This window comes from Mya arenaria, chromosome 3, assembly GCF_026914265.1.
Source record: "Mya arenaria isolate MELC-2E11 chromosome 3, ASM2691426v1".
NCBI lineage: Eukaryota > Metazoa > Mollusca > Bivalvia > Myida > Myidae > Mya > Mya arenaria.
In genome coordinates this window covers 65,255,563-65,396,824 of record NC_069124.1, presented here as the reverse complement: position 1 = coordinate 65,396,824, position 141,262 = coordinate 65,255,563, and the positions used below count along the sequence as shown (strand labels likewise).

Sequence of the window (141,262 nt, the reverse complement as noted above, 5' to 3'; positions counted from 1 at the left end):
GTTCCAGAGAGTCCGAGTGGAGGGATGGCAGGACCTAAAAGAAAGGCAGGAGAGGAGGGTTTGTACAATTTATGTATTATTACTTTGCAAATAAGCTGTTTAGCTCAATTGTGGGAAACCTATTATTTTCTAAGGGAAGAAAACTAGTTTCAGCTGTACTTGGCCAACAGAAAGGGCCATGAGATTGTGTAGAATGAGAAACACAGACCTGAAGAGTAAGTCCAGTATCTTGTTAAAACATGCTGGTATTGAGTAGGGTACATGTCTGGTTTGTAATGCATTTACCTGGGAGTTGAATCTTTATGTGGGTTAATGGAGGGATTAATTGTGGGTGCTAATGGTGATATCGTATAATTAAATGCTTGCCATTTATCTGTTTTTTATAAAATTAATTTAATCATGCAAAAACTAGTGTTTTTTTCTGTGTTTAACAGTAAATTTGTCTACTGAAGCTAAATTCATATTCTTATAGTGTTGCATTGAATGCAAAGATATGTTTTTTTTTTTGTTTTTTGTTTGTTTTTAGTGCTTTAAATTTTATCAGTTTCAGTTGTAAACCTGAGCATTAAAACAACCATTTCTGGTACCTTTTTAGATTCGGGATTTGGAGGACCAGGTGGTAGCTTTGATGAGGGAGAGGGACGAGGCCAGAGGAGCGGAGGTGGACGCCCTGGCCCTGCTCCGGGCCAGCGATGGGTTGGTGGGGCAATTACAGGCGAGACTGGATGCTCTTCAGGAACGTCCCCATGGCTTCTCAGTGGGCGTCCAGGTGAATCTCTCTCGGGAGATTCTAATGGATGTACCACTGGGAACCACTCAGGAGGCCAACATGGATTTCTCCCTGGAACTTCCTCCGGGGCTCCGGAGTGATCCTGTTGGCTCTCCTGAGGAGGCTGAGTCTGTGTACATGAGTGCTTACGAGCAGATCCCAGAAGACACTCTGGACAACTCTGGGGAGTCTTGGGCTTCGGCCCTTGACCTTTCCGGAGGAGTCCAGAGAGGTCCTTCTGCGGATCTGCCTGTTAATCACCCATGTCATACAGGCTCAGCTGGGGACGGGCCTGGGGAGCCATTACAGACGCCTGTAAGTGTTCCGCCAGCCCGTCCAGTGTGCCTGGTAAGTTTTTTAGTTAACTTTAAATTCTATTGCTTTTAGCTGATGGTGAATAATAAGGTCCGGATTTTAAAAAAAAAATCATTCAAAGCATAATATAGATGAAGTCTTTATAAACCTCATACTAAGAATTAAATTGACATACAAATATACATGTAAATGTTGATGAAAGACATTTACTATTGGGATTATGTCAATGAATTGAAATGGAAGTCAAATTTCAGAGTCTGCTTTCATAAATATATAAATTACACTTATACTCATATATTAATTGATTTTTGCAGGATGCCGCGGAGGAGAGAGGGAGTGAGAGGATGGTGGAGGAGCAGCCAGGACCAAGCCACGGTGGGGTAGAGGACAGGAACCGCACTAACGGTAAATTTCTTAACATTAATGTTCTGCTCCCAATTATGATAAGCCTAATTTTGATAGGCTGATTGATTTGTTTATGGTTAAACATTTGTTGATCTCTTATTTATTTTTTAAATTAATCTTTTTGAAATGTTATGTGAATGTGTAATCTTGTTTGAAACCACTTGTCAGGCTTGGTGACCAAAAGCCAAACTCGCATGCAACCAGGCCAGGATTAGAAACCAGATTATGCTAGTTAGATGTGACTGTTTTCAATATTTCTTCTGTTAGGTTTTCTCAAACAATCAAATTCTTTCACACTACTTCATTGGTTGTTCAGATGATCTTTCTTTCTCTTTATTAACTTTGGCATTCAATTTAAGGCAAGCGGCGACGGACAGATGTGGACGAGGATAGTGCCGTTGCCTGTGAGGGGCAGGGACAGAGGAAGCGCTTCCGGAGGACCAGATAGTGTCCCTTCCCCGTAATACCCCACCAGTTACCCAGCCAAAACCAGGACCCCCCCAACGCCAGCAATCCAGCCACCCATCGACCATACAGCCAAACCACCACCCAATCAACCCAGCCAAACCATCCATACCCTCAAGCCTTTGAATCAGCCTAGCCCTTCCGCAGTACCAACAACCCAGCCAGTGCACGTCATCCGCCAGCATTATGCAACCTCCCTGCATGAACCAATCTCCCACCCAACAACGTAAGTGCCAGTCAGTAGTGCAGAGAACCCTGTTTTGGCTTCATATAGAGCTTCACACAGCTGTATGGTTCGTTTGTATGATGCCCCCTATAGACTGTATATTTACACAAATCACATGTTTTCCAGTACGGTGCATATACTTTCATGTATATAAATTATGATGTATAGTGTCTATACGATTGATCATATTTTGATATTGGTAAAAAGGCTTGCTTTCTAAACCACATTTCAAAAAGTTATTTATGAAAGATAGTATCATTTTTTCCCCCAATGTATGGCTGATAGTTATAGATACAAGTTCTAAAATCATGCTAAGATTTCAAGATAATGTTATCAAGATGTAAACTTCCATGATGCTTAAAAGAAAGAAAATTATATTTATAGTATAGATAGTAGAGGCATTCAATAGATAGTTGCAGAGAAAATTGATAAGTCTTTTAGGTTAGTTATAATAAGTTGACCATTTAATTCAAGTTCATGTAGAGTTAGATTAATAATGATATTAACCAAATAAGTGAATGTGTATTTGGGGGTGGGGGAGGGGGAGGTGGTTACATTCAAACTAAAAAAAGCAGTATGTTATAAAAGGTTTTCAGAAATGCGTCTGCAAGTAGTAAGAACAGTTTTAAAACTGCACAGATAAAATTGACTGTAATTATTTTAATGTTTGCTTTAATAGCAAAATAGCAACAAAACCTGTTGTCTCCCTGTTGAGTAAAAATATCGGAACCATTTTCAATGTAGAATTTGAAAAAATTGCTAACTTACTTTTAAAGTTGCATTTTGCAGTTTATCATACAGATTAGTTTCTATTTTTACTTTATTTCAACTATTTGTACATCCATGTGTCTGTCATCTTTCCTTCCTGCCTATACAATCCACTTCCCTGACTGTTGTCCATTCCCCTCCTTAAAAAATCAGGGGCCCCTGTACCTCCCCCAGGCCCTACCCCCTCCTACCAAACCCCATCCCCCCAAGCTTCCCTAACCCCACCTCCTGTCCCTTCCATCCCGTCATGTCCCCCTTCCAAATCACACCCGTCCCACCAGTCCCAACCTTCCAAACTAAGGGCCGGCCCGAAACATTACCTCTTGTCAGACACTCCCAGATGTACAAATAGCCTTGTTTATACATTGGGAATAAAAAAGAGTAAAAACTGGTACAATTTTAAACTGGTCTCTTTTTTTTACATAAAAATAATAAACCTGACTAAATACCATGTTTGGTATATTTTTTTAATTTAACACTTAAAATTACAAAAACCTTTCTTGGTTTAATTTAGCTTGACCCAATATTTATGTTCATAAAAAAAAACCTTAGCGATGCTGACGTACTGGTAGTATCTTGATTGGTAGAAGTAGTTTTAAGGAAAACAGTGCTGATGTCAAACCTTAGTTGGTAGTAGTAATATTAAGGAAAACTATGCTGATGTAACATGTTAGTTGGTAGTAGACTCTCTTTGAATATTTATGCAAAATGCTGCAGAAACAAGCTCAGTAGCAAGTTTAAACATTAATCCTGGTTTAATGGCACTGGATGAAGTTGCAAAATGTGATTGTACTATAACTGATTAGGTGTAACTCAAAAATAGTTGTTATAAAGCTTGCTATGTCCAAAGAAAATATTTCAGCTACTTGACAATCCAAAATCATAACAGAGTATGTTAAATTGAAACTGTAATCATTAAAGCAAAGTCACAAGTTCCATAAGAAACAATATGGAATCAAAATAGTTGAAAGTTGTTGGGCAGTATTCTCAGAAGGTTTTATCAATGTAAATTTAATTTTGAATACAATTTAAAATTTATGTAAGCAGTAATATTTGTTAAATGGAATTATAAAAATATTTACAAAAAATCAAAAGTTTCATGATAGCGTTAAAATGCCTGATGTAAAACATGCAACAACATATTGATAACTACTTACTTTACAATTCTGATAATCTTTGGATAGGTACATAAATGGGTAAAATGAGATAAAAAAAGTAAAACAAATGTTATATGCATATTAAATTTCTACAATTCTTTATAAATATTGAAAACTATCACACTTAGTCAGGCTGATATATATCTAGCTGGAAAGACTGCAAACAATGATAATTATAGGAAAACCATTACTGATATCTAGCTGGAAAGACTGCAAACAATGATAATTATAGGAAGACCATTACTGATATCTAGCCTGAAAGACTGCAAGCAATGATAATTATAGGAAGACCATTACTGATATCTAGCCTGAAAGACTGCAAACAATGATAATTATAGGAAGACCATTACTGATATCTAGCCTGAATGGGACTGCAAACAATGATAATTATAAGAAGACCATTACTGATATCTAGCCTGAAAGACTACAAACAATGATAATTATAGGAAGACCATTGCTGATAGCTACCCAGCAGATGGACACATACTAACCGACCTACTCCTAAGCGGAATGATGGACACAGACTATCAGACATATCGCTTAGCAGACAGAAACATACTTACAGACTGTGAGACTACTCGGCAGACAGGACACATTTTAACAAACTGACTGCTAAACATCAGAAAAACATACTAACAGACCGCTAAGCAGGCGGACACATACTTTCCAATAATCGCTAAGCAGACTAACACATATGTACAGCCTGACTGCTATGCAGATTGACACACAGACAGCTAAGTGGACAATTATATGGACAATTGATTGACAGCTAGGCAGATGGACACACAGACTGATAGCATGGCAGGAGACCAATGGATAGATTAATTGAAGGGAAATAGATGGACCACAGAATACATAAATAAGAACTTTATTTAAGCCTTTCTGGTGCAGTTATATAATGTTATTCATAACATATACAAGATGCAACAAAATTGTTTGGTAACTAAATTGTCTGTTTTGAGTTTGTTTTCTGCCGAATCTGAAGCCGTAGTTGATCTTTAAATCGCTTCATGTTAGTAGTTTCTGTAAGTTATCAATGTTGTGTCAATCAGTCACCACTGTGTGAATGTTTGACTTTTTGGTCAACATCGAAGTCGTAATTCTATCAAACTTTCAAGTTTGTGTGAGTTTTTTTTACTGTCTGCAATAGCTATTGATACATAAATTAACTAAAACCTGGTGATTTATCTAAAGTTGTGTAATAATGACAAATTAGCGTTCAAAATAATGGTTTCTTTGAAAAGGAGTTTCAACAAACTTACTGGAAACCATGTTTAGGAAAATTGTCTGCTGATGCAGGCCTTTAACCTTGAAAGCAGCTTTGCTTATGGACCATTTCTGATAAATCAAATAGAATTTACAACTAAGCATATATTTCAATGTAACCATGTTGTTGTTGCTGTTTTGTTGAAAACATATTTTCCAGCATTTTTCTCCTCAACTGAGGATAGTTTATAATCTCAATATCACTGTCTTCTCCAAATGCACAGTCACTCGGAGATTCTCAATTCATGCTTATGACCAGTTCCAGCCATTTGTGGAATTATTTCGAGGACTTTGAAAATATTTAACAGAACATAGATGTGCCTTTTCTAAGAATAAAATGGAACAGTCTGAGGATAGTTTGAGTTAGAAGGTTTTGATCTAGCTCAATGTTGATGCTTGATAAGTATTCATTTAGTTGAAGATGTAATTTCTTCATGCTTTCTGTCCTGACACAGCTGCCGTTGAAAGGCTGTTACAAGATGCTCGTTTTTATGTACTCTGAACAACTTGCTGTTCAAGATACTGTGTTGATGTTGAATTTTGAGGAATTGAACTGTAGTATGAAGGAACTGTCAAAAGCTGTGCTTTGATTTCCACTCTTGGAGTGCAGATAAGATTCTTCAGATTTTTTTTTTAAATATCATCTTCCCAGGTGGCTGCCCAGTTTAGGTTTACTGCTGCTTTGAACGTTGTCTTCTACTCTGTTTTGTGGTTTGATCGTTAAACTTCACGTGGCTGAATTCTGCCCAGGTCTTGGGTTGACCACAACAGCCCCACTGAATGCTATTGTCTAGATTTACAAAGAGAAAACCTAACACATTTTCTGATGAATATGTATATTAGTTTTATCCTACAAGCATCCATTTATTCTCTGCTTTTTCAGTTTACAATGGATATTTAGTAGCAGAATTTCTTCATCAATTCACAAAAATGAATTTAAAATAATTAAATTTAACCTTATACAATTGTACAGTTTTTATATTCTTTAAGTAGTTTTCCTTCATTTCTTTTTTCCATTTTGTCATGGTCTTGCCAACTACCCCTTGCCATTTTCCAAGGGCTTTGTAAGGAGTAATAGGGATTAAAGGGTCATTATCAGGTCTTGCCAACTGGGACTTGCCAGTATTTAAGGGATTTGTAAGAAGTATTCAGGACTAAAAGGGTTAGGGTCATAGTCTTGCCAACTGAGACTTGCCAGTATTCAAGGGCTAGGTAAGGAGTATTAGGGACTTGAAGGGTTAGGGTCACAGTATAGCCAACTGAGGCTTGCCAGTATTGAAGGCCTTTGTAAGGAGTATTCAGGACTAAAAGGGTTAAGGTGATGGTCTTGCCAACTGAGGCTTGACAGTATCCAAGGGCTTTGTAAGAAGTTTTGTGGACTTAAGGGTTAGGGTCATGGTCTTGCCAACTAAGCCTTGCCAGTATTCAAGGCCTTTGTAAGGAGTATTGGGGACTCATGGGTTAGGGTCATGATCTTGCCAACTAAGCCTTGCCAGTATTCAAGGCCTTTGTAAGGAGTATTGGGGACTCATGGGTTAGGGTCATGATCTTGCCAACTAAGCCTTGCCAGTATTCAAGGCCTTTGTAAGGAGTATTGGGGACTCATGGGTTAGGGTCATGATCTTGCCAACTAAGCCTTGCAAGTATTCAAGGCCTTTGTAAGGAGTATTGGGGACTCATGGGTTAGGGTCATGATCTTGCCAACTAAGCCTTGCCAGTATTCAAGGGCTATGTAAGGAGTATTGGGGACTTAAAGCTTGTATACGGTTCAAAGAAACTAAAAGTTTGGCAAAATTTGATGCATGTGGCTCTAAAAATAATTTGATATTATTTGTTTCACAAAAGTACTTCATACACAGAGTGGGGGTGGGGTCAGGAGGCTGGGTAAGAGCTGCTTATTGGAATCAAGATGATTAACACACCAGTAAACTTAATTCACATAACACACATTTATTTATAAAAGCTTAGCTCCGCTTAATCACTTCTTGGAGGTTGTTTGTAAGAGGTGCTCAAAATAATTTGTTGTATTCTAAATCCATGTGCTATTATTGATGAAATGTAATTCCTTTATTGGTCAATTGAACGATGATATTGTTCATTCAACCAGCTTATTGTTAATTATCAATTAATAACTGTTTGACCATTTGTGGATATGTATCATACAAAAACAAGCAATGTCAGAATCAGCTCAATAGCCAAGTACTCATTTGATAAGTCAAATCATTTTATGTTTACAATTTATTTCCTACAATATGTACTATGGCAACATAAAGTGTTTTGAAAAAAATGTGTACCAACAATATAAATTGGTTATTATAATTGACAACTTTGTTTATGCATTTATAAGATTTCGCCAAATATGGCAGTATACATCATCTGTACATTTCTTTTTGTTTTTGTCAACAAAGAACTTGCAACATGTTATCACACTTTTATCTCACCTTCAATCATGTCATCACTCTATCTCACCTTCAGTCATGTTATTACTCTATCTCACCTTCAGTCATGTTATCACTCTATCTCACCTTCAGTCATGTTATCACTCTATCTCACCTTCAGTCATGTTATCACTCTATCTCATCTTCAGTCATGTTATTACTCTATCTCACCTTCAGTCATGTTATCACTCTATCTCACCTTCAGTCATGTTATCACTCACCTTCAGTCTTTGTATTTTGAGAAAGTTCCAAGCTTTACTTAGTGTCTTCGCTAACACCATCATAAGTAGAAGCATTATGCAGATTTCAACATAGAATGTAATATATATATATATTTATATATACCAGTGATATGGCTAAAGGGCGGATATAACGGTGCAAAAGTGTGTATGTAAATGGTGTAAACTAGAGTTACTGCTTAAAGCAGACCCCAGAAATATGGGTACTCAAATGCATAAAGGCTGCTAAACGAGACCAGAAAGTCTACCTGTTTGCAAGTGGAGTAATTTCAGCCCGAGATTAGGCTGATACTTCCACTTCAATACGACGGTAGACAAAAAACTAAAAGGTTGAATTATGCAAAATATAGAAAAGACGCCAAACACCAAAAATGAGTCCCGATATCCGCCTTTATGTTTGAGCTTGCATTCTAAAAATCTGCTAATGCTATATATTTCATCTTTTAGTGTTAAGTTTCACAGAAGCTATCATACACACTTCACACAATACAAAGGTCTACATTCAACATATTTTCCATCTACATTCTATGATATATATAATTTATGACTAAATTTCAAACATGATTCAATATTTATTTTCATCTGAGCATCCTGTTAAGGATCAAAACTATGATGAAACACAGATATATTATGTTCAGTTTATAATAACATAATGCACTCATGTTTATTTCCAAAAAGTCATCTTTCAACATTGAAAATAGTTCTTGTATATAATGTAAACCCGGAGCAGCACCTAGGGTTTGGTTACAAGAGGGACGAGTAGTTAAGACCTTCTGGAACCCTTGAGCGCATGTCTCCCTTCTGTTCTGAGTAGTTCCAGATGGATTGTCATAATTTATCATAACATATGTCAGACGACTCAACCAGTCCTTCTTTCCCAACCCTAGGGAAAGCGCTGAGTATGAAGCCCGTGGGGAAAAAAAAGAAATACCATGGGCTTCCATTTTATAGTACTTATGATATCGATACTTTCATACTAATTATGTCACTATATAATTAACTAAAATGAATGTAATAATTTAGATTTTTATTTCCTTGGCTCCATTTTCTTGATCATGTATGTATATAGGGCAGAGTCTCAAGCTGGAAATAAGGTTATATTCTCTGCCCCAGTTTGCTTGGGCACTTTGCGACATGCATTTTCTATGTTAATTCTTATCATTTTTGTTTTATGTTAAAAATTGCATTGCAAATTGAATTGTTTTAAGGTAACACAGATAATTGCATTCCTGGAAAAAAAAAAAATGAAAAAAATGAAAAAAAGAAGAAAAAAAGAGAAAAAAAAAGAGAAAAAAAAAGATAAAAATACAAAAAAAAAAAAAGGAAAAAAAAAGAAATAAAAAAAAAAATATACCAGGGATGTATTTTCATTGCTTCTACTTTTATTTACACTTCTTTTGCATGTCGCATAGTATAAATTTTAATGTCTCATTAACTAAGAACAATGGGTGACATTATGTTGCACACAAACATATCATAATTGTGTGAAAATCACAAATCTATGTATATAAAAAAACAAGCATGTAACAATAAAACATATGTTGAAAAAATGTACACTAAAACTGTATAAGCGTGTCCAAGCAAACGCACTTGGGATTGGTTCAGGGGCTGGGAGAGTTCGTGAAGTGTTTCAGCTCTTAACGGCCTCTCTCAGTTCAAGTAATCCTCTACAATTTTTCAAGGAGAAAGCGAGTACAGTCCCTCGTGTTTTTCCCTCCAGCATTGACTTCCCCTACAGTTGGGGAGGTATAGGCTACTTGTTGATTGGTAATCTTTTTTCAATTGCCAGTCAGCCTGTAAATATATTGCTAAGGAAAGTATTCACATTTTATGTAAAAAATATATTCTGTCTTTTAGTGTTTAATTTCACAGAAGCTTTCATAAATTTACAATGCAGAGGTTTCAACATTCAATATAGTTTCAATGAACGTGTGTCAACTATGATCTCTGATACATGAATAACGATAAGGACTTTTTGTGTGCCTTTTTTGTTGTAATTAACCTCAGACATGATTACATATAGGATCAGAACTGTGATGATACACAGATAGAACATGTTCAGCTTTTGATTACAGTATGAACACATGTGTTTTTCCTAAAAGTCATCTTTCAACATTGAAAATAGTTCTTGTATAATAACTCTTGTATTTAATGTAAACCCGGAGCAGCACCTAGGGCTTGGTCACAAGAGGGACGAGCAGTTAGGACATACTGGAACCCTTGAGCGCATGTCGCCCTTGGGTTCTGGGTTGTACCAGATTGATCGTCAGAATTTATCTTAACATATGTCAGACGACCCAACTGAGTCCCTCTTTCCCAACCCCAGGGAAAGCGCCGAGTATGAAGCCCCTGGGGAAAAAAAAGAAATACCAGAGGCTTCCGTTTTATAGTACTTATGATATCGATACTTGTAAATGTCACCATATTATTAACTTCAATGAATGTAATAATTTAAATTTTTATTTCCTTGGCTCCATTTTCTTGATCATGTTTGTATATCATAGGGCAGAGTCTCAAGCTGGAAATAAGGTTATATTCTCTGCCCCAGTTTGCTTGGGCACTTTGCGACATGCATTTTTTGTAAATTATAATATTTTTTGTTTTTATTTCATAATTGCCTATTGAATTGTTAAGGTAACACAGATAATTGCGTCCCTGGGAAAAATAAAAAATAAAAGACAAAAGAAAAAAAAAGAAAAAATGAAAAAGAAAATGAAAAAAAGAAGAAAAAAAACTAAGAAAAAAGATTGAAAAAAATTGAAAAAAAAATATATAAAAAGAAAAAAAAAAAATAGAAAAAAATAAACCAGGGATGTATTTTCATTGCTTTTATTTTTGTTTCCACTTCTTTTGCATGTCGCAAAGTATAAACTATAATGTCTCTATGAATTACATTGGGTAACTTTATGTTGCACACGAACATATCATAATTGTGTGTAAATCACCAAACTATGTATAAGAATAGAAAACTAGGCATTAAACAATAAAACATTCATTGAAAAAATGTACACTAAAACTATATAAGGCGTGTCCAAGCAAACGCATGTGGGATAGGGGCTGGGGGAGTTCGTGAAGAGTTTTCGCTCTCACGGCCTCTCTCAGTTCAATCAATCCTCTACAATTTTTCAAGAGAGGAAAGCGAGTACAGTCCCCCATGTTTTTCCCTCCAGCATTGACTTCCCCTACAGTTGGGGAGGTATAGGCTACTTGTTGATCGGTAATCTTTTTTCAATTGCCAGTCAACTGGTAAATATATTGCCAAGGAAATTATTAACATTTCATGTAACAAAATATAATTGTTAACAAATTATTGTGGTTAAAATGTTGTTTCGTATTTTTTAATATTTTCTGTTTATTACTTATTGTAAAAGCGCCTAGTTTTACAATAAGTAATAAACAGATGAAAACATTAAAAAAAATTACAAAATAACATTTTAACCACAACAATTCATCAACATACAGTTGTGTAATGTTTTCTTCTATTTATTACTTATTGTAAAACGAAGCACTTTTACAAACACGAGCAGTGGGTTTTACTTGAAGGCAGGGTTAAAAAAAACCCCACCCTCCCTCTTAAATCTAGCAATTATTCAATCACATGTATTTGTACAATCTGAAAGTGAGTGGTCCTTTTCATTTCTCTTTTTCATCATGTTGATTTACATGGTGGGGCAACAGCTATGATGATTTACATGGTGTGGCAACAGTTATCATGTTGATTTACATGGAGTGGCAACAGTTATCATGTTGATTTACATGGTGTGGTAACAGTTATCATGTTGATTTCCATGGTGGGGCAACAGTTATCATGTTGATTTACTTGGTGGGGCAACAGTTATCATGTTCATTTACTTGGTGGGGTAACAGTTATCATGTTGATTTCCATAGTTGGGAACTGTTCAGATGTTTATTTCCATGGTGGGGCAACTCTTCAGGTCTTTATTTCCATGGTAGGGCAACATTACTGTTCAGATGTTAATTGAATGGCGGGGCTACTGTTTAGGTGTTAATTTTCAAGGTGGGGCAAGTTTTTATGTGGGCCAGCAGTGGGTTAAAAGGATAAAGGTATTGTCAGTGGCTTACTCTACCTTTCACTGTGCATGATGGGGCATAACATTACCCTCCAACTGCTTCCTTCATCAGTTCACTATGAAGTAAGGTCCCTTTTTGATATTTTAATTGATATTTCAAAGTTAAACATCCATAAATAGTAAGGAAAATAAAGAAAGATTAATTACACACTTACATCAGTTATTAAGTGAGCCACTTGTTTCATTAAGTTGAACAAGTTCTCTGTTCAAACAAATGCTTTTCAACAATGGAATGCATACACATATATAAAAAAAATATCTGTTGAAAATGTGTTTGGTTGCCATTTGGACTAGACAAAAGAAATTGTGACATGAATTTCATTGAGCATAATGATAGATTATGGTTGAAGCTAAGTCATTCGTATAATGATAGAAATCTTCCAGACTTCAGGCATCATCAGTCACAAGTGTCATTCCATATTAATTATTTCATGTCCGGTTGCAAAAGACAAGTTGTCTAGTTTGAAGTTGTTCTTCACTTCCAGATTTTGCCAATGATTTTCCAGGGTCTCCTTATGTGCATCTTATGCCTTGTGATGGTATGTAGCGAGGTGCAAGTATATCAACTTGTTTGAAATGAGGCATTTTTCAGCGATGTTCCTCAGATACCAGGTCTATAGTTTAGAACAACTACCAGCAGCTTATGTCTCTAGATGGTGGTCAGCCAGGTGTCTTAAGTCAATACTGTTGTTAAGCATACATTATTGCTAAACTTTACAATACATAGCAACTCCATGGTTGGTAATTCCCTTTTTCTGTGTTCACATGTTGAAATCAGCTATGAGAAGGATTACTTTTTCTAATGAGCGCATTTTATTCCATGTTTTGTTTTCTTCCCATGTCCATTATAAAGACTGGCTCCAAAGGTTTAATGGATTAACTCGAATCTTCAGTTTGAATTCATAAAGGGCAACATTGCTTTCCTTCACGTTTTACATTCAAATACATGAATATTCGTTTTGTTAGTTTTTCCATTGGTGGTATAATGAGTGGTTTAGGCACATGTTTTAGTTTACTCTGTATGCTATAATGACCCACTATTAAGATCAGTTTAATAATTGGGTATTAAGATTACAAATAAAAGGATGATTTCACGTGGCATAATTATATCACTTCAAAATGGCTCATGCATTATAATGTATGTCGTAGCTATATATTTCGGACATTTATCGCTTGAGAATAGTCTGTATGTGTTGATAGTAAATCTGTCAATGTTTTTTGTCTGAAACAGCTTGGTTGAAATTACAGGTTACTACAGACCCATAGTCTGTGATTTTACTCCATGAATGTTATGAGCCAAATGCGGGAAACTAATGTTGCATTAGTTTATACTAAATCAGAAATAGTCTGCAATGTCATAACATTTTTTACACAGGATAATATAAAACATGTAAAAAAACAATGTAGGATTGAAAAACAAGCATCATAGACAATTATATAAATCCCTTTTCTCAGACAGATTTAAATTAAATACTTTAAATTGCATGGCGTATTGAGGGTGATAGAATTAATGTAAATAGTCACCCGATTATTTGAAAACAACAACATTGTGTGAAGAAAAAGAAAAAAATATATAATCGTCATTAGCTTTACATCTTACACATGTAATGTTTAAGCTCCACTATTGTCGCAATAAGTCATGCTTCAGATTCATGTTGCAGTACTAATTCAATGGAATCTGTGTTTTAGGTCATTGTAAAAAATATTTATTCCAAATTTGTATCAATTCTTTCAATATGGCTGAATATGACTAGGTGATTTGTAGAATAAGATTACCACTCTAGCTGAAGGCACTGTGTGTTTACAGTTTTCTTTATATGTATCATTTCTGTCAGGGAAAAGAAAGTCATCAAATGGTCTCTTGCCAAATCTATTTAAAGAACACAGAAAGATACTCCTCGCAGTCTTTGACAGACAGAATAAACACACATAAACACACACAGACAGACAGACAGACAGACAGACAGTACTGGATAACAGCTGACCTTGACACTCATATGTAATCTTGCAATATTGAATGTACGTAATCTGAACATGTGAATACCAAAGTTGAATCTCAAAGTACGGTAATGTCATTTATAATACAGAATCTCTTAATCATCAATGTTAAACATTGAAGCTTAATTTGGATTGAGTTAAACATGATGATTTTGAACATTTGAAGTTCATTAACAGGAACAGTAACACTTGATGTAATACTTTAAAAAGATATAAGGTAGCTGAATTTCAAGGCACTATTTTATAATACACAATTTGCTGTGGTCTTTCGATGAATTTCTGGTTTTCATCATTTGAAGACAACTCTTCAGTTGATTCAATATTTTTAATAATGCTCACTCTTAAGTATTTCAAAGTTGGATCAAAATGCTTTTGTTAAGGGTCCATGAGGGGGATTATTTCGAGTTACTTTCGGAGAATAATAAAAACCATTTAATTCTACTTCTTGTGCATGTAAATTACTATATTATATATAAATCTGACATTTTAATTTAGTAACTACTAACTTTAGACAGACAAGCAATCATTGGCATTCATTTATAATATACAACAAAACACAGCCGTATTTCATTTGAACATATACATGTTTTACGGCTCAAACCTCCAGGTGCATAATTATTGAACAAATCTTAAACTTAAAATTAAATATGAAGTCATCTTCAAACTCTGTTTTTTTTAGTTTAACTTATCTGGTTCTACAGATTAATTCCCTCCACAAAAAGATAATGTTGTGTTGTGCTTTCTCAAATCTTTATGAACATTGTTCTCTTTATAATATAACTTGACCATTGTTTGTGCCTGACATGTAAATGAAAAAATATTGCAAGGAAATATTAGGTGCAGCTTATAAATTGTAACATCTAGCAGGCTATTGATATGCCAATGAATATGCAATGGTTTTAAAATAACATAAAATCAGGATCGACATTGATTACAAACCAACAATGTCGATAGCAACATTGATTACAAACCAACAATGTTGATAGTGACATTGATTACAAACCAACAATGTCGATAACGACATTGATTACAAACCAACAATGTTGATAGTGACATTGATTTCAAACCAATAATCAGTAGTGACATTGATTACAAACCAATAATCAGTAGTGACATTGATTACAAACCAATCAGTAGTGGTTTGATTACAAACCAATCAGTAGTGACATTGATTACAAACCAATCAGTAGTGGCTTTGATTACAAACCAATCAGTAGTGGCTTTGATTACAAACCAATCAGTAGTGGCTTTGATTACAAACCAATCAGTAGTGGCATTGATTACAAACCAACAATGTCGATAGTCGCTGACTTGACAATGTCAGCTAGGATGACTTGATTCTTCTCAATGATCGTTACATCGCTAAATAGTATCTCTCAATATCTTGCAATTCTGGGGACTTAAGTAGTGTTGTGCTGTAACTAAAAGCGAATTTTACTTAGTAAGAAAAGGAAGAAATTTACAGAAAAGCAAGCCTTTTACCAGTTCGACATAACTATGAAGGTTTTTGTCATGAGCAATGATATTTTGTTAATACACATTCAGCAGATGTGTATTTTACCGGTAGTCAGTTTTGCTGAATTGTGAGCTGATCCGGGATTGTGTATAAAATGTATATATATATACATATGTTTTATTGCTTTTATTTATGTGCAAATTTTAACTTGTATAAAGTGATGTGTTTTATTTGTTCAACATAGTTTTATGTATTATAATACAAAAATTACAAAAAAAAATATAAAAAACACTAAATACCAAAAAAAGTCATTTTGTATATAATTTATTGTATATTTCTAGCGGCAGTGGTGGTCAGTTTTTATTTATATTAAAAAAATCCAAAAAAAAAAATATATTTAAAAATACCAAAAAAAGTATTTTTTTTTTTTTTGTCCAATCTTTTGTGTTGTTTGTCTTTGATGTTCTTTGCATTGTATTTTTTGTAGTTTGTATTCTTTATTTTATATATTCCAAAATACCAAGAAAAATATAAAAACACACAAAATTACCAAAAAAAATAAATTTTTGTTTCATTTATTTGTGCATACTTTTGTTGAATATTTCTAGCGGCAGTGGTGGTCAGTTTTTATTTATATTAAAAAATTCCAAAAAAAAATAATATTTAAAATAACCAAAAAAAGTATTTTCCTTATGTCCAATCATTGTATTGTTTGCTTTGTTGTATCAATTGTTTGTCGTGTGTTTTAATGTGTATGTATTTTAAATGTAAATTAAAGCTTTTTATTTGTTTGACATTATTTTAAATTAATTGTGCCAAAACACTGCTTTGCGAGTAGTGGCCTTATTGTATTAAATGTGTCGTGTGGTTGAGTACGCTGTAAACTTAATGTATACCAGATATGATGTTATCCATGTGTCATGTTGTTGTGTACGCTGTAAACTAGATGTATACCAGATATGATGTTATCCATGTGTCATGTGGTTGAGTACGCTGTTAACTAGATGTATACCAGATATGATGTTATCCATGTGTCATGTGGTTGTGTACACTGTTAACTAGATGTATACCAGATATGATGTTATCCATGTGTCATGTGGTTGTGTACACTGTTAACTAGATGTATACCAGATATGATGTTATCCATGTGTCATGTGGTTGTGTACACTGTTAACTAGATGTATACCAGATATGATGTTATTTATGTGTCATGTGGTTGTGTACGCTGTAAACTAGATGTATACCAGATATGATGTTATCCATGTGTCATGTGGTTGTGTACACTGTTAACTAGATGTATACCAGATATGATGTTATCCATGTGTCATGTGGTTGTGTACGCTGTAAACTAGATGTATACCAGATATGATGTTATCCATGTGTCATGTGGTTGTGTACACTGTAAACTAGATGTATACCAGATATGATGTTATCCATGTGTCATGTGGTTGTGTACACTGTTAACTAGATGTATACCAGATATGATGTTATCCATGTGTCATGTGGTTGTGTACGCTGTTAACTAGATGTATACCAGATATGATGTTATCCATTTGTCATGTGGCTGTGTACATTGTGCATTAATTGCGTAATATGGTGAAGTACACTGTATGAATGTATGTATACCATTATATGTGGCCCTACTGTATTAATGTGTATTGTGGCTGTGAACACTGTATATATGTATATAATATTTGTTGCCATGTTTTTATAATCTTTTAACAGTGTACATACTTTTTTAAATAAAGAATACATTAAAATGGTGTTGTTGTTGTTTATTTTCCATTTTCATAGTCGATCTGTTTAGTGTTCCATTACCAAAAAAAATGACTGTACTGTAAGTGTAGATCAATTATTTGAATAGGAATATGCATGCGCAGATTCAGGATTAAGCTTTGAATATACATAAGTATCTGGGAAAGAAGAATTGGTGAATGTACTAAATCGGATGTGATAGTTGATGACAGACACAGAATTCTGATTCATCTGGCAATTTGATAATATCTGCAAACAGATGCATTTCATGAATAATAAATGTGGTGAACTAAGTTGCAAGTTCAATGCCGGCATGCAATATTATTTGTGTTGCCGTCAACTCCTAGTCAACTCCCCAATGAAACACTGATAGGGTTGCATGTTTGATTAATTTTTTTTTAAGTGGTACATAATCCTTGAATCAATTGGCTTGCACAAATAGGAAATACTGGTATGAATTATCTTCTACTCAAAGCTGGAAGTGTATGGACGTGTACAAAATCATTTCTCAGATCTGTTTATCAACTATAACGTTAAAATAATGACCCCAAGGGGACTAATGTTTTTTATTATAAAGTGGACAATCATCATGAGGTTAGGGGCATAGCTTAGTCGAAAATGATGTGAAGGCAGACTTCTAGAGATGTGCTTTTTGGTCTATGCTTCGATTTTGCAAATATGTTTAGAGCATCAATATCCTTACATTTCTCCTGAGATGTATTATCCTTTATAAGTTGTAAATAAAGTTGACAATGTAACAATGATTAATTTAGGCCTGCATAGCCTATAGGAAGCTATGCTTCAATATCGATGTACCCGTAATTGCTAAACCTAGGTGGGCAACTTTGGACCTAGGTCTAGACCAGAACATTATATAGTTTAAAAAAGTTCGGCTTTTTTAGTATAGAAAGGTGCATTTTGGTGAATTCCATTAATATTTTTAGCAAAAAAACAAACTTGCTACATACCAAGATGACATTTCGCATTCACGACCTCCATGGTGTTTGTTTAATATGGAATGCTGCATAATATAAGAACAAAGAAAACAGTTGGTCACGTCCGGGCTGTAACTTTTTCTTCTATGGACAATTGTTTTAAAATAACTTGCCACCTGCCTTTGAAATACCAAAATGGCGTGTTGCATGAAAGACCCATGTCCCTACTTGGTCAATGTCACACGCAGTGTTTGTTAACTTTTATATGCTGCATATAATGACATAGAATATAGGTGATCATATCGGGATATAATTTTCTCTTGTATGGACAGATTTTAAAATTACCGGTACTTGCCACATGTAATCTACATACCAAGACCACTTGTCATGTGCATGGCCCACTTTGTGGACATTCATCACTTACAGTTACAGTTCTTGTAATAATTTATTGATGTTGAACCCACTTACTGTAAGTGAGACCAGGGATGAATCCACAATTCCACGTTAGAGGGGGCAAAACAAAGGTGTGTAACCCCTTCCGCAGAACCAATTGTTTTTGGTTTAAAGTGTTAGCTAGGGATTTTGGGGGTTCTCCCTCAAAAAAATGTTAACAATTTCAGTCCAAAATTGTGCATTTTGGGCATATTTTATTACTTTTTTCTCCTAAATTGAAATAAAAAGTAAATTTGGACAACTAAAGGGGGGTGCACACTGCCTCCACCCCTTCTCTGGATCTGCTAGTAGAGACATAGTTGTCACAATGATGGTTCTGTGTATTAGCATGCATCCACTACCGAGTGCAGTAGTGCGTCCTTTCTACCTGAATCATGTCTGGGCTGTATCTTGACTGCATTATAAGATTTAATACAACTTGCCATGAATGTTCACCATGCATGATGAATTGGGGTGTCGCATGCAAGGCCAAATTCTCAAAGGTCATAGTCATGCATAGAGGTCAAAGGTTGAAATGATTATTTTGGATAAAACTCCCATCTTATCTTGGCAGTATTACGATGTACTATAGCATATTCAAGAAAGTTTTAATGTCAAACCTGTGTGAGTTGAGCAAGACATAGCTGTCACAATGGCAGTTCTGTGCATGCATGTGTGTTTGTTAGTGCGTCTGTCTGTTTGGACTGAACCTAGTGGGGGCTGTATCTTGATAATGCATTATAGGATTTCAAAAAAAAGGTTTACCATTATGAGGTGGCGTTTTGTGCACAAGACATAAATCTATACTTCAAGGTAAGGCTTAAAAGTTAAAGGTTGAAATATGTTTGTGTCCATTTGTCTTTGGAAAGGCTCAACATATCACCTGTTGGCATCTTTTTTACATCAATATATTGTTTTTGTTTTTTAAGAACATGATTATAATCATATACTTGTAGTGAATGAAATTTGGTAAATCAACCAAAAATGTAGAATTTTAGCATATAATCACATTTATCGAAGCTCAGATATTTGATAATGTTAAGTGATTTTTTTTATTGTTATTATTATTATTATTTTTATTCTTATTATCATAAATGTCATGGTTGTCATAGCATTGTTGTTTGTCAATTGGTGTTGTTTAATTTTGCCTTAGCATTCATGTTGTCATAACCATGGTTCCATTGTTGTCATAGCTTTTTCTAACCAGAACATTGTTGTTGTTGTTTGATGACCTTGATATATTTCATGTCATTTCCTTTATCCTGCAGTTATCATAGCCTTGATGTTAGAGTTGTCATAGCTGTGGTGTTGATGTTGTCCTAGCCTTGTAATCATTGGTATATGCTTGGAGTTCATAGCCTTGATGTTGCTGTTGTCCAAGCCTGTTGCTCTTGTCATAGCCCTGGTATTGTTGTTTTCAAATCCTTTAGTCTTTGTTGTCAAAGCCTTGATTCCTGTTTTGTCATGGCTATGGTGTCTTTTATGTTGATGGCTTGGTGCTGTTGTTGTCATAGCATTTTTGTCTCTGTTACAGCCTTGATGTCGCTGTTACCATAACCTTTGCTGTGTTGTTGTCATGGCCTTGTTGTCCTTGATGTCATAGGCTTTGCATTGTTGCTGTCTTAGCCTTCGTGTTTTGTTATTATGGCCCTTATGTCATGGTTGTCATAGCATTTGTGTCATTGTCATAGTGCCACTTGGTGGTGTTGACATCATAGCAATCGTGTCGTTCTTGTCAGAGTATTATTAACATAACCACGGGTTTGTTTTTGTCATAGCCTTGGAGTCTCTGTTGACATATCCTGGTGATGTTGTTGGCTTAGCCTTCGTGTCCTTGTTCTGTTGACAACTTAGTCAGTATTTCTTTGGATTCATTTTGATGTCAGAGCATGTGATTCAAGGTCTTTAAGAATACCCATGTGGCCATATTGATCCGCTTTTATTCAAACTAGTTTGTAAACATTTGGACGTTTTAAATAGTTGATGTTTCCCTGTATTCTGACAGGAAATAAAATTTTAAAATAGACTTTGGTGGCAAAAAAATATAGATTAAATCTTCAAATGAAATTGATTAGGAGTGAAATAGGCATCTTTAATTGTAAAAACAATAGATCAGAAGGACTCGATGCCCTGAAGTTTCTGTGAGATTGGGTAGAGCAAGTGGAGCATCGAGGATTTTCAAACTATTAACACAGTGATTGACATAAATCAATTGTTGCCCACTCTTAAAGGTAAAGAACTTTATTTAAGATACAAACTCAGCTATGGCCATTGTATTAGTTGTTTCCATTCAAGATTATAGGAGGAAGTAACTGGTTTCTCAATTACTATCTACCATTTTACCTGATATAATTATGTTAAATTTGTCGTGAACACACTAAAGCCACATCAACTGTAGAAATTATACTTATAAATGTGGACAACTGTTGTAGCAAGGTTGACAAAATCCAACTGAAATTATGAAGTGTGCAACACAATGCCTGTGTTTAAACACAGCAGTAACAGACTTGAAAAGCTCAGGGTTCAAATCATGCTGCAGACAGAATCTTTTTAATGTTATTTCTGTTTTCTTTGTTAGTTGTATAATCTACATTCAATTCTTTATACTGATAATTATATAATATATTTCAAACTTTTTAAAGATGGACAGTAACTCAGCAGAGGAATATAATACACCACACACAAGAGCATTACGAACGAATGCAGACGCTCATCCCTATTTTGCAGTCGATCAAGAGGAAAAACTCCACAAATACTTTTAAATAGCAAGACCTATAAGATTTGATTCCAACATATTTAATGTTACAATAAAATAGGTGTTAATGTACTTTGACTTTCAAATTTATTTGCTACTATATTAAATCACAGTATTAGTTTCTGATCTATATTAACCAACTGATGAATCACAATTTTTCTAACTGTACAGCCCAGTTTCCTTGGTCATAGTAACTGTTTGCAACCTTACATCTGCCTACACTCTCACACAATTCTTCCAACTCTCCTTGATGAAAAACATGGTAGAATCTATGAAATGTCTGTGCACTAGTTCCGTCTTGTTTGCTACTATCTGATTTATTCTTTAGTTGCCATGGCACTAAAACGTCCTGATGTTTAAAATGAGTTCTATTGATGTGAACCTCAAGCTTTTGTGGGTTTCCTTTCATAGCAGTTGCACCTCCACTCGGTTTCACCTCGCCCAACACAGATTCATCATGAGCAGAAGGATTATCCAACATATTGTTTGTCAAATGAAAGGGCTCTTTTTCAGGAATAGTTTCCCGTGGGGCATTCTCATCAGTGTCAGCATTCTGTTTTTTATCATCCATTTGACTTTCCGAACTACTTTGGCTCTGTGCGCCTTTGCCCTTGAGGTATTTGGACTTGACTTTATGGCGTTCTTGTTCCACCGCCCAAACATAGATTAACGCCTGACCCCCAGGGCGCAGAACCTTTAACAACTCTGATACAGCTTTCCTCCTTCGTTCCTGCAAAAGTTGGAAAGTGGAACATGAGAGAGAAAACAAAGGTGCTCATCTGTTTGAAAAAAATTCTTTGTCATCATTATTCTCATATACTTATAACGAAATTTAATGTCAGCAGAACAGCTCTTTCAACTGCTGTTTAACTATGAAACATTGGCCTTTGGTCTTAACTCAAACTGATAGTAGACTAATAGTCAAACAATACATCTAGTATTCTTAGTATATAGTAAGAAATTTCACCTTTGTTGACATATGATGTATGACAGCTATACATAGACAGACATCAAATGTTCCTTCCCGGAGTGGAATGTTTAACACATCCCCCACATACACCTGGTGGCCACGACCACCACAGATGCCAGCAAGGTTCGAACTCATGTCAGAGCCTAGCTGGAAATGAGAGCGAATCAAAAAAATTGAGGGATCTTTTAAAAGCAGCAGATACATGATTTGTCATTTGTTAAACAGGTTTAAATCCTGATTCTTTTTTGAGGCCCTTATCATTGATACTAGAAATAGATTTTTCAGGAAGCCAAATTCAAGTTAGGTATTATTTTACCACTATCAAGCTTAAAAAAAGATTTCTCCGGATTATTAATCAGTATGATACAATATTTCATAAAAACAATGTACATTAGTTCATAACAATTAACCTCAAACAAGCCTTTATTGATTCCAAAATATTTGCCATTCCCACAGCCAATGTCTATAAGAAGAGAGCCAGGGGGCTGGTTTCTCAGGAAATCAGCAATGCGGGGCCAGGGGGAGTGACGGGTACCACTGAAGTGATCTGCAATCTGCTCATACACCTGTGTCAAAAATCAAACCATTATTAACAGCAAACCTCAAAGCTGATATATATGTGTAGTCTTCAATCATTTGTTTTAACACTTTATTAGCAATGTCATTTATGTTCAAGATTGTCCACCTGGTGGACATGTAGTACTATTCATGTGTATGTAAGCAATGTATCTTCGTCTACATTGTCCACTTGGTGGACATGTAGTACTATGAATGTGTGTATGGCAGCAATGTATTTATTAAAGATTGCTTACCTGGTGTACATTAAGTAGCATGAATGTGTGTATATCAGAAATGTTTCTCTGCGGAAATTGCCTACCTGGTGAACATGAAGTCTCTCCAATGATGCAGCAGAGATTTCATCCTCAGGCAGACAGGTATCTCCTGTCTCTGGGCCTAAACTGCAGTAGGAAAGAAAAGAATATATGAAACTGCATATCAATTTCAAAATACTGAATATATACTTTTTTAATATGGGATTGTTGATTTCAATTATTTCTTCAATATTAGATTTCTAATCGATATTATGTCAAAAAGACAGAAAACAACATTTCATCTGGTTACAAAAACTTTTTATTAAGGCCCAAAAAATATTCTTTGTATCCACAAACATCTCTCCCCAAAATAGTGTGGGATTTTTTAAAACCTGGATTCAGTACCAAACCGACCTACATGTATAACACGGTAAATCACCATTGCAGAAAGTTTTAAAAATAAAATGGTCATATTTTAACATGTTCTGTCAAACAATGCACATTTATTTAGGAAATTAAAAAAAATATCCACACTAGGGAAATAAAGTGAAACAAACAATTATTTTTTTTAAACCTTATATCTTTAAACTGAAAAAGGTCTGAAAGACCTACTGTGCAGATTAAAATACTGAAAGTAGAAAACTTAAATTGTGAACAGTGAACATTAAATACATAAATTGTACACCTTCAAGTTTATAGAGGGTACTGCTTAATAAGAATATTACTTTCACTGATTACATTACACACCTGTCAACTTGTGAAGGTTTGACCCCTGTTATTTTCCTGAAGGTGAAGGAAGTTCTCACTCCTCGTGGTGACAATGTTAGTCCCGTGTCTGGTGTCGCCACAATGTCAGACTTCCGTGGAGTAATGCCGTGGGACCACACATATCTGGGGTCAGAAAATTATTGTCTGAATACTGGCAACAACAGTACTTTTCTCTTATAATTTTGGTTTTTACTATATGATAACATTGTAACCCAAAACTCAGTAATATAACAGAACATAAATGCAATCAATGCCTTGGTACTATTCTTTATTTATAGAAAAATTTCAGCTGTGTTACCTGGACTCCCCGGTCATGACGAGAACACTTCTGTGGGGCAGCAGCACAGACAGGTGTTGACCATCTGGATGGCGAAACTCCATCAACACCTGCGCACGACAAAAAAAACACATTTGCATATCCAAAATCAACAATATTAATTCTTATGAAATCAAAATCAACATGAGCATCACAAGAGGAGGTCCAAGCTTGTCATTTGTCGCCGTCAATCTAGGGAAATAACTCGACCAATATTTGAGTTAAGATTATTGGGACTTGCAAACAAATACTGTCATAGAGAACATGTATAACAAGTTTCATGTAAGTATTCGAACTTTCACTCATACAGTAGTTAGGCTGGTATTCTATGTACCTTCTGTCCCTGTCATCATCAGTATTTTAAAACAGCAACCATGTGTCCACAAAAAAGAAAATCATATTTATAAGTCGAAATAATATCTGATAATAAAATTTTTACTTTATTTCACAAGCCACATTGCATTTCACACTAACAGATTCAAATGTTTGATATGCATTCATAAAACAGATTTTTTTAAAATATAGAAAAACATTCAAATTGAACAAATATATATAGGCTTAAATCATTCACTACAGAATTTTAGTTGATATGGATCCAATGAAAAAGGTACATAGAATTAACCTGACAGTATTAAACTGATTTGGTTATAATGTTCGTGGACAGGGTGCACATTGAATACCAGCCTTACAGCCTAGGTAAGTTTTTGCACAATGACAAAGCAAACAATTCTACAAAATGTTTTCTTATATAGTGGTACAATGGTAGTTGCACGGGAGATGGTCAATAATGATTCTCTTCTCAGTAATGCTGTTGGCATTATCTTACACAATTCATTCATGAATCAAACTTATCGAAGGGAGAAAAACTTTACCTGAGAGCCAAGGCTCAATGAGACCAAGCCATCTTCGAAAGCTGAAGGGGTATCCACATGAGGAGGGATACCTGTTTTTAAACGAACGAAAAGTATTAAACTTTGCATAATGAACTAAACTAAATAGCATAGCACATATCAAGTAGTACATGTATACGAAAAACATTCAAAATGTTACATTAAATGTTATTCTAAAGCCCTTGCATGCATAAAATATTTTCTACATAAATATCAGTTTAGAAAACACTCAGCCCTTCCATATTGACTCAAGTCTTAAAAGCTTTCCTCACAATAAATGCTAACATCTTAAAATGTTACATTCCAAATAACTATACCTACCCTGGCCAGGCTGATACTGATTAACTGTGAGTTGGTCTGGCATGTGACCTATGACCCCGGAGCCCCTTAGTTTCTCAAGTAGAGGCAGAAACACCTCCGGGATCCCCTCCATCAGGGGATCATCTGGGTCCACATTGTTGATGGAGTACTTGAACTCATAACCATAGTGCTTCACCCGTCTGTGTTTCAAGTCGGCCTGCTGACCTGGAATAAGAAAAATTCACAGTGAAAAGCGTTGAGGTATTTCTTTTCATCAATTTTATTGACATTAACAAAGTTCTCAATTAGAACTGGATGGCGGCCAAATGGGCTATATTTTGAATGATCAATAAAAGAAATATGGTTAACCATTAATATTAACATTATCTTCTCTATTAGTTAAATTTCCTTACTCTTTGCAATTTAATAAAACACAAATGGGAGTATTAGAAAGTCTAAGCACCTGTATTTTGGTTTTGACTGAGGTCTATAGAGGCAAGGATTGTTTCGGCATACTCATGTGAGATGTAGTCCTCTAGTAAGATGAGCCCTGGGGGCAAGCTGGCAGAGGGACTAACACTGTCTGCAACTGGCAAGAAAATTTATTTTTATTTTTATGTATAAAAATTTCAATAACATAAGTTATTTATATTTTTTTAATTTGGTTGTAAAATTTCAACACTTCAGAAAAACTAGTTACTAGTAGTAGTACACCGAGTATATCCAAATATTAAAGAACCATACACTTCATAAAATTTAATGCAAAACTTAAGTGGTACATGTGTATTATTGATATACATTTAATGTGAAACAATTATTTGAAATAGTTTTCATTGTACACACCTTTGCTTACAAAAAGTGTATACAGAACAACCTCGGCTTTACGTTGTTCTGATGTTAATAGTTTATGACCATTCAACTGATTGACAGCTTCCGTTGCCTCTCCAACTGTATTGTAGCTGATGAAACAGTAAGACTTCTGTGGCTGCATGAGAACACTGCAGCTTTGTCCATAGCGAGTGAAGAGGGCGTGTATTTCTTCATAAGACACATTGTTGTCAAGTCCACCATTGCACACACAAATGATCTGAAAAACATTATATGGGCCTGTTAAAAAGCAGCCCCATTCCAGCCCCATTCTCAAAAATGTTAACTTAAATAAGAAAAATAAATTATTGTGTAAATTTTGATACTGAGTGCACCATTCATGGTTGTATTAGTTAATGAATTTAATTAATTTGACCTCTCTAATGTTCAAAATGCTTATGGCCAAGTTGTTTTTAAAATGTATTGAACTTTGAAAAAGACAGCATTCTCATGTTTTCCTCAGGGATTTGAAAAAAAAAGTGGTTATGTCCCTATATATGTTCGGTAATGTCCAAAAATATGTTCCGTTATAACGTCTGGCATGGAATTTCCATGGTCCGTAAATCCGTTATGTCCGTAATTCACATCATCTATGCTGACTTGAACAATTATTATACATAAACTATCAGTATATGACAAATGAACGTACATTAGTTGCATCATCTAAACAGATGATATTCTCTCTATCTTTGAGTGTTTGTCGAAGTCTTGCCAATTTTTTATTGAACTTTTTCATCTCATTCTTGCTTTCTCCGATGGGCGCAGCCATCTTACTTTGTTCGATTTAATCGACTAGGTTACATGCAACTATTGTTTTCCGTTTCTTCGCGTCAGCTCACGAAAGCACGGACATAAATATCAACAGCGGCAATAGGAAATAAAATGTGTAAACACTGAATCTATTCTGTTTCCAAGAATGTAGTGATGTATTAGTTTTTAAAATATACTTGTTTTAAAACATCTTTATAAATATATATATACAAACAAACTGAACATATTTTAAGAGGGCTGTATTCACAAAAGGATGCGGCTCTATTATGTTGGCCTGCAAGGGCAATGTGACCACGAAATTTTTTTGTGTGTAGCTCTAAGGATGGGTTTAGCCGGAATTATATATAATGCACAGCAAATAAATGTGTTAATGTGCATATAATTCACCTTTAAATTACGTTCATGAATGCGTATTAACACCATATGTATGTCTTGGTGGACATTCTAGGTATTGAAACATGGATGCTACACGGTATCTATATGAGAAGTTTCCTTTATAATATACGAAAGCGGTGAAGGCATTTTTCTTCATCTTTCTGCATGACAACTGTATATATGTATTCTAAGGGGATCGCGAATTTTATTTGCTTTGCTAGTTACATTGTTAATATTTCCCTACCGTGTTACATATCTTGTCTTAATTTCTCGAAAACAATTTAACAAGATAATTAAATTAATTATCTGCTTATGAATATAATAATTTTAACCAATTAACAAAACTCTGATCTTAAAATATCAATGTTCATATCGAACACTAAATAAACAATACAAAGTCATATAGTTAATAATTCGAGTGATAAACCTTTAACTACTTCCTACTTCCCTAAGTAATAATGCATTTAAGGAAAATATTAATTACCCATAACAGGATTGTAACCGTGTATTTAATAGCTGAAAACGCAAAACTATAAAATCATTGGTGAGTGCTAAAAGTTTTACTGAGATCTATTATCATCTCATAAGGTAAAAATACTATGTTTTCTGCACCATTCTTTTAAATAAAAGTCGGTATCGTTCGACTTTTATTCATCCTTTTTGGTTTATATTTTAAACAATTGTTTTACATGTGGTCAATATTATTTGGGAGTAAGAGTGCATCTTAAATCCTGCTAAAAGTGGCTAAAGACGTTTCTAGAAATGGCTTAATGATGAAAGGCCAAGGGTAATGTTGGACTCTTGAAAATGAACGGTCTAGTTTAAAGATACATTTAATGTCAAAGAGAACACATCGTGATTTATACACATAAAACAAGATTATCATCCAAAGTTTCAAGCTAATAATCATCCGTTGTTATACAATTTAAAAGATTGAAATGAACATTACATCAGTTTAGTATATATGCTTTCCGATGTGTTATAGATACATGTATTACAGGTGTTTCAATGTATGTTCATGAAACACAGTTTATATAATACCTTTATAAACCCAAAATTAAAAAAAATAATAATAACAATAATTACACATAGTTAAACATAATAAATACAGAAAACACTTAAATATGTATTGCACGTGCGGTGCTGTCATTTCCCGCACCGTTTGCATTTCACTCCATGCTGCTAAAGCCGCGACTCCTACCCACAATCTACACAAGGGTAGTACATTTCGCAACCAAAACTTGCATTAAATATAAATATATCAATACAACTTAAAAATAAGATATAATTTTAAAGCATACCATTGGCAGAACTATAATTCCACCTCACAGAAACAATATTATACCCCATTCATGAACTCATTTTTACAATGAAAACCATTTATGGATGTGTAAACTTATATCGCTCTCGGGAAATAATGTTACCCTAGTTAAAGCTACCCTGGTTCTTTTACCTGCACCAGTGTATAGCACTGCCACACGGGCAACACACGTCCCTCCTGAGACAATTAGTATTTTAGTTGTGTAGCGAAGACCAAAATGAGGGCGCTTTAATTTATACGGTTTGTACTTTAGAGCTTAACATGTTGTAACATTTATTGTGAGCATGTACATTGTGTTAGATTGTAGCTAGTATTGAAAAATGCGTTTTACTTAAAATATAATTAGTCTTTACAACCGGTTTATCTTTTTTAATCGAACTACCTTTATAAACCGGCAACATGGCTGACGAAGTTGCAATTCTGACAGCTCGGGCTATTCAAGCTGTAATTACACCAATAACACAATTAAATATCGCTAGGAATGCATTTAAACATTTGACCATTCAATTTTTTTATTTTATTAGACTTTCACTCATTCATTCATGATAGATCTTCGTCATATTGCCATAGATGATGAAACACATGTGCAAAATAATGTACATGCATGTTTTGAGTGGGGGATATAAAGACATTAGTAGAATGTTTGCTAGACATTTGGGTCATTAAAATTTCGGACCCTTAACATTTCGGCCTCTTAACATTATGGCTCTTTAGAAAACAGAAGACTTAATTGATGAACTACATCTGTGACTTATGATATTTATTTTATCTGAATAAACCATGTTAAGACTAATGCACCATCAGTTGTTACCACAGCTCCCCCCAAGGTCAGGAATTAGTGAGGCTTTGACTCGGTCCCACCAAGCCTGGTTAAAATTCCCCTCCTGCGGGAACGAACTGCTGGTAAAATTCCCGCCAAATGCCCCTGCACCCCAGGAACCCTAGGTACATGTAAGGCCAATTCCCGGCTATTTTTTGCGTGAACACAAAACCACAGCATTCACCCGGCACTGCGAGGCCACCTGGAAGGTAAAAACAAGGCCCATTTTCCCGGCTGTCCCTAGTATACCCTCAGACCTGGGGCTGCCGTGGTTACAATTGACTGGTGCATAACTTAAGAACTGTACATATTTACTGGCTTTGTTCTATTTGAAAAAACAACAACAGGAAGGCGATATGTTTCGATGAAAGTTAAAAAAGGGCCGAAAAGTATTTACAATTGTTTTATTAAAAGCTCAAAAATGGCATGGCTCTAAAAAAAGACAATTTGCTTACCTGAACTGATTTTAACCTCGCTGGACAAATTTCAGTAACAGAAAATGTCTAAAATATTGGTTGAAACTTTTTTCATTTTTTATGATTTCAGTCCAAAACATCTATAAAAATATAGAAATGGTAATACAAAAATATTTGTCATTCACACTTCCCAAAATAGACCAGGGGACATCCTTCAGGGTGATTTGGGTGAGCCGATGACTTGGCTCTGTGTTAATTGACTGTTTTATTACATCAAATTGAAATTGACTTTCCTGCCTTTTCTCATGTACACAACTGTCTCTATGAAAGGCTATAATCGTTAAAAGATGGCATTGCACTCCGCAAAAGCCATAAAATTCTGATATATTTAATCCTGGCATGCCCTAACTATAGGATATCAACAGTGACATATGCTTGAATAACTGTACAGACTGAATCAATACTGTATCATATGGAGACTGCATGAGAAGAAAAAATTTTGTTGTTGCTTTTTGTCACAAATGGGGACAATGGTAATCACAGTCATGTACGGTACTGCTTTCCGCGGGTATGAGGCTGCTGAAGAATTACAATCGTGGCATTTCTCATAAGGAAATGCTGGAGAAACTCTTATTAGAATCTCATTTAAAAAAAAATTGTATTAATTACAATGTTAATTGGCCATGATGACTAAAAAAACACTGCTTTTGAATTGTCACATCGCGAAAAATGATTGCCTTAATTCACATTGCGAAATGATGTGATGGAATTCTTCAAGTCATTTCTAAAATCTGATTTTTGGAACTGGCCTGTTATCACTAAAAAAATAATGGGGGATTGACCTGACAATAATCTGTAGGTTTTCCCCATAATCCTCCATCAGCTAACTGAATGTGTACACATCCTCATATTTGATGTTAAACCATACTTTATATTTAGGGACCTGAAATCAGAAAGGCAACTTAAATGAATCAGCAAAATTATGCAGAGTAAATATTCGAAATATTTGAATGAAAATTTCTATACAATTTAAACTTCTTAGACAGTTATTAAATAAATAGCAGATCTAAGCAGAAATTTAATGGAATTATATGTGATTGAATAGCAATCTGCATTACTGGTTTAAAGATTGGATCAATCTTCATATCTGAACTGGAAATGTTAATGTTATGTTTATACTGATGTAAATGTTATATTGAATAGACTAAATAAATTTAAAGTTCATAATCAAAGGAGAATCATTTTAGGAATAGAACAAACTAGAGATATAATGTAACATACTTTTTCAACTTTCTCAATGTACTATTTATAAGTATAAAATAGTTGAATGTTCTTAGTTCTTGTTAATACAACAAGTGATGAAATTCTTGAACTAACAACTGAGTTTAAAATTTCATGAACACTCATTGACTTAACACACTTCTTTTTGGGCTCGATTGAGACTGACATTTGGCCAATTCCCTTTCTCTGTAAAAATGTATACCCCATTCTGAAAAGAAAGACACAAAAACAGCTCCAAATCACTGTTCTCAAACTTTTTTACCTGAAGAAAAAAAATGAAATCATAGTGTCATTTTATGTTGAGATAGATGTGCTTTAATCTTGTTTTTTTCCTTCATTTGGTATGGTAATGCATGTGTTTCCCATCTAAAAAAGCCAATTAGTATTACGTGAATGGTACATGTACATGTATGTACATGTATTACATGTATTTTGAGTCTGTGCCATAGAAAGCAATTTTCATAATTACTTCAAAACTGACAGTTATACAAAAACTTTCTGTCTAAAGGGCACAAGCACCCATCCCCCCAAAATGACAAACAGCCTTAGGCAAATAAGTGCAATATTTCCTCTCTTAAATTTTATTGAAATCAATGGATTTCTATTTTTATAGCCCAAATCGGAGAATGGTCTCTAACCTGTATTTTGAGTTATTGTTTGCCCTGTGCATAAGAAGGTCACAAAGACGGTTGGAAGCCTGATGAAAAGCTATTACTCTTTTAACACTTTCAGGAGGCGGAGATAGCTACCTTGGAAGCAGAGATTGCCCAGCTCCAAGACCCAGCAAGGCTGTTGGCCAATGGAATTGTCTCTCCCCAATTAGAGGTTCTACGGACTGAAAATGCCAAACTGAAGTTCCAAGCCACTCACTTGGAAAGGGTGAGACATGCATGAACTTTAATTTACTTTATGACTTTGGTTTTAAAAATCAGACTTTTATACAACTTTAATGATGCAATTCTTGCTCATTATTTGAAAGTTGTATTGACGCTCAGGCAGTGATGCAATAACAGGTAGTCCTACTCTAGTTAATTGTCATTTGTTGAGAGAAGCACAGAACAGTATATATTTAAGATTACTCTTGGAATGTAGGATACAATAAACATTTTGTAACTGAGATATGGAGTTTATATATGCTAAGGTAAATTATTGTATTTGTTTTAAAAAAGGTGTTATGATGTACATGGAATATGAATTGTTATTTGTTACTGAAGCCTTTTGCAAAAATGAAGACAAAAGTTATCATGTTGCTATCATAAATACCGGCAAAAAATGTATTCCATTTGTGAACCATTATTCAAGAACATTGCAAAATGAATTATATAGGGGGCTTTAAAATTCCGGATGAATTGGGATTTGGAGCCTCCAGGGGCCCTTTTGAGATCGATTGAGAGCTTTTAACTTCAGACAGTTTAACTTTTTACAGTTGAAAAGATTGGGTGTTTTGCTTGGAGAATTTCATCAAAACTGTAAAAAGTATCTGAAGTGAATTTAAATGACATTGGAAACAATTTCAAAATTGATCTAATCCCCTTCACCTTTCTTTTGGCACGAGTCCCTCATACTCAAACAGACCTTTGTCAAGAAACTTGTTAATCTACAACCTGGAAAAGAAGGCAATTTTTCTCAGGGTTGACAATTATCAGATTCCTTGAGTTTAACAATGTCTTTTATTTCCCCAGAACATTGCCAGAGAGCAAGCACGAACTCCAGACTATATGGTCAGCATCAATCAGATCGTGACTGACATGTTCACGCTAGCCATTGGTCAAGCCTACCCTGACCTGGATGATATACCTGTACTTATACAGAAGGGAAAGTTTGCTGACTACCAGTGTAACAGTGCCATGTCCATATGTCAGGTAAATATTTTATTTCTTCATTTTTGTTTTACATTAGTATTATTTTTTTGTTAGTAAGTGAACATATAAGAATACTTGACATGAAATGAGGGGTTCACATATACTTCCAAGAAAAATAATTATGTTATGAAAGTTTTTTGATTGTCCATCTGAAAGGTTATAAAAGATAAGTGTTTACATTTTGAGAACATTAATACCCAGTACATTGCAAGAGTTTTTTAGCTCGACTATTCAAAGAATATGGAGAGCTATACTACTCACTCAAGCGATGGCGTCAGTGTTGGCGTCACACCTTGGTTAAGGTTTTGCGTGCAAGCACACAATAGGTTAATATCTCAGCAACTACTTCAGGTATTGCATTGAAATTTGATACAATGGTACTCAACCATCCAACCTACTTAATTAACCAAGTTAGATTTCTCTTGTTTGCATTAAATGCAAATAATTGCCCTTTTTTATTAGACTTAGAAATTCTGGTTAAGGTTTTGGGTGTAAGCACACATAGGTTAATATCTCAGCAACTACTTGAGGTATTGCATTGAGACTTAATACAATGGTTCTCAACCATCCAACCTACTTAATTAACCAAGTTAGATAACTCTAGTTTGCATTAATTTCAAATAATGGCCCCTTTTTTATTTGACATTGAAATTCTGATTAAGGTTTTGCATGTAACCACTTTTAAGTCAATACCTCAGCGAATACATCATGTATGGCATTGAAACTTTACACACAGGCTCCCAACCATTTAACCTTCTTCTTTAATCAAGTAAGATAACTCTATCTTTCATATTATATAATTTTTGCCCCTTTATTATGAGACTTAAACATTCTGGTTAAGGTCTTGCATGTTAGCACACATAGGATAATATCTCAGAAACTACTTGATGTATTACATTGAGACTTTATACAATGGTATTCAACCACCCAACGTAATGGAATAACCAAGTTAGATAACTGTATTTTGCAAATAATGGCCCTTTATTATTAGACTTTAAATTCTGGTTAACATTTTCCATGTAACCACATTTATGTTAATATCTCAGCACACCATGTATTGCATTGAAATCTAATCTAACAGTGATCCATGCATGTTTCGCCAAAACTTTTCAATCCTTACACTGAAAAGCGGCGGAATAGTCGAGCGCGCTGTCTCTGTGACAGCTCTTGTTTTTATTACACTTTAATTAACTCTGTATTCACAGGACCGTTTCAGATCGAAACAGAGTGATTTTGTACCTTTTCAACAAAGCATTGCTTACATTAAACATATTTCCTATGTTATGAAATTGCTCTTAGACGTTTTGATGACACAGCCTCTAGCTTCCTAGTGTCGCAAGGTTCATGTGAAGCAAAGAGCGGCTTAGTGGTAAGATGTCTGCCTCTCATGGATGGGTTTCCAGTTCTATCCCCTCCAGGGCCACTTTCTTATGGCCTCTTAAAATGGACACCAGTACCTCTCTCTTCGCAGGAGATGGATAGGAGCGTGGTTCTTTTACCTATCAACTTTCTGCACAAGCAAGTTTTAAGAGACAAGTTTACTAACTGAACTAATGTACTTCAGAAACTGAAGGCACAGGGAGTGAAGGCCAGCCCACAGCAGATTGGAAATGCCATCAAAGATCAGATACCTCAAGTCGACTTCTTTGAAAAGGTTAGGAATTTTACTTGTACAAAAGTCAACCACATTTCGTACAATAGTCATGATTTTTTGTTACTTTCCGAGAGTCTCTTCAGAATCGGTACATGCTTGGCACATCAGAAGTTGTATTATGACATAGTTAATATATAGCTCTGGCTTTAACCATTGTCGAGTTATTCCCTTTGGCAAGCTTTAGACAATGAAGTTTTGGTATTTGGTTGTGGAGTATTATTTTACAAGCACTTACATGTAAATATGCCAGTGTTGACAAAGCACATACAAGTCCTATCATTTCCCTTCTGTTTAATCCAGCTGGAGGTAGCAGGTCCAGGGTTCATCAATGTGTACCTGAGCAAGTCATACATTGCCCAGCAGGTGAACAATCTGCTGCGAGACGGGGTGCGACCACCAAGGGTGATGGCCCGCCGCCGGGTCGTTATAGATTTCTCATCACCAAACATTGCCAAGGAAATGCATGTTGGGCATCTTAGGTTTGATATGAAGATGGAATTCTTAGTTTAAACATTATATATTTAACAACGATTGTGAAGAAAGCTATGATAGCTTATACTTAGTCACTCATTGGCACGATGTTGTGCGAGTGTGGTCTTGTGTTGTGGGGGAAACCGGAGTACCTGGAGAAAACCCAGTTTTCCGGCTTGGTGACCACTAACCAAGCTCACATGCTCCCATGCCGGGAATCAAACCCGGGTCGCCTTGGTGAGAAGCGAGTGCGCTTACCACTGTGCTAACCGGACAACCAAATTCTTCTGAACATAAATAGAATTTCCTTTTCGTCTGTTGCAGGTTATTTGATTAATTTATTAAAATCCTCTATGATACTTCATTCATTTAAATTTCCATATGCATGATTGCAAACTATCAGTCTTTTATTTTGTGTAAGGGAGGCAACATCTTGGAATTTCTGAACTGAAGTAAACAAAGTTGTTTGATCACAGACAGTTAAGTTCAAACTTGTTTTTAATACACTTTTCTTCATTATTTGTGAAGTCAAAACATTACATTACTAAGCACTGTGCGAAAGTCTTTTTTCAACTCGTGTTTCAGATCCACAATTATTGGTGAGAGTATAAGCCGGTTGCTGGAATGGGTGGGGCATGATGTTTTGCGTTTGAACCACCTTGGTGACTGGGGCACACAGTTTGGCATGCTGATCGCCCACCTGAAGGACAAGTTCCCCAACTACCTCACCGTCTCTCCACCCATATCAGACTTGCAGGCTTTCTACAAGGTTAGCAGAAAGTTAATTTGTTATGAATAAATGATAAAAAGATAAAAGTGGTTTTGGTAAAAGATAATTAAAAACAATCCAACCACTTATGTGATAAAAAAAAATCAGGCATAAAACAAAATCCTAACTAATTCTTGTTTTAAAAATATAAATGCATTGTTTATGGGTTTTTTTCACTTAAAAGAGAAATTGAAAAACTGCATTTCAACAATACTATCAAATACATTCTAAATAAAAAGATGGCAGCCTGCTAAAGAAGTCTAATTCTCTTAAACGCCAATACTTAACAAAACTGACTCTTGTGTCGTGTTTGTTAATCACCATGTGCATATTGGTTCTTATGTATGATTTTCAGGAGTCCAAGGTTCTGTTTGACTCTGATGAAGAGTTCAAGAAGCGAGCATACAGTGCCGTCGTGAAGCTTCAGAGCCGAGATCCAGATCACATGAAGGCTTGGAACCTCATCTGCGATGTCTCCAGGAATGGTTAGCAAATTAGACTGAAATTAATTAGTGCCGTCAGAAACAGATTCTTTAAGGCTTCTTTATTAAACTAATTTGAAACGTTATTGGCAGAATATACTTGATAACTGACAGTGTGATCAATATAGCTTTAGTTTAAGCAAGTATTGAATAACATTAATAAAGTATTGATGCAGACATTGGCATTTTGGTGAATTCAAATAAAGAGCGTTACCGGTATATAATTTCTTTCAGACATATCTCGAGATGTTTCATAATATTTCCAAATGCTTAGACAAATGCTTGTATTCTGTGTGAAGGAATTCAATATTGCTCCAGGCAATGATAAAGACAGTAATTACCACTGATACTTTTTTCAACATGTGTCAGGTTTAAGAATAAGTATGGTATAAGAGCTTGTCAGTTGATTTTCCTTCTTTAAATAGCTTTGCTGTCGTTGTCAGTGTTTTATATCATGCAAACCTTCAGCCTTAAATGGGCCATAGCTGATAATGGTTACCGGTACTGATATTGACATATTACTTGGTAGACATGCACGCTATACGCTATGACAATTTACACGCTATTTTATTCTTTCTGGTGTTTTATTAAATTTTATCAGTGAGATATAATTGATATCTCACTGTTTTAAAACAGTAATATATATCATTTAATCTGGCTAACTGTTTTTAAAACAGTAATATATCATTTTCATCTGACTCTCTGTTTTTAAAACAGTAATATATCATTTTCATCTGACTCTCTGTTTTTAAAACAGTAATATATCATTTTCATCTGACTCACTGTTTTTAAAACAGTAATATATCATTTTCATCTGACTCACTGTTTTTAAAACAGTAATATATCATTTTCATCTGACTCACTGTTTTTAAAACAGTAATATATCATTTTCATCTGACTCACTGTTTTTAAAACAGTAATAGATCATTTTCATCTGACTCACTTTTTTACAACTGTGGCATGTTGTGCTGAGAATATGCTGGAACAGCTTGAAGTCATCAAAGATTTAGTTTGATTTTGCAAATAATTGCGAGTTGATGACATTCTAAATGCATTTTAAGCATAAAATGAATTAAGTCTGTTTAGGCGAGATATCCATCTTATTTTATTTCCTGAACTCCAAAAGTTCGCATTTTCATTCTAGGCTGTGCCACACAAATATTACCATAGGTGCTGATTTGATGGAATAATCGGTAGTAAAACCCTTAACTCTGGCTTTAATGGATATTGAGTGATAACCCCTTGTCCTATTGTAAACATTGGATGAACAATGGCAGCTGCTTCTTCTTCTCTCGTTAAATAATTTAAATAACTGTTTTCTAAAACATGTAGCATTGTTTATTTTTCTAGAGTTTAAGAAAGTTTATGACCGACTTGGTGTGACAATTGTGGAGCGAGGGGAGTCCTTCTACCAGGATCTCATGCAAGATGTGGTACGAGATCTTGATGATAAAGGTGACAATGTCATTATGACTACAGTGTTTAATTATCTCAGTGACATCTTGTTAAGCTTAGCACACAATTTATATATTAGGGGTTTTCCTGTATTTTTGCATACACCATGTTGTACAAATGAAGAAATATTACACCATTTTGGATGTAAGTTCGGGAAGAAATCTTTTATTTTTTTACTGTAAGCGATGCTTGATTTTTCAAAATCACTTGATGATCATAGACTTATACCTGCAAACAACTGTATTTTCAGAACATATATAAGTATTTGACCTCTTTTACAATCAAGTTTGGCTGAATCAAGTTTGGCTGAATCAAGTATTGACCATGCCTTGTATTTGGCCTTGAGTCTGAGATAAGATGAATATGATGCTAAATGATAAATTTACTGGGAATTCGGTAGAACTAAACTGGTTAAAAGATATGGCTCAGTGATTATAAATGAATGCAGCTCGAAGTATTTGTCATATGCAAGTATCCTACATCTACCCCTTTCTACCAGGCCTGACTGAGATGGACGATGGCCGCAAGATCATGTTTGTGGAGGGTCAGAAGGTACCGCTGACACTGGTGAAATCTGATGGAGGGTTTACATATGATACATCTGATATGGCAGCTGTACGACACAGGCTGCATGCAGAGAAAGGAGACTGGCTTATATATGTGGTTGATGCCGGACAGGTACATTAATCTTAGAGAGTCATTGTTAAGTTCATTCCAATTTCTTTTATCTCTATAGTGAAAAAAGCTGATAGCTTATATATCACACCTTTTCCCGTTTGTTGGATAGAAACCAGAAATGTTGTCTATTTTGAGAGGCCATAACTTATGTGCTCTAGGTAGGGCCCAAACCCCTGACCTCTTGGTTGAGAAGCAGAAACCTTGTGCCCTAGGTAGGGCCCAAACCCCTGACCTCTTGGGTATGAAGCAGAAACCTTGTGCCCTAGGTAGGGCCCAAACCCCAGACCTCTTGGGTGAGAAGAAGAAATCTTGTGCTCTAGGTAGGACCCAAACCCCTGACCTCTTGGGTGAGAAGAAGAAATCTTGTGCTCTAGGTAGGACCCAAACCCCAGACCTCTTGGGTGAGAAGCAGAAATCGTATGCTCTAGGTAGGGCCCAAACCCCTGAAGTTTTGAGTGTGAAGCAGAAAACATGTGCTCTAGGTAGGGCCAAACCCCTGAAGTTTTGAGTGTGAAGCAGAAACCTTGTGCTCTATTTAGGGCCCAAACTCCATACCTCTTAAATGTGAAGCAGAAACCTTGTGCCCTAGGTAGGGCTCAAACCACTGACCTCTTGAGTGTGAAGCTGAAACCTTGTGCTCTAGGTAGGGCCCAAACCCCTGACCTCTCGAGTGTGAAGCAGAAACCTTGTGCCCTAGGTAGGGCCCAAACCACTGACCTCTTGAGTGTGAAGCTAAAACCTTGTGCTCTAGGTAGGGCCCAAACCCCTGACCTCTTGAGTGTGAAGCAGAAACCTTGTACCCTAGGTAGGGCCCAAACCCCTGACCTCTTGAGTGTGAAGCTGAAACCTTGTGCTCTAGGTAGGGCCCAAACCCCTGACCTCTTGAGTGTGAAGCTGAAACCTTGTGCTCTAGGTAGGGCCCAAACCCCTGACCTCTTGAGTGTGAAGCTGAAACCTTGTGCTCTAGGTAGGGCCCAAACCTCTGACCCATTGGGTGAGAATTTGAAACCTTGTACACTAGGTAGAAACTCCTGACTTTTTGAGTGTGAAACGGAAACCTTGTGCACTAGTTAGGACCCAAACCCCTGACCTCTTGAGTGTGAAACGGAAACCTTGTGCACTAGTTAGGACCCAAACCCCTGACCTCTTGAGTGTGAAACGAAAACCTTGTGCACTAGTTAGGACCCAAACCCCTGACCTCTTGAGTGTGAAACGGAAACCTTGTGCACTAGTTAGGACCCAAGCCCCTGACCTCTTGAGTGTGAAGCAGAAACCTTGTGCACTAGTTAGGACCCAAACCCCTGACCTCTTGAGTGTGAAGCAGAAACCTTGTGCTCTAGGTAGGGCCCAAACCCCAGACCTCTCGAGTGTGAAGCTGAAACCTTGTGCTTAAGGTAGGGCCCGAACCTCTGACCTCTTAAGTTTGAAGCTGAAACCTTGTGCTCTAGGTAGGACCCAAACCCCTGACCTCTTGAGTGTGAAGCTGAAACCTTGTGCTCAAGGTAGGGCTCAAACCCCTGACCTCTCGAGTGTGAAGCTGAAACCTTGTGCTTAAGGTAGGGCCCAAACCCCTGACCTCTTGAGTGTGAAGCTGAAACCTTGTGCTCTAGGTAGGACCCAAACCCCTGACCTCTTGAGTGTGAAGCTGAAACCTTGTGCTCAAGGTAGGGCCCAAACCCCTGACCTCTTGAGTGTGAAGCTGAAACCTTGTGCTCTAGGTAGGACCCAAACCCCTGAAATCTTGAGTGTGAAGCTGAAACCTTGTGCTTAAGGTAGGGCCCAAACCCCTGACCTCTTGAGTGTGAAGCTGAAACCTTGTGCTCTAGGTAGGACCCAAACCCCTGACCTCTTGAGTGTGAAGCTGAAACCTTGTGCTCTAGGTAGGGCCCAAACCCCTGACCTCTTGAGTGTGAAGCTGAAACCTTGTGCTCTAGGTAGGACCCAAACCCCTGAAATCTTGAGTGTGAAGCTGAAACCTTGTGCTCAAGGTAGGGCCCAAACCCCTGACCTCTCGAGTGTGAAGCTGAAACCTTGTGCTTAAGGTAGGGCCCGAACCTCTGACCTCTTAAGTTTGAAGCTGAAACCTTGTGCTCTAGGTAGGACCCAAACCCCTGAAATCTTGAGTGAGAAGTAGAAAAATCTTAGGGCTGAAGACGCTTACCTCTTGAGTGTGAAACAGAAACCTTGACAACATCTTCCTCTTATCCATGAAGTTTTAGGCTTGCTTTACCAGGAAGAATTACGAGAATGGTATGTTTTTGGTTGAGATTTAAACAGCAAGCTGGTAACTAACTCATCCATCTCAGTGATGATACAAACAATGGAATTCGGCAAGTTGTATATGATCATGTCATTGTCACATTTAGGTGCCTTTTACTAGTACTAGGAGATCTGTTAATATCTTCTTGAAGTATTTGACAGTTTAAATACATGAAAATTGTTGCATGCAATGTGTTTTATTGTTGCCAGGGAACCCATTTTGACCTCTTCTTTGCTGCCGCCCAGAAGGCAGGATACTATAACCCAAATCTGAAACGAGTTGAACACGTTGCCTTTGGTGTTGTACTGGGAGAGGACAAGTAAGTTGCACTGTCGCTGGGTAAAATTGAAGTAGGCCGAGAATTTTTTAGGTTCTATTCAAAAGTTAGTGGGGTTTGACAATAAAAAGATGGATTTTCATCACTGAAACAGACTATCATTTGGCTTTAGAACTTAGTAAACACCCACAGACTCGTGAAATAAAATGGTTTTATGTGATATTTAAAAAAAAAAAGAGTTACATAGAACTGTTTACTTCAATCTTTGATCACTCAGACTTTTCTGATTCCCAAGGTAATGCAAAAATTTGTGAACTGGATATAATAAAAAAAACACGCCCAATAATGGCTTGTTCATGTGCACCATTTACCTTCTGTCAGTATATCAAAAGAAACAATTCTGAGTCATGTTTTAAAAACCACTGCTTAATTAGAATTAGTACAATTTAGTAATTTGGAGGAAATATTATCATAGTGTATCAAACATATTTTGTTTTATTGCATATTATAATTATTTCAATGTTTCACTATTTTTGACTCAAGCAGCTGCACAGTCATTTGTCATACATGTAGTTGCTGTTTCTCATTAAATATACAGTAATATTAAGGCCTAAAAAAAAAATACATTTGGTTCGGGTTACCCGACCCTACCTACGGAATAGGCGCCGACCCTACCGTTTTTATAGTCAGTTTGAAAAAAAAATTGAAAAAAAAAAAAAAAAAAAAAAAAATCTCGTTTTTTTTTTAAATTGCTTTTTAATATTAAGTTTAAACCTTAAATGCTTATACAGAAGATAGCTTTAACACCATTCTCCAATGATGAAAATTATTTTCTTATATAAAACCTAATAAAAAAAATAAATAAAAAAAAATAAAAAGCCTACCTACCCTACCTAATTTTTTTAAGGATGTAACCCTAACCAAACAATTTTTTTTTTTAGGCCTAATATATCTCTGTTGTTGGTCAGTTGATTGGTACACCTCGGCCAAGTGATCGCGACAAGTAACAATAATTGCTGTGGCAACTGGTCAAGATTACCAAAATACATTAGAAAGTAAATATATTTGATTGATATTGTTTTTGTTGGTTTTGGACATGAAGGTCACTGTCATTTTGAAGGTATACAGTAGCAGTTTGAAAATGTGTGGAGACCTCTTTTTTTAGTGGCGGTTAGGTTTTAATGGTAATTCTTAAAGAAAACCCAATTAATCTGGTCTTCATTGTAAACACTTTCAGAACACTCTATGAACTCGTGTCTTTATCGCATATTAGATTTCTATAAGGTCTTCCATCAAGTTTATGTCAAATAAAAAATAAAACATTGTTCATTATATTTGTCAGTGTGTCAGATTAGATTTATTCAAGGACTTTTTTTCCTGTTGTAAATCCAGTTTTAATGACATTCTTTGGTGAGATGAAATAAGCATTCACTTTGGTCTAGACAGTCACAATCTGAAATATTGTATACCAGTGGTACAGTATTTCTTCTCATTTAAAACAAAGGTCATTGTGGTCCAGACAAATAATCTCCACATCTTTTTCTAGCATTTCATTTGTGGGATATTATCTGCACTATGGGAATGTAGGTGATGCTGATTCTGATTTGTTAATGACGTGGGAAGTTGATTTGTTTGCAAAAAGTTTATTGCCAATAAATCTCATTTTTGTGACATATTTGGTTTTAAATTACATTTCTGAACTAGTTCGCAATGAAATTTTAATAGTTGCATCAATATATCTAAAACAGATTAAAACTTTTTCATTGCATTCATTCCCCTGGTATCCCATGTGATGCATAAAGTAATTTGTAACATTTAATACACATAGCAGGGTCGTTTCATCAATGGTATAATGCACATATTAGCGCAGTGCTACAAACAGTATCATCATGGGGAAATATGATACTTAAATAGCAAATAATCTCCTTCAACATTATGAAGTATCTCTCTCATTGTCATGCAGTGCCGTGATGCAGAGATGATTTAAGTATTAAAATGTTTCCTGGAATTTGATGGTGCTATTGATTCCATATCAGTTTAATGTTCTAAAAAATGCGTTGGCTGAAAATCTGCGGATCTATGCAACAATGCTAATCTCCATTTAGAGTCTGTTTTCTGTTGTTCACAGTGACTTGGAGCTTTCCATTAATGCAGCTTGTCATAAATTGATATGCATGGATTTTTATTACAACAATCATATTAAGGGCTCTTACTTAGTAGAAAGAATCCATTTGGCGGAACTAACTTAGATTATTTGATTAGATTATAATCAAATAAATGCTTCATACAATGCCATTAAAAATACAATAGATGAGGTCATAGTATTATTACGGTAAGCTAGAGGATGCACATTGATTCTGGAATTGGCAGCAGTTTGACAGCTGTTGTGTTGTGCATTCTATTGTTTTAACTGTAAGGCTTATTCAGTATGCTTTTATCCTAATTGAATGAAGGATCTGTGCAAAATGTTATGCTCTTGCATAATATAAACAGCTTATCCTTTCTTGTCTTAATTCTGGAGACTTAAAACCAGTTCCAGCCAATACTTAGAAATCTTGTTGTATTTTGATTTGCCAATTTAACCGAGTTTTGTTATGAATTTTATGGAATTGGACCTGCATGGCAACCATTATCATGAAATAATTAACATGATGCTGGCTATCATTCAACCATTGACCAATAAAGGAATTACATTTCCTCAATAAATGATATAGCATGGTTGTATTATTCAATGGATTACTTTGGCCAACTTTGACAGACAAACTCTGACAAATGACCAAGCAAAGCTTAGCTCTCATTTGTGTCATGTTATTGAAAACTTTGTATAATTTAATCAGGTTTGTGAATTTTCCATAATACATTATTCATCTTACCATTTATACGTGAACTGTACAAATTGCAATGCCACTTTCCGATGTTTTAGGCATGACATATTTAGTAGGTTAAGTTCAGTTTGCTGATTAAGCTTAGAAAGCATGCCTGGGGAGTTGAACAAAGCTGATTACCTGAAATCTTGACAAATAAATTTGTTCATTTACAAAATTGCTCTACAACCTTGCAACATCATTATTTTCCTGTCATCTAATGATTAGATTGGTAATTGAACGATCACATAGGTATTGATTTGGGACATCAGACCTTTCCCATGGTTCAAGGCTACCTTAGTGAACATGGCAGTTATTCATCAGACAGAAATCATGCCCACACAACTTAATCCCTTGATTCCAATAAGAAAATTAGCTTAATAATATTCAGTTCTTTGATGTGCACTGGTATTCTACTTGACTTCCATTGACAGCGTACAACTTGTAATGAAGGATAGGGGTTTCATCTGTTCCTGTTATGGGCGTGATTCTGGATAGATTTTCTTTGGTATAGTTAATGATTTCTGTTGGGCTCTCCAGAGATTTCATAAAGAATTTCGATACAATACCATATTGAATACATAATTGTTCAATTCTTAATATTAATTTTATTGAAAGTTTTGCATTAATGCTTTGCAAGCCATAATCAAGTCCAGCCATTAATTTTCCTCGGCTTAAAATAAGATATATGTAGTGAACTAAAAAAAAACATACAACCAATTAGCTGCTTGTCTTTCTCGTTAAATTCTCTACTAATGCAATGAAAACTACAGGCACAAGTCCAAATGTCAAACATTCAATTATAAAGGCACGTGGTATTTGGGCCCAAACAACACAAGACAAGAGACACAAACTAGAAACAGACAACTTCTATATTATTCTTGTAGATAAACATTGGTTATTGAGGTCGCCTTAGAATGTCTTGGAGCTGCTGGCCTTATGACCTGCTCTTTTGGATATCTTGGTGTGCTAGCGTTATGGCCTTCTGTTTTTAAAATGTCTTAGTGTGCTGGCGTTATGACCCGCTGTTTTGAATGTCTTGGTGCTGCTGTTGTTATGACCTGCTATTTTGAATGTGTGCCTCTGGTTTTATGATTCGCTGTTTTGAATGTCTAAGTGCTGCTGGAGTTATTTCCCGCTGTTTTGAATGTGTGTCACTGGAGTTATTACCACTCACTGTTTTGAATGTCTTAGTGCTGCAGGCGTTATGACCTGCTGTTTTGAATGTGTGCCACTGGCATAATGACTTGCTGTGTTATATGACTTGGTGCTGCTGGCGTTATTATACGCAGTCATAAAACTTGGTACAATATATACATGCTGATAATGACAAGGATTTGTGTTTAGTCCCCAAGACTCTGGACAAAATATTTGTTGTGCCGCTTGTTTGACCGAGTTAAAAGGAAAAGCATTCAGATGCATTTGTATTGCCCTTTGTTGATATCATATGGCTTCATTTAGTTACGAATCTTTCTAGAATAGGAAAAGTACAGAGAATGACAATATCAAATCTCAGGATATCTTTTTGGTCTGGTGTATTATTGATCTGTCACTCAAAACTAATGGAGTTTTAACTGACCTGAATGATGGCAAAATGGCATAATTCTCTTCTCAGAATGGTCTAATGTATACAGGAGTAATATTCAAGTTTTAGCATCATTTGTTCATGGTCCATTATGTAAAACTCTGAACTATTTCTTAGGCAATTGGATACAATTTGAAGAAGGTCTTTCTTAATGATTTTTAAATGTTGATATTTCTTCAGAGACATAAAGTAGCAATATATGTCTATAAATGAGCTGTAATTGGCCTATTGATGTGGAATTAAACTGAACTTTGCGGGACATCTCTTAAATATTCCTTACAGAGTGTAATCGTGAAAATGATTGTCTTTAGACAGCAGCATATTGATCTATCTTGAATTGTTGGTAAATTCTCTTAAACCTGTTGTCACTAGTCAATACAGAATTTGTGCTTAGAAATTTGTATGACAGCGGAGTGAGAGACCATCTTTTGAGAATTGTTGTCTAGGGAATGAACAGTAATACAAATAAAAGCCAGGGACTTGTTTCTTAAGGCTTTCACAGATTATAAATCACTTTAGTAACCTTTATGGTTATATTGGCTGGTATTTTATTATGTGATACATTACATTTTCCAGTATTTTTATTAAGATATAAAAGTTATTTTTAAAGTCTGCTCTCAGACTCGTTCACTGGTTTCTTTGTTCAGTATGGATTGGTCTTCCTGGGTTATTTTGCATTTTGATAATCCAATCCACGCTGACTGCATGACTCTCAGAAGAAAATGCAGATTAACACAAATGAACATTGTCCCCAGACCTCTTACATCTTGATGGAATGAAGACATAAATAATTTAAATGAAGCTTAAAGCTGACCATATGATAGGGTTGTGTTTAACATTTTTCAGGTGTAGGCACAATAATAATTCATGGCTGTCTAGACTATGTTGCAAAAATGTTATACCACAATATGAGTCTCTTACACTTGGTATTTCCAGTATTTCAGTGAAAGTGTAAAATTCCAGACTTTTCTGAGATATTGGGCATTTTTTGAGGGGAGACTTTGATGACTTACTTTAGACAATGATGCTATTTTTCGGGTGTGTTTTGAAATAAAAAACTTTTTAAACATCGCTACCTTCATTATCATTGTTGTTGTCTTGCACAAACTTTAGAATTGGCCATCATTTAGCTGTATGTTTACACAAGAAAGATTGTACATACTGTTCTCAGTGACTTCTCACCCGTGTTGCAATTCTTGTCACTCTGACTGAATAATTTGTTGATTTATGCCCCTTGGTATATGGAGAAAAAATAGACAAGCATTTGCATTTTGCTTGAGGTGCTGTTGTTTACAATTTGTATTTATATGCAGATTGTCCTAAGGGCCTGGCTGAAGTATAGATCTAAGCTGAAATTTTATGTATAGGTAATTTGTTGTTTATTCCACGTCCTTCTGATGACAAGGTGGAAGATAGCCTCTGGCATTATACAGCTGGAAATAGCGGCAACTAATTTTACGGAAATTGTTTTTTCTCTGGAAATTGTAAGTAATGGGCTTTCTTGAAGATATAATGAGGAGACCAAGTGTGTAGCAGATGCCGTTAGCCAGCTGGAGGCCGTCACAACAGAGTGGACATAGACAGCATTGGCATACAGTCTGTGCAATATTATGTTCCGACATGTAGATATGTACGGCTTAGGCACTGATTTTCAATGCTTGTGAAATTTCCTTCCATTTAATTGTAGACATTGTAGACAAGTGTTCTGGTTCTACTAATCTTGCCTTTGTAGTTTCAGAGGATAAAAACATTTGTTGACTTATTTAGGTGAGACTTCTATGGCAAAATGCATTCTCTTTTCTTTTCCATATTTCCTTATGCTGCCATTTGAAATTTGAAAAAGAGTAAAACTCGCATCTTGGCAAGTGTTATGAATGATTATTTGAAGGGAATGACCTGATAATATTCACAAGTCATGGTAATTCAAAAATCAAGCAATATCCCTCCACTGCTTATATGGCTCTAATTATGAAGCCTGTTCAGAAAAAGTGCATTTGGTCTAAATTCTAAGCTATATTAACTTGAGCGCAGTCATTCTGATTGTCACGATGTTGCACTTGACAGTGGTCTTGTTCTGTGGGGGAAATGATAGTGTCTGGAGAATACCAACTTGTCTGGCTTGGTGACGAAAAAATACCTTTGGCATTAATATTTGTCTCCTGTCTGCACCAAGTTAATGAGTGTTACGTGTTATTCATTGTAATCCAGCCTTAATGGTGTAACCACGAAGCCTAATGGACGGCTAGATGAAGTGAATGTACATCTTTTATTGGCAGATTATCTGAATTTCTGTGTCTGATTTTGCTTGTTCTAATGCACCAGACGCACAGCTAAAATGGTGAACGAAAGCTGAAAGCACCACCTTACAACATGATTTAATCACAGAATACATTTACATAGGTTTTTGGTTGACAGACATAATTAAAAAAGATAATCAACAATACAAATCAGTCTGAAAATACATATAAATTGCAATAATATCTCCCTAACCAGTTTGACAATACATAATTGTAGGATTACTTAAGCATGTTTGCAATACTGTTAAAATGTATTGCCTACATTCCCAGTTAAAAAAATATACAGTTTTTCTTCTCTAAATTGGCCATAACCATTAGACAAATTGTATATGAACTTTTGAAATGTCCTTCACTAAAATGTCCCAGTCATTTCTTCCATAGGAATACTTTCCATGTGATGCTGCAATGGCTTTACATGCACTCTCACTGCTGGTCCAAAATATAGTCAAACTTCAGTGTCCGATATGTCGTCATTGGTGGGAACAGGTTCTTTTCTGTGCAAACATCCCAGGATGGAGACTCTAGCTTTTACAAATGAAAGGTTAACTGCCTTGTTAATGTTAGAGTCTACACAGAAAATGATTTGTGGAAAAATCATGGTCTGTGCCATGGAAATTGCTGTCATGCATATGACAGTGTTAATGTATGTTGTATCTGAGAGAAACATATCCCAGAGAACTTCAGTGATAAACATGGGCAAAATGCTAAGAAGGAACGTGATGACAAGTAAACAAGAGAGCTTGCATGGCTTGTGTGATTGCTCAACATACTGGCTGGAGGGGTAGGAATCATCCATGTTCTGGTCCTCGCTCATAACTTCCAGCTGCTTCTCCTCCCCATCACTCTGGGTGAGGCTTATCAGTGGCGGGGTCGGGCAGATGGAGTCGCGGGGTGAGTGTATGGAGTGGGCACTCACACACTGGGAGTGCACTGACTGGTTATCATTGTTGTCAGACTGCATAATGGCCTTGTTGTCTTCATTATCATTGTCCGATTCATTTTCAGGCTCTTCCCTTATTTCCTGACTTGTCAGAATTTCATCTCTGCTTCGTCTGTTGCATTTTTGTTGGGAGCCAAAATTCATCTTTTTCTCTGAAGTAGCTTTGACAGAATTCTTGATATCCTGCTGTGAATGAAATGGATAATTATTATGGATTTTTGGATTTTCCAGCTGTGCTTGCAAAGCTGAGATATCTACAGAGAACTTTCTAACATAGTTATAATTCTTTGCCCTGTTCATGATATCCAGCTGTGGATCCGAAATCTGGGCTATGGTGTGACGCCTGCGACCAAGTATGGCAGCCATATTTACCTCTAAATGGTTGGATTTATACTTTTCCCCAAACTTTGGACTTGGTGATTCTCGCGTAGGACTGGGGTTGTCCGCAAACAGAACCTTTTGTGAGGAGGGTGACCCACTTCTCTTTTTCAGTGCACTCTTTGAACACCTTGAACTCTTTGAAGTTCTTGATGTAGGTGAATCATTTCCAGTCCCAGACGAGTCTTTTACAATGTCAGGTGATGGAAGTGCAACTGAACTCTCATCAATATCTTCATCATCAATTTCCTCTACACTTTTTATGATCAAAGATGGCACAGTGAAATTTTCTGTAGAGTGAAGGTCTGATGTCTCAGACACCATATTGTTCTTCCAGAATTTTGTATAGTAATGCAATGCTAAGATAATGGAGATAAGGATCAATACTAAAATAATCCAGAGAATTTGAACACCAATCTTGAAACGGAATGCATTTTTCTGATAAACTTGTTCAATTCTTTCACCCATGGTAAGGAAAACATATGTTATTGTCAATGCTATGCTGATTATCAGCCATATCATTAGAAATACAACCCCAAGCTTTATTTTTGGAATGTCATCATATTTCCTAACAACTTTTAACAGATTTTGTATACAAATAAGAGCAATCATACTTGCTAAGGTGCACAACAGAAGAACATACATAGCACTACTAATATACTGTAAGTCACGAGCAACATCAGCGGAAATGATGTTACCAGTAACAACACTGTGCTGGTAAAGAAGGAGCCTGGTAATCTCCAGTGGACACCAGATCAGGTCGAGCACGGAGCATGTCAGCAGAAGAACTCCAATCAGAATGTAACGTAACTTTCTGTGCAGGTGATGGGCAACCATGGCAATGAGCACTGTCAAGCAGCCTCCCCCTCCAAACAGAATGGCTAACACTAGCACAGTGGTTGACAGAACTATAGAGTAAAGCTTAAGGTCACCAGTTGCCATCAGCGCATCTTGGCTGGGGTCAAGGTCACTGCTGTTGCTGTACTGATCTGTTTCCATGGCAGTTTGGTGCTTTACTGCAATCTGAAAAGATGAAGAAAAAATCTCATTGTAATAACTTCCTATGCAAAGGTCATACCATTTGGAAAATCAAATAAAGTTAATATAATATTTGACCTTAAATGAACAAATTTATCATGTCTGCCCTGCTGAAGCATGTAATGCAAATTTTGTGCATAAATGAGAAATTTTCCTTCAAATCATCTATTATTATTTCATATGTGGAAGTTCAACCCTGGCATTCAATGCTTTCAAATTACACCGTATTTACTTGCATTAATTTGTAACTATGGAATTCTATACTTATGTGTAACCAGGAGGACTAGGCAAGTTTGCATAAAATCTGAATAAATGATTGTACATTGCAGTATTTTAAAGGCAAAACCATTTATTTAATCTAAGTAAGATCTTGTTAAATGTCATGGTTCCCCTGATGACCATAAACATATCAAGGAAATAAGACAGTTTCAGTGGGAGTCCTGCTTTACTACAGAAATAGGATCAAGTTTCTCTGAAATTATGTAAATGTACGTAATTTAATTGATTTTAATAGTTTTCATACTTTGAATTGATATTTGTCATTATGAACGCAACTTTCAAATCAGACCTTATGAAAACTAATATACCACGTTGGAAAATATTTTTGTCTGTACATTAAAACTCTATATCAGAACGGTAACCAAGTGGACATAACCATACATTTAAAAAGCATGCAGATGAATTGACAATATGGAATAAAACAGTAGATACTACACCCACAAACTAACACTTCTGTATGAAAATCTAGAACTTACACTTAGCAATCATGATGTCTAATTTCTATAAATAATGGGTAATTAACTTATTTAATTTTCATAATGACTTATTAGCAATGAAGCACCAATTATTTGTTACACTAATGCACCAGTCAATTGTAACCATGGCCCCCCCCCAGGTTCGGAGAAAGCGGGGACTTTGACTTTCGGTCCAGCCAACCCCGGGTAAAATTCCCACCCTGCGGGGACGAACTGGTAAAATCTCGGCCAAATGCCCCCGCACCCCAGGGACCATAGATAAGGAACTTTCCCCGCTTTTTTTGGTGCAAAGACAAAACCACCGCCTTCACCTGGCACTGCGAGGCCACCTGGAAGGTAAAACCAAGGCCCATTTCCCTGGCTATCCCCGGTATACCCCCGGACCTGGCGGGGCCGTGGTTACAATTGACTGGTGCATAATTTTCAATGACATACACTTTGTTGGAACTGGCTTTAACATGTCTTGGTATTGAAAAAAGCAATTGAATACATGTGTATGGTCAAAAAGTATTTTTCTCAGTTACTTGAATTAATTTTTGTCATTTAAAATAAATTTTCCATCCATGAAATCGTTCAAAACATGTTGTGCAAATGTAGCACCATTTTTCGCCAGACAACTATTTTTTTGTTCTTTTCTTGAAAGAGACAAAAATTGCATGTTGAACAATAATTCGATGGGAGATGATGGTTTGGAGGGAACCCCATTTCAATTCTCAGACTTAAATGTCCCTCTTTCATTTACAACCTTAAATCGATCACTTGGAGTTTTCCTGGCAATATCAGCTTACTAATTCATTTTATTAATAAAAAATGTGTTTATTTGTTTTCTTGTGAGATTTGCCTTCAACACAAAGCCACTTCATCACTTTATCAAATCCTTGTGTTCAATAACTTCAATTATTTGAGATGAATTGTGATTGGAAGGAATGTATTTAAGATTGACAGTGTCTGAGAAATGTATATAATTTGTTCTCAAGCCCATTAAAAGGCAAATCATGTTGATTAAAGAAAACCACATTATGTGGTTCTGTGCAATTGCTTTAATCAGTCAGTCTGGTTTTTATGTTACATCATTAAGTTTGTTTTTTGTAAAAAGGAAGCTCTTCACGAACATGTGTTTGTTAGGGACATTCATACTATTTTGAATGACTGGTTGAATTGACGTATTAAAATTTAATTTAATACCTTCTTTAATTTCTGTAGAGAAGTAATATTGTAACAATAAGTTTATGTTTAAGTGTTTAAATTCTGGTTATCTATAGAAACAGAGCTGGCGTATAGATCATCAAAATTGGACTCTTAAACTTATATGGTGTTCTGTCAAAACAGCAATTTGAAAAATCCTCGATTGTCATTGGCCAACTCAAAAATGCAAACACCATGTTATGTGTAAAAGTCTCAGTTTGGATAGAACTCACTGCAGACAGTTCTAGTGGTTCACATTAAACATATATACAATCTACACCTGTGTGAAATAAGTCTGGCTTGTCAGGACTGGAAGGCATACTGTTTGCCCATGCAAATATCCTTTTAGACAGGAAGTCCTTGAAGTATTGAAGTGTTGAATACAAGCATTGTCCCACATGTTGTAACGCAAGATTATTGGCCTTCCAACCTTTGCCAAGAAAAATAAAACGTCTGTTTTTTCTATTGTTGTCCCTTAGCCTTAGGATAGATTTTATGCCATTGGATCTTGTAGAATAATTGAAAAAAAAGCTTAAAAGATATTGCATGATTGTGTGAGAACTGAAAAGAAATCCTGGCTTTCAGGGCAGTTTCTTTTATTGCGTTTTTGCCAATCAAACTGGTTTGGTACAATAGATTCTGTTGTCAAAACAGAACTTCTCTGCAAAACTGACATTTCAGTATGAGAGCTCTCAAGAGAGTGTTCAAAATTTAAAATTTCATGTCCTTTCTGGAAAAGCGGAAGATTGTATATAATATTATGAAGTAAGGAATTTTCATGGTACAGAAGGACATGATATATCTCCCAGAGATAATTATAAAGTCAATAAAAATATACTCTTTGCTTGCGAGGAAGCAGTAATGGCTGCTAATGCTGAACGTATGTAACCATAGCTCAACAAAGTCTGCTAATGGACAGGACCCAACCTCAGCCACTAATGGAGGCTTATTTGATTTACTCATGCAACAGCTTTTAGGACATACAACAAGACTGGGATGAAACTTCCATAGGATAAAACTTCCATATGCCTTCCGGAAATAGATGATATGTATGGAATTTCGGTGAAAGATCAAATGTTGTTTCACCTAGAGGTCACACAAAACTACAGTTATAAGAGTGCATGGTGCAGCCACAGGTGAAAAATTAGTTTTCTGTGATCAGGAGTGAAATACTTTTCGTTTTAACTTTAAAATACAAAAATAATTATTTTTTTCTCATTATTTTGCTAAAATTAAAGAGAAACTTCTTCTTCATTTCAATTTTATTAAAAAATCACATGAGGAAAGTCAATTTTCATTATTAAACATTGGTTAAAGGTTACCTCAAATGTAATGTCAGGTTCAAGAACTCCATTTGTTGATAATTTTTTATGAAAATTTGTTCATTAAGAGTCTGTTCACATTGTTTAATTTTCAACAATTATCAGATTTGATTCGAGAAATGCGCATTCAATATCGTCTTCATTAAAATTGTGGATAAATCTAGAGAACTGTTACAAATTAACTCCTGCTGTCTTTTTTGATGCATGGAATTTCACATTTTCTGTTTCAGAATTTGAAACATATCAGATTTTCATGTATATGTCAATGCTGCACATGTTGAGGAGAAATACCGATATATCTGTCTGAAACATTTTTGCTTGTCAAATTTGCTAGAAAATTGGAATGACTCAGTCATTTCTAGAGTTGGTGTGTAAGGATGCATTAGGGCTACCAAGTTACTTAGTTATAAATAAAGTTTATCAACTGGTCAAGCCAGTGAGTAAATGGATGTTGGTTCCTCATAAATGAATGTTCAATTCGTACTTGAATCAAGGAAAATCATTATTATAAGTAATCCATATGTGAGGCCTAGTTGTGGAACGTGGACCGATCACTTGACTTTCATTCTCCGACTTCAAGTCATCCCCAAATCGTTAGAAACAAAGTAACATTAACATGTAGCTGGGTTTTGTGGAAACATATCGGACCAGTTCAACCCCAGAACTCAAACGTGTTACACAAACATGTGCACATATCCATCTGCTACGAAAGTGAGACTTGAACTGCCGGACCTTGCTGGTAAGAGTCACATGACATTTGAGTCTCCAAAAGGGGGCTTAATAAATTACTTGCCTGCTTGACCAAACGATGCTACAAATAGATAAAGCTGGTTTTAGACAGCTGATTTACAATGCAAACATCATCCATATATATATATTATATGAAAATGGTAATTTACTAAAAGTTAACCCTGTTACATGGATTGTTACATGTCAAGCTTCAACCAATCCGATAACGTCATTTACGTCATTTTCTAACGCAGTAGGTCAAGTGAGACATATACTCACAATCTGATAGTATGTTATTCTGCTCATATAGCTGGCCATTTTTATTGCCAACCTTTTGTTAATGAATTGCAGGTTAACAGAGATAATAATTTGATGAATTTGTAAGAACTATTATAAATAACATATTCCAAGTATATACCAAATGAGCTGACTGTCATTACACACATGAAGGCAGTCTGGTTCAAGAACAAGATGGATTCACTAGCTATGAATATATAAACCATCCTGACATTGTTTATAAACACTCGTCAGATTATGCCCTAGAATAGGTTTTTTTGATTGTTCATATGTCTTCCATGAAATATATCAGGAAAGAATATCCCATCATTCCAGGCAAAAATAAAACCTATCAATCAGAGTTGAACAGATTAGAGGCAGTACAAGAGAACTTAATGTTTCTGGCTTCTATACCCTCGAAGGGTTACGTACCTCTGGAGCCTGCTGCTCTTTTACAGAAATGCAATATGCTTTATTACGATGTTAAGGATACTAATATTACATGGGCTTTAAGAGCTCTTTAAAACAGAAATTTCAATTGTTGTGTAGAAAATTGTTTGTTCAAGTATTCATAAAAAAGAACAGAAATCAATCAGAAGACTTTCATGTTGGTTTTATTGTTTGAACTAGGAATGTTTAATCCATGGTTGACCTCATGCATTGTTAATTGTCTTCTCAGGATTTCATTATGATTTTTTTGCATCATGTTTGTTGCAGTATTGGAAGGTTCATGAAAAGTCGAGACAAAAATATTCATGGTAATTATATAACCTACATGTATAACCTGTTAACTTATATATTTAAGAATAATGTTGTCTTTACAGAAGAGTTTTTATTCTTGATGGTCTTCTTTTTATTTTTGATGGTCTAAATTCATGATTTACTTAATTCTTGAGTCACTTTCGAAATTCTTGAGTGGCTTTTGCAAGTTCATTGCCAGTTTTCTTAAGGTGTATTTTGTTCAATGAAAAAGAATTAGCAGCCTCACAGTTAGACAGTGCCTTCAGTTCTCACAGTGGACATATTATGTCTGGATATGTTAACTTATACAATCTTGAAATCAAATGCAACAATAAGATTGAGTTTACTGGAAGTTTCTTCCGAGAATAGATTTTTATAAGGTTTCATGGAACAATTTTCAGAAAATCAATTGAAATATAGAAACAGTGGCTAAAACTTAATACCTTGTTTTGCTGTGCACACTTAAATTTTTATGCTAAGTAATAATCCCTTTGTTAACTCCTTATTTCAACCTTAAGGCTTTTTTTAATAAATTAACAATGAAATACTTGTTACATTTTTACACTTTGCATAGGAGATGTTAATGTAGAATGATGATATACAGGAAATTATGTCATTATATAAAAGAAAGCCAAACTGACATGTTGACATTAGGTGGCAAAAAATAATAAAACCAATAAATGACTAAGTCTGTCAGAAGCTTTCTGAATGATTTATTAAGTCAGAATCCATATATTGCGATCCCATTTGTGGAGACATAAGTGTTTAATTACAATAAGACTCATGAGGCATTGCCAGCTTTGGCTTTGGTGCTCTTGTTATTGTTTTGTTTTTGTTTGGCAATTCTGTGTAACAAAACATGATTACATGATGGTTACAAAGACTCTTATAACCAGACATGTTAACCAGAAGATGCTTAGAATTTGATGAATCTTTGTGTCTCTAACCTCTTGTTACAATCTCATTAACTGTGTAATAAATGTTTCTAGATTTAGAGTGGAACAAAAAAACACCTCACCCCTTTAACAAAAAAGTAGTTCTGTTTAATATATCAAGATGATAAATATCTCAATCAAAACCAACATTGTGTGAGATATTTTTATCTCCAGCAGAAACATCTCTGAACAGCTGTTGTATGTTCTATGTCCACAAATCCTAATGAATGAGATCCTCGAAATAGGAAACTCCACTGCCACCTGAGGGTAGTTATATATATAGTCAGTCCCGCTCAGATATGCATCAGAAAGAATTTATGATAATAATTATTAAACAGTGTCATTAGATGTATTTTAGAGGATAAAATATCACCAGGGACTGGAAATTAGAGGCTGCATGCAATGCCCTGAAGGATCGTGATGTTGAGATAATAACTCTTCGAAGTATGGGCACTGCAGAGGAATGTCTCTGTAAATGGACCTACATAGTTCACTCACATGATATTAGCAATTTTGTCAAGTTTAAAACATGTATTAAGTCGAGACTTGATTGCTAAAGTATAATGGTCTGTTAGAAATTTGTTATTATACCATTATCTTTAGTCCACAGGGACCTTAATTGAGCAATATAAGGTCACAAAAATACATTGTAAATATTATATCTAACACTATGTTGGTTTTGATTGAGATATTTATTATCTTTATATAACAGATAAACATGAGTAATAAGTCACACATAGTTTCAGCCATGGTCATTTAAACCTGTCAAGTTTCACATATCTTTCATTGACAAGTGTTTTTACTTCATTCCAATAGTCACATTAAATTAGTTTTTTTAACAAAAGGCAAACAATTGAGAAAATGGCAACAAACATCTTTTGTTACATCTGATGAAAGCCATTAGATAATTATTAATTGCTAATAATGAAGTATGGTCAGAATCAAAGATATTTATACTAAGAGGATAAAAATATATTACATTTTGCAGATTACAAAATAACACTTTCTTGAAGTATCACTAAAAGCTATGTGGGTTGTGTAAATGGTAAAATTGTGGTATAAAATGTTATATAAGGATTCCATGCTTCTTTTCATTGCTCTTCATATTTATCCCCCTGACAAACAAAGTTTGAAGGGGGATACAGTAGTGTAGTATACATGGATCATAACTCTGTTGCAGCTAATTACAGAGTTATTGCCCTTTGTTACTTTTTCTTGTCTGGAGCATAACTTGTGAACTACTGAATGGAATTTTATTAAACTATATACTTTTCTTAAGCACACTGAGAGAAAGTGCAGTGTACACAAATCATAATTCTATTATAGCTTATGCAGAGTTATTGTCCTTTTCTTACTTTTTCATGTCCGAAGCATAAGAGTAAGTGCAGTGTACAAGAACCATAACTGTATCGAAAGCATTGTCATTTTTAGGTTGGATTTCTAAATGTTTCACCCCCATTTCTTATAAGGGTGGCTTGTGGTGATATTAATAACCATTCACTGATAGTTCTATTGTAAACATACTTCTACAGCTCAGGTCAAAGTTCCAAGAAAAAAGTCAAGTAAAGATATTGATTTCAAAGTGGATTCGTTTTTTTTCACAATGAGCCAATAGTTATTATTCACAGTACTTTGTTAACATCATTATTGTTAACTTTCAAATCTCTGCAGTTTTCCTAACAATATTTGGGACAATGTTTTAGCTGTCCTTGTTTTATTTAAATATATATGAGAACATCATAGAATATTTCACCTTTAAAAGTTAAAAATGAAATTGTTAATTACGTTGTGAACAATTGACCCATGGGCCTTAAAGATGCACTCTTACTCACAAAAAAGATTTACCACAATTAATAATATTGTTTTAATATTCAAAAATGGATGAATAAATGTCGAAAACAATGGTTCTTATGAAGGATACCGAGCTTAATTAAAAAGAAATGAGCATAAAACACTGTATTTCTACCTTATGAGACTATAGTAGACCTCAGTAAATCTTTTAGCATTCACCAATCATTTCATATTTTTGCGCTTTCTATTATTAAATACATAGTTACATTCTTGTTATCGGTAATTAATATTTTCCATTATATCATTATTTAGTAAGTAATTGAAGGTTTATCAGTCAAAATTTATGTGAATGTATTGCTTTTGGAAAAAGAGTGTCACTTTAACATTTATATGTGTTCCGTTTACTATGGTTGAGCATAAATTGGCACCTGCTGATGGTGGTCTTGGCCAATTTGAAGTTTGGTTCAACAGAGTTTATTTGATTGTCATCCTGTGATGTGATTAAATAACTAGATTCCATTTGAAAAAAGTTTGTAACCTGTTGGGAATGATGAATTAATGTATTATGAGTATTATATTGTACTTAAAAGCAATTTCTCAATCAAGTTTTGTACAAGAACAGTTTCAATTCCATGCAGCAGTTACTTCCCTTCCCTGTACAGTACTCACAGCTCTCTCACATACCACGGATATGTATGATAAAAATCAAGCGAATCTCAAATTATTTTCTTGTTTCAAATAAATGTTCACTGTTAGATATGAAACATTATTAATTTTTTTTATATAAAAATGGTATAGCAGCTAGAAGATGAAATAAAATATGTTTCTTAAAAAGTAAATAGCAGAGATCCTGCTAGTTTTTGGCTGTGGTGGCAGAGTTCTTCTTTGTTATATTCAACACCATTATGTTTCATGATATGCTTGGGAATAAAAATTGTTCCAAGTGAACCAATCACTACTCTGTGTGATTTTATTCATGACAAGCAGTTTCAAATTTTATTGAAATATTGGACCACCAAATTTTTTTTGTTTTTTTCCAAAAATAATGGTTTAATGGTTCAACTTCTAAAATTAATTTCTAAAACTTAATAATCTAATATACGCCACTCATGTTATGAATGTCATAATCCCACAGACGAGAAAACTCCTGCTTGTAAATTAAGAAAACAAAAACAAATCATAAGTCAACATCATTTCTAAATTGGTGTACTATGGTATTTCCAGGTCTTTGATTTAATCAGTTGACTTGTTTTAGATTTTGGATTAAATTTGTTGCATTGAAAAATAATTTACAATAAAAGTATTATACTTACATATCTATAATATTAATGCAGACCTAATATTTTCTCTCATTTATGAGAATAAAGTCACAAAGTTTCTTATATAAATCCAAGTACAAAATTAAGTTAATTATTACACTCTGTGCTTTTCCATGTATAACTAAACTCCACTAAAAGGAATTCTTTTACTACTGTCTTCCACCCCACTCCTGACTGGAGTAAAGATTAAACATTAATGCAACATCACGAAGTCTTCATCCTTAATACTCTGCAGAGATTCCCTTTTACTGGCTGACATCTGAATTTTTCCAATTAGCAATTCCACAGAGCACAAATACTAATTGATTCAATACTGTAATAGTCGCCGACAAATTTCACAACATGCAAAAATTAGTCACGAAAGTTTACACCATTTGTCAGAGATATGTCACAGAATGTCTCAAAGCCCTTGTGTACAGAGAATATCGCTGAATAAATCTGCCAGGAAGCCAGCAAGTTGCTTGATATTGACAACTTTCTCCCTGTGCAAGCATGGTGGAGGTATTGACTTGTTAGTGGGAAGAGAAGTGCTCAGCCTCCTGCTCCAAAGCGGCAGCCTTATCTGTCCCTTATTTGTTTAGCTCTCACACACAGCCTTGGTAGACCCCAAGACCCTGCAGCCACCCAGTTTATTGTTCCCTAGATAGTGTTTGATGTGACATTTTCATGATGCTGCAAACAGAAACCAATAAAAGAAGGTTGCTTTGTCAATAATATTTGTTTCTGAAGACATTCATGTTAATATCTCATTTTACTGCACGCATACAATATCAGTCTTAAAGAAAAGGGCAGTTTTGTCTGGGATTTATTACACATAAATGGCATGGTTTTTGCTGTACAGCTGTTCTAAAATATGAAGTCTACATTATATTATTATTATTATTATTTTATTATTGTTATTGATATTGGAGTAGCCCTGTGGTCAGTGACAGTCTGTTGCAATTTTCCTTGTCTGAAGCATAAGATGAAATCTCAGTAACTGGATGGAATTCAATTAAACTTCACGCAATGATAGACCATAATCAGAGGAAGTGCACATTACATGCACGATAACTCTTTTTTTCAGCTTATTACAGGGTGAATGCCCTTTTTTACATTTTCTTGGGATACATAAGAAATGTCAAAATAATTTAGCTTGAAAACAACCTGAGGGAATCTGATAAAACTTTAAAAATGGTAAAGAACCAAAAAGAGGAAGTGTAGTGTACAAGAACCATAACTATATTCTAGCTTATTACAGAAAGCTATAAAACTATAACTTGAAAACTACCTGAGGGTATTTATTGCAATTATATAGAGTGATAAAGCACAATGACAGGAAGTGATAAAGCACAATGACAGGAAGTGATAAAGCACAATGACAGGAAGTGATAAAGCACAATGACAGGAAGTGATAAAGCACAATGACAGGAAGTGATAAAGCACAATGACAGGAAGTGATAAAGCACAATGACAGGAAGTGATAAAGCACAATGACAGGAAGTGCAGTTTAGGAGAACAATAGCTCAAAACTTCATGAAAGGAAGTGCACTGTACGAGAACCATAACTTTGTCTCCACTAATTACCTATTGCCCTTTGTTACTTTTTCTTGTTATAAAAGTTTAAATACAGTTCATGGAATAATCAATGTGATGAATATGTGGAGTGCAAGCTAAAGAAGTTTGATTTAACTTTATGGAGATTTCTCTTCTACTCTTTTATTATATTTCTCTGCAATCCAAATTTGGTCCCTCAGGGTAACTTACCAACTTGTAACTTATAGATTGGAGGTCCTGGGGTACATCGGGGATAGTAGGGGAAATGGGCCGCCTTTTTACCTTCCAGGTGGCCCCGCAGTGCCGGGTGAATGCAGTGGTTTTGTTTTGTGCCGAAATAGCGGGAATGGGCCTTTCCTAGGATGACCCAGGGGTGCGGGGGCATTTTGCGGGGATTCTTCCAGCAGTTTGTACCCGCATGGCAGGGATTTTACCCGGGATTGGCTGTCAAGGTTACAATTGACTCAGGTGCATAACCCCCAACCCATCATTGTCATATTTAGGTTGGATCTCTAAACATTTCACTGCCATTTCCTATCAGGGCAGCATTCAGGGCATTGATAACATTCAGTGATAGCTCTAGTTATTTTTATTGTTATTTTTTTCTTCATGGCTATTGATCCAAAAAGAAGCACTTAGCATGACTGTCAACATACAGTCTAAACCAAATGGGACCAGAGAGGGACATGTTTTATGCTTCTGAAAAAACAACACTTTACAAGAATTCATGCTCTTTTAACCTAGTTGATTTAACTTAGTAAGAAAAAATGTTTTAAAAAATGTTTTGTTAAAATGAAATTGGCCAATGCAATACTGTTGTGCTTTTCGTTGACTTGAATATAATTTAAGTAAATTTACAACATGATTTAACCTCAATCTAGATAGGAATATATACAGGCTAATACAGCGATGTCCTATACATGCATAGCACAGAGTAAATCTCACAGACACCCAAGGGGAACTGCTTTCACAAGTTGAAGGCAATTGTTAAGAAGTAAATGGCCCATTCTCGTTCTTGTTATGCCCTTGATGATAGTGTTGGGAATCCAAACAATAATGTATATTTTCGAATATCTGTGATTTAAAACTGAACTATGATCAATTAATAATCCAATATTGTCAATTTCATGTACAAACACTTTGCATATGTGCATCACTATTTAATAAATATGTTTTTTATTGTGCATTTTTTGGTATGTTATGTTCATTTAGCTACAATAATTACAAGTGAAAGTATATAGAAGGTAACAAGTGTTTTAGTGATGGAAAATGATCAAGTATGAAACATTTACTGCAGCTGATACAATGCAAAACATTGAAAATGATCAAGTGTTAATGTTCTATAATATTGAGGGGGTGTCAATGCTAAAAGGTTCTAAGTGACATAAATAAAGAAGAAGATAGAACCTTTTCTCCTTCACCCCTCGAATTATACTAATATTGCTTTGAATCATCTTATTTCATGTTTTTCATGCATGTTTGTTTTTAAAAAATAAAAAGGCTGGAACAAAAGTTCAAAAAGTCGTGACTGTTGTGAGTTGACAATATTTCACTGTAGATTGTCATGACAATAAATGCGAAAAATAATACAATTTCTTCGCCCACATAGGAGAAATAGCTTGCACAATTTTCTAACAATTGTGACTACAGGTTCTAGTAATTGACTCATTCCGCCATATAAATTGGGGTCACTAATGGAGTATGAAGGTCATTTCCCTACTACACAGGAAACATGCAATTGGCTCATAATGTTTAATAGTTATGGATGCAATATTAAAAGAGAAAAAAAGCAATTCCACATAATCATATATTACTGTGATGGGTTTTCATAAATGTCTTCACATTATTGAACCATTTCCAGCTGACAGTCGTGTCCACTAGACTAGGAAATAACAAGTATACAGTTATTGGTCAAGAGCCAGCAGGCAACACCAAATATGTTCTTAGGCTACTGGGCCCAAATAAATATTTTGTTCCAAAACAAATTGGAGTGAGCAGGATAAAAAAAATAATTAATACTACTTTGTCATTAAACATCTGTTATTGTATTTTAAAACATCAATTAAAGCTAGTTATACTTTTTATATATAAATGAAGTAAATGTATCTGCGGTAAGTTTCTCTTTTAAAAAAAAAAAAGAAATGGCTACTTATTTGATGCTTCTTCGGTCTTAATTTTATATGAGTCAAATGTCGGCTTTTCAATGTTCGTCAATACCTATTTTTATGGTTATGCATGATTGTGATGGGGAAAACCTTCGGGCATTGGCACTGTCAGACACATCAGAATGAAGTATTATTATGCATTCAATGAACATCTGAGCTGTTTTGTATATGACCAAATTGCTTTCTTACAAAATATGAAAGATGCAATTTCTCAGTTGGTTTGTTTTTGTCATTCTGTCAATAAGATACTTATAATTGAAAAGAAAAATGATTCTTGGAGATTAAGTGTTGCATTGACCATAAGGAAGTGCTGCAAACTAGGCGTTTTTTTAAATTTAAATTTTAGTTTTGGAATGAAAAAAGTCCAAGAATTGCTAGGCATTCATGATGTTATTACTTTAACTCGCCCCCACAAAGTTTGAAAGAGGGTATACTGGAGTCACCATACAGCTGGTTGGTAAGTGGTGGTTTGACAGTCGGTTGGTTGTGCTGGCAGTCTGTTGCAAAAAAGTTGTGGAGCTAACATTCTCCTTTTGTTCTGAAACTTGGTTCACATGTTCACCATGTACTAATGGCTCCCTCATTTTTGTACTTTCAGCAAAGTCATTCATGAGTTATAAAGTAGCCTTTTTACTTTAGTTTCACTTTGTATACTTTGTAACTTTGAATTTTAAAAATTGTAATTTATTTGGATTCTAATGTATTACTTTGATTTGAAAGCTGAATAAATATATCTTCAATTCTATCAAAATTGAAGATGCTATATCAGATTAACACAATTTATATTCTATAATGTACTCACCTAGATATAAAATCCATACAGTAGCATCTGTGTCAATATGGGCACTGTCTTGTCCATTAACTGGTCATAAATGGACACTAAACATGAACCAAAGCCCCTGTATATTGTGAATGGCCCATATATTGACCATTTTATTACGATGTAAGTACTGAAATGAGCAGGGCTAAATGGTCAACTTCAATTAAACTGGAAAATGTGGGGGTCAGTTTGTAGAAAGAAGAGCCACATTTATGTATATAGGATATAGTTTATTTAAAGACTTGTATTGAAATTCATCATCAAAGCCTGAGTACAGCTACATGTAGGGGTACAAAGATCTCCAAATCAGTTATTAGGTTTATAAAGGTTGCAACCAGTTTTGTTTACTGACATGTAAGCCCCTTCAATTGAGCCTGTTTATGCCCCCTACTGCTGAAATATGTACATGTTAGAAACTGAAGCAATATGAAGCATATAGGTATGTTTAGTCATTTCAAAATGTCTAGTTTTCGGCTGAAATAAGTAATAAAAAAATATTGGAATTTGGACAGACATAATATGCTATACATGTAAATGCTCGATGAAACTGTGATTTTGCAGCTATGGTGCAACTATTAATAAATCACTCTTCTTAATTACTGTTGGCAGCCTACTCTAAACTAGGATTTTCTATTTTTGGAATGAAATGGACACATCATAGAAATTACATCTAAAGGTCAGTGTCTAATTGTCTAAAGGTCATTGTCTAATTTGCTTCAACACATTTTCAAAGCATTGGTTGAATGTAATTCCATTTATCTAATATTATATTTTCAATTGTAATATTCTTTTTCATTACATATTATGAAACTCCTTTCTCTGCATTATTTATTTCATCATTGGAACATTTTAAATGAGGATGTTCTGAACAATGGCTATTGTGTGATCAGTCTGAATGAAACATGGCCATTTACATTGTCTACAACTTTTCCCCTGATTGTTATTTACGATCAATAAAAACTTGATTGATCTTAAAGCTGCACTCTCACAGATTGAAAGTTTGGACTTTTTTTATTATTTTTGTCTCAGAATTAGCTGATTTGGGCATTGATGCCCTCAATTCAGTCATATAAGATAACTCACAATAAGACAGATCTCAATTGTTTATAAAACTGCCGAAAAATTTATTTTTCTGAATGCCTTTTAACAATAAAACATCAATTTTTAAATGTAAGTATGGAAACTGCGATCAACTCTTTTGTCAGCAGTCTGATATCACTGTTTTCGAGACATTTATGCAACAATTGACACATTCCAAGACAAAAATAAACTTGAAATTGTCAAAACGTTCCATCTGTGAGAGTGCAGCTTTAAGAATGAAAATATTGTATTATGCAACAGACAATGTACTCAGATGATTACATTACTTTAGGCCCCCCAAAAAAATACCTGTGTTTCCGGTAACCCGACAGACCCTATTTTTTTCTCGCCGACCCTAATCTTTTTTTAGACATAAAAGTAAAAAAAACAAAACAGTTAAATTCTATCGTTAAAAAAATCTATTTCTTTAAATATATCGTTATTATTTTCGTTGTTTGTCTTTCAACGTCCCCGGAGAATATACTTTCATTACTGATTATGTATTACCGAGACGGGAAAACAAAATGGCGCAGGGCGGTGAACCCTGTCCGATATCTTAAAATTGGCAAATGCATGTTTACGGTCAAAACACGTTGTTGATCACCGGAGATATATTTTGCGTTTTTTTTTAATGAAAATATTTTTAATTATAGCTTGCGGTGTTATTTATCCATATCCATGTCCAAAATAAAACTTTTTTTACGATAAGGCTTTGCGTATATCATGCAGGCTTCTTCCAATTAGGCTATGCGAATTCATGCAGGCTAACTGCCAGGTTCCAATATACATTTCATTAATCGTTATATTAATTTATCCACAATTATCAATGGTTATTTATTTCGCCTTATTTAAGTTCCATCAACTGAAATCCAAACAAAAACCTGCGAAAGGTAACAACACATTTATTGGAATGTGTCGGCTGCAGATCAAACGGTACAATTTGTGACGGCAGATCACGAGCGGTGATAAGATCAAAGGTGCGTGGCTATGGTTTGTATCTAATTCGGTCAGTCGGATACCATATGATCCGATTTGATTGCCAGGATTCACCTAGGCTAGTACGAAAATACCATACAATCGAAAAAATAATCAATAATCGTCGTCTGGGAATCTTAAAACAATGACCGAAATGTTTGAATTCATTATAAATATGAATAAAACATTGATTGAAGTAATGTACGAAAATAAGATACATAAAATAAATCCATATCCGCATTTACTTGTTCTTTTATTAACTTACCTCCTCTTGAAGGCCTAGTCTAGAGCTCACAGTTGATAAGAAAATCGACGATTTTCCTCAAGCAAATTAAAAATTTAGTTGATAATTGACTGTTTGGCGAGAACATTATCACAGATTGGTTGAAATTGAAGTGCTGGATTTTTCCTAGAAACAGATCACGACTTATAAACGAGTATTGTATACAAAAAACACACCAGATTTCATGGGCAAAATTGGCGGGAAAATACGGTAATCGAAGGTAAGGAAATGATTTCAGACATTAAACAATGCTGTTTTATCAGACATTTTGTAAATTAGGAAACGCGTAGATATAACATAATTGATCTGATGCACAGAAAATTTCATTATATGGAAAGTGAAAAAAATAAATAATAAAAAATCCCGATCTACCGACCCTATTTTTTTTGGCCATGTTACCGGAAACGCAGGTATTTTTTTTTTTAGCCTTAGCAATTTGGATGCGATGTTTATATCTTATTTTTGTGCAAGATTTGTCTAATGTTTATATCAAATCTGGTTTCAGTGATTGAGTGTACAACTTTGTAGGCAGTTCAAAACATCATCTGCTTTACCAAATATTCAACCAGTATCTCGCTGAAACAATTCTCTGGCCTTTAACGATTAGTGGTGGCACTTGTTGAAGTCTTGGAAGGTTTTTTCATTTGGTAGTAATCAAAGAAAGAAAGACCACAGAATAATCTTGATTATCAATTGTGTGGATTTCTTTTGGTAGGCACTTTCTTAGAACATGAAAGCCCTTGATGATGCTTGAAACTTCCTCTGTCATAATAGAAGTTTGTACTTTGTTTTTTTTCACAATGAATGCTTTTCATACAATAAAGGAAACTGGTGATATCTTCAGAGCAAATTAATAAAGGGTCTGTTATCTTACAAAACAATTCTCATAAGTTCTTGTATTGCTTACATATGGGTCAATTGGTCTGCGCTTCATACAGCTCTCACATTTCTCTGCTAAAACATTTCCTTGGTGTCCTCAATATATTTTGCATGGTGAAATACATTTCACTCTCATTTCAGACAAATACCATTGCATGCATATTCATAACAATTTGTGCAGTAAAATGACAAGGAAGCTATTAGCGGTAATGTTAGTTTGAATTCATAAATCATCCATGGTGTATTTTCTCATTTCACTGTATCCACTTCAATGGTCTATTGATAACCATTGAAGGGGAAATGGAAAATAGGGTTGGACAGAGACAGATCAAAGGGAAGAAGACAATAACGAAGATTATGTTCCATAACAAATGAACTTGTATATTATGTTTTCAGCTTGGCTTTTCCGAAAATGAGTAGGCTTTTCTACACCCTGACAGTGTCTGCAACAGTAGTTAAAGTTTTTCGGCAAATTGGGATTTTTGTATGAAGTTTATAAGTTATTGCCCCTTATTGAATTGCATTTCAGCAAATTAGGTATATCTCTAAGATTGTTTATGCACTTGATATTATACTTCACCTTAATGTTCAAGGCAATACGAAAATAACGTTAGTTAATGTTATATGATCCGCAATTCGTCGGTTATATTGCCCATGTTTTTACATGTACCGTATATATTTCTATTTTCATCAATAATACATGTCCTTGACAGAGCACAGTTGAGCACACTGTCTTACAAACAGCTTTTGTGAGTAATTCTATTAAATAGGTTCGTCGCCAAGTTGAGTTCTATAGCTGAAAAATAGCTTGATGTTCAGGAACAGATTCATATGGATGAAAAAATGAGTCTCATTTGCAAGGTTGGTAAATCCAAGCAATACCCTCTTGACAATTTTTACCAACAATTCTGCAACCTTGTATTGAATAGCTAAGTATGTTTATCTAGTTCTGTCAAGCTAGCACGAAAGCTGACTGTCCGTGAGATTGGAGATTGTCCAGTATTAAACGGACCAGTGGATTGACTGGCTGATTGACATCATCCATCAAGATGGAATTTCATTTGATGCTTCGTCAACATCGGTTAATTTCAATATATCAAATGGATCCGTATTTAATCCTGGAAATTTTCTGCTGCTGGATTATAGACACACGGGGAAAATAAGGCTCTTTCTTATGTTGCATTTGTGCAATAGACAAAGACAGAAATATATGTTTATTTAGATGAAATTCATTGATCTGAAAGTTTCTTAAGTGTTTATTATATATTCAAAGAAAATCCAATTACATATATTTGGCATCATCAAACACCATGTCTGGTCCATATCTTTCTTATTCATGGACAGATTTTAATATAATTTGGTAGAAGTGACCACCATAGCCTGAGGATGTGTCATGCTAAAGACCTGTGTCCAGTATCTTCAAGGTCAAGGTCACAGCAACCTTCTGAACTATGTTTTCTTAGTAACTATGTTCCACTTAATTTCTTTAATTGTTCTATTCAGGCAGTATTTTCGGAACTTTGGCCTGCAGGTGTTTATTTATCACATTCTATGATAGCTCTAGTTATGCTTGGAGTGTAAATGAACTAGGTTCAGTATGTTTTGAGTGAGTGATTCTTGTGTTGCCATAGGCAACAATTCATCCTAGGGCAGTATAACATTATTTATGTAGTTTTCCCACCATGACTGTTAAGCAAAGAAGTTCAACAGATCAGTCTATTAATCTGTTCTGAGAAATAATTTGTCAAGTTAATTTGTTCCTTCATTGATTAATAGGCCAAATAAAAAAATAGGTCTGTTTCAGGTTACCCGACCGACCCTATTTTTTCCCGCCGACCCTAACCTATTTTTCCCTGAAAAAAATGTGATTTGGGTACGAAAAGCATTTTGTTACGAAATGTATGTACGTAAAGTTGACAATATTAGAGTTGGATTTCTGAATGTATTTACCGTACTTCACCTAAGAGTTCGGACACCTTAAAATAATTAATTTTTCGCTCTCCGAATTCATAGAAAATAACCATTTTTACATTTTATCTACATGTATGGTAAGTTTATCCGTAGTTATCAATGGTTATTACGCCTATAAGTGTAACTCTTTCATCTAGTTAATTAAAATCCCATTCAACACCATTTTGTACATGCATTGAAATGAATAAACACCTTTTATCGGCTTCAGATCAAACAGTCACATTGTGTGACGTCACATAACTCGCAGTTATACCCACGAGGATCTCATGGAGAGCATGGATATTGCTATGCAGGATTCATGTTTCTGAGTGGTGTTTTCGATTGTAATTCGTATTGCATTTCTAACTTTAATTCATCACATTAAATAGTTACCTGTATCATTGAATGTGTTGATTTTTATTGTTCTATTGATGTTACAATGAGTATTACTGTACGATTATTGCTTCATAAAGTCTATATTAAAAGTGTGGTACAAGTTTCAAAGTTTGTTGGCGGATCGTTTTTCAAACATGACATGTCTGTGTTTTCTTAATCTCTTGATTGCCCTTGTTGTTTTTTTAATCCTCCATTAAATATATCACACATCCTTTTCAACAGGCAATAAATCGTTTAGGATGGGTAGTAACTAACTAACTTATCACAGTGATGTATACGGTTAGGTAATCTAGCCAGGCATTGTAACGATAAAGATCAATAAGTTTTGTCAGTGAGACTAAGTAACTGTAAAAGTTACAATCGATGTCCTTTGGGTGTCCAAAAATTAGGTACCTAAAATAAATTATTTTTGAAAATAATAATGGATGTCCGAATTTCAGATTGTCCGAACTCTAAGGTGAATTACGGGTAGTTTGTGCTTGTGTGGCAGGTATATTTCAATTCTTGAACTATATTTTCTTGTCAGATACAAATGTGTCAGATACTGAATTTCGGATTGATATGTCAGACTTAAGTGTACAATTTTGGCAATAAAACCTGCATGTTACTTGTTCTTCAAACCTGAACCCCCAGGTCCTCTTGACAGCATTGAGGTTTCCTTGGCTGATGGCTTATATGGTAAATTTGCTTTCCCACTCTTCATGTAATTATGTTACAGGGAGGTTAGCATTCTACAGAGGGTGATTGAAAGCAAAAGGGTGCATAAAGAAAAGTAAAACCGTTCCTGGAAAGTCTTAAATAATAGCAGAGTGGTGTACCATAACTTAGTTGAAATCCAACCATCATTGTCAAAGTATTTAACCAGACAAATAAAGAATGTTTCCTTTGAAGCATAGAACATGTTAAAAAACTACTGATAAACCTGAAAATTGATGACTTTTATTTTTGTTACTTTCTGAGTCAACAGTTACTGAAATCAATATATAAAAAAAAAAAATATAAAAAAATATTCCGACCTACCTACCCTATTTTTTTTTGGCAGCGTTACCTGAAACGCACCTATTTTTTATTTGGCCTTAAGAAACGTTGGTAGATATTCAAATTTAATTAAAGTGAGTTTTGTATTTCTTGGTGTTGATGCCTTGGAAAGGTTAGGCAACTTAAAGTAATAATGCAAAATTAATCTTGAACCTTTTGAGCATAGTTTTCGTAATCAAGAACTAACTGGGTTATACCAGGATGGTAATGACATTTCATGGGTAACAATTTTGTTAGGTTATAAAGGTGACACTGAATTTCAGAAATGATGTGTTTTCATATTAAAATACTTTAGTATGAATAAAAACAACAACTTTTTCTCTCAATGGTGAAATGTGCCTCACATTATTATAATGTTTTCATGAGCCACTGATAAAGGTAGAACCATTATCTTTGTTTTCAGGAAGAAGTTTAAGACGCGGTCCGGTGACACAGTGCGCTTGGTCGACTTGTTGGATGAAGGCATTGCAAGGACACAACAGAAACTCATCGAAAAAGGCAGGGACAAGGTGATACAATTTGGTAGAATATTGAATATAGAAGTTGAATACCGGTAATGTACATATTTTTACTCTTTTGTAAAACTTCACTCTCTTTCTTAACATATCTTATTCAATTTTTTAAAAACATATTGCATGCATGCGCTTACCAGTGTGCACCTTGATATATAAAGAAATTGCCATACTTTGTTTACAAAATACAATAGAAAGAACCTGATGACTTAACACATTTTAATGTGAATATTTCTAGCCATCTACAGGAACTTGTTTTGCCCATACATTGTAAGAGAACAATGGATAAATTTGTTAATAAATGTAGCTGAAAATAACAAGAATTTCTTCAGAGTAGTTACAATGCAGTATAATTAGTTAATCTCATTTAATATTCAGACATCCTGAGACATTTTGTGGGAACAAATTTAATTTTCTTATTAAATCTTGTGTTTCGGAGTCACATTTTATCATAAGAACACAATTACATTGAAAGGACCGCTGCAGGGGCTTGTGGCTAACATGGTAAAATTTGTACATTTCCAGGAGCTGACAGCAGAGGAACTACGACTAGCACAGGAAGCGGTGGCCTATGGGTGTATCAAATATGCAGACCTCTCACACAATAGATGTAACGACTATGTGTTTTCCTTTGACAAGGTTCGTACACAGGATAAATGAAAATATGTGGAGTGTTCTCCCTCAGATAGCGTATGGCTTTTACATTAAAATGAAGTGAAAAGTATACCAGTTTTTGCTTACCAGCATTGAATTATTAATCTGATTACACCATGGTTAAGGTAACAAAGCAGAAATGTAAGCTCTTATGATGTTGAGCACCGTATGTTGCCTACATTTAGATTAAATCATTCACTGCACATTTTTGTTGTAAATATGGAGGAAAATGCAATAAATTTGAGCCTTTGTGCAATTTGAAGCAAACTTCATGTGTTTATTACTTGATAAGGAATATTGGAAACATCCTCCAAAGAGGTTCAAATTTCACCATGACAATAAAAGTGTGTGTCTTACAGATGCTCGATGATCGAGGCAACACTGCAGCCTATCTTCTGTACGCCTACACACGAATACGGTTTGTCGCACCTGCTCTTTAAACATTATGACTTTTGCAATATTGAAGATAATATAGAACTCTTCCATTTTATTGCTAATTGCCAAACTGCAAAAAATAAATATAAAACTAATTGAAAACAAAATGTGTTGAATTTGTGAAAAAGATTTACAAATACAATTTGTATTTACACTAAATTTCCTTGTATTAATTTACAGGAATGTTAAAATATCTGAACCATTTTAAAAATGAGAACCATTTTGATTATATTTAATATATTATAATGGTTTTCGTCATTGCAGAAATTATGTCAGGTCACTGAATTAACCATTTACATACTGCATTTTAATCAAGAATGTCCTGTTCGTAGGCTCATTATTTATTATTCTGTACATTTCCTGACAGGTCCATAGCCAGAGCAGCGAAAGTGACCCCAGAGCAGCTGAAGATGACAATAGCCAAGGAAGGGGTTTCACTTGAAGATGAAAAAGAGTTGAAACTGGCTAAATGTATACTGCGCCTTTCTGAGGTGATCTTGAAGTGTCTGGATGACTTACTTCTGCACAGTCTGTGTGATTACTTGTATGAGTTGTCAACAACGTTTACAGAGTTTTACGACAAGTGCTACTGTATTGAAAAAGACAGAGACACAGGTGGGTTATGTCGTTAGTATTAATGAGACATTTGTATTTGATAGATGTTCTGCTTGGACATTTTAAGTGTCTTTATATCATTTTCTGTAGACAAATGGCTGTAATATATTTAAAGTTTGTATGTGTTTTAAAAAAAGAATGCTGAGGTATTGTCATAACCTTGGTTTAGTTGGAATTCATAAAACTTGCCTAGCTAATAAACATTAAAACTATTTTAGATGAAACATCTAAAACGCATTTTTGATAATGTTAACAGTGGTAGCAGGTCTTAAAAAGCTATTTTTGTAAAAGTGGACAAGTCTGGCTGCTGCTAATAGTGCTTATGTTATCTCAAGATAATTCTTATTATAATGGCTGAAAATTAGTTATAACCAATGTCCAATGATTATGAAAGAAAAAATTTCAAATCTCAATTGTTTACTTCTCTAGGTGTCATAGTGAAGGTGAACATGAGCCGTATCCTGTTGTGTGAGGCAACTGCAAATGTGATCGCTGCGTGCTTCCATATCCTGGGTATCACCCCTGTCCAGAAAATGTGATCAACCTACTCCCTCTAGAATATATAGAACAGTCCCAGCCAATGAGTTTGACTTAAGTTATTAATTAGTGAATGTTAAGGAATTCCATGTGAAGTAATAGGTTCAATGTAATTTTTGGATGGTATATGGGTTATATGTGTTTTAATGGCAATATTATTGACTGACTCTTGCACAGTTATAATGGGCTAAAACAGATAAAATTTAGTACAGATTATATATGCCTCAGCATAAATGCATCAATGGACTGTTCCAGGGAAATGTTTGTAAAACTAATGCATGTCTAAAGTGTTTGCTTTAAATATTCTTTACTGTAATTATCAGTGGATATAGCATGAAAAAAATGCTCTTTAAAATGGCATATCTGCATATCAGCTCTCTATTTTACCTGGCAAAGCTTTCCAAATTTCTCTGAATAAAGTATAAAATGTATGTGTTTTAGTGTATGTTCTTCTACGTTTCAGTTTGCAGGAGTTTAGTAATCTTCTGAACAGCAATTGTTTATTTTCAAATTTAAAATTGATCATTTTCAAATTGAAACACATGTTTTTTCATTGGCTTGTCCCTGTAAAGTCCTTTGTACATAGGCTTATACAGCAATAATCATAGTTACCACTGTTTGCAAATGAACTGAGCATTTGAAGTCTTTGGTGCATTGAACGATTGTGACTTAAAGTAAGCCCAAATCCTTCAAGGGAATTTGAAATCAAGTGAAACATCAACAGTCTGTTGACCTGCTTCCCACATCAATGGAAATCGACTGCAGTCATCAGGGAGTTGGAATATACTTTGACATATCACCATGAACTAACTACAAAAGATGTTGGCTCGTATCCCTGCAAAGAAAACATACATGTACAGTTCACATTGGTTTTACATCAACAGGCCAATTGAATCGAAGCTTTAAATTACATCCACAAGGATTGTTTATTTACAAACAAATCTCTTAAATGTTGGAAACTTACTGTTTGAAACCTCTTTTTGGGTTGACTGTTTTTGTTACAAAATGTCATTGTGTCATTTGCAAACAGTAGTACCTTTTCACTTTTGAAATATTTTTGTCTGAAATCAGAATTCGCACTCTGATATTTGGGTATCAAGCACCAGCTGAGAGCTTCTCCTTAATGTTAATACGAAATATGGATTTTCCACTGAGCATTTCTAATAAACTCAAAATAGAATGAAATAATCTGGAAGGTTTGAGCTGATTCTATGTTGAAATATAAATGGTTAATTTGGGTAAATTAATCCATTCCAAATTAGACCATCCATTCGCCTGTTGGGGAAACTGGGGTGTTAAGTTATGGATTGACACCATGCAGACTCTTGGCTTATACATGTAGCATTATAACATAAAAAAGGAAAATCTTCTCTGAGTAAATGCATTAGCAATGACATTTTGAAAGAAACGAAACACTGTCAGGTTTGTGTGCAAAAAATGTTGGTAACAAATTGAAACGCTCCTAGTTATATTACTTCAGTTCACAGCATTCCCAAAGGGACTCTACTGATTAACTAATAATATTTTTTAGTACCATCTGCAAATGGACCATAACTTAAAAAATACTGGATGGAATTAATTAAACTTCATACAATGGTAAAGCACAATGAGAGAAAGTGCAGTGTACAATAGCCTATTTCAGCTAACTACAGAGTTGTTGCCCTTTGTGCCTTTTTAATGTCTGAAGCACACCTTTAAAATTACTGGAGGGATTTTCATTAAACTTCATACAATGATAAAGCACAATAAGAGAAAGTGCAATGTACAAGAACCATAACTATATTCTAGCTATTTACAAAGTTATTGACCTTTGTTTTTTTCTTAGTCTGGACCATAACTTGAAAACAAGTGGATACAATTTTATTAAATTCATGAAATGATAAAGCACAATGAGAGAAAATGCAAGTGTACAAGAACAATAAATCTGTTTCAGCTGATTTCAGATTTTTTTCCCTTTGTTACTTTTTCTTGTCCAGACCATAACTTGACAACCACTGGATGGAATTTTATTAAAATTCATACAATGATAAAGCAAAATGAAAGAATGTGCAGTGTAAAAGAACTAGAGATCTATTTCAGCTAATAACAGAGTTATTTTCCTTTGTTACTTTTTCTTGTCCAAAGCATTACTTGAAAACTACTGATTCACTCAGATTGGGATTTGATTCAAATTTATACAATGATAAAGCCATATGAAAGAAAGTGCAGAATACAAGAACCATATCTCTATTTTATCTAAGGACAGAGTTATTTTCTTTTGTTACCTTTTCTTGTTTGGACTATAAATTGAAAACCACTGGATGAAATTTAAATAAAATTCATACAATGGTAAAGCATAATTAGAGGAAGTGCAGTGTACAAGAACCATAACTCTTTTCAGCAAATCACAGTGTATTTGTCCTTTTTTAATTTTCCTTATCCGGATCATGACTTGAAAACTATTTGATGGAATTTAAACTTCATACAACGGTAAAGCACAATGAAAGGAACTGCCATTTTCAAGAAACATGACTCCATTTTAGCTGGTTACAGAGTTACTCTTTATTACTTTTTCTTGTTTAGAGCATAACTTGAAAACTAATGGATGGAATTCATTAAAACTTCATCAAGTTCATGCAATGGTAAAGCTACAGTCTCACCAAAGCCTGACCCAACTCGAACCATTTGGATTAACAGGGAACACCTCTGATCAAGAGATATTTTGATCTGGGTGGTCCTGGGTGAAATTTACATGATGATTCCTCACTTAATTAGACCAGCCCGGACCAAACACAGCAGCACAATGGATAAACACAGACCCAACACGGAGCGATACCCTTGTGCCACCACAGCAAGGCCACTGACCACCCCAAATGACCCCAAACATTAAGACCAACACAGTGTCTGCACTGATGACAATATCCAGGACCATCCTAGATCAGCTTTGGACTGTTCCAGACCAAACAAGGACCTCCCTGGGGTGATCAATGTCCAACAATAAGCTGAATTGCCCACTACAGAGCCATCAGGGTCACTACTCGGATGTTCCCAGAGGGTCCAGTATCAGCACAGCAGTTCCAAACTGTTCAAGTTAATAAAAATAATGTCCAGTATGTTGTCTGCTGTATAACTTTAGAAGCCTTTGTCCAATCATCATCAAATTTGGTCAGAATGTTTGTTGGCGTAATATCTTGGACATGTTCGATAACCAGCCATATTGCTGGTATCACGTATTGTCAGATCTACTCTTTGACATGACGTCTTAAAAGAAGTAATGCGTTGTGGTAACACAATTGGATGTATGGTGGTATGCATTTTAAATTGGTGTCAATTAAAAGACCACTTCATTTAGGTATGTTAATGTTAATTTGAAAGTAAGCCGAAAAATCTTATATAAATCTTGGTGAAGAACTGAGATATCTAGACAAAGTTAATAACACAGAAAATGGAAACGTGTTAACTAAAAGAGCTTAGAGTGCCTTAATTTAGCCTTAATTTAGCAAATAGTCGAAGCATCCTCAGCCAATATCGGGTTTCATTTAATAAACTTTAATTACACTAGCTATCAACTTGCGAAATGAAAGCAATATAAACTTAGTACATATAGGTTAATAGTAAATGTTATGAAACTAGCTAATTGTATTTAACATTCATCAATTTACAAACACTGTTACAGTTTTGGGCCGCTCAAAATATTTTTCGGATTCGATTTAATTGCTTTGTGAACAGAATTGTGAAAAAGGAGAAACAGGCTTTCCCGCTGACAGCCTTTCAAAGCTTTCAGAACTTTCATCATTTTTCAAATATCTTTCAAATGACAGGTTGGTAGTTGCGTACACCAAATCAGCTGTTCTCATAGTCACATCATTAGGACATTACCTAATGCACACCGAAGGATAAGCTGCCAAGAAGTATTGATAACATTTTGATATTTAATGTTTAATGATATCTAATGTTTATGTGATCTTGTATGTCTCTCATTGAGTGCTTTCACTTGAATATGATATACAAAGAAGTGGTTATTGTTTGGCCTGTGGTTTCCGTTGTATTATCCAGAAATTCCATGAGAAGAAAAGGCAATGCTGCAATATTGGTGTATTGTACTTACCTATTAGAAAATCGTTGAATGTATTGATGTGTAACCTTATCACGGCTGTTTTTGAATGGTACTTATACAACTGATTTTTGTAAGATCATGAATAGTTTAGGTATGTTTAGTGCTCCTAGCTTCCGTACACGTTTTGTTTTATTCTTTTATTTGTATTTTGCCAATCATTTTCCCAGCATGATGTGTTTGCTCTGTGGAATCTTTTAAATCAGTATATCTGAACAAATGCTATTTCCCAGAGAATGTGTGAACAGCATACAGTCTGACTGTAATGAAGTACTTTACTATTTACATCAGAGCTTCACTCCTGAATTGTATTTATGATCCCTAAACACTTGATTGATGAACATCTCCAGCATTTAAATAGACATTTTGTTTATATAACAAACAATCGGCAGATTTGTTTTAGTACTAAGAAGTGAAAATATTCTTGAAAAATGCGTTTTTGTGTTCTATTAGGCGCTAGCCCGCTGTCTCTGAAACAAAGGAACTTTGTGTTTTTTTGTAGCCTTGTAGCCACATCTCCTAAATTGTTTAATATAACCGCAATACATACACGATTGATACATATGTTTACAATGCCAAAATATGCTTGTCTTTAGCAGTACCATGGCTTACTTTTATCAACATCCACACATGCAAAAATGTTGGTACATGGATCATATGCTTTCTATTAACACAGGTTTTTAATTACAGTTGAAATTGGACATCTTACCTCATTTGCCATTATACCAGCTGTTTATCTAGAAATCAATATGGACATCCTGTTAAATAGTACATACAGTAAACAACTTTTATCAATCATTTAAAGACGGCAAATAACCGGCAGATCTCTTTAGTCACTGTGCGTGATGAAAGTCTTTGTTCTGGAAAATTAAGCGTGTATATCTCATGGATTTGTCAGGGAGAAAACAAAAAAAGATATTAATTGCCTCAATCCCAGTCATCAGGGGAGGTATATATTTCAGCATGTTATTAGCCCAATCATTCGTTTTATGAATTCCATACAAAACTAAGAAATTGCTAAGATTTCGACATGCTATCTTTGTATTTTGACGTCATCTAATACAATACACTGTTACTCATTAGCAGATCTTCTTGATTTTGATAGTAGGTAATTGGTAGGTGTAGGTTTTTCTTCTACTCCATAGTTTTCATTGTATGAAGTTTCAATGAAGAATATTATTCACGCTTTAATACAAGACACTAGCAGATCCAGTAGAGGGCACAACCAGCGCGCGCCCCCATCAAAATCGTTAAAAGCTTACTTGGTATTTCAATACACTAGGAGAAAAAAGTAATAAGTAAAACCACATCCCAAAATGCACCATTTCGGACTATACCAGTATTTTTTTTCTTGGGAGAGAACCCCCAAATCTCACTGGCAACACTTTAAACCAAACGAAGTAAGGTTCTGAGGGAGGGGCAAAAACGGTAACGCTCTTAAGTTACGTCCCTATACTAATGTCAAATCCATGAGCCTCCCCTACGCTATTCCATGAGTATCCAATCATATGCTTGTGTCATCCAATGGCATGTGCCATGGATCCAGTGACGATTCAGCCAGTAAAATAAAGGTCAAGCAATTAGCAAAATACTAGGAAAACCCCAGCGACAAGCCCAGTAGTCAACTCTTTAGCACAATACTCTGAACGAGAGACATAACACGGTTGATGCGCGCGCAACTCACACTTGTCCCAAACATGTAACCCAAAACTTCCCTTTTAAGGCAAGGGAGCTTCTGGTACCAAAAAAAATAAATATTTTTGTGTGACGAGGTCTGGGATTGAAACCTGGACCTCCAAAGCGAACGAAATCTTATTGTCTATGCTACTTTGCAATCCAAGTTTTCCAATGTCTCACAGTTTTACGGATTGAACTATTTCTATGTGTGTGAGTTTCTCTGCAAATACTTCTAAATTGGGTCGACGACGATAGCAAACGATAACTGTAAAGGCAATGACCACCAAATAAATTAATATCCACGATTTCTGCAACTTTCTAGTAATTTTATTCGATCACCAAGTTAAAGACATCTGTAGTAAAAACATGTCTAAACAGGATCATGTCCTTGAAAACAACAACAATTGTTATCAATGTTAATTGATTGACTGAAGGCATTACCCTCTTGATAATTGTAACAAGCAATTCTGCTGCCTTGTATTGAGTAGCAACTGTGTCTGATACCTTCTGAGCCGGCACAGCTTAAGGGACCAATGGATTGAAAAACGGATTGACATCATTCATCAAAATGTTGTTTTGTTTTTGTTTTTTTTAATCTCTATGACATTGGTTAATGTAAACATATGATAAGCATATAAATAATTTTGCTACTCAGCTCTTACGTTTATATAACATACGAAAGTGCACGTCAGTCATACTTGTTCTAGTTATTTACTGTTAAAGGTTAACAATGTAGGTTGATGCAATCTATATATTTTTTTAGTTTGAACTTTTATGGTTAAAACAAAAAAGCATTATGATATTGGTACAGACAAAAAATGTTAGCCATTATAATTGTTTTATTTTAAATAATAGCTACGTTCATGGCTACACATTCCCTCGTTCAAAAGCGCGAAAAGATCGCTAATTATTTTTATGTTCCTTAATCGAATGCATTTTCTGTTATGTTCGTAAAAGTTTTTTTTTTTGCATCCACCCGTTAAAAGAAAAAAAGTCCTAACATAGTTTGCATTGTCTAATACTTATTTGAGCTTTAACTCATTGTGATTGTATATGATTCAAATGGTAGCAATGGAATATTATTTATGAACTAAATTATGTTATTAAATGTCGAGTTCCTCGGTCCCTCTGAAAGATTAAGTGATGACTGAGGTAACGGTGTGTCGTAGGGTGTAGATGATAATGGATAAAGTGATGACTGAGGTAACGGTGTGTCGTAGGGTGTAGATGATAATGGATAAGTGATGACTGAGGTAACGGTGTGTCGTAGGGTGTAGATGATAATGGATAAGTGATGACTGAGGTAACGGTGTGTCGTAGGGTGTAGATGATAATGGATAAAGTGATGACTGAGGTAACGGTGTGTCGTAGGGTGTAGATGATAATGGATAAGTGATGACTGAGGTAACGGTGTGTCGTAGGGTGTAGATGATAATGGATAAAGTGATGACTGAGGTAACGGTGTGTCGTAGGGTGTAGATGATAATGGATAAAGTGATGACTGAGGTAACGGTGTGTCGTAGGGTGTAGATGATAATGGATAAAGTGATGACCGAGGTAACGGTGTGTCGTAGGGTGTAGATGATAATGGATAAAGTGATGACTGAGGTAACGGTGTGTCGTAGGGTGTAGATGATAATGGATAAGTGATGACTGAGGTAACGGTGTGTCGTAGGGTGTAGATGATAATGGATAAGTGATGACTGAGGTAACGGTGTGTCGTAGCGTGTAGATGATAATGGATAAAGTGATGACTGAGGTAACGGTGTGTCGTAGGGTGTAGATGATAATGGATAAGTGATGACTGAGGTAACGGTGTGTCGTAGGGTGTAGATGATAATGGATAAGTGATGACTGAGGTAACGGTGTGTCGTAGGGTGTAGATGATAATGGATTAAGTGATGACTGAGGTAACGGTGTGTCGTAGGGTGTAGATGATAATGGATAAATGATGACTGAGGTAACGGTGTGTCGTAGGGTGTTGATGATAATGGATAAGTGATGACTGAGGTAACGGTGTGTCGTAGGGTGTAGATGATAATGGATAAAGTGATGACTGAGGTAACGGTGTGTCGTAGGGTGTAGATGATAATGGATAAGTGATGACTGAGGTAACGGTGTGTCGTAGGGTGTAGATGATAATGGATAAGTGATGACTGAGGTAACGGTGTGTCGTAGGGTGTAGATGATAATGGATTAAGTGATGACTGAGGTAACGGTGTGTCGTAGGGTGTAGATGATAATGGATAAGTGATGACTGAGGTAACGGTGTGTCGTAGGGTGTAGATGATAATGGATAAGTGATGACCGAGGTAACGGTGTGTCGTAGGGTGTAGATGATAATGGATAAAGTGATGACTGAGGTAACGGTGTGTCGTAGGGTGTAGATGATAATGGATAAGTGATGACTGAGGTAACGGTGTGTCGTAGGGTGTAGATGATAATGGATAAGTGATGACTGAGGTAACGGTGTGTCGTAGGGTGTAGATGATAATGGATTAAGTGATGACTGAGGTAACGGTGTGTCGTAGGGTGTAGATGATAATGGATAAGTGATGACCGAGGTAACGGTGTGTCGTAGGGTGTAGATGATAATGGATAAGTGATGACTGAGGTAACGGTGTGTCGTAGGGTGTAGATGATAATGGATAAGTGATGACTGAGGTAACGGTGTGTCGTAGGGTGTAGATGATAATGGATAAGTGATGACCGAGGTAACGGTGTGTCGTAGGGTGTAGATGATAATGGATAAGTGATGACCGAGGTAACGGTGTGTCGTAGGGTGTAGATGATAATGGATTAAGTGATGACTGAGGTAACGGTGTGTCGTAGGATGTAGATGATAATGGATAAGTGATGACTGAGGTAACGGTGTGTCGTAGGGTGTAGATGATAATGGATAAGTGATGACTGAGGTAACGGTGTGTCGTAGGGTGTAGATGATAATGGATAAGTGATGACTGAGGTAACGGTGTGTCGTAGGGTGTAGATGATAATGGATAAGTGATGACTGAGGTAACGGTGTGTCGTAGGGTGTAGATGATAATGGATAAGTGATGACTGAGGTAACGGTGTGTCGTAGGGTGTAGATGATAATGGATTAAGTGATGACTGAGGTAACGGTGTGTTGTAGGGTGTAGATGATAATGGATAAGTGATGACTGAGGTAACGGTGTGTCGTAGGGTGTAGATGATAATGGATAAGTGATGACTGTGGTAACGGTGTGTCGTAGGGTGTAGATGATAATGGAAATGTTTCTCATACCTTCTTCAAGCCGCATGTAATTTGATTTTGGGTAAGGAAATCAACAGCAGTGCCTATTTTCATCTTCAGATATATTCATTGGGTTAACTGGTGAAATAATTTGTCTAATCTTATTTTAAGAAACATTGACTGAGCAATTTTAATTAAAAGCGGTATTCTGTTCACGAGTTATGATTTGTAGGCCTTGAGCGTATCGATTTCTAGCAACATCATCTAATTAAGCCTGTAATGTAACAACTCTTGCGGATGGTCTTCGACATTTGAAACCGTGTTATATCATTAAAATACGAACAAATATATATTTTTTTTTACATTTAACAGTGTTCAAAAAAAAGCGATCATCACATTATCCAACTATATGTAAGAGCCACTGTTCCAAGAAACCGTAGTCTTTGTTTTCAAGGAAAAGATTAGCATGCGGTCGGAAAACACAGTCTGTGTGGTAGATTTATTGGAGAAGGGATTACACGATCTGGAAAAGCATGAAAATGCAGGATATTTGTTGAATTTCGGTGGAAGATAAAAAATATTTTCCGGAATGATCTGTGATCATGAGTGACATTAATTTTGATCCGACCTCGCATTTAATATTTTTTTGCTCCTTTTATACTAATGTGTAAAAATGGCGTTCCACCAATATTTCATAAATATTTTTATCGATATTTTAAGATCCATGTAATTTTTGTTTGTTATATTCTGACATTGTGTGTCTCACGTTGATTGACTGTTGGCCCATGTTCCCGGTGCATTTTACAGTGCATTTAACATGATTACTTTTGGCTTGTATTGCGTCATATTGTAGGTTGTTCACATTATGTATTTACCTTCATTCAGCAAATAAATTGATATCTATTTCTTATTAACTATTTGTGTCTGAAACCAAAATTTATGTAGATGGGATCTCTCGGGTTTTTTCTCTTAAAACGCTTGTTGATTCTTTAACACGAGAACAAGTTCACTTAAGTCAAAGAGTCAAAAATGATTTTGACCATCAACAAACTAATGACACCGTGCAGGCTCATACATGGCATATGCATAAAACTGGAGGTTCGTTATAAATTAAAGCAGATACAGCTTCAATGAGATATTGTATAATCAACGACATTTTGAATGAAACACCGCGGTGGTTTTCAGACGGTTTTGTATACTTGACCGTAGAAAATTTTTAGTATTGGATTCAAGTCGTTATAGACAGTGTTTGTAATTCCAGTATTACCGATTAAGAAATGTAAAATATAAATTTGAAATAAGGACTTAAGAATGATGTTGCGTTCAACATCCGAATTAGTCCAAATCTGACAAGGCATCTTCGTATATATGGATGAGCAAAGGTGACGGTTACATCATTTCCGGATCTGTCATCTATGTTCTTCATGCTCATCCGTTTCGAACAATGCATCGGTCATCCAACAGATACGCACAAAAGCTTGGCTTAACATGCATCATTCCATCCAATACCTTAAATGTCGGTAACAAATTGAAACGCTACTTATGATATTATTATAGTTTGTACCACTAAATAATATAACCACAAATTGACATACAAGTCCTGGCATTCATATAGAAAATGAACGGTTTAACAGCTAATATTTTTAACTTGACATCAGGAAGTAAGAGATACTTTCACAGTGAATAGATTTACAAACGAAAGCATCATACTTGTAGCAAGAAATAGTAATATGTTGGCAATACTAAGCGTGAACTCTGAACAATCTACCAATAATACATAGTGACAAAAATTTTATTTTATTATTGTAAAAATTCTTTTGTTATTGTAAATAGTTTTCTTTTATTTATTATTATAATTTTCGCAATATTGTTTGAAAAGCGAAAAACAAATCTCTACAGTTTCAAGTCTAACTGAATTGTATTAGATAAAGAAAAAGCATAATCAGTTATGAACCTACTAAGATTAAAAATCCATACAGTAGCATCTGGGTCAATATGCACCATATCTTGAACATTGAACTGGTCGTAAATGTGCACTCAACATATTGACCATTTGATTACCATGTTACTTATAAGCAGGACTACATTAAAGATGAAGAACATATTCTTCTTGGTACAGGTTTGGGAGGAGGCATGCTGCGCATTCTGTAATGAAAATAGGGTTTAGTCGGTATGATTCAAAGAGAAGTTATTTCGCATCTGAAATGTGTTTGAACAACTAATAATACATCGGCCTGTAGGCTGTGTCATTTAATGAAACAATTTTGCTGTTCACAAAATATCTTGGTTTTATAGCTTATTTTAATTACGGTTTTCTTTTATATAATATGACATACTTTATTTTTTTTATGATAATGACAAGTTGGTTATTGCCCAAACTTAAATAGCGTGTTCCGCTGTTATCAAAGGTTATTCTCGAATGCACACAAAAATGATAAGATAGCACGAATTAAGCATTGTAAAGAGTCTAGTTCGGCGAGCTATGGCTGTGTCAGTGTACGGATATATTCATTGAAGGTAATATATGTATCTGAGAACTGAGAGAATAATTTTATTTTGTGCAGATGAGTTGTTTCATACTTTATTGTCAGCAAGTTGATACTTAATCTGATGAGACTTATAGATATGTTAAACGTTGTTTTTGTCTATACATGTTTAGACATAGGTAAGTTTGGTAAATTTGTCGACTTCCACCCATGACCTCCAATCGTTTGCGCTGACCGTTCCAATGTGTTAATTCCCGTCCATTATTAATAATATGTTGATGCAATCTTGTAACCTTGTATGTGTTCCATTGAGTACTTTTACTTGAATATGGTAAACAAATTCATCGGTAAAGTTTTGGCCTGTGGTTTCTATTGTATTTATCCAGAAACTCCATGGGCAGAGAAGGTATTGCTGTTTTATTTGGGTATCTACTTACCTACGGCCTACTTTGAACGTCTGTCCCTTTAGCTCTTATTTTACTAACTTCCATAAATCATGAACATATTATTCATTTAAAGTGCTCGTAGATTCCTTAGAAGTTTTTTTTAAAGTTTTATATTTGTATTTTGCGCATCATTTTAATTTCTGAACAAATGCCAATTCCAAAAGAATTTGTGACCAGAAAACAGTTTTACTGTAATAACTTACTGCACTAAACTATAATATCAACTTGAATCGTTTACATAATAAAAAAAAACTTATTGATTTAAAACTCCTGAATTGCAAATATAAGAGTCAATGGATTGATTGTTTACGTACTGGAAAGTGAAGATACCGATGGGATAAAATCTTATGTATGTTAGTATATAACAAAAGTTTTAAAGGCTTGTGGCCACAAATTCTACACTGTAAAATATCCACAATGAAAATAGCATTACTATAAATGTTAACAATGGCATAATGCTTGTATATATATAACAAAGTCATTGCTTTGTTGAATTAATCCCTTTTATTTACACAATTGTTGGCATTTGTTTGTGTTTCTTGTATATGATACATGCAATAGTGATGGTGCATGACCTATATGCTTTGCAATGGAACTTCTTGACTTTGATAGCGTTTCTCGTTTTTCATGTAACTAGCTAGCTTGCTATCAGCATTTGTTAAATATTGTACAGATAACAACTACCAACACTCTTTTAGAGGCGAATAACTGTTTGAGATATAGAATATCAAATGGCCATAGATCATGGCTTTGTGAGGGAAACATACACGATATTAACGGCCCTAATCCCAGTCATCAAGGGAGGTATATATTATTTCAGTTTGTTATTCACTCAATAATTCGTTTCATGAATTTTTGGCAAAGCATTAAGGATGCCAAGACTGTGATATTGTGTCTTTGTTTTCTAAAATAATAAAATACAATACACTTTTTATCATTTACAGATGTTCTTGAATTTGAGTTTTTAGTTAACGTTTGCGTTTCTACTATAATTGCATATATTTGCTCAATACACTATTTATTTCGCATGTTTTAACAAAGTATTTGAGCAATCGACTCAGACATAGTGTAATCGAATCACATATACTTGGTAGCATGATTCTGTTTTTATGCAAAAACTAAAATGTTATAACGGTAAGCGGAATTACTCCTGCTAAAATGTGTGTTGATGTTTGTACCTTGATCGATAGTACTCATCTGACAAGCATTGGCATACGTTTGTTGTGCTCATATTTTTTTCTCTCCTGAAAATGGCTGCATTTCATTAGAGCAAACTTCAAAGAGCAGAATTATGTAATGAAATGCTTGCAGCATCGACTTATTAAAAAGCTTGAGCTTTCCTTAAGATTAATTGATCTACCCTAAAAACTTCCAGTCTTCCAAGTTTTCTCTTCATTGGTTGCTTTGATGTAACACAATACTTAAATTGCAAATGAACATCATTGCATGACTATGACGATGTTCGCAGTAAAATGTCAAGCAATTACCAAATATACCATGAAAACGAGATAGACAAACTTGGAAGTAAAAACATTACGAAAAAACAACAACACATATCTAGAGTCACAATGCTTGTTTCCGAAACACATAATATGGGAGGCAAAAAACGTACAAATACTTAAGATCCCATTTTTTAACGTATTGGCAATACCACCCATGCAGAGCGAATATTCTTATTGTTTGTTTCTAGTAATTCCATTCCATAACAAAATTATTTAGGATGTTAATTGATTCAACGAAGGCATTTCCCTTGACAATTGTTTCAATGAGTAGCCAAATTTGTCTGATACGTTCTGAGCTGCTACAAAACTTGACTATTCGTTAAATGGGAGAGATGTAGGTGTAAATGGGCCAATGGATTGACCGATAGACTGACATGATCCACAGAAATTATCATTTGATCGCCATGACATTGCAATATTAATATGTCATCAGCATGTCAATGTTGAGATAATCCGTTACCAAACATCCGTTGTCAAGACACAAATAAGGCTCTTTGAAAAGAAGCATTTGTAAAACAGGACATCAGTCATGTGTCTTTCAAATTGATTCTTCTACTATTAAAGGAAAAAATATATTTCTTAAAGCTTGCACCTGAGCCTTAATTCGTAGACAATTTGGGTTCTTATTGACCTTTGGCACGAAGACTTTTCAGAAAAGTTCACTGGTTTGGCTAAATGAGAATTAATGCCATCCATATGCTGTAGGACTAGACCTCAAAGCGCATGCATATTAAGCTATGTACTTTTCACCTTTCACAACTTTGATATATGTATAAATAAAGAAATGTTGATGCATATATGGTTATTTATGTCTGTATTGGTTTGTACGTTATGTCATGTTTAAACCCTCAGTAAATTTACATTTTACTGACCGTTCCAAGGCGGTACCTAATAATCCTTGATAAACATACCTAGTTTTATATATATATATATATAGTATGTATGTACTGTGCTGTTTGTGGAGTTTTGTGCTGTTCTTCCATGTTTCTTGTTTGTGATTTTGTGTGTGTTCTATGTCTTTGGCGTTTACTCAGTGCCATTAAACCGGGTTTATGTTTAAACGTTTTACTACTGAGCTTGTTTCAGTAGTTTTTCACATAAGTATTAGTTTAGCTCTTTGCCTTCAAACAGAGTCTTCGTTAACATGTCTGGCTGATCGGCTTGTCCCTGTAGTTTAATATAATATTTTATTACGAAAGAAATAATCAAACTGGTATGATATTACCATGGAGTGGATATATGTAGGGTTTGGTTATTATATTCTACTAACTATTTACTGCCATATAGAAATATCATACCTGAGTGGACTTAATAAGTTTGTGGACAGGGGTGCGTTTGCTTATAACCCCTTTTGAAATCCTTAGTGTAGTATTGAACATTCCGAAGCAGACCCAAATATGTATCAGTGAATGACTTGTAACCGTTACACAAACATGTTTTTGGTAGCTTTTATCTAACGTCGATGCTCCAATAAAGGTATAGACATTTTAGTTATATACATATATTAAATTGTATTATAAATAACCGAGCTCCTTGTTCTCTCTGGAAGTTTAAGTGATCTTTATTATTGACTAGGGTAATTGTTTGCCATAGGGATTAATAATTATTAGATAATGATTAGAAGGTTTCTCATACCTTGCTCAAGCAGCACTGAAATTTAATTTGGGATAGGAAGACAAAAATAGGGTTTGTGTTCGTCTTAAGAAATAATTCATTGAATTAATTGTTCAAATCTTTTGTCAAATCTTATTTGTAAGAAGCATTAACAGAACAAAACTAATTAAAATGTCATCCAGTCCACGACTTATGTGTTTGTAGGTTTTGTTCGTATCGATTTCATGCAACATCATCCAATATTCTCAGATTAATCTGACAATTCTTGTGGATCGTTTTAGATATTTAAGACTTAATTGGACTACATGGTATATGGCATGTTTGCCTTGTTGTAATAGAACTATCATAATAATACATTACACGTTTCGTTTGGCCTTTAACACTGTTAAAGAAGAAGTAGGTAATAGTTCCTTAACGTAATCCTAGCATTATTCAGGTATTTGAAGAGCCACTGTTTCATGAATCTTGAGTCTTTGTTTTCAGACAGGAACATGTTTAATTCGCGGTCCGCTGTGAAGTGGAGTATAGTTGATGGGTTTGAAGTGTTGTGAAATGAACATGAATTTTATTCCGAAAGTATAATACCGACAATATGGTACAGTATGACTTTCGGAAAGTTCATATCCAGCCCTTTAAGGAAAGGGCTTTACGGAATAACAAGCTGCGATGTCCATTACCTATCTAGTATTCAATACATCTTTCTTTTTAAAATTAAAATGGGAATGTGTCATGAGAATGACAAACTGCATTCAATACTGCATTCATGGAACTATTACACACCGTGTGCTATGGACACAATTCCAGTGGATAATGTGCATGTTTTTTATTCTCTCGACAATTGTTTCAATCCTGCCTGTTAACAACATATATTTTAGTGGAACCTCATTGATAACGATATGTTATTATTTGTATTATTTTTGTTTGCTATCTTTTGACGTTGGTTGTCTGTTGGTCTTGGTCCTCGCGCGCTTTAACAACGCCTTTTACATGGTTAGTGTTAAAGCTGAACAGCGTGTCCTTGTAGATTACATTGTATTCTTATAGTTTCAAATTATTATTATATAAATACACCGGAACACCTTTGAAACCTTTTCATTACTTATACAATCTTAAACAAGAAGAAAATATAACTGTGATCATTGGTAATTTAGCATCACCTGAGAGCTCCTCTTCATTAACTTATAAAAGATATAAGCCGGTTTTCCACATAATATTTATAAGACATGATTGTTGAATCTATCACATATGAACTTTTATTTTGGTAAAATGCATCGAATTACTAATTGCCTCTTTGTAGACTCAATGCAGTCTCTAAAATATAAAACAAGACAGAGACATCTTCAAATGTATGCTTTATCAATGTCAACTCGTGAAAAAAAGAGTCCCACTGCGTGTCTGGGTTATATGCAACAGTTTTACATACTTGGCAGCAGACATTTCTTAAGGAATTATATTCATTCATTTTTTGACAAAATTTGCAATGAAAGTCTAGTCTTGGAGCGTCTTTAAATCAATACAGTATTTAAGATATAGGTATTACTATTACTTTTCAAATTATTTGCCAAAACAAAATATGTTATAACTGACCCTTTATCTTTATCTTAATCTCTTATAAGAACACCTAGCAATTAAGCATGTTACCTCTGTTGTAATATACAAGACATTTGAATTTGAATTTTATTTTATCTTGTTTTTTAAACTCTTCTAAAGTTATTATGGTACACATATTTTGTTACTTTAAGACGTGTCCACTGTTGATGTATTTCATCACTCCTTTTTTGTATGTATGTAGTGCATTTCTGTTGCTCAAATGCTTATTTACTTTGTTCAATATTTACTGCGATGAATAATGGTTAAACCATTCTCCGTGAGTCAAATTTCTTCTACCTATTAAGTCGTTTACACTAATTTAAGAACAACTATAAGCGTCAATATCTTTAGGCACAAAATAAAGAATAATATAAATTTTAATTAATGAAGCCAGTATACTTTTGAGAGGGGTCGAATTCTGCTATGTTAATCTTCTTAGTGGTATGATTCATATAGTAGGTTTTTATCATCTAACATATCTTCATCAAATTATACATCAACCTGTAGACCCTATAACATAAGTGGACAATTCTGCTGTTGACATTTTATATCGTTGACTTTAATTAAGCTGATTTTTTATAATATCAAACAGTTTGTTTTATTAACTCAAGTCTGTAGTTGCCAAACTAAAATAACATGTCCCGTTGTATTCACAGTGTTCACAGCTTCCATTTATTTTCAATTGTTTTATTCCTTTTATTGTATTCGAAACTCATTTTCAGGGCACGAATATTTACCAATTGGGATGATTCAAATCAGGATTTCTGAACAAACGCTTTTTCCCAGAGAATGCCTGAATAGAATATAATCTGGCGGTAATGACGTACAAGACCATTTACTTAGAGCTTCCCACGGATCAATAAATTCTTGATTGATGAACATCTCCTGTATTTAAACAGAAGTCTTGTACATATAACAGATAGTGGGTTGATTGCGTAAGAACTTGAAAGTGAAATACCAATTGGGAAAGTCATGAAAAATGTGTATTTTGTATAGCATTATAAACTCTTCTGTCTTTCGAACAAAAACTGAATTAGAAACGGTTTATCATGTATAGAGGTGGTTTCAAAAGTTTATAGCCTTACAGCCCCAACTCCTAAACTGTTAAAGATATGTGCAATAACTATAGAAATAATACAAATGCAAACAATAGTAGAATGGTTTTATATAGCGGCCACATTGCTTGGTTGAGTTATTCAATTATATCATCAGAATGTTTTGTTAATTGTGATTACACATGCAATAATGTTGGTACATGGACCGTATATTTTATACTGGAACTGCAATGTTTAATAGTTGAGACTTTGTTTGCCAAACTACCAGCTTGCTATCTAGAAATCCATATGGACATCTTGTAAATATTATACAGATAACAACTGTTATCAATCATTTAAATATAACCGGCACTTCTCTATAGCCATTGTTTGATAGGAAAGGCTTTTTTCTGGGAAATGAAATGGGCATTCAACATGAATCTGTATGGGAGAAAACAAACATGATATTAATTTCCCAAATCCCAGTCGTCAAGTTAGGTATTTATTTCAGTACGTTTTAACTCAATAATTCGTTTCATGAATTCCTACAAAACAAAGATTTTAATATGATTGCTTTCTACTTTATATCATCTTATACAATGCAATATTTTCTATTTGAAGACCTTCTTGAATTTAATAGGGTGTTTAGTATTTGTATGTGTTTATTCTTTTCCATAGATTTCTTTGACAAAGATTTGAATACTGGATTTAATTCACTTGTTTAAACCAATATACCAAAAAATAAATCATAAACATAGTACCTTCAAAAGTCATGTGCCACTTAAAGACATCTTCTTTGTGAGCATGGTTGTTGTTGTACACAAACAAATTGTTGGCCATACCTCCGATGCAATTACAGCAATTTAAATTAGCCCTTTATTACTATTTACGATAACAGTTTGCATACTATGTGAATCAAAATGCCAGTGATCATGTTCTATTTTATAGAATGTACTTGCGCAGGGCAATTCAGCTTCCCTTTTGATGTTTTTAAAAATTCATTTATTTTTTATTTTGCCGTAGCCGTCGAGATTTACTTCGGAGTCGTGTTAACTAGTTGACTACGGTAATCAAGTAGGCCTAACAATGCTGATGAGCGTTGGCATAGGTTTGCCAAATACTCTGAACGAGAGACCTAACACATGGAAACAAGTGAGACAAACCAAGCATGCATCAAAATAGCCTTATCAATAAATATTTGTGTAACCGCCTTGAAACGGCCAGTGAAAAGCGAGTTCACTGTGGGTCAATCTAGCTGAAACGGGTACAACTTGAGCTTCGTCCCAACCTTAATTCCAAAACTACCCTCTTAATGCCGAGCGCCAGCCAAGCGAGCTACTGGTACCAACTATTTAAACATTTTGGTAGGACGTTGTTAGGGATTGAACCCTGAACCTTCTGATCCAAACGCGAATGCAAACCTCATTGTAAATGTTACGTTGAAACCAGAATGATACGAAGGTCTCAATATTTTGCAGATTTAACAATGTCTTTATAATAAATACTTAATTCTCTGAAAATACTGCTAATTTGTGTCAGGTAATGCAAATGAAAATTGTAAAGCAGGGAGCATCGCAATAAAGTAAAATCAACGTCATTTTGTACAATGCATAACGAGTGTGTTTGTTGTAATTCTATTCCATTACCGACTATACGACTTCTGTAGTATAAACATGTATGACAGGATCATTTTCTTAAAAAAAAACAAGACAATTGTATTGTAATGTAAATTGTTTCAAGGAAGGCATTATCCTCTTACCAAATGTAACAAACAATTATGCTACCTTGTATTGAGAAGCAAGCTTTGTCTGATACGTTCTGAGCTGGTATATGAGTTAATTCTCCGTTAGACTGGAGAGTTGTATGTGTTTAACGGACCTAAGGATTGACTTACGAATCGATATCATTCAACATGATGGATTTCCATTTGATCTCCATGACATTAGTAAATGTCTCAGTATATAATCATAGAAATAAAACCCCTACTCAACTTTTATATTTATTAAATAATATACCAAAATGCACGTCAGTCATATGTTTTTTTGTTTAGTACATTTTGTCTAGACTGTTCAGATAAGTCTCATGATTTACTTTAATAAGTAAAATGCAAAACATATGCTGAAGAGCTAGACTTCCAGACGGCTTTTACATAATATGCAATTCGCCGTTTATTTTGTTTATTTTTGTTGGGACAAATGTGAGGTTGAGTACTCCTAAACTATTTTGAATCCCAGATTGATCCAATGTGGTAACTCCAACATTGACAAATGCTGGTGGGGTCTATATATGTTGCTTTGTATTCTGTTTGTCGTTTATTTGCTTGTAAGGCCTTGTGCATATTAACGGAGTTTTTGTTTGGCTTCTGGGATTGTACCGGTAGTTTTTATTGTATTATTGTATCATTTAGTAGAATAACTACACTGAACGGTATAAGTATGAAGGTTAGATATATGTGTAGGGTTTAGGCATTTGTATGTAATTAACTTTTTACTGCCATAAAGAAATATGCTATCTGAGTGGACTTAATATGAGTTGAGACAAGTAAGAAGTAGAGGCTAAGCCCCTAGTGAAATCCGTTGATTTTCCACTCGCTTTTCTAAGACGGTACATCAGTACGTATCCATAAAAAACTTCTTATTCTAACATTTATTGGTTGATTAAGATAGCGGGGTGTCGTAGGGCTTATATTATGATTGAAATATATCTCACACCTTGCTCAAGCAGCATTGGAATATATGTTGTGTTAATATCAACAGCAGTGTCTGTTTCCATCTTCAAAAGTCATCCATTGAGTTAATTGCTTAATTTTTAGCACCATCTTAGTTTAAAGTAACATTAACAGAGTAAATTTAATTAGAATGTCATACCGTTAATGAATTATGTGTTTGTAGGCCTTGTTCGTATCGATTTCTTGCAACACCATCTAATAATGCCTGATTAATCTAACAACTCTTGCAGATCGTTTTCGAAATTTATAACCAAATTGGGTGACCTGGTTGTACATGTGCCTTGTTGTAACTGTGTTACCATACTAAATCCTAACATTATTCAAGTATTTGTAAGAGCCAGTATTCCATGCAACTTTAGTCTTTGTTTCCAGGCAGGAAGAGGATAAGGCCCCGTCCGGTGACACAGTCCGTGTGGTAGATTTATTTAGCCACGGAGGATATTTTGTGGGATTTCCATACAAGATCGTTTTTGCGATTCGCGTCGTCTTTTACAATAAGCAATTATAATAGATGTGAACAAAATGAAATATATCCTAAAACGTATATTCCCGGTTGATTAAACTGCTGGAGGTAAATCTTGAACAGAATGATTTTCTGAGTACATATCAAGCCCTAAAATTAAATGGATTGAAATAGACGGTTATGTCTATTACCTATCTAGTTTTCAATGAACAGAAAAGAGAATGTATTATGAAAATGTTCTATTTCAAACTGAAAATGGCATAACCTATTTTCAATGTTAACGGCACTCGTATGCTAAGGACACTATAATTTACTTTTTCTCGATATTTTTTTTTTGTCTGGTAACAAATGATTTTTAGTAGAGCCTTAATGATAACGATGTTATAGTTTCGTGCATTTTTTGTTTGTTATCTTATGAAGTTGTGTGTCCAACTTTTAGTGCCTGTTGGTCCTTGGTCCTCGCGCCCTTTAACAACGCATAAAAAAATGGTTGCAGTTTAGGCTAAATAGCGTGTCCCTATAGATTGTATTATTATAGCTACAATATAATATGTATTCTTTAACAGTAAATTAACTGTTTCTTGATACTTCTAAAACCAATCCGAAACAAGAAACCACATCGCTGCTGGGTTCCTTGAGTATCTGTCATCAGCTGAGAACTCGTGAATGCATTATAAACTGAATTTTCACTGATTATTTCCAATAAACGATTGTTGATTCTACCACATGTAAACTTTTTATTTGGTAAACTGAATTCATACTGATTACGACCATCCTTATATTAATTGCCATTATGCGGACTTAATGCATATACGTACAGCGAGAGTTTCGTTATAAAATAAAACAAAGACACATTCACAGCTATTTCATTAGTAATGATAAATGCTAAAAAAATGTCCTACTGCTTGTCTGGGTTATTTGCAGACAGCTCTAAGTTTATCCTTTCTAAGGTTTTTAATCAATTATTTTGAGACAGAATATTCATTGAAAGCCTTTCCAGGTGAACATTTGCTATAAATATTAATACAGGACGCAAGAGAGTCATTTACGATTATTTTTGAAGTTGTTTGTAATTCCAAAATGTCTTATTTTTGACCCTTTGTGTTTTAATCTTATAAGAACCATGCTGATATAATCTGTTACCTTTGTTAAGTTGTAATATAGCCGATAAAACTTGTGTTCTTCATCTAGTTTGATAATAATAAGTCATTCTCAGATGCCCCTTGTTGTATCTGAATTCTAAGTAGGTATGGTACACGTTTGTTGTTTCTTCAAAATTTGTCATCTAGTCTAATACATATAAAACCGTTTACGATAATTAAAAAAAATGAAATTTCCTATCAAAGTAGTAAATAGCTCTATATACAAAATGCTATTACCTTTATACCTTTTATGTAAATTTTAAATAATAAAGTATAAAGTTAAGAGGGGTCGAATCTGCTATATTGATAGTCTAAATTATGATACATACAGTATTTAATTTGCATCTTAAATATGTTTGAAAAAAAGAATAGAATCAACCTGTAAGCCTTATAATATGATGGAAAATTTCTGCTGTTGACATTAAATGTTGTTTTCAAAGGTTGACTAACCAGGCGTTTCCTTTATAGAATATTCTATATAATTTTTATAATAAGGTCAGTAGATGCTAAAACTAATATGACATGTTCTGTTTTTATCATAGTCACATTTATTGGCATTGTCATGCACACAAAAATAAGCTTTCAAAAGTAAGGACAATGTACACAATCATGCTGGGTAAGCTATGTGAGAGATATCTGTTTAGCATTGAGAGTTAACACTGTTGCTCAAGCTGAATTCATCATTTTTAGGTGTTACATGTATCTGGTAACGGAATACTTGGAAGTTAATTGATGTGCGAATGTTTTGGATTATACTTCTTGCCTGTTCTGATGTGGCTTATAGTTATGTTTATTGTTCTTTAGTTTATGAACGTTTGGATAACGCACACGCACACTCCCAACACACAACCACGCATACACAAACACATAATCGAACACACCCACACTTCCAACACATTCCTTTCACTGACCGTTTAAATCGAAGGATAACTCCGGGTGATTTGCCTTGATACCTATAAACAAGGTTATAGTTAAATGTTTGATCTCTTGAATCCTGTACCATAGAAGAAAAGAAATTGCTGCATTTGTGAAGTATGTACTCACCTATTAGAGATTTGTTTAATGTATTGATATACAAACACATCACGTTAATCTTTGAACGTTCATCCCTTTATTTCTTATACAAATAACTCCCATAAATCATAAATAGTCATTTAATGTTGAGTGTTCACAGCCTACACTCACTTTCAGTAGTATTATTCCTTTTGTTTGTATTTTGCAACTCAATTTTAAAGCACGATTTATTTGCTTATTGGGATGATTTAAATCAGGATTTCTGAACAATGGCTTTTTCCCAGAGAATGTGTGATCAGAATATCATCTGGCTGTAATGACGTACTATACAATTTGCTTAGAGCTTATTCCCTGAATTGTATTTTTGATCAATTTCCTGCATTTAAATAGCTTCAATGGATTGATCGCTTTAGCAGTTTTAATAAAAAATCCGATAGGGCAAAGTCTTGAAAATGTATATTTATAAACTACAAAGGTCTCGAGCATTTAAATAGAAGTATTGTACATATAACAGACAGTTGGTTGATTGCTTCATAACTTAAAAGTAAAATATAGATTGGAAAGGACTTGAAGAATGTTTGATTTGTATATGATTATACTGGCTCTTCTGTCTTTCGAAAAATCCTCTTTATACCTTGTATCATCAACAGGTGGGTTTTTATAGTCTTATAGCCACAATTCATTTACTGTTAAATGTAAAATAAATACAAATATTAAACTAGCAGTATGCGTTTATATAGAGGTCACTTTTCCTGGTTGGGTTATTCCCTTCATCAACACAAGTATTGGCATTTTATTTTTATTTATTTATTGGCATTTCCTTTTCATTATTACACACGCAATTATGCTGGTAAAACGGACCGTATATTTACTTTGTAATGAAACTTTAGGGCTTACCAGTTAAAAATGTAAACACCGTTCCTCATTCGCCTTATTACCAGCTTGCTTGCTATAAATCCATATGAGCTAGTAACATATTGTTCAGATAACAACTGTTATCAATCAATTAATAATGAAATATAACATTCAGTTCTCTACCTCCACTGATGATAGGGAGATATTTTTTCTGAAAAAAATCAAAAGGGCATTCATCAAGAATTTGTATGGGGAAAAACAAACAAGATATTATTTTAATATCCCAAATAATAGTCATCAAGGGAGGTACATATTTCAGTTTGTTAATAACCCAATAATTCGTTTTCATGAATTTCTTACAAATCAAATATTTGATAAGCGATATTTTTTATATTATCCTAAACAATACATAATTTCCTATTTGCAGATCCTTTTTTAATTTCATAGCATTTTAGTTTGTTTTTCTTCTTTTCAATAGATTACTTCGTATAAAGATTGGAATTTTGGATTGAATTTACATGTCTTATTACCACAATCCATTCACTAACATAGAAATAATGCCATGAAATGGCATGTGCCATCCAAAGACATCTACTTTATCAGCATGGTTCTAATGCACTTATTAAAATGTTGGCTATACCTCCGATAACAGTAAGCATACTGTTTGAATCAACATGAATATTACGTGAATCAACATTTCATTCCTAACCTTATCATAACTCACTAATGGTCAAGTTTAAAGCTTTTTAATAGTTATTAAGCTTTTTTTACATGCAACACATCTATGTATTTTGTTGTAACCGTCGTGATTGACTGCGGAGTTGTGTTAACAAATTGTTTACGATAAACTAGGTCAATTATCCCTGCTGAAATTTGTAAAGTGCCGAAATTTTAAAAAAGGTTTGCAGCAGAGTATTTCTAAAAATGCTTGAATTACCTTTTGGTTAGTTGGTCTGCCGTAGGAACTGTCCACAAGTTGTCATAATCAGGCCACCAACTTGCTGTCTTCGAGTTTTCTCTTAATTTATATATGTATATATATCAAATTTTGCACCTTGAACAACTTACAAATCTAACAAGCGTTGGGATAGGTTGGTGTGTCCATGATGTTTTGACCTTGAACATGAGGCATTCATTTAGAGCAAGGTTCAAAAGAACAGTACTATTTAAGGACATGTTTGCAGAAGTGAATTTCTAAAATTGCTTGAATTTCCTGTTCACAGGTTGTCACAAGTAATCCACCAGCTTGCATTTTTCCGTGCGTTCTCTAAATGTGTTTCATTGGTGTGAACTAGTATTTTCATTATATTGCAAATAACCATTATTGCATGATCATGATGATGAATGCAGTAAAACGTCAAGCAATTCCAAAAAAAAAAATACCATAAAAACTACAGGCATACGCCAGGTTGTGAAATATTGCAAATTATTCGGAACGAGAAACACAACACACACAAATATCACAGACAGCTAACAAATGCACCAAACTGTGTGAAATGAGGAGGCGAATGTTAATAATTAAATCTTGGTCCTCCCGAATTCAACGCGAATGCAAACCGAATGGTAAATTACCAGTTTCTAGTAATTAAATACCATCAGAAAGACTTCTGTAGAACAAACACGTCACAACAGGATCATATCCTTTAAAACAATATTGTTAGTTGATTAAATGATTAAAAATTGTAACAAACAATTCTGCCTTGAAATTTGTAGTGTCTGATACGTTCTGGGCTGATATATAAGCTGACTCTCCGTCAGACTGGAAAGTTGTAGTTGTTAAACGGACCAATAGATTGAACGACGGTTTGACATCATTCGTCAAGATTGATTTTGCAGTTGATCTCTATTAACTGGTTAATTTAAACATGTCAAGTCTCCATCAGTATGTTAGCATTTCAATAATTCCGCTACTAAACTCTTACATCAGTACAAAACGAAAATACACCATTTAAGCTTTAATTCCTAGACGTTGTGATTGTTCTTGACATTTTTGTACTAAAACAGTTTTACTGTATTATTTATCATAAATTAAAATAATTATTCTAGTATGGTGTAACTATAGAATTAAGATATGAATTAAGGATATGGGTATTCGTATGTCATGAAGTATTTACTGTCAATATCAAAACTTCTCCATAAACAACTTGTTAAATTAATACTTACTGGTGGCTTTTGTCGTATGTGGTTGTACTTTGTAGTTGTACTACGTTTGTGGCCGTATAAAACACTGTTGACATTGGTACCCATGTACAGTTACTAGTTTAAATCCCAAGGAAACTCCGGTTTCACTGCCTGGTCCAAAACGGTAACCCAAACATTCCTTTATTAAGATATTTCTATGCATGTGAGGTCTGTCTGCATTATTCTGCACTTTGTGTGCCTCTTGTTCTAGTGTCTTGTTTTACATTTATCTCCAACCTGGATCTTCCTTTGGCTACTGGGGTTTTCACTTTATTTTTCACTGTAATATTTATACGATATCAAACGTTCTAGAGACACATTCTTTAATAAAATAGACGTAACACATGTTTCTTCTCATACCTTACTCAAGCAGCATCGGAAATATCGCATTGTCTGTTTTCATTTTCAGAGATACCTCATTCATTTAATTTGTAAAACCTTTCGTCTAATCTCATTTTAAGACACATCGACAGAGCAAATTTAAATAAATCGGCATTCAGTTCACGAGTAATATGTTTGTAGGCCTTGCCTGTATCGATTTGTTGAAACGAAAATGTCTGATTCAATTACTTTAAAGTGTGTTTGCCCTGTTCTAAAACAAGGGATACTCACACTATCTAATGTTGATTGGTTGGTTCTTGGTCCTTGTGTCTTTGAACAGAGTTTTTAACATGATTACATTTTCGGTTGTCCCTGTAAAATTCCATTGTATCATGTTGTATGCCATATATATACGCGTTAACAGCAATAAACAACAACAAAATATACGTGACTTATGAACAAATTTGTCTGAAACCTAAAGCAACGTATATGAGATATCTCGGTTTTAAGTGTATGCTAAGAACTCCTCTTCAGTGAAAACAGTATATGCCGATTTTCAACTAAAAATGCAGTTTGTCGATTCTATAACATGAGAACTGTTTTATTTTAGTAAAATATGTTAATAATGAATTTCAACATCAGGATGTTAATTGCCACCATGCGTACTAATGGCATATACATAAATCGGAAGGTTCATTTAAGGAATGAATTGCGGGGTTGATGTCATTATCGGGGTATGAATGCAATTGGGCTGGTCTAAGTGTTGGGAGTCCGAAGGAACTTTGCGTTGACCAGCCCAATTGCGTTCATATATCCCCCTCAATATTTTTCATATTTCGTATATTGTTATGATGAATTGCGATCCGAACATATCCGAAGATGCTGCGTTCATCGATTGATAATTGCAATTGCCGAAAGGAAGTTCATTTAAGGAATGGAAGTTGAGGTGTAACTATTGTTAATTAAAACACAGACCAATTCACAGAGTAATTGCGTTTTCAATGACATTTTGAAAGAAACGCGACATTGCCTATTGTTGGTGTGCCAAACGTATTGAATATTGATCGTCACACTTTCTTAACGTGATTTTGCCTTTATAATATCACCTTTATATATGTTATTCCGTTATGTCTTTTGTAATTATTTTTTTATTCTACCCTCGCTTTAAAACAGTTTGCTGACTTTCTCAAGCGCAACGTGTGCTTATAAAATAATGTTGGAAATCCGTGTTACTAGACGCAAGCGTTTTGATGAAGTAACCGGTGTAAACAATATTTGTTCGGTATGTAAACATTATTATCCGATCCAATGGACAGTGGTAGCATATAATGTTAACTCGAGAAAGTTAACTCAACCGAGGCATTCACCGTGTATTGAAAGACAATCATTTTAGACATTTCTTTCAATGAAAAACCTACAGGTCGACACAGTATTTAAGAAATGGAACGAACATTTACTTTTCATAGTATTTGCCTCAAAATAATGTCTTATAATCAGTTTTTTGTCCCTTCCTCTAATGAGAATATAAATCAAACAGCTGTGCCTTGAGTTTAGTTTTAATATATATAGCGGGAAATAATCTTTGTCTATTTATTGAATTTAATAACAATAAATCATTTTCAGATTTTCTTTTCTAAATCAAGATGTTATGGTACATCCTTATTTGTTTGCCCTCGATTAAACGAGTAAATGTGTTTTTTTCTCTACATTTCATTAAGTTTACAAAAAACAAGATGAACATTACTTTTATTGCATTCAAAATCTTTAGGTACAAAATATGAACACCTGTGGCGGTGTTTTTATTTTAGCCACATTAGATTTTAGGTCTTAACTTTATGAAAGACCACAAATACAATTTATCACTGTTTCTTTCTTTATTTATACAGTTTTAACAATTTTAATTCCAATAACAATTCACAGTAAATGTCCTAAATAGTAAATATTTAGTAATGAATTTATTTCCAGATGTTAACACTTTCTAACTATTATAATCCAACAATTTGTCAAATAATCCAATTTATAATTGATAGTCGGATGTTATAAACCTTTTTAAATTCTTTTTATTTAACTCCTTTAAAATCACTTGTAACTCTTTTTAATTATAATTCCTTTTCATTCACTTTTTAACTCTTTTTTATTCTAACTTTTTCTAACTCTTTCCTAAACGCCAAACAAAGGCCTTTTATACTATTATACTATTATTTACCGCCAAAACAAACCTGAAGTGCACGAGTATTGTGAGTAGCACCAATTCATGTGTTATTCGTGCGACTCCGCCGGAGCAATGTCACCGTTGAATAACACCGGTAGACTCATAGCGATTAGTTACAAGGTCAACGGTACAAATGAAAAAAATGCGATTAAACTGTAATATTGTAAAAAGCTTAAGGTAATACAAATTAAAGTTTAAACAAATGATAACCATATAACATCTGTATAACATAAGAATCAATCTCAAAAGTATTGTATATTTAACTAACTCATATTAAAATAAAAATCTGTTATTTCGCGATGTTCGCGACAACACCTTATTGGTAAAATTTTTGCGTTCAAACATCAGAATAAGTCCAGACCAATCAAGGCCTCTGCGTACATTATCGTTCGGCAAAGCTGCTATATCATTATGGGATCTGTAAGCTATATTCGTTATGCGCAGTCATTACGAATAATGTAATGGTCATCCATCAGATCTGCGTAGAAGCTGGGTCATACATATCCCCATCATTCCTTATTTATGTCATTACAATGTTTAATAAAAAATAAAACGCTTATGTTTATTTCAGTTATAATCATTCAATACTAGAACCGTTAATGGACACACATGTCTTAACATTTACGATGTAAAGAAACATCACTACTTTTAAGGACACCTTATGCTATTTGGTGTCAGAATGTAAATAATTTACCGGTGGAGAAAATTGCTTATTTACCATCATAATTGCGGCAAGAATTAAATTAGTATGATGGCAATATTGACCATGAACTGTATGAAACAATCTACCAAAAAACAGTAAAATATTTCTTTATGTATTACTTGTATCTTCACAACATTGTTACAAAGGTGAAAACAATGTGAAGCATGAAACAATTGAAATAAATAAACAAAGTGCATATTCCATCATGTACTCACTTAGGTAAAAAATCCACACAGAAGTATCTGTGTCAATATAGACCATATATTTTCCATTGAACATGTCGAAACGTGCACTTATCATATTGACCATTTTATAACCATGCTAGTCGCTTATAAGCGTGGGAATATGTGGAGGACAATTTTATAGGAAAATGAGTCACAAATGTTTCTTGATACTGGCGTAGAAGGGGGGCATGATTCGAATTTGGCAATGTGCATAGGTAATGTTGGTATACTTCACAGAGTAGTTATTTCGCATCGGAAAACTTATACATCAACATATAGTCCCTATAAGTCGGTAGATGCCCAACTTGAATTAATTTGTTTCGTTGTTTTCATAGTCACATCTATTGGTCATAGATTAATGATAAGCTAGCAAGAATAAAAACATTACAAACGTTCGGGTTAGGTGAGCTATGTCTTGATGTCGGTGCAGGATTGAGGGTTAGAGGGAATCATTCATTGTTTGTAATATGCACTTTTTACGAAACAATTTTATTTTTACATAAAGTATTGCAAATCATTAATAGCGTTGAAACGAAGAACCTTGCAACTGGAATCCATGAACAAATGTAAACATTTGCTCAAATATTGTATTTTAAGACCACAATTTAGAAAGAAACGTTAGTAACGCGTTCCACCAAACATCAGCTATTGTATAAATATTTGTGGCCGAATAGTTAATATTGTCATTAGTTTATTCATGTTATGTATTCACAGTTTCCGTACACTTTTGGTTTTATTTCTACTATTTGTATTTTGCAAATCAATTACAAAGCACGATATATTTGTCCATAAGAAGATTCAAGATTTCTGAACTTTTTTATTTTAGTAAAATATGTTAATAATAAATTTCAACATCACGATGTTAATTGCCACCATGCGTACTAATGGCATATACATAAAGCTTTAGGTTCATTTAAGAAATGAATTGCGGGGTTGATGTCATTATCGGGGTATGAACGCAATTAAGCTGATTTAAGTGTGTGGAGTCCGAAGGACTCCACGCGTACTTTGACAAGCCCAATTTCAAAGCACGATATATTTGTCCATAAGAAGATTCAAGATTTCTGAACAAAGGCCATTTCCCAGAGAAAAGGTTACTTATATCAGAATATTATATGAGTGTGAGGACATACTATACCATTTTCTCAGATCTTCCACATGGAATACTTAATGAACATCTTGAATAAAAGTGTTCTATATAAACCAACAATGGGTTATATGATTAGTACTTATAATCCACTTTCCGAACGGGGAAAGTATTGAAATATTAACTCTTCTTCTCTCGAATAAAACATACTTTGTGTCATGTACAGTGATGGGTTCAAAGCTTGAAGCCACATCTCCTAAACTGTTATATTCACAAAGATATTTACAATTAATGTTGTATTAATACAAATGGTAACAAAGTCACTATGCTTGTATATAACAGTTACAGTGATTATTTGAGTTATTTCCTTTTAGCAACACAAGTTATTGGCATATATTTGGGTGTTTACCTTATTTTGACGCATGCAATGATGTTGGTACATGTATTGAATGCTTTTTAATGACATTTTACATCGTTCCACGTTTGTCATTATACAAGCTAGCTATCTAGAAATCCATATGGATATTTCGTTAAAAATGTACCGATTACAAACAAACGCTGGAAAATCAAACAGGCAAACACCATGGTTTTGTCAGGGATAACATAAACAAGATATTAATTACCTCAATCCCAGTCAGCAGGGGATGTACTTATTTCAGGATGTTATTAAACCATATTTTAGTTTTATGAATTTCATGCAAAACGACAAAATTGGTCAGATTTTGACGTGATATATATATCATCGATAAAAATACTGTTTTTTCGGCTGGCATATCTTCTTGAAGTTTATAGTGTTGGTTAATTAACCCGGGACCTTTAGCACCCGATGTGAATGCAAGCCTCACTGCCAATGGTATGTTGAAGTCAAGATATTTCCATGGTTTCACTGTTTCTAGATTTAACTATATGAATGCACGTAAATGTCTCTCCGATTATTACTTGATTGAGTCGAAAATAGAAAATGATAACTCTAAAAGCCATAATATACCATAAAAGGACCATAATATATTACCTTTTGAAATAACGGCAATACCACCAATCCAAAGCAAATATACTTCTTGTTTTCCAAGTTATTCCAGCCTTTCGCAAAGTTATAGACTTCTGTAGTATAAGCTCATCCTGGTTTTTATGAACAGGATCCTTGCAATACAAATCTTGTTTGCAACGTTAATTGATTCATGGAAGACATTTCCCCCTTGATAATTGTTACTCTGATTATCTGTCTGATACGTTCTGAGCTGTTACAAAAGCTTACTGTCCGTCAGATTCGAGAGTTAAAGGTGTTGAAGGGACCAATGGATACACCGAAGGATTGACATCATCCATCAAGATAGATTTTTTTCATTTGATACTTATGTGAAAAACTACAAAAAAAATCTTAGTAGACAAAGTTTAAGCATAAACCCCGTTTAATGGAACTGGGTAAACGCCAAGTAATCACAAACAAGAAACATGGAACAACAGCACAAAACTCCACAAACAACACAGTGCATATATACTATATAAAAAACTAGGTATGTTTATCAAGGATTGTTATGTACCGCCTTAATCTTTACGACATTAAAATGTTAACATTTTAACTCTATTAGTTTATACGCATTGAGAAAATCCGTTACTGAACTATTTGATACAAATACGGCTGTTTGAAAAGTAAGTAGCATTTCTAAACTGGTATATGTAAAGCCCATCAGTCATGTGGCTGTGAAGTTATCTACTGCTAAAAGGTAAGCCTATTCAATATGTTTTGCATTGTCTATAATAGGTTTGATCTTTAAATCTAGGCACTGTGGGTGTTATAGACATATTAAGGCTGTTCAGAACTGTCTAGGGGATTTTCTCAGTATTAAGAAGATATGCCAGTCAAATGATATACGACTAGACTTCAAGAGGGCATTTGTTGACAAATGTTTGGGAAAGTGTTAGTTAAGGTTCTCAATAACTAGTATAAGTTCTCTGGTGAACTTGTGTTTCACTGACCGGTCCAACATAAATGGATATTTGTTGATGCATGTCTGGTCTGCCTGTGATATTTAATGCGTTGTGTGTATTTACTTTAGTGTCTTGTTTAGCTTTAGTCTTCTACTTCTTAACAGAAAGTACTTGGTTAGGTACTTGGCTTGTTCCTATAGTTGCCAATACTTAATTCATATGGACGCACACTTTCTGGAGATGCATGAAACATGTACATAATAACACAAGTAACAGTGATCTTCAGTGTTAATAAGCGTTTATCATGATTGAAATGGTTCTCATTCATTGCTCAAGCAGCATTGGGATTTATTTTTGGTAAGTCAATCAACAGCGCTGTCTGTTTTCAGCTTTAAACGTAATTCATTAAGTTTAAAACGATCACTATGTTTCGTCAATTCCTATTTTAAGACACCTTGACCTAGCAAATTTGATTAAAGCGTCATTCAGTTAATGATTTATCTGTATGTATCGATTTCATGCCACATCATCTAATACTGTCTGATTGATCTCATAATTCTTGTGCATCGTTTTCGACCTTTAAGACCTAATTGGATTACCAGGTATGCCGTATTTGTGCTTTGTTGTTATTGTATTTACACAGGAATACATTACTCGTTCCTGGTGCCATTAACTCTGCTAAAGAACGAGAATTAAATAATTCAAAATATGTTTCTTACACTATATAAGTATTTGATAAAGCTCTTGTTTAAAGTGCCATAGTCATTGATTTACGTTAAAGGTTAAGGACGAGGTCGGTTGACACATTCTGTCTTGGAGATGAATTGCACGAGCGAACGAAACTCGCCGAGAAAAGCAGTGTCTTCGAGCATATTTGCTGAATTTCTGTGTCAGATCAAAATTTATTTCACCGAGTGATCTGTGAAAACGAGTGAAATTCATACTGAGCTTATATCCCAATTCAACATATTTAACATAATAACATTTAAGTTATTTTGGCGATTGTTTCATTTTTATTCGTAAAATATATTGTTTGTCGAACTCCTTGAACATTTATAAAATGATTTGCTTCGCACTTTCCTAGATGATCAGGATTCAAGTGCAGGTAACCGATAAGGAGGGAAATTTCGCTGTTTTAATTTTGAATAATTGGCCTTTTGTTATTTCTCTGTAAAGTGTTTAGTAAACAAATTGTGTGTCGAACACCTCGTACATTTTGTGAAGGTTTGCTTTAAATGTCTTCAGATTGACAGATACAAATGATAGTGGTTAGAGTGTATATTGAAGATATATTGCGCTGCACTGCTCATACACCTCATTTAGAGGACCACTGAATTGTGTGCAGCAATCGTTAAGGAAGGGCTTTTATGTTACATACATATTGACAAGAATTATGGTCATTTTGTGCTCCTCTATTAAGACTATTGTGAATAGTGAACACACTTTTTGCGTGCTCAACTCAGATACTATTGAATTGATAGTAGCTAACCTGCTTTCAAAGCTACATTTATGTTAAAGGTACACGATTGTTGGGCATCCGTGTGCTATGTACACAATTTTTATGGATAATGTTTTTTTTTCATGCCTTATACAGTAGTTTATTGTGGTACTTTTTTATTACGATATTTTAATATTTGTATGTATTATTGTAGTTTCGATATATCATATAAACTTAAATTTATGCAGCAACTCCAAATACTTATAGCTTATATAATATGTTTTTCTGCGACAAAAAGCCACATAGCCTTGTTTGCGGTATGAAGCATAAACTTTGAGCTCCACTTTAAAGATAAAGTTATATGCGGATTTTCCACTGACAATTTTTTAAACTCAAAATTATTTGCATAGAAAGATGATTGTATGACATGAAAATCGTTTTATTTTGGTAAAAAGGATGAGTTTTGTATTTGATATTCAACTACAATAGCCTTGTTTTAAATTCTACCCTCACCTTAAAACAGATTTCTCAAGCGCAACAGGCTCTGATAAAATAATGTTGAAAATTCGTGATAGTAGACGCTTAGCTTTTTTAGGAAGTAACCGGTGTAAACATTATTTGTTTGGTTTATTAACATGACTATCAGATTCAATGAAGTTTAGTAGCATAGAATGTAAACTCGAGAAAGTATTTATCAACCGACGCGTTAACCGAGAATAGATTCACAGTTATTTTAGGAATGTTTTTTCAATGAAAGTCTTACAGGTCAATAAAGAATTTAAGATATGGAAATAACATTTACTTTTCTTAGTGTTTGCCTCAAAAGATTGTCTTATTATCAGTTGTTTTGTCCCTTACTCAAATGAGAATATAAATCAAACAGCTGTTACCTATGTTCAGGTCTATTATGTAAAGCGGTTAATAATATTTGTCTTTTCATTGAATTCAATAATAATAAACCATTTCAGATGCTCTTTTCTAAATCAGGTTGTTATGGTACATCTTAATTTGTTTGCCCATGATTAAACGAGTTAGTGTTTTTTTTTCTACATTTTATTAAGTTTACCAAAAATAGATGAGCATAACTTTATTGCAGTCAAACTCTTTAGATACAAAATGTGACCACCTTATTGAAAATTTGTTGCAGTCAGAATAAGTCCAGACCTATCAAAGCCTCTTGGCAAAGCCGTTATATCATTATGGGATCTGTAAGCTATATTCGTTATGCCCAGTCATTACGAACAATGTAATGGTCATCCATCAGATTTGCGTAAAAGCTGGGCGATACATGTCCACGTCAATCCTTAAGTCATTACTATGTTTTAATAAAAAAATAAAACGCTAATATTTATTTCAGTTATTATCATTTAATACATGTACTTGATCCATAAATGTACACAAAAGTCCTATCATTTACGATGTATAGACAAATGACTACTATTAAGGACACATTTTGAACACCTTTGTTACATGGTGTCAGAATGTAAATCATTTACCGGTGGAGAAAATTGCTTATTTACCATCATAATTACGGCAATACTGACCATGAAATGTAAACAATCTACCAATAAACAGTAGCATATTTCTTTAGGTATTCCTAGTATCTACAAAACATTGTTTGAAAGGTGAAAACAATATGTTCTCTACTCTGTTAAGCATGAAACAATTGAAGTTCATAAACAAAGTACATATTTCATTATGTACTCACCTTGGTAACAAATACATACAGAAGTATCCGTGTCAGTATAGACCATATATTTTCCATTGAACTTGTCGAAAATGTACACTTAACGTATTGACCATTTTATAACCATGCTAGTCGCTTAAAAGCGTGGGAATATATGGGTGACAATTTTATAGGAAAATGAGTCACACATGTTTCTTGATGCTGGTGTAGGAGGGAGCATTATTCGAATATTGCAATGTGAATATTTAATATTGGTATAATTCACAGTGTAGTTATTGTGCATCTGGAAACTAATTCATCAACCTGTAGTCTCTATAAGTCGGTTGATGCCCAACTTGAATGCGTTGTCCTCATAGTCACATTTATAGATCATAGATTAATGATAAACAAGCAAGAATAGAATACATTATAAACATTCGTGTTAGGTGAGCTATGTTCTGATGTATGTGTAGGATTGAGAGTTTAAGGGACTCGTTCATGATTTGTACGTTTTACGAAACATTTTTTTTAATTATGACATTAATAACGGCAAATCTTGAGGAGCGTTGAAACGAAGAGATTGACAACTGTAACCCATCAACAAATGTGAACATTTGCTCAAATATTGTATTTTAAGACCACAATTTATAAAACAAACCGTTAGTAACGCCTTTAACCAAAACACCAACTTATATATAAATCTTTTTGACCGATTGTTTATATTGTCATCAGTTTAATTATGTTAAGTATTCACAGTTTCCGTACACTTTCGATTGTATTATATATATTATTTGTATTTTGCAAATCAATTTCAAAGCAAGATATATTTGTCCATAAGAATTAATTAAATAAAGATTTCTGAACAAAGGCTATTTTCCAGAGAATAGGTTACTAGTATCAGAATATAATGTGAGTGTAATGACATACTATACCATTTTTTCAGACCTTCCCAATTAATTGCATATTTGAACAATTAAAACTTAATGATGAACATATAACAAATAATCGGTTGATTGTTTAGTACTTATAATTCACTTTCCGAACGGGGAAAGTCTTGAAATATTAACTCTTCTTCTCTCGAACAAAGCATCATTTGTGGCATGTACAGTGATGGGTTCAAAGCATTGAAGCCACAACTCCTGAACTGTTTTATTCACAAAAATATTCACCATCATATTTTTATTATTACAAATGGTAACAAAGGCAGTATTCTTGTATACACCAGCTACAGTGATTAGTTGAGTTATTTCCTTTTAACAACACATGTTATTGGCATATTTTTGTGTGTTTCCCTTATTTTGACACATGCAATGATGTTGGTACATGAATTGAATGCTTTTTAATGACATTTTGACATCGACCCACGTTTGTCATTATACATTATATATAATCTAGAAGTCCAAATGGACATTTCTTTAAAAAGTGTACCGATAACAAACAAGAACTTGAAAATCAAACGGGCAAACACCATGATTTTGTCAGGAGGAAATAGACATATTATTAATTATCTCAATTCCAGTCAGCAGGGTGGGATGTACTTATTTAAGTATGTTATTAACCCATGAATTAGTTTTATGAATTCCATGCAAAACGACAAAACGACAAAAATTCTCAGATTTTGATGTGATATCTATCAAAATACTGGATTTCTGGCTGGCAGATCTTATTGAAGGTTATAGGATTTGAGTAAGTGAATGTTTTGATTTAATTCATATGTTTTTAATTTTTGAAGTCGGAATATTTCCATGGTTTCACTGTTTCTAGATATATCTATATGTATGCAAGTAAATTTCTCTCCGAATATTACACAGTTGTGTCGAAATCGAAAATGATAACTCTAAAAGCCATAATATACCATAAAAGAACCATATTACTTTTTGAAATAACGGCAATACCACCCATCCAAAGCAAAAATACTTCTTGTTTTCCAAATTATTTCAGCCTTTCGCAAAGTTATAGACTTCTGTAGGATAAGCTCGTCCTGGTTTTTATGAACAGGATCACGTCTTTGCAATACAAATCTTGTTTGCAACGTTAATTGATTCATGGAAGACATTTCCTTCTTGGCAATTGTTACTCCGATTATGTGGCTGATACGTTCTAAGCTGTTAACAAAACAAGCTGTCCGTCAGATTCGAGAGTTGAAGGAGTTGAAGGGACAAATGGAATTACCGAAAAATTGACATCACCCATCACGATGGATTTTTCATTTGATCTCTACGACATTACAATGTTAACATTTCAACCCCATCAGTTTATACACATTGAGACAATCCGCTACTCAACCCTTTGATAATGCGACTGTTTGTAAAGCTGTATGTAAAATACTCATCAGTCATGTGGTTGCGAAGTTATTTACTGCTCAAAGGAAAGGCTATTTCATAGAGCTTGCATTGTCTATAATGGGTTTGAGCTTTAAATCTGGGCACTGTGGGTGTTGTATACATTTAAAGACTTTTAGAACAGTCTGGGGATTTATATGAGTAAGTAGATATGTCAGTCATTTGATATACTGATATACGACTAGACTTCAAGAGGGTATTCGTGATTTTGGTCTGCCTGTGTCTCTCCTTCAGTGTCTTGTTTAGCCTGTGTCATTGGGATTTATGTGTCTGTTTTCAGCTTTAAGCGTAATTCATTAAGTTTAAAACAATGACAATGTTGTGTAAATTCCTATTTTAAGACAAATTTACCGAGCAAATTTGATTAAAGGGTCATTCAGTTCATGATTAATGTGTATGTATCGATTTTTTGCAACATCATCTAATATTGACTGATTGATCAAACTAAGCTCGTGCATCATTTCCGACCTTTAAGACCCAATTGTATTACTTGGCATGCTTTATATGTGCTCTGTTGTTATTGTATTAACATAAGAATACATCACTCGATCCTAATGCCATTTAACACTGCTGAAGAACGAGTAGTAATTTATTGAAAATATGATCCTCACATAATTTTAGTATTTGTGAGAGCCTTTGTTTTAAATATCATAGTCATTGATTTTCGTAAAAGGTTAAGGAGGCGGTCGGTGGTACATTCGTTCTTGGAGATGAATTGCACGAGGAAAAAACCCACCGAGATAAACAGGGTCGTCGAGAATAATTATTGAATTTCTGTGTAATATCAACATTAATTTCACCGAGTGGTAAAAATGCAATTAATACTGATCTAACATTCCAATTCAACAAAAACGTTTTATGCCAGATTTTAAATACGGGAACCAAATTCTATAAGAAAAAAGAGCGTATAAAAAAGCAGTGCAAATAACGTTATAATTCCGTTGGTAGTTGTTTCTTTTTTGTACTGGTAAAATATATTGTGTGTCGAGCTGGTGAAACATTTATAAAAGGAGTTGCTTCAAATTTTCATAGATGATTAGGAATCAGGTGCAGATGACCGGTAAGGAAGGATGTTATGCTGCTTTAAGTTTGAATATCGATTAAGTTTCTCTAAAGAATATAGTGAACAAATAATGTGTCGTACTCCTCATACATTTGGTGAAGGTTTGCTGTAAATTGTCACAGGTACAAATTATAGTGATTAAAGTATTGTGTATATTGAAAATATATTGTGCTAAGTAGTTATAACCCAATTCAGAGGATCTCGAATGACCACGCAATGTGTGCAACAATCGGTAAGGAAGTGTTTTATGTTACATACATATTGACAAGAATTATGATCAATGGGTTATCTTCTTTTAATAATATTGAGAATAGTGAACACTCTTTTTCTTGCTAAACTCACACATTGCATTGGTAGTGGCTCTACCTGCTTTCAAAGCTACATTAATGTTAAAGATACACGATTGTTGGGCGTCCGTGTGCTATGATGATTTTGTTTGTTGATGCCTTGTTCCGTTATTTATTGTGTCATTAACTTTTATAATATATTTTTCTGAGACAATATGCCACATAGCTGGGTTTTGCATATGAAGCAAAAGCTGAGAGCTCCTCTTGAAAGATATATTTACACGTGGATTTTCACACACAATTTCTTTTAACTCAAAATTCATTTGCAAAGAAAGATAATTTTATGACATGAGAACTGATTTTGATTTTCCATAGCCAGTAGGGAAAATAGAACACCGAACATAAGTGTACCCTAGACCGATCTTGTCATGCCTAGCACCACCATATTCCGGAGCAAAACATAATATTCTGAGCGCCACCTTTTGAATTCGGAACACTTTATTTGTAAATTTGAAATATTGGCTTCAGTAAAACGTTGGTCCAAACATTTAAATCAGTCAAAAGCTAATTGGATTTCTCAATGTATCAGGGTTGAGCATGACCGTACTTTCAAATGCGGATCACATTATTGACCAGCGGCTAGGTAGGCAAAATATAAAACACTAATCTGAACGCCAGGAGAACATCACTTTAGACACTGCGAGATATATTTCGTATGCTTCGTTAATAGTTCTTATAGAATCCTCGGTCATCACCTTTGCCTGAAAGATGACTGAACCATGTTCTCGTCCGTTCCTAAGTATTATTACTTGGGAGAAAAGCTGCTGACAGATTGAAACAGTGCTAATGACAATATTCCATGTCACAGTTTCCTTTGCGACTCGTTATCCGAGGACACTCCTGATGAGTTAACATTGTTATTATTACCATTAGAATGTAGAACCTAAAATGGACCCACAAGTCCTTGCATTGATTTAGAAAATGACCACTTTGCACGGGCACATTTTTAACAACTTTGCTGATTGACGCCAGATTTTAGATAATATTGTCACAGTTGAAATTGATTAATTAGTTGAAATTCATAAAACTCGTCCTGGTTTTTATGAACAGGATCACGTCCTTGCAATACAAATCTTGTTTATAACGTTAATTGATTCATGGAAGACATTTCCCTCTTGGCAATTGTTTCTCTGATTATCTGTCTGATACGTTCTGAGCTGTTACAAAAGCTGGCAGTCCGTCAGATTCGAGAATTAAAGGTGTTGAAGGGACCAATGGATACACCGAAGGATTGACATCATCCATCATAATGTTTTGTTTCGTTTGATCTCTACGACATTACAATGTTAACATTTCAACTCCATCAGTTGTATCAGCGATAATCCGCTACTCAATTTTTTGAAAAAAATATGGCTGTTTGAAATGTAGCATTTGTAAACCAGTATGTAAAATACACATCAGTCACGTGGTTTTGAAGTTATTTACTGCTAAAAGGAAAGCTTATTTTATATATCTTGCATTGTCTATAATGGGTTTGAGCTTTACTTCTGGGCACAGTGAGTGTTATATGGATGGATGGATGATGATGCATGTCTGGTCTGCCTATGCTATGTAGTGCGTTGTGTGTCTCTCCTTAAATGTCTTGTTTAGCCTTAGTCTTCTACCTCTAAACAGGAAAAAAACTTGTTTCGGTACTGGGCTTGTCCCTGTAGTTGACAATGTCTTATTCATATGGACGCACACGTTCCTGAGACGCATACTACATGTACATTATAACACAAGTAACAGTGATCTTTAGTGTTAATAAGGCGTATATCATGATCGAAATGGTTCTCATACATTGCTCAAGCAGCGGTGGAGTATTATTTTTGATTAGTAAATCAATAGCCGTGTCTGTTTTCAGCTTTCAAAGTAATTCATAAAAAATATGTTCAATTCTTTTTTGTGACACATGTATCGAGCAAATTTAATAAAAGCGTCATTCAGTCTTGTTATAGTATTGACAGAAGAATACACCACTCATCCCTTATTCCCTATTACACTGCTAAAGAATAATTAGTAAATTATTCAAATACGCATATAATATACGTATTTGTAAGAGCCATTGTTTAAAGAATCAGATTCATTGATTTCCATACAATGTTAAGGATGCGGTCTGTTGAAACATTCTGCCTAGCAGTTGAACGAAACCCGCCAAGAAAAGCAGGGTCGTCGAGTATTATTTTTGACTTTCTTTGTTATATCAAAAATGATTTCACCGAGTGATCTGTGATAATGACTGAAAATAATACTAATTTTACATCCCAATTCACCAAATACGTTTGAATACTGGAATGTATTTATGGGAACCAAAATCCATCAGAACAATGAACGTAACAAAAATAAATGTTAAAATAACATTAAAGTTCTTTTGGCAATTGTTTCTTTGTTGTATTAGTAAAATATATTGTGTGTCGAACTCCTCAAACATTTATAAAAGTATTTGCCCATCTTTTCTAGATGACCAGGAATCAGGTGCATGCGGCAGGTAAGGAGGGCGTTTTTGTGGCTTTAGTTTTGACAGGAATTATGGCCTTTTGCACTTATTTTCTTAACAATATAGTGGACATTGTTTGTCGAACTCCTCTTACATTTTGTGAGGGATTTCTTTAAATGTCCACAGCTTTGCAGGTACACTTTACTGAAGTATATTGTTTATGTAGAAGATGTTTTGAGCTAAACTGCTCATACACCTCGTTCAGAGGACCACAGATAATTACGCATTGTGCGCAGCAATCGTTAAAGTGACACTCGTAATTAAAATCAATACAAACACATTTATAACAAACATAAATTTTGAGTGATAAGTCTTTAACTACTTACTAAATAATGCATCTATGCAAAACATATATTACTGATAACAAGATAGTAACCGTCTATACAATAGATCAAATACGCAAAAATATTAAATTATAGGTGAATGCATAAAGATTTACAGTGATCAACTATCGTCTCATGAGGTAGAAATATCAAGTTTTATGCCCCTTTCTTACAAATTGACCTCCATAAGCACCACTGTTTTCGGTATTTATTCATCCGTTTTGGTAAATTAAAAAACAAACATGTTTTACTTTTGGTATAACTTATTTGGGAGTAAGAGTGCATCTTTACGGAAGTGTTTTATATGACATACATATTGACACGAATTATGGCCAATTGGTTCTCCTATATTTATACTATTGAGAATAGTGCACACACTTATTGCGTGCTAAACTCAGATAATTTTACATTGAAAGTGGCTGCATCTGCTTTCGTAGCTACATTCATGTTAAAGGAACGCGATTGTTGGGCATCCCTGAGCTATGTACACAATTCAAGTGGATATTCCTTTTGTTTTTCATGCCTTGTACCGTATTGTATTATGGTACATTTTGTATTACAATATTTTAATATTTGTGTATATTTTTGTTGTTTGGACATATATTATAAAATTATACTGATGCAGCAACTCTAATTACTTATTACTTATATAATATGTGTGTGGGGGACAAGAAGCCATATAGCTGTGTTTTGGGTATGAAGCATAAACTGAGAGCTCCTCTTCAAAGATAAAATTCAAGCGGATTTTCCACAATTTATTTTAGCTCATAATTCATTTGCATAGAAAGATGATGTTATGACATGAAAATTGATTTATTTTGGTATCACGAATGAGTTTGAATTTTGATATCAGCTACAAATTAATAGCCTGTAGGGAAAAAGACAACTAACTATAATTAAACTCCTAGTTCGAACTTGTCATGGTTAGCCACACCCAATTTTGGAGCAAAACATAACATACTGATCACCCCCTTGCGATATCATGGCATATAACTACAGTACGAAATTTATTAAAACATGCAAATGGCCTCTTTCTTAGTGTTTCGTAAATTTTCACTCTTACAGATTGACCGTTTTGACAACTTTCTTTTCTTGTCTTGGAATGAGCCAATTTTTGCGTGTGTGTTAAAAACCAGTGATAAAAGTCCGCTGACAAAGGATCAGATCGCAGTTTTTCATATTTACGTGAAAAAAATGATAACAATGCCTAAGAACGTTTTTAAAGCTTTAAGAAAAAGAAAATTTCTAAACAATTAAGATATGTTAATTTGAGTCATCGTATATGACTGTATTGAAGGCATTGCCACCACCATCAGCTTATTCTGCGACTAAAAGTAAAAGAAAATGTCAAATTGTCAATCTGTGAGAGTGCAGCTTTAAATTTCTTATAACCCTTTGAAAGGTGTGACACAATGCTTGTCTTGGTTGTTTGCAGAACCTTGTTCATACTTGATAGAACACGTTTTCTTTGGATCGTTTTTTAATATTTTAGACGGCATTTTCATAAAACATATATAAAAGGGGAAAACTGATTTTATTTCTCGAGGTTAATCCAGAATTGAGGAGAGATAGTGCCATTTACTTTTCATGTAATTTGACATGAATGAAGGTCTTATTATTAAATATTTGTTTCTTCCTCTAATGGAAATACATAGCAAATTACCTTTAACTTTTCAATTGGAATTTACATGATATGCACGTTGGAACTAAACTTTGTCATTTAAATTTGTTTACCAACAATGAACCCTTCTTAGTTGCTTATTTTGTAAAAATCTTAAAGTTGATATAGCATTTTGTTTGGCAAACCTTGCCCACTATAAAGTCAACATTTATCTACATAAGTCGTTGACAGGCAAACAGTTAACTCGGAATATTTCAGTATTAATTCGGAACCCTTTATATGTATGTTTGAACTATTGACTTCAGTCAAACGTTGGTCCAATCATTTAAACCAGTCAAAAGCTAATTTGATTTCTCAATGTATCAAGGATGAGCATGACCATACTGTCAAATGCCGATCACATTATTGACCAGCGGCTAGGTATGCAAAATATAAAACAATTATCTGAACGCCAGGACAACATCGCTTTAGACACTGTGAGATATTTTCCGTATGCTTTTTCATTATTTCTTATAGAATCCTCGGTCATCACCTTTGCCAGAAAGTTGGCTGAAACATGTTCTTTTCCGTCTCTAAGTATTATTACTTAGGAGAAAATCTGTTGACGGATTGAAACCGTACTAATGATAATATTGCAGGTCACAGTTTCCCTGGGGACTCGTTATCCGAGGACACTCCTGATGAGCACATTGTTAATACTACCATTAAATACTAGAACCTCAAATGGACCCACATGTCCTAGCATTGATATAGAAAATGACAACTTTGTAAAGACACATTTTTAACAACTTTGCTTATTGACGCCAGATTTTAGATAATACTGTCACAGTAGATCAAGACACTGTATCATATCTATCAATAGAAAGAGCTCAAAGATTATGAGGACAAAACACAATGTAGTAATAAACTGTGACAAACATATACTTAAATATCCCGCAAAATGTCATACTGACGTCTGGATTGAAATGTTTTCTTAGTTTCGCATGTATGCACTGATAAATTTATCTTGAACAAATTCTTAAACATGCTATTTTCACTGCTTTGTTTGATATTTTCACTGTTGTTCTTGCTTTGATAAAACACAATTAATATGTACCATATCTTGTCCATTCAACAAGTCGTTGTCAACCCAAATTCCTGTACATTGTAAATCGTCAATATATTTAAGGACCACAGTATTACCATTTTAGTTTTTAAAAGAGGGGATCTCAATGTGGGTGACAATTTTATATGAGGATGACAATATCGTTTCTAAATTCTAAAGTGTAAATTGCGTAGCATGAAGTTATTCATAGGGCTCATCTTGTTTAAAACCCAAACTCTTCCTAAATATGATCTTTAATGTGAATTAAAAAAGAAGTGCTTCTTAATTAGATTCAAACATTCACCGTCTAACTCCCACCAAAATATAAGTTCGACAAAAGTAAGTTCCTGATAAACCAGGGAATGACAGAAAGGCAACTCTACTCAACGTTCTTCATGAGAAACAATATGTAAACAATACGACTTGTTTCAACACTGAACACAATGCAGTCAATGACTTTTAGGGCTTACAAGCATAGATACCAAAATGTTTCCAGAAGCATAACGTACTGAATGCTTTGATATAAGACAAATAGGAGATATTATAGATAATTCTTATTTCTATCAAAAACAAATAGCTACCTTATTTGTATCCAGAAACATAGCGTACTTAATGCTTTAATATAAGACAATTGGAGATATTATCGATAATACTTATCGTTACCAAATACAATGAGCTATTTCATGTTTAGACTTTAAAAGGAGGCTTCATACCATTGAATGGTCCTACATGTTATTTTTTTTGCAAAAGTTGGTTTCAAGTATAGAAATTAGTGAAAACATTATACACAGCGGAACTAAGTCTAGCTGAAGAAGCTGTGGCCGATGGGTGTATCAAATATACATATATGTGACACAATCGATGAAACGACTATATGTTTTTATTTGACAAGGTTCGTGATGATAAACGCGGGAATACGAGCCACGTATTCCTTCAGACATTGGTTGTCTCAACAAAATAAAATAAAACGACTTTACATGTTCAATTAGTATGCAACAATATTGCTTGCATTTAGATTAAAACATACGCTGCACTTGTTCGTAGTTCATTATAAGCGAAATGTGAGGAAGTTAAACGTGATCGTGAAATTGTATATAAAATATCAAACTATGTATTTCATGACATGATAAAGGAAAAAAGGAAGCATTTTAACAAGAGGTTCCGATTTAACAATGACAATAAAAGTCTATGTGTTACAGATGCTTGATGATTAAGCCACCACAATAGCCAGCGTTCTGTATACCGTAACACAAATTAGTCGTATCATCTGCTTCGTAAACATAAATAGTAATATTGTGCGGTGCAATAAGGAAAACACAAACCAATAACACATCGTAGTTAAATGTATCTGAATACAATTATTAAATTAAATATTGTAGATATCAAAGTATATATTTATTTGTAAATTAAATTTTCGTTGAAATTATGAGCAGGTAATTATCTTACTTGTCAAATAGTTTTTACTTGTACTTCTTAATAAGACCATTAAGTAATAACAAGCTGTTCTATTATTCTGACTCCATTTGTTGGCATGTAAATATGTTTATGTAAATAATTAGTCATTAAATTAACCACATTATACTGCATTATAATTTTCATCCTGAGATCAGGAAAGATAATAATATAGCAGATTTATATTATTTTTGGTATTCACGCTTTTCTTCTATATATATCATGTCACAGTCTCGAGCCAATTTTTTTTATCCAAACCAGTTAAAGACAACAGTACCCAGACTGCGTCTTCCTGAGGTGACCTTATATACTTGCCTTAGTTCTACATAGTCTCTGTGACAAGAAGCTTGAGGGAATATATATATATCAAAATCAAATTCTTCATATATATTTAGATTTAATCACCGACAAGTATTCTACTTTCAGTTGATATTTGACTTCATTTCTCCGGTCGCATATAACGAGTTCGCAATCTATAGTTCAGTTTACATTTTATAAATGAGGCACTAGCAGACAGTTCTGTATTTACTGTTTCCATCAGATAAGATCTCTCATCTGGAACATCAACAGTTTACTGTGCATTTCCCTTGTATTTCGAGTTAAACATGAGATATTTAATTGGTTTTAGTGTTCATGTTTCAATTGAGTAGGCTCAATGTAATGTCTGACGGCTAGTTTGACAACATTTGTGTTGTTATGAGAAATCTTTAATGTTTGCAATAATTATAAAGTACTTATATTGATTGAACATAAAATGTGAATCATATACACAAACTCTCACTTTGTTTATGCCATATCAAATTTATAAAGATTATTTGTATCTACATGGAGTGATTTTGTTTAAAAAAACCGTGTAATTTCTTCATCAATGTTCATGTTATTAAGTACCATAAGCGTCTTACTTTTTCACATCACAAACCAATCCCTTGAAGGGATACAATACAATTCATGTGGGTTTCCATTCTTGTGGGTGGTTGCATGTCATATGTTAACACTTGAATGTCTTTGAAGTCTTAATGATTAATGCAATGTCTGCAATGCAACAATTTGGTTCAATAAAATGCTTGAGCAATTGTTATCCAATTTCATTACTAGGCAATCGGAAAAATTGTGCCTTGGTATCCTTTATATGTTTGACATTTCTTTGGTATGAACAATATTTTGCTGTTATTTCAGATGATCCCATGATCAGTAGAATTCATGCCAAAAAGCTTCACTTATTCGGATCATTTATATTAATTAATTTTCAATGGCCATGCTTTCACTTAATCTACTTTGAGAGACCTAAAAACAAATACTTCTAATTTTCTTTTGATAAACTTCAATCAAATCTAGTTTTCGATGGTCATGTATTTTGCCGTTTTGAAGTGTTTACATGTACATGTAAAAATATTACGTAATATCACCTCGTTAACGACTTTAAAAGAAAAAAGAACCTGTTTTTGAAGAGATTTTATGTATTTTCATAGCCTGAGTGTGGACGTGCAATTATTTATCCTAAGAAAACGCTTAAGATAAGTAAACGAAATTTGAGCTTATCCCTATAGTTTTGACTGCATTATGGAACGTATGTTAACAGTGATATTAAGCACATGTATAACAATTCTACAACCATTGATAGAGTAGCAAATCTAAGCTGGCAAAATGACATTCCGTGAAATTGGAGATTGGACGGTGTTAAATGGACTATTGGATTGACCGACAGATTGACATCATCCATCAAGATGTATTTTCCATTGGGTGCTTTACCATCCTCTTTAACAATGGTTTATTTAAATATAGCAGATTTATTAGTGTTTTCGCATGGCAATTTTTCCGCTACCGAATTCTAGACACATGACATACAAGTTTTTTGGTAAGTTTAGCACTTGGGCAATAACTCAGATGTAGAAACTTTTGGAGACATTTGATATCGTATATTTTTCAATGATCATTTTGTTGATAACCCAAGGCAAAAAATAATAAACAGTTCGTCAATGCAACCGATGCATGATTGAGCATCGTTGTGTGCCAAATACACATCAATGCTGTTAAAATAAACTATTGTATTTAGTTTGCACTGTCTAGCTTCGGCCCTAATTCATAGTTGCTATGAAATTTGTTGACATAGTGTTCTGTCAGCTGACAATTAAACAACAGCATTCTGAGGGTGTTAAAATGTGTCAGAGAGATATAGCTCGTTCAGCAAGGTATCAGGAATGTCCTGCGCTTGGCTTAGTGTTTAAGACTAACAAGAGAAAACATGCATTTAATTTTTTCGCAGCTTCATTATAGTAATGCAGAAAAAGGTATTTGTATGATATGATAAGAAAATTGTTTGTGGAGGTACATACAACATTTCAGTTCATAGCATAAGTCGCATAACTCTTGGCTTAGTATTTTAACGTATGTATATGGGTGTTTTCATTGATTTTTTTTTGCTGAAACACAATGAGTTTGTTCAAATGCATGAAGCACCTTTATCAAAATAAATCATACACCTGCCTTACCCTATTTTGGAGGTTGAAAACAGCCAAATTAACAGTACATTCTACGGAAACTGATCTTTTCGAGTTTACTTTCAAATGGTGGACACAGTCCGTCTGATCAACTTGATTGATGAGGGGATCGCCCGGACATTACGAAAACTCATCGAGGAAGGCAAGAACAAGCTCAAAACATTTTGGTTTAAAGTGCTTGTGGGAGACTGAGGAATATAGTTGATTTATTGTCATTCTCTTTGGTGAAATGTCATGGTAATGCCGTGGTTTTTGCCATTCTTTTGAAGCTGTATATAATTACAATAATCTGTTCGCATTACATGTGTAAACATGTTGCCGCATGACTACCAAGGAATTGCAGGACGCATTACTTTTACTGACATACAGGTCTTCATATGCCAAAAACGAGTGTATGCTTAAAAGGACTGTACACCAGATTGGCACCAAAAAAGATTTTTTCTGTAACGAATCTCAGGACAATTATTTAAAAAAACAATTTACTCTTTGATATCATAATTGTAAAGAAAAATATACCAAAATGTAAAAAAAAAATCGAGTCGGGGACCGGGTTCGAACCGGAGTCGCCAAAATTGCATTACAGTGTTGTATCCACTGTGCTACGAAGGCTTACCCTAAACAGTTGGAATATTTAAGCTATATACCTAACTTGGTAATATCACGTTATTACATCGACTATCCAATTACGCATAATGAATGAATTTACTAGGTAGACATACCTAGTAATCTTTTTTAATGGAAAAATACGAAAACACTGCGAAAATAAATTAATTGTAAATTATGTGGTACCTCAATTAGTAAGTTTAATGCAATGTACACATCGATACCAAGTTTATGTCAGTTTTCGACAATTTTCTTTTTTCCCGCTATTTCATCATACGGATTACAGCCCCTTTAAAATGATGTTTTTTGTCTTAAATTTAAATTTCTAGCTGATTCAGCAAACATGTACTTTAGATTATTGAAATGGAGCGGGTTTCTTGCGTTAAAAGTTTCCTGTCTTTTTCTGGTGTAAGCAATGCCATAACGAAACTCTTGTCATAAAGGTTTTCATATTTCAAATTGCATATTCGTCTGCATTCTCTTACAATCCTTTATATCCGGAAAATAACAACTCAACTGTCACGTAGGCTCGGATCGACTTGCTAGAATTTTTAGAAAGAATCATGTCCCTCTGAGCATGTCTAGTAGTCGGCAGGAACATAATGATATAAAGTATACGCTTTATTTAAATATTGAAATCTATGTGAATAGATACATCTTAAAATCAAACTCAATTATAATAGTTTCAATACCTGATAATTAGTCAATAGTACAACGGATATGTACTTTGAACTTATTTTCTACGTTGTCGATTTAAGATTGAAAAACAACATAAAAATAAAAAGTCAGCTTTCACAACTTTTACACGGTTAAACTTAATGGTTACTATACCCGATTTAATGACTGTATGGCAGGCCTGCATTCAGGCCATAGAGGTAAACGACATAAAAAGTACTTAAAATTTAGTGCATTACATATAAAGAACACATAATGTAGTGTATAGAAAAGAGTAAGAAGCAGGTACATTGTAAAGATTTTCTAAACATAGCAAAATGCATATACTTTTTATTAGTTCTAATACGTTAAAATTTGTACATGACATTATCTTTAAAAAGCTTTTGAATGGTTGGACATGATACTTCTATAAAGAAAATGTCTTTAAGTGGATAGAGTGGACAACATAACATAAAATGATATTCTGATTTAACAATCTTCCGATATAACATTTACCATATCTGTAAATTCCCTCTATATTAACATACATTTTTGTCTTGTATTATTTTCTTAGAAAGGTCAGACAACTGAAATTGATACTACTAGGTTAAACGTTCGACTTATAAGAACTAATTTAATTATACCCAGTAAAGCCATACATGTTCTTGATAGAAAACAATTAACAATAAAAATATTTTTAAAAGAAATCTTTATATTTATACTATAAAACGATGTAAATACAAACGTTTTACTTTTGCTGTTGAAAAGGGTCGTAAAAGTTTCAGTGAAATGCACATTTCATTATTCTTCTATTTCCTTGACCAAATATCTTAACTTCCATAGCCTATTATTTTTCAGCAAAAAGTTTAAAGCTGCACTCTCACAGATTGAACGTTTTGACAGCTTTTTAAATTTTTGTCTTGGAACAAGCAAGCTTTTGCGTAAATATCTGCAAACCAGTGATGAAATACTGCTAGCAAATGATAAGATCGCAGATTTTCATATTTCTATTCAAAATTTCATGTTTTACGGCTTAAACTAACGGTTAAAGAAAAATGCATAAAACATTAATTTTGGAGCGGAAATATGAAAATCTGCGATTTCATCTGTCATCAGTCTTTTATCATTGGTTTGCAGATATTTACGCAAAAAATTTGCTCGTTCCAAGACAAAAAAAAGTTGTCAAAACGTTCAATCTGTGAGAGTGCAGCTTTAAGACGCAGGCCGATTACACAGTTCGTCTGGCTGTAGCTTTTCATATACATATAGTTGGCCGAAGGCATTACGCGGACGAAGCAGAAACTCACAAGAATGGCAGGGACAAGGTGATCTAGTACAAGTTATTCATTATCACTTTTAAAATGAAATGTTCACAAAAGCGGATGTTCGTTTTTATTGTAAAACATTACTCTCTATCTTATATGTACGCTCTTTTCTTTTCTAAACAGAGTTGCATGTATGGGTATTATTGCATATTTTCAAATGAATTTCTTCAGTAGGCTAGAGAAACTTACTTTGGCCAAACTTTGTAAACGACATATGTGCTAGATCTGTCAACACATCTAAAAATAACTAACATTTCGTCGGAGAAATAGATGTCAAGTCGTAAATAACAACAGGAAACAATTCATTTGTCTTTTAAGTTCTCGTTGAGTCACATTTTCTTCATTATAATCTTAATTTCATTTATATGCCATTGTCAGGGCTTATGGCTTATTGTTAAAAATATGTCTGCACTCTAGAAAAAGGAGCAGTGGCCGTTTGGTGTATCAAATATACAGATATGTTACCCAATCGATGTAAGGACTATGTGCTTTCATTTGACAAGCTCGATAATACGTACCGCGTTTTCCTTCAGACATTGGCTGTCTCAACAAAATAAATTAAAAAGAGTTAACATGTTAAATGCTAATCTATTATGCAACAATATTGCTGGCATTTAGATTAAAACATTCGCTGCTCCTTTTCGTAGTATATAATCAACGAAATGAAAGGAATTTGTTCGTGATCGTAATATTGTATATAAAATGACAAATTATGTGTTTCATGACTTGATAAAAGAGAAAGGAAACGTCTAAAGAAGAGGTTCTGATTTAACAATGACAAAATTGCCTGTGTATTACAGATGCTTGATGATTAAGGCACCACAACAGCCTACGTTCTGTATACCTTAACACGAATATGGGTCGTATCACCTGCTTTATAAACATTTAAGGAAATATTGTGTGGTGCAATAAGGGAAACAGCACTAATAACGTTTAATGTATCTGAATACAAGGCAATTTATATTAAAGATATTAAAGAAGATATTTATTTGTTTTGTTTTTTTGAATCTATCAGCAGTTTTTCGAAGGGAATTGGCCTTTTTGTCAAACAGCTCGATTTGTTGGCATGCTTATGTAAATAAACAGATGACGCATAAATTCATTAAATTAACTTCATTATACTACATTATAGTTTTGGTGCTGAGGTAAGGTATGACCATGTAATAGAAGGTTTATATCATTATACCCCCGACAAACGAAGTTTGAAGGGGGTATATTGGAGTTACCCTGTGGTCGGTCGGTCGGTCGGTCCGTCCGTCGGTTTGTCGGTCGGTCCGTTGCAATTTACCTTGTCCGGAGCATAACTTAAAAACTGCTGGATGGAATTGGATTGAACTTCATACAATGGTAGAGCATAATGAGAGGATGTACAGTGTACAATAACCATAACTCTATTCTTCCCTATTACTGAGTTATTGCCCTTTGTTATTTTTTTGTTCGGAGTATAACTTAACAAGTACTGGATGGAATTGATTGGAACTTCATACAATGGTAAAATGGTACAATGAGAGGAAGTGCAGTGTTAAAGAACCCTAACTCTACTTTAGCTAAGTACGGAGTTATTGCTCTTTATTTGTTGTTTTTTTGCTGTCATTTCTTTTCCAGACATTAACTTGCAAACTACTTGATGGAATTTATTAAAACTTAATACAATGGTAAAGCACAATGAGAGGAAGTGCTATGCACAAGATCCACAACTCTATTTCAGCTAATTACAGAGTTACTGCCCTTTGCTACTTTTTTCTTGTCAGAAGCATGACTTGAAAACTATTGGATGGAGCATAACTTGAAAACTATTGGATGGAATTTAATAAAACTTCATACAGTGATAGAATGAGAGGAAGTGCAGTGTATAGGAACCGCAATTCTATTTCAGCCAATTACAGAGTTACTGCCCTTTGTTACTTTTTCTTGTCCGGAGCATAACTTGAAAACTATTGGATGGAATTTAATAAAACTTCATACAGTGATAGATCATAATGAGAAGGAGTGCAGTGTACAGGAACCGCCATTCTATTTCAGCTAATTACAGAGTTACTGGCCTTTGTTACTTTTTCTTGTCCGGAGAAAACTATTGGATGGAATTTAATAAAACTTCATACAGTGATAGATCATAATGAGAGGAAGTGCATTGTACATGAACCGCAATTCTATTTCAGCTAATTACAGAGTAATTGCCCTTTGTTACTTATTTCTTGTCCGGAGCATAACTTGAACACTATTGGATGGAATTTAATAAACCTTCATACAGTGATAGATCATAATGAGAGGAAGTGCTGTGTACAGGAACCGCAATTCTATTTTAGCCAATTACAGAGTTATTGCCCTTTGTTACTTATTTCTTGTCCGGAGCATAACTTGAAAAATACCGGATGAAATGTAATAAAACTTTATACAATGGTACAGCACAATAAGAAGGAGTTCAGTGTACATGAATCATTACACTATTTTAGCAAATTACAGAGTTATTGCCTTTTTCTGTGTTTTTTTTTTGTCAAACTTTTTTCCGCACAGTAACTTGAAAACTACTAGATGGAATTTCATAAAACTTCATACAATGATAAATCATAATGAGAGGCGGCGTTTGGGGGTATTAATCACCTTCAGTGATAGCTCTAGTTTTAAGTATTTGTTTCTATAACAAGTCAAAGGCCCCAGCAGCAAAGGCTTTCACAGACCAGTTATAGACAATACCCATAAGGCGTCTGATGTGATCTTGAAATAGATGCATGCCTTGGTTCTACACAGTCCCTGTGACATTTAGTTCCAGTTGTCAATGATTTTACAGAGTTTAAGGACAAGCGCTACTGTAATGAGAAAAAACAGTTGGGTGATGTTGTTTTGTCGGTAATAAATGTAAGTTTCGTATTTGATAATTGCTTGAACATTTCAAGAACTGATAAGGCACACGCTGTCGCCAATGACTATAGTGCGCGAAGTGACCCCAAAACAGTAAGGCAAAAACTTAAGCTACATCTGTATATGTTTATCTGCTATGTATTATCAGACAGAACCGTTGATAACTCGTTGTACTACATCCAATTGTGTATAAATGCATTATTTTCTTCAACGCAAATATTATTATACGTGAATTTGAGAGAAAAACGTGTCGACGTAACGTTGAAGTGACATCGATATAGGTTGGTTTAAGTTTTGCCAATAAAAGCTATTGGGAATGTTACGGAATCTGTTTCTTAATGATGAATGCTACTAATCTATAAGTTAATCACTTTTACTAAATGTTTGGAAAACGAAATTCAGACATAGTTTCAAATAATTTAAATGTAACTACTATGTAATAGTTATTAGATATTAAGTAAAATCTTAATAATTAAGAAGAGGCGGAGCAAACGTAGCGTGCGAGCACTCTTCTTAGCCAATCAGAAAATTAATTTAATATCTACTAACTGGCTTAGAATTTAACATACATTTAGATTGGACAATGCGCATTCAACGCATAATCTTGAACTTGTGTGTGACCGTTCTTAATTCGATTTAAAGTAATTTTTAAAAAAGAACCATAAAACATATTGTAAGTTTAATTGACTTATCTTAACAATAGTTTTGACTGATTTTTCCATATCCTTCCATTGTATTATTTAATCCTGCAGGGCTTTTAATTAGAAAATAATGTTCTTGCAATGCTTGACTTGACTGCAGTTTACTTAACATTTAATCATTGCATTGTTGGGACTAAAATATATGACAATCGACTATATGGAATTTAAAAATACAAATCAGCGGTTGCTATTATTTTTCCAGGTTGCTCTTTATTGTTAATTCAGTTTGTACATTAAAAAGAAATACATCAAGGAAAATCATTCATGCAGGTATATCTCGAAACAAAAGTATTAGTTAAGGTTAGCTATTCATCCTTATGATGCAAATATGTGTTTGTGCATTATATATATATATATTAACATCGAAATTATTTATGTGTTTAATTTACACTGATTTACCCTTATATTTTTTGTCGGGATAACATTTTTAAATAACACCATAATGGGCCTAATATTATAATCTGATATATGTTTTTAAAGGGAGGTATTGAAACAATATCTTATTGTAATCATTTATAGAAGTGTTTTTTTTTTAAATAACAATGTGACTATATGAAAATTATCTCGCTGAAAACGTAACAGCTCGTAATCTTAAAATGAAAATTAACCAGTAGCATTTTTTTTTTATTTATGTTGGATGGATTTCCTGAAACATAGCAAACACTTTTAATATCGTTGATGTATTATTTTGATTCCAATTGTTGAAAGGAAACACTCAAATAAATATTTTCAGAAAAAAGAGAAAACTAAACTAAGCACAGTAAGCTTTTAAAAGTGCGGTAAATATATTATGAACATAAATAGTAAATTTTAAAATATGGTTACACTTACAAATGTTCTGAGCTGTCGGTGCTTTAAAAACCCGATGAAGGTTGAAATTCTAAACGATTGAACTTAATTCTTAATACAGGCCGATGAGTCGTTTCATTGGCTGAAAATATAGGCTATATTATAATAAAATTTATATTGACGACATATCATGATTTCGAAAAATTGCTACATAGCATATTGAATTATACGCTTTCAAAACTATTTTATCGTTTCCGAGGACTTTAGGGTAAAGTTGTATATTCATCTAATATTAAACGTTCAAGTCTTTTATAGCCGTTGCTTGGTTACAAATATCGTAATTTATGTCATTCATTCCTTATGTGTTAGTGAATGTATTTGCAAAATGAGACGTACTGAAGAAACAAACCTATTGAGTTGAATAAAATCTAGTACATGGAAATATTCCCAGAACAATTTGAACATTGAGTATCCTGTTTATGGTCGAATTAAAAATCTTATGAAATGAAGTAGATGTAAATTATGTATTGTCTAATTGTCCATTATCCGGTTTTGATTCAGAAAAGCGTTTGACAATGATAATTATTTTTTCTAAATTAATACTGAAAACTGTACTTACAAATTGTCCATATGAATCGACAGGATGGTTACTTTTAGAGTGCTGATGGTTATGATAAGCTTTGCATGTGCCATTAATTCCAACCACACGTTTAGTGGCTAACACCTTCGTTCTTAGCTTGTGGCACTTCGTATAGGATTTACATTAATGTCACTTTGGGCAGAAGGAGAATGTGTCGGTGGATCCGCGGGTAATAGAGATATTAGATGCATATGACAACCATGAGGTGACGTTTGAGTTCATCATAAGTGTCGGGAACGTCTACAGTGGACGTTTGTGTTAAGCCATCATAGACTGTGTGACTCAACAATAAATAAATGCGGAATCTGATGGCAGGGTCGATTGGTAAGGGGTCAACATGTCTGGATATTAAAAAAATGGTCATATAAATAAACTGAGATCATCGAAAAACATAAGGCATGGCAGTAATAGAGAACATACATAAGCAATGCCATTTTGTGAACAAATAATTTATTTTACACAGTTTCTGCCTTTGTCTAGTATTGGGACAGACATATCTATTAAAATCCCCCTTTTTATAATGCTGCAATACCACATATCACGTTATTATGTTCCAGGCATTATATTCTTATTTAAACCTTAAAAGGCGTGACACCATAACAGAAATAATTTCTTTACAGAGGTCTTAGTGTTCCAATAAATGTTTCCGTAAGGAAATAAGTACATTTTGATAAGGGTTTCTAATAATTGACAATTTCCCCTTCCAAGAGAACATTGGCAATCACCACCACGGCAAGAAACGATAGAAAAATATCTTTGTTTCCGTTTAAAAGTTGAGCATTTTTTTACTGCTCATGCTCAGTTTTGCCATCATTTTCATTAAGGTATTGCCCAATCATATTAAAGTCATATCCGATATGTTCTCAATCCTTCTTGCTTACATTATAGGGAGTTTATAATGTAAGCAAAAAAGATTGAGTATATATTTACGTAAATCTGATCGGTTCTTGCCATGGTGGTGATTGCCAATGTTCTCTTGGAAGGGGAAATTGTCAATTATAAGAAACCCTTATCAAAATGTACTTATTTTCTTACGGAAACATTTAGTATACAATTTAAATTGAATTTCAAAGGCGCACTTGAAAAATGATGCTATCGACCAAAGTAAGGCGCGCGACTTCGCGTAATCTTATAGTGGTCATTAATGCCGAAAAAATTAAATATCCCACCATGATTGCCAACGATATGTACCGAACACGAACACCAATACCATTTGAAAGAGTCATATTGCAAAACAGGCAAAGATCAGAGGTTCACAGTATCATTGACCTTGGAGCTAGAGGCTCGGGTCTTGCGTCCGACACGTCGTCATTTTTAGAGGTCACCAATGTAAAATTATTTCGATATGCTACTGTGACTGATACATGATTGACAAGTTCTGAGGCGTGCATTGACACAAACCTTGAAGTAAGAGATCATCTTATGCCTTCAAAACAATCCCACCATGAATAACAGAGGTATGGACAGCAATCAATAGCGAGACGGACGAACGGACGTTGCGGTCGGACGGAAGTGACGCCGCGCGAGATTTAATCACCGAAAAGCATGTTTTAACAGTTGATATTTTACTTCATTTCTCCATTCGCATATAACAAGTTCTTAATCTATAATTCAGTTGACATTTTACAATGAAGCTCTTGCTGACAGTTCTGTATTCAATGTTTTCATAAGATAAAATCTCTGATCATCTGTGACATCAGCAGTTTACTGTGCATTTTCCTTGTATTAATACTTAAACATGAACAACTGAGTTGGGTTTACTGTTCCTGTTTCCATTAAATATCGAAGGCTCAATAAAATCTATGACGGATGCTTTGACAACATTAACGTTGTCATACAAAATATATATGATGTTGACAATTATAATCTATTGATTTAACATGTTATGTGAATAATGAACACTCACACACACCTTGTTTATGCCCTCTCAATATGAAGAATATTGGTATCTGCATGTAGTAATTTTGTTTTACAATGAGTTAATTTCTTGTACAGTTTTCATGTTATTTAATAGTCTAATTGTCTTACTTTTTTACATCACAAACCATTTCCTTGAGGCTTCCTTTAATACAAGTAATGTTTCATTAGTGTTTTTCATTCGTGAAAGTGGTTGTATCTCACATGAAAACACTTTGATGTCTCCAAAGTCTTAATACTTGATGCAATATCGGTAACACAGCAGTTCCAGGAAATGCTGCAATTTGGTTCAATAAAATGCTTGAGAAATTGTTATTCCTTTTCACAACTAGGCAATCAGGAAAATTGTTCCTTGGCCTCCTTAATATGTTTGTCATTTCTTTGATATGAACAATAGTTTACCGTTATTTCAGATGAAATGACGGCAAACTATTGTTCATATCAAAGAAGGCTTCACAGGCCAAGGAACAAGGATTTTCCGTTTGATGTTTTATCAACCTCTTAGACATTAGTTAATTTAAATATATGCGAGTTTTCAGTATTGAAGCAAGGCGATTATCCTGCTACCGAATTTTAGTCACATAGCATACTATTTTCTTTGTAACTGTGGAACTTATACAACAGCATAGATGTTGAAAATTGAGGGTATGTCTTACAGATCTATATAAACATTGACATTAAAATGAGACATATCGTAGTTGTTGTTACAAAATTAGAAAAACAAGTGACAGTTCGTAAATACAACCAATGCATAGATGTGTAGTTTTGCGTGCAAAATACGCATTCGTCGTACGTTCCTCTAGTCTAGTCATTTGCTGTTTAAAGAAAAGCCTATTTAGTTTGCACTGTCTATTATCAGCCTGAGCCTTAATTCATAGACGTTATGGGATTTCCTGTCAGCTGACCATTGAACACCAGAGGGTGTTTAAATGTGTCAGAGAAATATAGCTTACTAAGTAAAGTTGTCTGATGCCGTAAAGCTATAGACCACCAAAAGGAAATTTTGCATTTACTATTTTCTTCAATCTTTAAAGTAATAAAGAAAAATATATTTGCATAATACGATGCTGGAATGCTTAGAAAAGTCATTCAAATAATCGTTTGCCTATTGAAATATCTATCTATCTTTATTTTAGAAACTGTTGCGAAGCCAAGACCTCAGATGCAAGCAATATTCAGGTCATGCGTTTTTTGTCTTCTATTGATTGCCGAAATCATTTAAATAGTGTGCCTAACTGATCCAATAAGTCTTTTACATTGTTTCCACTTTTCGGGAATTAATTAAATTAATCAGATTTGGTAGTATTTCTGAAACACACATTCTTCAAACTGCTTGTTTATATCAATAAATCATTGTTTCAAGTTACGACATTCCTTGTTTTCAGAAAAAAAGTTTTAGACTCGCTAGGGTGACACAGTCCGCCTGGAAGACTTGACCGATCAGGGGATTGCCCGGACGTTACAAAGAAAGGCAGGAACAAGATCGTAACATTTTGGTTTAAAGGGCTTATGGTTGTTTGAGGTGTATAATTGTTTTATCGTCATTCTCTCGAGTACATGATAATGCCATCTTCATTATTTCGAAGCTGTTAATAATAACAATAAACATGTTTTCACATAACTAGCAAGGTACTACAAGTCTCATTATTACTTTTACTGAAATATAAGTAGTTTTATGCCTAAGACGAGTGCTTGCTTTTTTATCTTTAGTTTTAATTTATAGTTGATACAATTGTAAACTAGACTTTAAAGAGGGAGAAGGTTTATATGATTAAAACGTTCATGTTTTTATGTAATTTATGCCATTACAGACACATTGTCCTAAACGTTTTTTTTTTCAAATTCCATGTTCGTCTGCATGCTCTTACAATCCTTCATATCGGGAAAATAACAACTGAACTATCACGTATGCTCTGATCGACTGCAAGAACAATCTAAGTTTATTATTTTATTACATACTAAAACGTTAATGGACCCACATATCCTAGCATTTATAGAAAATGGCCGCTTTTTGCGTGACATATCTTTAACACATTTGTAACTTGACATCGTAATGTTAGGACTACGTTCATAGTGGAGAATAGTGTAAACAATACTTGTGGCAAGAACTTAACTATTGTAAACAATATTGAACAAAACTGTAAACAATCTATCAGATGCACTGTGATTAAAATATACCTAAGTATTGTTAACATTCTAATTTCTAGTAAAAGCACGCGCCATTAACGTCTGGCTTTTTGTTGTACATATGTATAAATACCATATCTGACACACGAAGGAAACGATTTTTACTGTTGATTCCTTTTTTTAACAGTGACCTTCATTATGATTATTATAAGCCAGTAATACTTTCAATGTTTGTTCAACGTTTATATCCACCGGTTTATTTAAAACCGCCATCCCACAACCCTGCCATACAAATTCCCAATTTTAAGATTAAGTAGGTTCGCTTCAACATTTAGAAACCGATTTGTTTCATTTTAACTACACAACATCATACAAAAGTTTAACCATTTAGATAAAATAACATACGCTAGTATGTATATCCAAACTAAATCTAGGTATTGCTTTAATCACACGAAATTGCAATTCAAACAACAAAGAACTTAATCCATATTGTTTTCATTGTTTTCGATCTGACAGACGCTGAATAAATTTTAACGATATTAGCAAATGATGTCGCTAACATACTTGTTTTTAGATTAATTCAAAGTTACATGTTTGTATTCCTTCTTATTATCATACATGTTTTGATAAAGTAATTGCTTTGTATAGTATATATATTGATAATGCAAAAAATACAAAATAACACCGTTTGTCAGTCGTTACCATCTGTATAGGCCATTAAAATGCTTCACAGCCTTCGTGCTATTTCCTCTTCAGATGGTAGCGGCCTCAAATAGTGTATTAACCCCAAATTCATGTACATACTCAGGTAAGACAAATCCAACATTAGCATCTGAGTCGGTATCTTGTCCATCGAACTAGACGTAAATGTTCACTCTAAATGAAGCGCAGCCCCTGTATATTGTAATCTACCCGTATATTGACCAGTTAATTAACATTTCAGTCGCTTATGATAGAAGAGCTTAATTGTGCACCTCAACGGGAAAATGCGACAGAAAATATAAGATGAAGCACAGATAGTGTCCTTTGATGCGGATGTGGGAGGGAGCATGATTCGAATTCTGTAATGTGAATAGTGTTAAGTTTCTATGATTCATAGAGTAGATTTTTGTATCTCAAATGTGTTAACTTTGCAAACTTAATACACCAGTCGTTTGGCCCTATCACTAAATGTATCCTATTGCATTGTTTGAAGTGCATTAAAGCATAAGCTAGTGAGAATGAGAAGTCTTTAAAAGTTACCTTTGTCTGATCGGACTGTGTATGATTTAAACTAAGCTGGCTTTTACCGTTTAGAGTTTACTGGCTGTGTTTGACATAGAGTTAATTGGCTGTGTATTATTCAGAATTATCGGCTGTGTTTTATCTAGAGTAAAAACTGTTGCCCAGCCTGAATTTATATAATTTGAAAGTGATATATGTATCTGGTCACTGAGTGCAAAATACTTTAATCTCGAAATAACCTAAAACCCGCCCAAGTAGTTTAAATAAAACATTTCTTGTGATTATAATCACAAACGCAAGCATATGTGCAGCAAGGTTCATAACGCCGGCCTGCAGCAAGGCTATCATAATTATTTTGCCCTTTTCGATGAAAAAAAGACTACTAACGGCGCACTTGTTTTTTATTGTAAAAAAATACGGTGGTGTGTAATGTTATCTGATCCACGAAATGTATGCCCTCTTGACAATTTTATCAAACAAGTGTGCAATCTTGTATTGAGTAGCCAAATCAGAGCTGGTACAGAACTGACTTTACGTATTTTTTTAGATTGTAAGGTTCTCAAGGAGCCAATGGATTGACCGGCGGATTGACATCGTCGATCAGGATGGCTTTTCCATCTGATACTATGTCAATCTATTTGACATTGGTTAATTTCAATATGTCAGATGCATCGGTATTTAAGAGTGGCAATTGTTCCACAACCGAGTTCTTAACACATAAGATATAAGCTTTTTGTAATTGTAGAAGCATCGAAGAAGAAAGGCTGTGGGCGTGTCCTGCCAACCTGTATGTATACATGTAGATTTAAAGAAAAATATCTGTTTAATGCTTCCACGCTTGCTTTGATGTTTTACTAATAATCGGTTTTCCAATTGAACCACTGCATAGTGAATGTATGTGTGTGAAATACACACCAGCTAAATGTTTATTTCTAGCTAATTCTTCTCTTTAATAACCATTTTACATATAGTTTACATTGTCTAACACCGGAATTGTAGATTGGGCTTTTGACATATTGTTCTGTCAGAATAGGGTATCATAATAACGATTAAAATCCAGCTTTGTGCTTGACTGAATGTAAATGGAGCTTGTAAAATAAAATATCAGGAATTGTCATATATATCTACCGTATGTAAATGCAATTTTTCCCTATACTATTTCATCAGAATGCATAATTTTAATAACAATCTGAGCGATGTTCTGGAGGTACAATGTAGGGATACACGTGTCCCATTTGAGAGCGCATGTCGCATTGTTAATGGCTTTTAGTTATCTACGACGATTGAAATGGGCATTAAATGGCCCCCAGAAAAGCTAACACAAGGATGTTCTTTGTGTTGTCTAGGAATTGTTGTGGAAGGATGGGTATAATGTTTTCTTGTTTATCTCTGGAAAAGCTCATGTCGCATTACTTTCTCTCTGAAATATATATTGTTTAAAGTACACTGATTACAACAACAAAACAACAACTCACCACCAACGAATGCTTGCTTTGTTTATGTTGTTTGGTTCTTGGTTATGAGAAATGTATATTATACCAAGTTATTGTAGAAAGTTTCTATAATTTAGGGTTTCCTTTTATTTTTTATGTCAATATGTTTTTCTCAGTATTGCGAAATTTGGCCCTGATGTACTGATTAACATGCAATAGTTGAATGGAAGGAATCATGTACTAGTTTTTTTTATTTCTAGTAGGATTGTAATATATACATTCTATGTTTTTAGAAATATAAGATACGCATACCATTTGAAAGGACTTTTCAAAGGAGTTCTATCTATGTTGTCCAAATCCCCTAATCAGTTTTAGTTAAAGGTTTTCCACATTCAAAACGCCAATTTGGTTTAGTGCTTATTGTTCTTCATCAGCCAATTAACGATCCCTTTTCTACCTTTTATCAGTAACACGCTTTTTCAAATAAAATTTAAAATATACATTACAACTCTTAAATGAACTTACAAGAGCATTTAGCTACAATCATAGTGCGAGTGGGATTTAGGGCTCGAAGGACTTATTAGAGGATTAAACCGATTTACATGATCACAACCTCATACCTCTCGCAATTTTTATTAAAACATTATTAATACACCGCTCCCATGAATATCACGAAGCTTACTTCTTGGTTTATATTGGGATTCTATTCAAACGATTTGAAACATTTGGTGGCAAACGAAATCAGGTCAATATACGCTGAGTAACATCTTGATGTGTTTCTCTTTAAAACATTATTATATTGCGTAGTAAGCTTCTAGTTTTGGGCTTACTTGTTAAAGTAAGTTTGTTTATAGATTTTTTAGGAGATGCCATAGCAGTAACTAACCTGGCACAAAAAAACTGTTGCTTTTGGGTGTATCAAATAATAGCCAGATCTAAGCTTGCAAAAATGACTTTACGTGATATTGGAGATTAGACTGTGTTAAATGGAACAGTCCCTTGACCGGCAGAATGACATCTTCCATCAAGAAGGTTCTCCATTAGATGATTTAACATTGTTGTTACCCCATGAGGTTTTTAAACATTTGACTAGATTATCCCTTACCGAATTCTAGACATAATACTTATGTGAAAAACTACAGAAACAGGCTCAGTAGTAAAACATTTAAATATAAACCCGGCTTATACTAGTCTTTTTGTTATTGTAGCATGTGCGCAGCAGCATAGATGTAGAAACTTTGGGTACATGTCTTACAAATCTATATACACGTTGAAATAACCATGAGACATATCGCATCTATTTCAATGATCATTTTATTGATAAAGCAATGTAAACATGATAAACAGTTCGTAATTGCAATCAATGCTTGAATGAGCATCGTTGAGTGCAAAATACACATTACACATAGTCAATTGCTTTTAAAAGAAGAACCTATTGCATTTAGTTTGCACTGTCTAGCATCGGCCTGAGCCTTAATTCATAATAACTATGGGTATCTTGACATATTGTTCTGTCAGCTGACGATTGAAGACCAGCGGTCATTGGGTGTTAAAATGTATCAGAGTAGTATAGCTCTTTCCGCATAGTATCAGGAATTGTCTGATGCGTGCAAGATTGTTTAAGACTAGCAAGGGAACATTTTGCATATACTAGTTTGGTTAGTTCTTTATAATAATGTAGAAAAAGATACTTTTATAATATAATTAGGTTATTTTGCGTGAAGGTTCATATAACATTTCAGTTCAGAGCACAAGCTGCATTGGTCATGGCATATTATTTGATGTTATGTGTACGGTGATTTTATTAATTATGTTATTGCAGAAACACAATGAGTATGCTTCAATGCACGAAACGCTTTTATCAAAATCAAACATACACCTGCCTTACCTTATTATTGAGGTTGTAAACAGCCAAATGAACAGTACAATTTAAGAAAACGTTTCGAATAAACTTTGGTGATTCATTCAGTTTGAGTGTTGATTTGATGCATATTGACTATTGCACTAAATTTCAGCGTGGTACAGAATTTGTCTATATTTTCCTTACATCTTCTATGTCAAACAAACATAGTGAAGAATATGATTATTCGTGTTTTTGGTTATATTCCTGAACACCTTAGAATGAACCTGTTTTGAAAAATAGAATATACATTGAAAGCGTCTCATGTGCAAACCCAAAATTCATTCATTTATAGTGACTACTTTTATGAAGGGACGTACGTTTTTCTATAACTATCTCTGTTGAGAAACTGTTGCGAAACACTCGACCTCAAGTTCAAACAAAATTCAGGTCATGAAATGTTTATTGTTGTTTTTTGTCTTATATTAATCGGCGAAATCATCTTAATAGTATTCCTGGTTGATCCAATGGCTCTTTTGCATGGTTCCTTATAATAAATCTGATTATTGTCGTTTGGTAACATTCCTGAAACTCACATTTGTCTTACTGTTAGAGTATCAATTAATCATTGATTCAAGTTACGACAATCCTTGCTTTCAGGAAAACGTTTAAGACTCGCTTGGGTGACATAGTCCGTCTGATAAACTTGATTGATGAGGGGACTGCCCGGACGTTACAAAAAATCATCGATGAAGGCTAGAACAAGGTCAAAACATTTTGGTTTAAAGAGCTTGTGTGAGAATGAAGGGTATAATTGATTTATTGTCATTCTCTTGGTTGAAATGTCATGGTAATGTCATTGTTTTTGCTTCATTTTTCGAAGCTGTTAATAATTGCAATAAATTGTTCAAATTACATTTGTAAACATATTGCCGCATGACTAACGTTTACTGACATAGAAGTCGTGTTATGCCAATAGACGAGAGGATGCTTAAAGTGATGTTTTTGTGTAAATGTTTTATTTCTAATAGATACAGCAAACATGTACTTTAGAATATTTAAAAGGGGCAGGTTTCTTTCATCAAAAGTTTCCTGTCTTTTTCTGATGTTATCAATGCCATAACAGAAATCTGGTCTTAAAAGTTTTCATTTTTCAAATTGTTTGTTCGTCTGCATTCTCTTACAATCCTTTATATCTGGAAAATAACAACTGAACTGTCACGTAGGCTCTGATCGGCTTTCAAGAATTTTATAGAAAGAATCATGTCTCTCCGAGCATGTCTGGTACACGGCAGGAACTTTATGATTTAAAGAATACGCTTTCTTCAAATATTGAAATCTCTGTGAATATATGCATCTTAAAATCGATGGGATATGTACTGTGAACACATATTCTAATTTGTCGATTAATGATTGAAAAACAACATGAAAATAAGAAGTCAGCTTTCACAACGTTAACAAGGTTTAATTTAATGCTTACTATAACCGATTTAATGACTGTATGGCAGGCCTGCATTCAGGCGATAGAGGTAAACAACATAAATAGTACTTGAAATTTAGTGCATGACATATAAAGAACACATAATGAAGTGTATAGAAAGAATTAAAAAGCAGGTACATTGTTAAGATTTTCTAAACATAGCATAATGTAAATACTTTTCATTAGTTCTAATACTTTTAGAATTTGTACATGACATTATCCTTCAAAAACATTTGAATGGATGGACATGATGCTTTTGGAAAACAAAATAATATACGGATTTAACTGTCTTCAGAACATTTACCCTGTCTGTTAAATCTTTCTATATTAACATACATTTCTTCTTCTATTGATTTCTTAGAAAGGTCAGGCAACTTAAATTGATACTCCTAGGTTAAACTAGAATCGTTTAAAAATGAATTTTGACTTATAAGGACTAGTCTTATTATATTTGGTAAAAAAGGGTGAGTTTGAGATTTAAAAAGAAATCTTTATTCTGCCATTTCCTTGACCAAATTTCTTAACGTCCATTGCCTATTATTTTTCTTTTTTTTTAAAAAAAAAAAGACGCAGGTCGATTACAGAGTTCGTTTGGCTGTAGCTTTTCATATACATATGATTGGTCGAAGGCCTTATGTGGACGTAGCAGAAACTCACAAGAAAGGCAGGGACAATGTTACATAGTACATGTTGTCCATTATCACTTTGAAAATGAATAGCAGATGTTCCTCTTTGTTGTAAAACATTACTCTCTAGCTTATGTGCATGTTCTTTTCTTTTCTAAAACAGTGTTGCTTACATGTGTCTCATTGCATATCTTCAAGTGAATGTTTTCAGAAGCCTAGAGAAACTTACTTTTGCCTTACTTTGTAAACGACATATGTGCTAGATACGTGAACACATCTTCATATAACTCACATTTCGTCGGAGAACTGGATGCCTAACAATAAGTCAGGTCTTTTATATCTAGACATTGGGAAATATTCCGCAGGAAACAATTGATTTGTCTTTTAAATTCTCGTTGAGTTACATTTTCTCCATTGTAATTTCATTCTTACAGCATTTTCAAAGTCTATGGCTTATTGTTAAAATATGTCTGCACTTTTCAGGATTTTACAGCAGAACTAAGACAAGCAAAAGAAGCAGTGGTCGTCGGGTGTATCAAATATGCAAATATGTGACACAATCGTTGTAACGACTATGTGTTTTTATTTTGACAACACGCTAATGACGTGATGACAAACACGATAATACGTAAAGAGTTTTCTTTCAGACATTGTATGTTTCAAAATAAATTAAAACCAGTTTACACGTTTAATGCTTAATTATTATGCAACAATATTGCTGGCATTTAGACTTAAACATTCGCTGTTCTTTTTCGTAGTATATAGCGAAATGTTAGGAATTTAATCGTGATCTTAGTATTGTATATACAATAATAAATTATGTGTTTCATGACTTAATAAAGGAAAAAGGAAACATTTAAAAAAGAGGTTCCGATTTAACAATGACAAAATAGTCTGTGTGTTA

General features: G+C 34.2%; 3 protein-coding genes across 3 annotated transcripts; 1 reads left to right on the top strand and 2 right to left on the bottom strand.

The window, feature by feature from the left end:
• Window positions 1-21,477: 21,477 nt before the first annotated feature.
• Window positions 21,478-27,162, bottom strand: LOC128228296 (alkylated DNA repair protein alkB homolog 8-like). Its single transcript, XM_052939525.1, has 11 exons — window positions 27,043-27,162; window positions 26,370-26,613; window positions 25,990-26,115; window positions 25,548-25,751; window positions 25,209-25,279; window positions 24,319-24,407; window positions 24,000-24,143; window positions 23,318-23,399; window positions 22,851-23,006; window positions 22,438-22,587; window positions 21,478-22,200 (listed from the first exon to the last, which is right to left on the bottom strand). The coding sequence occupies exons 1-11, from the start codon at window positions 27,160-27,162 to the stop codon at window positions 21,619-21,621; spliced, it is 1,968 nt and encodes a 655-aa protein (XP_052795485.1). The 3' UTR covers window positions 21,478-21,618.
• Window positions 27,163-29,254: 2,092 nt separating this feature from the next.
• LOC128228537 (arginine--tRNA ligase, cytoplasmic-like) lies at window positions 29,255-73,746 on the top strand. Its single transcript, XM_052939905.1, has 15 exons — window positions 29,255-29,304; window positions 32,110-32,256; window positions 33,060-33,239; window positions 34,804-34,893; window positions 35,194-35,372; window positions 35,950-36,133; window positions 36,489-36,618; window positions 37,966-38,070; window positions 38,570-38,748; window positions 41,218-41,327; window positions 70,966-71,071; window positions 71,600-71,713; window positions 72,088-72,146; window positions 72,531-72,778; window positions 73,208-73,746. The coding sequence occupies exons 1-15, from the start codon at window positions 29,260-29,262 to the stop codon at window positions 73,315-73,317; spliced, it is 1,986 nt and encodes a 661-aa protein (XP_052795865.1). The 5' UTR covers window positions 29,255-29,259; the 3' UTR covers window positions 73,318-73,746.
• Window positions 48,091-59,910, bottom strand: LOC128228538 (uncharacterized). The gene is made up of 2 exons (XM_052939906.1): window positions 59,435-59,910; window positions 48,091-50,372 (listed from the first exon to the last, which is right to left on the bottom strand). The coding sequence occupies exon 2, from the start codon at window positions 50,346-50,348 to the stop codon at window positions 48,477-48,479; it is 1,872 nt and encodes a 623-aa protein (XP_052795866.1). The 5' UTR covers window positions 50,349-50,372; window positions 59,435-59,910; the 3' UTR covers window positions 48,091-48,476.
• Window positions 73,747-141,262: the final 67,516 nt, after the last annotated feature.

Bases quoted from the DNA above. Each gene is read 5' to 3' on its own strand.
- LOC128228296 (XM_052939525.1), bottom strand. From the start codon at position 27,162: ATGGCTGCGCCCATCGGAGAAAGCAAGAATGAGATGAAAAAGTTCAAT. The intron at 26,116-26,369 runs GTGTGTACAATG...TTTTCTTGCCAG, and splicing joins TACACTTTTTGTAAGCAAAG to TTGCAGACAGTGTTAGTCCC. The intron at 23,400-23,999 runs GTGTGTAATGTA...TTCCTACTGCAG, and splicing joins AAACCTTCACAAGTTGACAG to TTTAGGCCCAGAGACAGGAG.
- LOC128228537 (XM_052939905.1), top strand. From the start codon at position 29,260: ATGGCTGACGAAGTTGCAATTCTGACAGCTCGGGCTATTCAAGCT. The intron at 34,894-35,193 runs GTTAGGAATTTT...TGTTTAATCCAG, and splicing joins AAGTCGACTTCTTTGAAAAG to CTGGAGGTAGCAGGTCCAGG. The intron at 38,749-41,217 runs GTACATTAATCT...TATTGTTGCCAG, and splicing joins ATGTGGTTGATGCCGGACAG to GGAACCCATTTTGACCTCTT.
- LOC128228538 (XM_052939906.1), bottom strand. From the start codon at position 50,348: ATGGAAACAGATCAGTACAGCAACAGCAGTGACCTTGACCCCAGCCAA.